A 144,179-nucleotide genomic window follows, 5' to 3' on the forward strand; every position below is an offset into this window, starting at 1 on the left:
TATATAGTCAAATGAAACTATAATTATATCAAAATGATACTTTAGTTGTGTTGTAATAAAACCACAGTGTATATAAAATGAAACTGAATAATAGTTTCACATATTTAAGTGTATATTATCCAATGAAACTGTAATTGAATTAAAATTAGAGATAAAGTACAAAAAAACTACTAAACTATTTGGGAAACAGCAATTAAGTCATCCAACTTAAGTAATCATCAAATAAGTCATTAAACTCGAAAAAAAATAAAAAAAATAAAAAAATAAGTCATTGAAGGGAAAAAGAGCAATTAACATTTTTAGCAGGTTAATTTCTGATTTTTGCTGACTAAATTGTTAAGTGTTTATTTTATTTACATATTATTATTATTATTATTATTATTATTATTATTATTATTATTATTATTATTATTATTATTATCCATCTACATAGTAATATATTTTAAAGTAATTATAATCAAAATAGTTTTGTCTTGTCTAGATCTAATTTATTTATTTATTATTTTTTAAACTGAAGATTCAGTGAAAAAATAATAATATATTTGATTATAATTACTTTAAAATATATTACTATGTAGATTAAATTTAATTGCTGGTCTCACTGTAATAAGACTGCTGTATGTATAATGTCAAATGAAACTGTAGTTGAAACAAAATGAAACTTCAATTGTGTTCAAATGAAACTACAATGTATATAAAATGAAACTAAGTATGTTATACAACAGAATTAATTATACAAAATGAGTGTCATTTCTTTTCATTAAAAGAACCGACACAATTTTGAACCACCTATAAAACTAGTAATTTACTCATGGACATACATCAACAAAATTAGAATAATTTTAGATAGGGAGAAGAATAATTTTAGATAGAATAAAATTTTGTACATTGTATTCATTAAATTTAAAAAAAAAAAAAAAAAAAAAAAAAAAAAAAAAACTTCCGTACCTCATTTTTATCTGTTTGGTACTTTGATTGGATTAATGAAACTGGATTAAAATCATTTTGAATTCAATTTTTTTATAATATTGAGTTCAGTATGAGTATATGAAATTTATATACGTGAAACAAATTCATCCTGCCGTATAAACAAGTTTCTCTCTACCTAGGGTTTCTAGGTCCTTCTCGTCGATCCATCGACACAGTTTTCTACGGTGAATCCGAAGCAACGACAAGCGGTTTTCGTAAATCCTGCATGCGGGATGGCGTCTACACCAGTGGAGAAGGAGGTGGCGAGAATAGCAGCCAGGTGGGCAGACGTTGTATTGGAGGAGGAAGCGTCGGCTTTCATGCCGGACGAAGGGGCGGACACGGAGGAGGCGGCGGAGGATGTAGAGGAGAGTTGGGGGGTTGTGGGGAGGTTCTTGACACGAAAGCTAGTCAGGTTGGAATTCATGAGTCAGGTCCTGGCTTCGGTATGGCAACCTGTGAGCGGTGTTGAGGCAACGGAGGTAGAACCGGGCAGGTTCCTATTTGTTTTCCATCACGTAACGGACATGGAACGTGTTCTCAATGAGGGGCCCTGGGCGTTTGACAATAGCACGTTGGTATGTAAGCAGGTCCCGGACGGGGTTATGCCGGCTGATGTAGTTTTGGATACGGTAGACCTATGGGTTCAGTTGCATGGAGTACCGAAAGGATACTCGTCTAGTCGGATCTTGGAACATATTGGGAATTTTTTGGGTACGTTTGTTAAGATTGATGATCGGTTCGACAATGTCCCATGGAAGGTGTTCCCGGATTAGGGTTTCGTTGTCTGTTGATAAACCCTTGAAAAGGCGAATGAATTTTATTAAACGGGACAAGACGTGTTGCTGGGTAACATTCAAGTATGAACGCCTGCATACTTATTGCTATTTCTGCGGGATGCTTGGTCATTCATATCAGTTTTGTCGTGGGGCCAGGGATTCGAAGCTGCCGGTGGAGGAATATTTGTACGGCCCGGAATTGCGGGCGGGGGGTGCTCGTGGCCCTAGACCGGTCGGCGGGAGTTGGCTTTTACCGCCGAAACGGCACGCAGTGCGCCGGAGTCCGAAGGATGACCAGGTGGCGGTGGGCGGGTCTCAGGGGGTTGGGAACCGAGCTGATGAGGTAGTAGAGGAGGGTGTGGTGGCGGTGGCTAAGAGGCGCCGGGAGGAGGTGGGTGGTGAGAAACGGACGTATGAGGGAGGGGATGTTGTGATGGCCGAGATTTCAAAAAACTTGCAGCCAGCGGGTTCTGGTTCCCAGACCTGCCCGGATCAATGAGTACCCTCAGTTGGAACTGTCGTGGCTTGGGTAATCCACGGACAGTTTGTGAGATTGTGGACATGGTGTCCCGAAAGCAACCCGACTTTGTATTTCTGATGGAAACGAAAGTGGCACGCGATCATGCAGAGCGATTACGTGTAAAGATAGGATATGAGAGTCTTTTTTATGTTGATAGTGATGGGTTGAGTGGAGGTATAGCGTTATTATGGAAAAAGAATTGTACGGCCCGGCTGCTGAGTTACTCAACGAACTACGTTGATGTTGGGGTAACTATTGATGGCTTTCCGGAATGGCGTATGACGGGTTATTATGGTTTCTCGGAGCGAACGAGGCGCACTGAGTCATGGGATCTCTTGAGAACACTGTCAGGCAGGTCAACCCTTCCATGGGTTGTCATCGGAGACTTTAATGATTTGCTGTATCAGAATGAGAAGAGAGGGGGGAATCCACATCCGAATAGTCTCCTACGCGGTTTTGGGGAAGCTATTGAGGACTGTGGGCTTGCTCAGATGCCTATGACTGGTTATCCGTACACATGGGAAAAGGGGAAGGGGACATAAAACTGGATGGAGGAGAGGCTTGATAAGGTCTTAGTGACAAATGAGTGGCGGGGTATGGTGACGGGGGCTAAGGTGATGAATCTGAGAACCCGGAAATCTTATCACTCGGCTCTCTTTCTGGGGATACGTGATTACGATGGCGGTGGTGGGCCTGGGAGGAGGGGGTTCCGGTTTGAGATGGCATGGTTGCATGATGAGGGGTGTAGGAGTGTGGTAGAGCAGTCTTGGCAGGAGGGGAGGAGCCAGGGTTTACAGAATTTCATTCGGTACTGTGGGAATCGGTTAACACGATGGGGTGGGGACCGGTACCATAAGTACGGAAAACGGATCAACGAGCTGACAAGGGAACAGCAGCGATTAAGGGGGCATACTGATCCGGCCTCACTTGCAGAGTTCCAGCTCCTAGAACAGCTGTTAAGCTGCACTGAAGCTCAGGAGGATGCTTATTGGAGACAGCGAGCCAAGCAACATTGGCTTAAGGAGGCGGATGCTAATACAAAGTTTTTTCACAGGTATGCCTCTCACCGAAAAAAGAAGAATACTATTTCTAGATTGATGAATGATGATGGGATTTGGGTGGAGGGGGAGCCTATGAAAAATGTTATCTTGCAATATTATAATCATATTTTTACTGCTGGAACTCCGGGAACTGGGGAGGGATTTTTTGAGGGGATTGCTTTGCGAGTCACACAGGCATAAAATGAGTACTTGATGCGGCCTTTTGAATTGGAAGAAGTTAAGGGTGCATTGTTTGCAATGTTCCCGGATAAGGCACCAGGCCCGGATGGAATGGATCCGGGCTTCTATCAGCATTTTTGGGATGTAGTAGGGGGGATGTGACGAGTTTTATAATAAATTGTGTAGAGTCCTGTGATTTCCCGCCCGGGTTGACTGAAACTGATATTGTTTTGATCCCAAAGAAGAACACCCCTGAGTTTGTAACTGATTTGCGCCCTATAGCCCTTAGTAATGTGGTCTATAGAGTTATGGCAAAAATGCTGGCTAACAGAATGAAGCCATTAATGGAGGAGATAATATCTGAGTCGCAAAGTGTTTTTATCCCGGATAGATTGATAACGGATAATATACTTTTAGCTGCGGAGGTGGGCCATTTTCTGAATAGAAAGCAGTGTGGGGTGGGGGGATGGAGTGCTCTCAAACTGGACATGGCGAAGGCATATGATCGGGTGGAATGGTCTTTCCTCCGTAAGATGATGCTAGCGTTGGGTTTTCATGATGGTTGGGTGGAATTGATTATGAAGTGTGTCACCACAGTCTCCTATAATATTCAGGTGAATGGCTTGAGATGTGATCCTATTATACCTACTCGTGGATTAAGGCAAGGGGATCCTTTATCCCCGTATTTATTTATTATCTGTGCAGAAGGACTATCTTTATTATTACAGCAGGCACATGTTGTGGGATCATTACATGGATGCAGGGTAGCGAGAGGTGCCCCCCAATCTCTCATTTATTCTTTGCGGATGATAGTCTTTTGTTTTTTAAAGCCAATGTGGAGGAAGCGGTTGAAGTTAAAAGATGCCTATCTGTGTACGAGGATCTGTCTGGGCAGGCAGTTAACTATCATAAGTCAAATATAGTAAAAATACAAGTAATGTTGATAGGGATAATGTGGCTCAGATTTTGGGAGTGACACAGGCTGCGAATTTTGGCAAGTATTTGGGGTTCCCCTCTTTTGTTGGAAGACACAAAAAAACAGTTTTTGCGTATATTGAGGATAAAATCCGTCAAAGGATTGGGTCATGGAATAAAAAACTGCTCTCGCAGGCGGGTAAGGAGATTTTATTGAAAACTGTAGCGCAATCTATGCCTACGTTCTCAATGAGTGTTTTTTTGCTGCCTATATCCGTGTGTACGGCGATAGAGAGAGTTATGAATCAATATTGGTGGGACTCTGGGACTGACAGGCGAATACATTAGAAGGCATGGGACAGGCTGTGTATCCCAAAAAAGTATGGGGGGTTGGGATTTAAAGATTTGCGTGCCTTTAATCTAGCAATGTTAGGGAAACAGGCATGGCGGATGTTGACCAAGCCTGAGTCCTTGGTGGCGCGTGTGTATAAGGCCCGTTATTTCCCAAAAGGATCGTTTATGGATGCACAAGTGGGAAATAATCCTAGTTTCTGCTGGCGGAGCATCATGGCAGCAAAGAGTATAGTTTGTGGTGGGATCAGGCGCAGAGTTGGTAACGGGGAATCTACACTCATATGGACTCACCCCTGGTTACGGAATGATCATGACCCTATGATACAGACAGAAATGCCACTACAGCTGCAAGGAGCCAGGGTCTCAGGTTTGATTGATCAACAAACTGGAAATTGGGACCCCTCAATTTTAACTGATCTATTTCAACCTAGTGATGTAACAGAGATTTTGAAAGTACCCATCTCACTGGATTATGATGATACCTGGTACTGGTATGGGGACCCAAGAGGGGAGTATTCTGTTAAGAGTGGGTACCGGCTAATAGTGGGAGATTATCAAGGAAATAATGGGATATTTACAAAATGGCTGCACCTATGGAAACTCAAAATCCCACCAAAATGGAAAATGTTTCTTTGGAGAGCCGTTAGTGATATATTGCCTACCACTACAAACTTGCTTATAAAGAGGGTGGATGTGGAACCACAATGTGCCATGTGTGGAATATCTCAAGAGGACACAATGCATGCTCTAGTGTTGTGTGATTATGCAAGAAACATTTGGGAAAAATCTAACCTCACGATCCCCAATATAGTCACAAATGTTTTTCATGATTGGTTTGATGAACTCTTAAATGTTCTAGACTTTGATGGAATGTTATATGCAGCAGCAATTCTATACAATTTTGGAGAGCAAGGAACATGGCGGTCTGGGAGGCAAAGTTACCGCGCCCCGAGGCGGTACTCAAAGCCGCTGCTGCTGCCGGTTTAGCATGGACGCAGGCGCATCCATTGCCCACAGCCCGAGCTGTTGCGCTGCCATCTGGGACGGTTCAACCGCAAGGGGGATCCGGGCTGCATGGTGTCGAGTTGCATGCTGCCGAAACATCACATGGTCCGCCCAGGAGGATATGCCGTGTGGATGGAGGATTTATGCAAAGGACGGCCCAAGCTGCATTTGGGGCGGTCTTGCTAGATACGAACGGAGGCTACGTCGCGGCATGCAGTGGACCGCTACAAGGATGTTCCTCGCCACTCATGGCCGAGGCGCTCACATGTAAGGAGGCTCTATCATGGTTGAAGGATCGGGGAGAACAGAATGTCGAGATATATACGGATCGTTTGACACTACATCACTATCTTACTACACTAACCGTTGTGCTGCGCACATACTTAGGCTATGCCATTGACAGCTGCAGACTTACTGCATCGTTATTTCAGTCTTGTTCGTTCCATTTAATTCCTAGATTAGATAATTATTTAGCTCATGCTTTAGCAACTACGGCTTATCAGCAATCTGCTACTATGTATTGGGATCTGCTCCCACCAAATATTCTTTCGGCCTACTTTTAATGAAGCACCATATATTTTTCAAAAAAATATATATATAAAATTTATATATTTAAAAAATTACATTAAAAATACTATAAAATACAAAAAAAAAAATTAAAACAATTTCAAAATACTAACGAAAATAAGAAAAATGAATTGATTTGATTAATTAATAGTGTGAGTGTAACACACGCGCCCCTTGGGTTAGACCACTGCGCATCTCACACGTGTACTTTTTTTTTCTGGAAAAACACTAGTGCTTTGCAAAAGAAATGTTTCTTAAAAGACCAAACATTTGTTAAGTACATTGTGCTCAGATGACACTTTTGTGACTCTTTTTAAGTGAAGATCACAGGATCAGACCCCCTGTGGTGGGTGTTGCAATAGTTGGAGGTGCTCTTATAAATAAAAGAATTTTTGCTTAAGTAAGATTGTTAATACTTCTCAACCTATAAGTAAGATTGTTAATACTTCTCAACCTATTTAGAGAGAGCTCCAATGATTTGAAGTAATATAAATCATCACATTTTGTTCGCAAGTTTGTATATGGACTTAATACAATATTAGTAGATAACTAATTACTTAATTTGTTTACTTACTTTTTATTTTTTGTTACTTGGCTATCAAATTCAAAATTTTGATAAAATATTTTTTCGTTATTCTTTTTTTTTCTTTAATTTTAACATTTAAATTAAGTTATTTTAAAAAAAAAAAAAAAAACATTTAAATTAAGAACATCATTTAAACTTATCTTTCTATTCAATTTTTTTTCTCTACCTAATTTTTGCTAAGGTTTTTCTCTCTTTTCCCGCCCTATCTCTTTTAGGGTTTGAGTTTTCTTGCTTCTTCGGTCGAGTTGTTTAGCGTTTCTTGTCTAGATTTTACGCTAAATCGCCGTGCGTCTGTCTGTTCAGAGTTTACGTAGGGTTTCTTGCGGCTTCGTCAGTCGTTTGTTTTTTATGCTAGGGTTTCGTTGTGTTGTGCTTGCATGGATTTACGTAGCAAGGAAGGGGTGGCGAGAGTCACGGTTAGGTGGGCTGATATGGTATTAGAGGATGAAGACGTTGGCTTGGAGTGCGAGGAGGCTGCCCAGGTCGTGTCAGAGACGGAGGTGGCGACGTGGTCTTTGATTGGTCGGTTCATCACCGATCATCTGGTCAAGGTCGAGTACATGATGCAGGTTATGACATTGATTTGGAGACCGGTTAAGGGGGTTCAGATTTTCGATGTCCAACTAAAACTCTTCCTTTTCGTTTTTACCACAAGACGGACATGTAACGTGTCCTGAATGAGGGTTCATGGTCGTTTGAGAACAACATTCTAGTCTGCAAACAACTTGGGGACGGTCAATTGCCAAGGAGGTGATTCTTGATTTTAATGATCTAAAGGTTCAAGTGTATGATCTCTCGACGGGGTACACTACTAACGTGGTTTTGAAGCATGTGGGGAATTTTATTGGATCATTTATACGATGCAAGGACAGGCAATTGGGTGGGGAATGGAAAACTTTCTACCGTATTCGTATTTCCATCTCGGTTACCAAATAACTTAAGAGACGGATGAAGCTTATTAGGCGTGATAAATCCTTGGGATGGGTCAACTTCAAGTACGAGCATCTGCATACCTTTTGCTTTTTCTGTGGTTTTCTTGGGCATTCAGACAAATTTTGTCTCGAAGCACGTAACTCAGACATGTCGCCTGACCTATACCCATATGGTTCATGGATGCGCACTAGCCAAACAAAGGGTCCAAGACCAATCGGTGAGCAATGGGTAGTACCCTCGATTTGACCGGTGCGGACTAGGGTTGACATGGAGCAACATGGCAGTACGGATGTGGGGGTTGTGGCGATATCAAAACGACGTAGGGGCAATGGAGGAAATGGTGGAATGTTGGGGGTCTTCGATGGTTTCGAATGTGGCTCTTACGGATAGTTCAAAAAACTTGCAGTTGGCAGGTTCTAGTTCCCAGGCCCACCCCTCTCAATGAGTACCCTCATTTGGAAATGGTGTAGCTTGGGCTATCCATGTACAATTTGCAAAGTGGTGGACATGATGTCCTGTATGAAGCCCGACTTTGTGTTCTTAATGGAAACTAAGGTGGGGTTTAGGCATGTAGAGCGCCTTCGTGTCAAGCTTGCTTTTTAAGGTTTGTTTTATGTGGACAGTGTTGGGTTGAGCGGTGATTTGGCTTTGTTTTGGAGGAAAAATAATAATGCTAGACTAATCAGTTTCTCAAAAAACCACATTGATGTGGAAGTAAGTATAGTTGGTCTCTCACCATGGTGAGTAGATGATTTGTTTTTATGGTTTCCCAGAGCACGAAAAGAGAAAGGATTCGTGGGATTTACTTAGGTTCTTTACCCCTCGTTATCCTCTCCCTTGGGTTGTTCTAGGAGATTTCAATGATCTTCTATATCAGTCCGATAAGTAGGATAGAGTTCCGCATCTAGAAAACCTCATTCGCGGTTTTGGGAGGCTTTAGATGATTGTGGATTGCTTCAGTTGCCTATGGAGGGATACCCATATACGTGGGAACGCGGTGGTGGAACAAAAGCTTGGGTTTAAGAAAGATTATATTGGTTAGTTGCATGCTAGGATTGGTGTGAGATGTTAGAAGGAGCAAAGGTGGTAAATCTACTCACGCGTAGGGCTGTTAACGAACCGAACATAAACGAACGGAGGTTGTTCGTGTTCGTTTGTTAAGGAATTTGGAGTGTTCGTGTTCGTTTGTTAAGGTTTTTGAAAATCCTGTTTGTGTTCGTTTGTTAAGCGTTCGTTAGTGTTCGTTAACGTTCGCGAACATGTTCACGAACGTGTTCGTTAACATTAACGAACATGTTTGTTAACGTTCGTGAACACGTTCACAAACGTGTTCGTTAACGTTCACAAACATGTTCATTAACAAGCACGTTCACGAACATACTCATTTAAGTTCATGAATACTTAACACCTGCACATGTTCATGATCACAATTCGTTCGTGAACAATAAATAATATACGTTCACGAACAATAATCAAACAAACAACACAACTACAAAACTAATATAATATAATATAATATATGTTTGTGAACATGTTCGCGAACATTATTAAACGAACACAAACGAACTTGTTCACGAACATTATTAAACGAACATAAACGAGCTTGTTCACGAACATTAGTAAACGAGCTAGTTCACGATCTCTTAGCAAACGAGCTTACAACCGTTCAAGCTCTGTTCGTTTATTAACCGAGCTCTAAATTTTGTTTGTTAATGTTCGTTTACCTTAACAAACGAACATAAACGAACGCTTACCAAACACGAACACGAGTAGTTTGTCGAAAGCTCTGTTCGCTAACACCCCTACTCACGTGCACTTTTGACCATTACACTATCTTCCTTGGGATCAGTGACCTATGGAGAAGGGTTGGGAATGGGAAACGTGGGTTTTGATTTGAGATGGCTTGGCTATTATATGAAGGATGTCGCGGTGAAGTAGAGAAGGTGTGGGGCGATGGTCGTACGGATGAGTTGCTGGACTGCCTTCAGCTCTGTGGGGATCGTCTACAGGAGTGGGGTGGGGATAGATTCCACCTGTTTGGTAAGCAAATCAAAATGATGCACTGGAAGTTGCCCGGTTTGCGTGGCCACACCGACCCGGTCTCCCAAACTGAATACCGTGCGGTAGAAACTCAATTGTGTCAATTGGATGGGCAAAAAGATGTTTATTAGAGACAAATGATGAATCAACATTGGTTACAGGGAGCAGATGCCAACACTAAGTTCTATCACATGTATGCTTCTTCCCATAAACGTAAGAACACATTGTCTAGAATCAAGGGCCCCACTGGGAGCTGGGCTAAGAATAGTGAGATGAATACTATGATATTGAATTACTTTGTGGATATCTTTACTTCTAGTAACAATGCAGGCAGTCCTGATCCTTTCTTTAGCACTATTTCCCCGCTAATAACTCAGAGTTAGAATAATAGTATTCTCCGCCCCTTTGTGGTGGAAGATGTTAAGTCTGCTCTCTTTTTTATGCTCCCTAGTAAGACCCCAAGGCTTGATGCGTTGAACCTTGGGTTTTACCAGCTTTTTTGAGATGTAATAAGGGGTGTCTCTGTTTTTTTTTGTTTTTTTGTTTTTTTTTTTGTTTTTTTTTTTTTTTTGTGACTGAATGTTTGCATTCTTGTTCTTTTCCTGGGGGTTTGAATGACACCAATATTGTTCTTATCCGTAAGTAAAAAGAACCTGAGCTAGTTTCTGACTTAAGGCCTATTGCCCTGTGTAATGTGATTTATAAGATTATGGATAAAATGTTAGCTAATAGAATGAAGCCACCCCTGAGGATGTGATTTCAAAATCTCAGAATTCTTTTATTCCTAACGGATTAATTATAGATAACATTTTAGTTGTTATAGAGGTGGATCACTTTTTGAACATGAAGCTGTTGGTTAGGTGAATAAATCGATACACTATATATATATATATATATATATATATATATATGTGTGTGTGTGTGTGTGTGTGTGTGTGTGTGTGTGTGTGTGTGTGTGTGTATGTGTGTGTGTGTGTGTGTGTGTTCAAATGAGTCTAAGTATATTATAAAGGACTGTGAGGACAGATGTAGTGTGTGACATTAGCCTGTATGTCGTGTGCCACAGTTTGTATGTCGCGTGCATAGATTTTTTAATTAATAGAGTCTGGGTTCAAAACCTGATGTTTGCATGTATTTTTGTGTGTCATTTGTTGTGTGCCCATTACTGGTCCGCATATATATATATATATATATAGAGTTGCACTCGGGTGCGAACGGCTCACCCAGGCGCGAAATAGGAATGGATTCTGTCCGTCCACGTGTCCAGATCTAATGGATGAGAAACACTGATTTTTTAAAAAAAATGCGGTGGCATTTTCGTAAATAATTGAACATCGAAGTGCAAGTAAAATGTATTACAAGTGCATGTAAAATGTATTATAGGTGCAAGTAAAAATTTACACTGAGCATCAATACTTAGTTGCACCTATAGTTCTAAGTAGTTGCACCTATAGTTCTAAGTAGTTACACACATAGTTATACGTAGTTGCACCCAGGTGTATGAATGTTTGCGAGTGATTTTCAGTGGGTATTACTACCCACTGAACTCAGATCAATGAATGTTAACAAGGCAAAATTACATGCACTTATAGGTGAAAGTATGTGCGCCTATAGTTATAAGTAGTTGCACCTATAGTTATAAATAGTTGCACATAGAGTTATAAGCACACCTAAGTGCATGAATGGTTGCGGAAAGTGAATGCTAACAAGGCAAAATTACATGCACTTATAAGTGAAAGTAGGTGCACTTGTAAGTAATTTTACTTGCACTTCGATGTTCAATTATTTACGAAAATGCCACCGCGTTTTTTTTTTAAGTTATTAGATCTGGACACGTGTTGCGCGCTGATTCGTTCGCATTTCCCTCCTGAACACTTATTCGCACCTGAGTGCATCCCTATATATATATATATATATATATATATATATATATATATATATATATATATATATATATATATATATATATATATATATATATATTAAAACGAGAGAAAGGGTTTCTAATTTGAGGTTTTAACCCAACACAATAAAGGAGAAGAAGGAGGAATCCGAGTCGTGTGATACTCACACTTTTCTTAAAATCGATTCGTCATCTCTCAAGGGTGCTAGGAGCGTTGTGGCGTCAGTCTCCATGGATAAACGGACTATGACTCTGGTGTTCGAGCACTCAAACCCAAAGCTCGACGAACTAGAACCAAGTTGAACACTCCATACGAAATTTACGGAAGATGTTGGCAGAAATTTTCCTTTGTAGCAAAACAAGAGTTGACAGTGGAGAGAAAAATCAATAATTTTTGAGGAGTGCAGAAATGGGTGATAGGTGTAGTTTTAGTGTGGTGGAAGGTATGTAAACGGAAGTGTGGAACTCCCGAGTGTCGAACTCAAGGATGGCAAATCGGAACAAGCAAAGTGCAAGACAATCAATTGTCACAATGTGTCAACAAGGTGTACTAGGTGCAAGTAGGAGAGTACATTAGGTGGTTTGTACAATCATGGGAAACTAAGAAAATAAACTAAACAAAGTAAGGCTAAAAAGGTAAAACGAGGATTTGGACGAGATTGAATTGCTTAGTGTGGATTATGATGCACTCAAATCACTTGACCTACGGAAAGAATGATGCATATGCCAAGTCTAGGGAATGACTTGTGTCCTTTCATAACATAGACTACTAGGACTTGTTTAGGACTTTCCTAAACCTCTCCTCGAATACATTGCCTACATTACCTTCCCAACCAAGTCCCATAGGATCCCTTGAGCTAGGAAATGTTAAGGATGTGAGCTTGAATTGACCTAGCAAAGGTCATTCACTCAACACAATCCTAGGAGTTGGCCTAGCTCCTTGGATTAATACAAATCAATCCATAATTACAAGACATAGAAGCATAGCAATCTCATCATTCATTCATTTAAAGCATAAAATCACAATCTAAATCCAATCTCAATCCAAATCCTAGAATTATAGCAAGACATAATCATCAATAGATCACAAACACACATTAGATATGAAATATGAACAAGGAGAAGAAATGTCACCCAAGTCTTCAATCTCTAGTGTTGTAATCCTTGAAGCAATGTAGGTCAAAGAGTCTCCAAGCTATAACAATGGAAATCTATGCTAAAGGATGAAATGAAAATCTAATCTAACCCTAATCTAAGAACTCTAAAATCTTATTTCTAAAGGGAGAAAATGATATATCATGAAGTAGCCTCGCAACTAGACCTTTAAATAGGAAAAAGGCTGAAATTTTCACAAAATGACCGTCCAACGCACCCAACAACGCGTGTTGTCGGGTTCGTTGAACTTTTGGTTTCTCGACAACAAACTTTACAATGCATGTGGGAGTGCGTACATTGGAATTTGCCCTTCTTGTCTTCTGCAAAGTTGTAGCCCTTGAAGTTACCGAACCATAGCCACTTAAATCACCTTATTTGGACACTCCTAACTCGATATATGCTCCGATTACCGAACTGTCGCCGAAATGCCCTATAAATGACAATATTTTTGCTCTTTTCTACAAAGGCAATCACAATTAGTCCTTAATCCTAACTTCTATCAATTTAAGCTATTTTAGGCATGAATTAAGCTTAAAGGACTCCACTTATAACACAATATGCCTACTAAATACCCTACAAAACATAGCATAATTGGCACTTATCAATGGCATACCAATCTGCCAACATACAAGCTTTTTGTAGGAAGAAAATGAATAATTAGCATATTAAATGACACTTATATCCAACATAAATCCAATTTAATAATAGGATTATAACGTTTGAAAACGGTCATACTTATTATCGAAATAATATCAACGGTCACGAAATTAATATACAATTAATTCGTACCGATCATATTGACCGATTTCAAAATACATAAGTGGCTGAGAAGTCCGTACAAACTCAAAAATTTTTGAATTAAAACCAAAAATCGCACTCAAATAATACAAATAACACTGAAACGGTGCAGCACGAATCGATGCATATAGCATCGACTCGTGCACACCGAATCGTGCATAACTATTCACAGCACGAATTGATGCCAAAGCAACAATTGCACAATTTGTGCTAAAAGCACGAGCCGTGTTTACAAACCCAAATTCCCAATCCTTAATCCTTAATTAAGCTTAATCACTCTTTAGGTTTAATTAGCTTAACAAATTAATCTAAATCCACGAATTGTTAAATAAAATATCTAGTGCTTGATTAACAACTCGCCCAATGCTAAACATAATTATCCTTACTTTGTGATTTCGACTTCTCTCAAATAGGTTCACGTTGAGAATAAATTTCTCATTTACCTATAACTCATTTTGAGCGTACAATATATCAAAATTTTCATTTCACTATGAAGAGTGCAATCCATTTTGACCCGATCCAAATTGGAAGTGGACCTCACATATATTTGTACCACAAAATAACCACTCAAAAATGCCATTTTAGCTAAAAATTTCAACATAAGCAGTGTGGAAAAGTTGGGTGAGGTGCTCTAAAGTTGGATATGGCTAAAGCTTATGATAAAACGGAGTGTTCTTTCCTGAGGAATATGTTGGGGCTTTATATTTTGTAGAAAAATGGATTGATTTAGTAATGTTGTGTGTTACGATTGTCTCATATAACATTCTTGTTAATGGGGCTAAGGGAGGCAAGATGCCAACACGTGGGCTCAAGTAGGGTGATCCATTTTCTCCCTATTTGTTCATTATTTGTGTAGATGACCTTTCTCTCTTATTACATAATGCATAGACTCGAGGTAATATTCATGGTTGTAGAGTGGCTAGAACTGCCCCAACTATCTCACATCTTTTATTTGCAGATGACAGTCTGTTGTTCTTTAAAGCAAATTTGCAGGAGGCTGGCGTTGTAAAACTGTTTCTCCATACTTATGAGCTCTTATCAAGTCAAACTGTTAATTATCATAAGTCTAGTGTGTTTTAACAGGAATACAATGGTGGAGTATAGTGTGTTGTTAATTTATTGGGTGTAGCTCAGGCATTAGATTTTGGTAAATAATTAGGTTTACCCTCCTTTGTTGAGAAAAATAAGAGGCTAGCATTTTCCTATATTGAGGAAAAGATCAAACAAAGGATTGGATCATTGAATAAGAAATAATTTTCACAGGCAGGAAAGGAAATACTACTTTAAAATGTGGCACAAGCTATGTCTATTTTCTCTATGAGCGTTTTCTAACTAACTGATTTCCTGTGTATTGCTATTGAAAGGAAATGACCATGAACTGCTATTGGTGGGGTTCGGGAGGTGAAAATGGTAGGGGCATTCACTATATGACCTGGATCGTTTATGTAAACCCAAAAGTGTTGGTAGTTTGGGCTTCAAGGACCTACGTGCTTTCAATTTAGCTATGTTGGGAAAATAGGCATGTCGTTTCCTCACAAAACCTCAGTCCCTAGTTGCTCGTGTTTATAAAGTAAGGTATTTTCATAAAACCACTTTTACTGATGTTACTATAGGAAATAACTCAAGTTATTGTTGGAGAAGTATTATGGCTGCCCACGAGTTAGTATGTGGTGGAGTTTAAAGAAAAATTGATGATGGAAATTCCACGTTAATATGGGGTTACTCGTGGCTATTAGATGATTTAGACCCAATGATACATACCCCTATTCCCCAAAATTTGCACGTTCCAAAGGTATCCGGGTTGATTGATTAGACTACTAATTCGTGGGACTTGTGTATTATAAGTAGGGGTGTGCAAGACCCGACCCACCCGAAAATTTCGCCCGAGACGCAAACCGACAAAAGGGGTTCTGACCCGATCCGTATCCGAAATGCTTATACCGACCCAACCCACCTTTATTCTCAGTTTATTTAATTATAGTTCCCGCTGAATTTCTAAGTGTAAAGTTTAATAGACATGCTGTAGAAAATGGGGTCGCAATATTTGCTGGTTGATTAGGGAGGGATGAAGGATTAAGGATTAGGGTATGAAATGCATCGGCAGATTATTAGACTATTAAGTTTAATGGCAATTCAGTAAATACTTTGATCTTAATAATAAAAGGAAAAAAATACCCTTATCTTTTTAAGAATTTGGCGTGTCCTTAACATCTCCGTGACCCGAGTGATTAACTTTGGTAGTAAAATAATAGTTATGGGATGAGTTTTTGTAGGAATTAAACATGTTGATCAAAATTGTCATTTTGCTAGTACTCGTGAGATTAAAATTGGTATTTACTCTTACCCTTTTTGTTTATTTTATTTTTAAATTTTAGAGTAAATTTCAATTTTAGTCCTGTGACTATAGGAATCATGTTAATTGCAGTGCACGACTTTCAAAAGTGTTAATTTAGTACCTTGACTATGCAATTTCTATCAATTTTGACCACTCCGGCCAAATTGGCTGCCAAATTTCACCAGAAAAATCGAGTTAAAAACTGACTTTGCTTAATTCAGACCATAGTTCAAAAGACGAATTTGCCACTCATATTAAACACTAATTGATTAATTAATTTTTTTTTGGCGATATTTAACCGATAATTTGATCGGAGTGATCAAAATTGATAAATTTACATAATCAAGATACTAAATTAACACTTTTAAAAGTCATAGAGTACAATTAACATGACACTTATAGTTACATGATCAAAATTGAAATTTACTCTAAATTTTATTGAGCAAATACAAATTTTGGTCCCACAAATGACAATTTTGGTCCACATGTTTAATTCCTACCAATTTTCATCCATGAATATTGTTTTAGTACCAATTTTCATCCATAATTATTATTTTAGTGCCAAAATTCATCACGTCGGTCACCCATTCGTCTAAGACATGCCGAAATATAAATTATTAAGGGTAGTTTCGCGCTTTTCAAATTAGGATCCCCATTTGAGCATGAATAAAGAGATTTAAGCCCTAAGATCTATCCCAATTCGTAATTTTTTTCCTCAAATTAAGGTAGGATAATGAGGAGAACTGCAAATTAAGATCGATCTTAGGGCTTAAATTAATTAATTTATGCTCAAATTGAAATTTTAAGTTGAAAAGGACGAAAATGCCCTTAAAATTTTTAGATTTTTGAATGTCTTAAATAAATGGGTGAACGACGTGATGAATTTTGGTACTAAAATAATAGTCGTGGATTAAAATTGGTACTAAAATAATAATTGTGGATGAAAATTGATAGAAATAAAATATGTGGATCAAAATCGTCATTTTATTAATACTCGTGAAATTGAAATTGGTATTTGCTCAAATTTTATTTTTACTCGCTATAAAATGCGAAATCAAACCGAACATCCAAAAATCTCCATACCGCGCCTCTCTCCTCTGTGTCCGTACTTCACTACTTCCATCCTCCCGTTCATTCCATTCCCTAGGACTCTAGGAGTTAACTGCTCAACCGGGGCAACTCACTGGGTAATTATCTTCTTCTTCTTCGTTCTCTCCTTACTTTCTCCTATTTTTCTTCTGTCATTTATCGTTGTTAGGGTTGAAGGCTAGTTCACTTCCTTTTCTGGGAACTCAGATCCAAAATTTTTCCAGTATTTTTCATTCTACGATTTCTCAGCATCAAATGAGGGCCAATTTTCAAATTGCTTAACTCTTTCGTGGTTTGTAGTGTTCTCGAGTTCAATTCTTCATCTTCGTTTAAGATTTTGTTTTCTTCGTTTTTGAAGTTGTGTTGAAGTTTAAGTTCTTAAAATATGTTAGACTTATAATCAGCATTAGGTATTAGAAGTCTGCAACACATGCACCGTGATGCTCACTTTTGGTTATTGGGCGCAATTGTTGAAATTGAAGTACGGTTGAATCATAATTGGTCATTTGTTCATGACGGCCGGAATTATGAGATCCCTCTATCTTCTACATTTTTTAATTTAGATTATTTATGTGCATTTATTTAATTATGTGATGTAGTAAAATAGTTGCTTCAGATTTCTTTATGGTGTTTAGGCACATCAAAACAGGGCTGAAACTCATTGTGAAACCACTGTAGCAGGATAAATGATGACTTGATTGAATAAATTTTCAGGTAATTCCAGGAAATGTGTTGTAAGTTCATAGTTATAGTGTTCTGTAATGGTTACCTTTCAGATTGGATCATTCAAAATGTTGTTGACCAGGTGAATTAAAAAGTAATGAGGAAATTATAATTCTCTTGAAATAATTTAACTTACATAGTATAGTGATCTGGTGTTCCACTCACTTTAAACTACAATATTGAGTTTCAATGAATAATGTGGTAACTTAGGGAACCATTTATAGTCAACTATATGAGGCTATGTAGAAAATTGGGTCAAAATGACTGATATTATGTATGCTTAGTTGCTTGTGTAGTTTTGTATTTCAATAAACTAGAATAAGACATTGGATTTTTTAATGAATCACATGCTTCAGTAATCCTGATGCTTTATTATTATTATTTTTGAAAATAAAGTTTGCTTTTGCTTATCCAATGTTTAGACCTTGATTTTTAAAGATTGGTTTTTATGCTCTTGTCTGCAAATATTGAACATCTAACAGTGTTATAATATTTTAAAGAGATCATTTGAATTGCTTGAAGCTGTATTATGTGTCTATTTACTCCTCCTTTATGGACTGACGTTTATTACTACTGTAGGCAATACGTACTTATCATTGTAATTGCCTTTAAGCCTACTGTAGGCTATACTGTAGACATGGATTCTTTTTCATAAGACTAGTTCTTTTAATAGATCTATTTTTTCCTGTTACCATTTACTTTAATCTGAGAGTTGTCATATGTGGCAGTCTGCAGTAATGTCATATTGTCATTGACATTTTCTGTTCTGGAAGTTGATAAACCAATAGCAAAAATTTGTATTTTAGGACCTGAATTTTGACGTGATATAGAATATTTAGAAAAAAACTGGGCACATATCTAGCAGACATGGTTTCTTCACAGGGATTCTCAAAAGTACATGGGCATCTTATAGGAAATCTTCATGTTGGAGATCTATATCTGATTCCTACACCTAAGTCACTTCTATTTTATTTTTAGCTAGGAAAACTGCACTTTTAAAATGTTACAAAATATATTTCTCTCTCTAGACATGGATTCTTTTTCACAGGACTAGTTCTTTTAATAGATCTATTTTTTCCTGTTACCATTTACTTTAATATGAGATTTGTCATATGTGGTACTCTTCAGTTATGTCATATTAGCATTGACATTTTCTGTTCTGAAAGTTGATAAACCAATAACAAAAATTTGTATTTTAGGACCTGAATTTTGACGTGATATAGAATATTTAGACAAAAACTGGGCACATATCTAGCAGACATGGTTACTTCACAGGGATTCTCAAAAGTACATGGGCATCTTATAGGAAATCTGCATGTTGTCTATATCTGATTCCTACACCTAAGTCACTTCTATTTTATTTTAAGCTTGGATTAGCCTTTTGTTTATACCTTCGATACTTTTCTAGTTTTTCTTCCTTAAACTACACTATGGCAAGTTTCCATGTTCATTTATTTTTCAATGCTGTTAATCTGGTCATGCTTGGCCATATACATGTGTTCCCACTTCCCAATGAATGTCTCACTTACATCTTATGGCTTCTTTTTGCCATTTCTTAACAGGGTGCTGTTACTAGTGGTTTTAACATATTCAGCAAATTGATAACAGAAATTGGAGATCCTGTTGACTTTGAACTTCCTGACTGGCTAAATATGTGGCAGCCCGAGCCATACACCTTTATAAAACGCAGTATCCTTGTTAAATTATAGTTAATATACCAAATTGCCAATTACTCAACTAGTTGATTTGCTTTGTTTTAGATAGCTTGTAATATTACATTATGTAAAGTATTTTCTATTCAAGTAATCTTTATTTCTAAGTGTTTGGTTTTTATCTTTGAGTTGAAAATTTTTCCTCTTTCTATGGCTAGCTCTGCTCCATCCTTTGTGTACTGTTTCTTTGTTAACTAATTAAGATATATATCTCACTAAGAGGATTAAGAGGCGTTTGGAAGATGATGGCTTATTTTGTTCCTGCAACTCAGTGGCTGGATCTTCTGATGTGTGCGGTAGGGATTGCCTCTGCAGGTGAGACACCGAGACTCAATAGATTAAATTTCAGTTGTAAGTCTGGTGTTTGAAAATAATATATGACATTTGAAACTAGGTTTCACACTTTCACGTAACTCCTCGGTTTTGATCCTTAGGAACACTCTAAAATCAAACCATACTTTAATTTTATCCTAGTTTGATTTGATGATTCTTTCATTTCCCCCTTTCCCATTAATATTGAATCTAGTCTGATGAGATATTTTTCTTTAAGTTAGTTGAGGAGGATGTGTGCTTTGCTATTTGAAAATATATATTAATATTCATTTTCTTCTTCCATTTATGATTAGTTATTTGTTTATTATATTCTACCAGCATGCTAATGTCTAGCTGCTCATCGGGATGTAAATGTGGAGGTTCATGCCTCAATAAACCTTTCCATCAACGTCCTGCCAAGAAGATGAAAATAGTGAAGGTATACGTACTTTTGGGTGTTACCAGAAGCAACTTTTATTAATGGCATGTTAGATCCATATCCTTTAAATCCTGTTTTTTGTTCAGTTTATTTTACCTGGACATTTACAAGGATCTAACCCTTGTAGAGCAGTCAAATGTTAAATCCTTAAAGTTTGCAGAGCAAGTATAATTCCATGCATTCATCATCCTCAATTCTTGAACAGATGCTGTTTTAGGAATTGGAAGAATTTAACAGAAAACACACAGACACACACACACACAAATTATCCAGCAGATACGTATTCTGAGTCTCTGACATTATTATTTCTTATATCTATAAATCCAAAAGGATTGGTCAGAGAAATTGGTTTACTGGGCATAGATGATAATATGTTTCCATCCAGCAGCCAGATTATTTCTGCCATTTATATCAGTTTTTTTTTTTTTTTTTTTTTTTTTAAGTCTATCATAGTTTTATTTATTTCTTATTTTTAATAGATTTAAATATCTGCAAACATTAAGCTTCTTTTTCCCTCTTTACCGAGTTTACTGTCTAACTGTGCCAATGCAACTTGCAGACTGAGAAATGTGGATCAGGAATCGTTGCAGATGAAGATATTAAGCAAGGAGAGTTTGTTATAGAATATGTTGGGGAAGGTGAGAGATTCAGTTTTTATATATTGTTGAAAGCATAATTAATATTCTGGAGAGAGTATTTTTCACTAACCTAGAGAAAATTTGTTGCAGTTATTGATGATAAGACATGTGAAGAGAGACTTTGGAAAATGAAACACCTTGGGGAAACTAATTTTTACTTGTGTGAAATTAATCGGAATACGGTTATTGATGCAACTTATAAGGGAAACAAATCAAGATACATTAATCATAGTTGCTGTCCAAATACCGAGATGCAGAAGTGGTATGCTTCTTTTCTGTATATATGTTCATGTCTGGTATATTTGGAACTCTTATTTTTATTTTTTCAATTTCTTACATGGCATTGTCTTTTAGGACGATTGATGGTGAAACAAGAGTAGGCATATTTGCAACGTGTGACATAAAAAAGGGAGAACATCTGAGCTATGATTATCAGTAGGGGTGATTTTATTATTATTATTGTTATTATTATTATTATGTTTTCATTTTTTTTCTGTAAACATCACAAGTCAGTACCCTTATCTTTTCAAAGCATGTCCTTGTATGTTTGTCTAAAAAGTGTAGCAGGTTTGTACAATTTGGTGCAGATCAGGATTGCCACTGTGGAGCTGTAGGATGTAGACAAAAACTTGGTGTCAAACCAACCAAGCTGAAGATTTCCTCTTCAGATGCTGCATTGCATTTAGCGGCCTGTCAGGTGGCAGCTACTTCTCCCAAAGTGAGAACACTATTGTCTGCAAGACCTGGTGCGCTTGCCTTCCCGACCTAAATTCTTACTTAGCTCAGCGATAGGCACCTAGATGTAAGCGCTATAATAATCGTTTCGTTCCGACCTAATTAGGTCGGAATCGTCCTACTGACCTGGTTCCCTTAGCCGAACCTGGTGACATCATACCCAATAAAATCAGGAATTTTTGGACACGTGCTCAAGCCTATTTGGCGTGGCCCCCCCCCCCCCCCCCCCGCCCACCCATCTCAGCCCGTGCATGGTTGCCACGTGCCGCACATGCCGTTAGACAGGTACCTGTTCCCCCTTGTCTCCTATAAATACTGCATTAATTGCTAAAAGGGGGGACTTGGGCAACTTTTGGTAATTGCTCTATCGCTTTACTTAGCTTAGAAAACTCTGACCTCATGCCTTCTACCGAACTTAATATCTTAAACTAACAAGCAGACCAGACAAATTATTCTGTGGACCCGGGTCCAAAACGGCGTCGTTTTACTTCAAAACTACACCGTCTTAGTTTAAAAAAATTCACTCTTATTTTGTTTAAACAACGTTTACTCTTTGCAAGTTCACATCTATCTTTTTCTTCAAACCTAACTTCTCTTTGCAAGTTCACATCTGTTGTTTTTTTTTTTTTTTTTTTTTGTTTTTGTTTTTTTTTGTTTTTTGTTTTTTATGTTTGTGTGTGTGTATCTTCTTCTTCTGATTTTGAATTTTGATTTCATTGATAGAGGAGGCAACAGATCATGCACATTTAAACGTTGATGGCTCGTCTTCAATTCCAGGTTTTTTTCCTAGTTTTTACAATCAATTAGCAATTTGTGTTGATTATGGTTTTTCTGGTTTCAGCGTGTATGGAGATGAATTATGAATTCGATTTTATTTTTATGTTGTTAGTGTGATGAATTTGCTGTTAGAATTATTATTTATTCATGTTCGTGTTTTCAAATATTGAATTTGTGATTTACATTGATTATTTACAATGTATGTGATTTTTGTAAAATTTTTATTGACAATTAATGACAGAATTATATGTTTACAATTATTGTGTTAAATACAGCTTGTAAAATCAATGTTCACAATTTGCAAGCTCAATATTCACAATTTGTGAACTCAATATTCACAATGTTCACTGCTACTCTGTTATATTTTATATTTGCAGTCAATCAAGATTTGGTGGGTGTTTTAGTAAGTACAGATCAGGCAGATTTAAACATTGATGGCTCGTCTTCAATTCCAGGTTTTTTTTTCTTCTGGTTTTCACAGTCAATTAGAAATTCATGTTGATTATGAATTCAATTTTATTTTTGTGTTGTTACTTGTTAGTGCAATGAATTTGCTGTTAGAATTATGATTTACATTGATTATGGGTGTATTTTGTGTAACTTTAGCATTAATTTTGTGAATATTCTGCATTGATTTTATGTTTATGTAACAGAGTTGCAGTGAATATATTTTATATTTATTTGCTCATTTTTATTAGTTGTGTCAATTTCATGGAAATGTTATTCTTTTATAGAGCATGACTGAATTTATTAGGCATTCTACATTCTCCTTCTACTTAGAAATTATATTTCCATCAAATTGATTTTAATTTTTTTGTTGTTATTCTTATACTTGATGTTATATTTTATATTTGCAGCTGATCAAGATTTGGTGGGAGTTTCAGTAAATAATGTTGATGAAGCTTATGAGTTGTATAACGATTATGCTTATAGAGTTGGTTTTAGTGTGAGGAAGGGTAAACAACTTTATAAAGGTTCTACTAACACAATTAAAATGAAGAGATTTTACTGTTCTCAGGCCGGTTATAAGGTTAAGGTAAACACTGTTAAGGCTTATTCAAAAATTGATTTAAGGACGGGATGTGGTGCATTTGTTCAGTTTGGTGTAGATGGGAATGGGGTGTGGACAGTTACAAGACATGAGAAAGGGCACAATCATGAGTTATGCGCTTCAGACAAGAGACATCTACTTCGTTCACATAGAACTGATAGAAGAGTGAGAAATAATCAGCTTTGTTCACACAGACATCTACTTGGTGTTGCTCCTTCCGTTTGGGTTGTTGAGATGACTAGGAAATTTCAAAGATTGATTGTTTCTAGTCAAGACAACAATGTAGCTAGACAGTTTTGTGAGGAAGCTTTTGAAAATGCAAATAAAAGAATTGAAGCTGAGCTTGGTTATGTGCATATCGAAGAGTTTGATGTTTCATCTTCAAGTGATATGAATAAGTCCCTAGAAGTTTGAATATGAAATTCATGTTGTATGGATTTTCCACTAGAGTATTAGTCTAGCATCATGGATGTGTGTTTTCATTATGTTATTGTTTCCTTGTATCCAATGATACTTCTATTATATAAGTTTCTTTTGTTTGCATTGCCATGTGTGTTGGGAGAAAAGCAATGTAATATTTTTATTTTTACTTATGAAAGAAGAAAGTGGTTACAAATAAGGGGAAAAAAAGTGGGGAGCAAGGTAGTGAATAAGTGGTTATTTCATTCACAAGTGAGGATAGATGTATAGGCCAAGATATATCACTCTTTGTCTCTAAGTAATAGAGTAATGCTTGATGTGACAGTCTTAAGAGTGGTAGTGTATAGATTTATCCATACCATGAGCGAATTATGATTAGCCACAATGATGGAGGAAAATGAGTAAAGGATACAACGTTGTGCTAGGGGATGAGAGAATGGTATTGAGCACTACAATTGTTGTGCTAGGGGTGCTACAAGAAAAACATTATAGTGGATGTCTAGAGCTATTGGTCTCTACTTCTTCATGTAATACATAATATCTACTATATATATATATACTAATAAGAGCCCAAGAGAGTTAGGCCTATAATGGGTAGAAAAAATGGCGGTCAAATTTTTTAATCAAATGAATGGCTCAGATTGATCAGATTTTAATTTTTCTTTAAGATTTCCTAATTTATCCTTAATGAATGTGATTTTCTGTTAACTTTTCCGTTAAATATTATATTTTCCGTTAATTTCTGTTAGTTCACCGTTAACTTACTCATTGATTTTAATAAGAATTTAAAGGTCTTAGGTTCGAACCTCATCCCAATCAAAGTTGGCATAATTAGTACTCTATTTTACTCTTATTAAATTAATTAAAAATAATAATTTAGTAGCTACAATACAAATTAATACATATCATTTTTTAATTTAGAATGATGTGTCTACAATGCCTTTATTCAAAAAAAAATATTCATTATCAATAAATTAAATAAGAGAAATAATTTCATTAGTTATATTGTATTTATTTTTCTCCAATATAAAAATTCTTTATATTCAAATTCATCAATTGATTATATTTGCTACATTGTCCCTACAATGTCTTTATTAAAAAAAAAATTCATTATTAATAAATTAATTAAGAGAAATAATTTTATTAGTTATATTGTCTTTATATTTCTCCAATGTAAAAATTCTTTACATTCAAATTCATCAATTGATTATATTCACACATTGTCTATTACCTTTTTTGTGCACTATTTTTTTTAATTAAATATCAAAGTTAGAATACAAAATAATGCTATATATTTATTTACCAAGTATTTTATTAATACCATGAAAAAATTAAAAAAATATAATTAATAAAGGTAATCATATTAATTACTTGAAGGATTTGTTGACAAAGAGTGAGAACAACTTCACAATATCCTTGTTTGACAATCAGCAGTTAGTGGTTAGCGTTAGCGGATTATATTAACGAATTTGACCAGCGAATTATATCAATGGTTGGTAAAAAGATATTTGAAAAAATTAGCTGTTTAGATTAACATGTAAAATGACCTAAGGGTATGATGATATAATAATAATAATAATAATAATAATAATAATAATAATAATAGTAATAATAATAATTGTTTTAAAAATATAAAAAAATAAAAAATATAATTACGTCAATCATATTAACTACTTGGGAGATCTATTGACAAAAAGAGTATTCAAAGCACACAACAAATTGAAGTGAGAAACTATCTCGCAATGTCCTTGTTTGGCAATCAGTAGTTAGCTCTTCAATATTAGTATATACGGAGTATTTAATAATTTATGCCCTAATTTTTATTTTCTCTCCCTTATGTCCTGTATTTGGTTTCAACCATACCTATACAATTATTTTATTGACAACTATAATCAATCTTGACTATATTATCTTGCATTTGTAAACTTAGAATTGCCTATTTAAATACACAAATTTAACATTCAATTATCTATGCATGAACAATTCCAATATAATCTTGCATTGATAAACTTTAAAATACTTATTTAAAAAAATATTGGGCATTATCTCAATCGCGCAATGCGCGTAAAAAACTAGTAATAACTATAAGAGTTAATTCCAGCAATGGTTCTCCGACTATATTGATTTTCCAAAATTAGTCCTTGACTTTTAATTTGGACACTTTAAGTCCCTTAACTTTCAATTTCTTTCCAATTGAAGTCCTTTCGTCAGAATACGGTTAATTAAATTTTGAATGAATGGGTAAACTCATCATTTCACCTGCCTATGTATTATTCTTAGTATTTCTCCATTGTATACGCGATATATATGAAGATAATCTTAGTCGAAACCCTAAAATGTTCCTCGTCGTTCCCCATTTGCTGACTACTCGTGTGTGCGTTCCTCTATTATTGAGATGTTTACAAGGTATAACAGCGAAAAAACGAAGGGAGAAATACGAAGAATAATGCATAGGCAGGTGAAAGGACGAGTTTACCCCTTCATTTAAAGTCTAATGAGTCGTATTCTAACGAAAGGACCTCAATTGGAAAGAAATTGAAAGTCAAGGGACCTAAAGTGTCCAAATTAAAAGTCGAGGACTAATTTTGGAAAACCACTATAGTCGGAGGACCATTGCTGGAATTAACTCTAACTATAACATGAAGAAGTGAGAAACTTGTAATGTGGATATTCGGCTTGGGTCCAATGAATAATTAAACCTTATGTCAATCAGAGATGTTTAGGGCCTTAGACGAAGAAGTTGAGAGGTCAAAAGTTGGGTGCATTGAGTGGAGGTGTGGCTAGGAATAAGCAGAGTATCCACGTGGGCGTGCAAATAGACACAACGTGAGGCATGATTCTGAGGTGAGACATAACATTGGTGCAATATTGATAAATTAAAGAACAAATTGCACTTTTGGTCCTGTGAATATTAGGGTACTGGCAATTTGAGTACGTGACTTTCAAAACTTCCAATTTAAACCTTTAACTATGCATTTTTTGGAAGATTTGGTCCTCTGGACCAAATTGCCGGCCAATTTTGGCCGGAAAATAATTTAATGGTTCGAATTATTTTGTGATGAGGGTAAAAACGTCATTTCACTCCCTTCTTCTTCATTCTCCCTTTCTTCTTCGTTCTTCTTCTTCTTCACCGCATTATGGCCAAATGGAATCATATTAATGGCCAAATGGAATCAACGCATTCAACTACCCAATTGATCGTATTGAAATGCAATACTTGTCGTCTTTTAATTGTTCGATCATTTGGCCATAATGCGGTGAAGAAGAAGAAGAACGAAGAAAGTTGTTCGATCACCGGCCGAAGAAGAAAGTTCTACGTCTTTTAATTGTTCGATCACCGGCCGGCGCCTCGTCCTCTTCGCTGGTGTAGTCCTCGTGCTTGGGCACCGGAGCGATCAATCTCCGGTCATCGTCGGCACTAACATGGTTCTTCTGGCTACTATCATCATGGCCGGACGTGGAACAAAACATCCTAAAAGACATCGAAAAAGACGGCGAGAGATGCAGTATCTGCAGGCGGCGATCTCGGAGGCAATGAGGCTGTACCCGCTGGTGCCGGTGGACACGAAGGCCTGCCTGAAAGATGACGTCATGCCGGACGGCACGTTCATCGGAAAAGGGTGGTTCGCGACGTATCACACGTACGCCATGGGGAGAATGGAGAAGATTTGGGGGAAAGATTGCTGCGAGTACAAGCCGGAGAGGTGGTTGGACGAGAATGGGGAGTACAGGCAGGAAAGTCCGTTCCAGTTTCCGGTGTTCCACGGCGGGCCGAGAATGTGTCTGGGGAAGGAAATGGCGTACATTCAGATGAAATCCATTGCGGTTTCGATTCTGGAGAGGTTTGAGATTGATGTGTTATCGGAGGAGAAGGGAAAGGTTCCTGATTTTGTGTTGTCTTTGACTCTTAGGATGAAGGGTGGGTTGCTTGTGAAGGTTAAGGATGAAGAAGAAGAAAGGGAGAATGAAGAAGAAGGGAGTGAAATGACGTTTTTACCCTAATCACAAAATAATTCGAACCATTAAATCATTTTTTGGCCAAAATTGGCCGGCAATTTGGTCCGGAGGACCAAATCTGCCAAAAAATGCATAGTTAAAGGTTTAAATTGGGAGTTTTGAAAGTCATGTACTCAAATTGCCAATACCCTAATACTCACAGGACCAAAAGTGCAATTTGTTCTAAATTAAATCAGTTATGTTAACCTGAAAATTTTCAATTTAGTGACTTCAAATCAACAAATCTCAATTACATTGCAAAGTTAAGGACTTAATTGGTTGAAATTAAAAGTCGAGGATCAATTTGTGAATTTAGCTATAATCGAGGGACCATTTTAGGTATTTACTCTCTCTCTCTCTCTCTCTCTCTATATATATATATATATATATATATATATATATATATATATATATATATATATATATATATATATATATATAGGGTCAGGTTCATGTGAGAACAGGTCTTCCCGTGCGGTCAGTGCGGCATACACCATTAGGTATGCATAAATGCACCACACAGTGTTCGAAAATACACCATTATGTGTGGTGCATTTTTTTTTTTTGTGTGGTGCATTTTTTGGCATTTAATTCTGGTGTATTCTCGAACACTGTGTGGTGCATTTATGACCAGACTAATATGTGGGATCCCCATATCTTGTCAGATTTATTTAATACTGAGGATGTCAATCGTATACTCAGGATCTCTGTAAGTCCTGGTTAGGATGACTCATGGTATTGGCTTGGGGACCCTAATGGAATTTATACAGTAAAGAACGCCTACGGGAGTATCATGGGTAATTATGAGCATATGTCAGGAGGGTTTGATAGATGGACTAATATGTGGAAAATGAAGGTGCCCCCAAAATGGAAGACTTTTCTGTGGAGAGCAGTCTGTGATATCCTGTGGAAAATGAAGGTGTCCCAGGGCGGTAGATCTCGGACAATGTGATTGTGTACCAAGAAGTCATGCACACCATGTGGGAAACCAAAGGGAAAAAGGGCTATATGGCCATCAAGCTGGATCTCGAAAAGGCTTACGGCAGATTATCGTGGACCTTCATTAGAGAAACGCTGGTTTGGGCAGGTTTTAATGATATTTGGACTAACATTATAATGTCTTATATCTCTTCTTTCAAGTTAGCTATCGTGTGGAACGGTGAACGGCTGGAGCAATTTCGACCAACAAGGGGTATACGCCAGGGCAATGCAATGTCCCCGACTATTTTTGTCTTGTGTATGGAGAGGCTTAGTCAATTAATTGTTTCAAAGGTGAACGACAGGGAGTGGAAAGGTATTAAGTTGGCTTCTGCGGGGCCCGTTTTATCTCACCTTTGTTTTGCAGATGATATGGTCCTCTTCACCGAGGCGTCTTGTGACCAAGTGGCGGTCGTCCAAGAGTGCCTGGGATCTTTTTGTCGAGAATCGGGGCAAAAGATTAGCTTGAACAAATCTCAGGTCTTCTTCTCGAAGAATATCCACCCCAACACAGCTCAGGAAATAGCAGCTAAGCTGGGTATTGAGGAAACCAAAGATCTAGGACGATATCTGGGTGTGCCATCTATACATGGGAGAGTAACCTGCAACACGTACTCGGGTCTCCTGGAGAGAATCTCAGGCAGGTTGGAAGGATGGAAAGCCAAGCCGCTCTCTTTAGCCGGGCGTGTCATTCTTGAAAAATCAGTCCTAAATGTCATACCTATCTATACCATGCAAACTACAGCGTTACCGAAAGGTGTCTGCAACGAAATTGAAAAGAGGACCCGTCGGTTCTTGTGGGGCCTTAACGAAGCTACAGGAGGAAACAAGATGAGTCTTGTTAATTGGGACACGGTCACAACAGAGAAAGCTCGTGGTGGCCTGGGTCTAAGGAATATGTACGCTATGAATATTGCATGCATGTCTAAGTTAAACTGGAGAATTAGAACGGAACCCAATGCTCTGTGGGTGAGAACTCTGATAACCAAGTACACACGGAACTCTGGCCCACACTTGATCACGCCGGGTAGAAGGAGTACTTCGAATGCATGGAAGGGAATTCTAATCGCACAGGAGGTCCTGGAAAAAGGCATTTCGCGAGTGGTTTGGAATGGGAAGTCTACCCGTTTTTGGATGGATTCTTGGCTAACACCTAAACCCCTGTACGAGAAGCTACAAGGCATTTTGAGTCTCCCAGATCTCTACGCCAATGTGGAGGATTATTGGGACAGATTTAGGGGATGGAAATGGGAGAAATTAGAGCAACATCTCCCTCCTGATGATCTTGAAAGGTTGGCAGGGTATGGCTTCGCGAAAGAAGAGGTTGATGACGGTTGGGGCTGGAGCCTGGACCCCCGGGGGCGGTTCTCGGTGAAATCAGCGTACGGCTTACTAGTCTCTTCCGGGGGACAAGAACCGGACAAGGAATGGGAGCTTATCTGGGCTATGAGGGTGCCGGCGAGAATTGCGATGTTCATTTGGCTCGTCAAACACAAGAGAATCATGACTAACCACGAACGTACAAAACGCCACTTAACTACTGATGATAGTTGTGTTTTATGTGCAGGTCATCGCGAGGATTTAAATCATTTGTTTCGCAGCTGCGGTGCAACAAAGCAGATTTGGGAGCAGTCCCTACCAAGGCGTACGAGGGAAGATTTGCGAGGCCTCGACTGGAGTACGTGGCTCACAATGAACCTTCAAGGGGATGTCAGGCGTGGCTTTGAAGAAGGATGGCCTGAGCGGTTTTGCACAAGACTCTGGTGGCTGTGGAGATGGCGTAACGAAAGGATTTTTAATGGCACCTCCACACCTCAGGAACAGAAGGTGCAGTGGCTTCGGCAGTGTGATGACGAGACAAAAAGGGCTTTCGAGTCCGTGCAAAAACCTCTACCGAGATATTCCCGGGAAGTGGATGCGCGACTCACTTGGTTGAGACCAGAGGAGGGATGGTTAAAGCTGAATGTTGACGGCAGTCGGCAGGGAAACGGGAGAGCTAGTTGTGGGGGTGTTCTTCGAGATCATAATGGAGTTTGGCGAAGAGGTTTCTTGTACAAAATCGGCAGATGTTCGGTTGAAGCTGCAGAAGCCTGGGGTATTCTACAGGGTCTTCGGATGGCACATGAGTATGGAGCCAGACGCGTCGTCCTTGAGTGTGATTCGAAAAACCTGATGGATAGTCTTCGTAATGGCGAAGGGTGGAGGGACATGTCCAATAACATCCTCTGCATGTGCCACCGAGAAGCAGTAGTCTTCTCCGAGGTGAGATACGCTCACATATAGAGAGAGCAGAATAGACTTGCGGACATGTTAGCACACAAGGCAGCGATTCATCAAGGCGGAATCCTCATTCTTGATAGACCGCCGCGAGAGATGGAGGAGCTGATCGAGTTAGACGGGATCGGAGCGTCGTCAACTAGACGGGTTTCTCACTTGTGATTGTTTGTTTCTCTGAGTCTTTTTGACGGGTATCCCCCTCTCAACAGAAGGAAAAAAAAGGGTGTACAATCGGTTAAAATTAGTGTTGTAAAAATCGCGCTAGGCGGTCAACCGCCTAGGCGATCCCCAGACGCCTAGCAATTTTTTCAACCTTGGTTAAAATTGTTCGGTTAACCAAATCGTTTTAATCAAAATTTTTAAAATTAAACTTTAACCGTTAACTGAACTTGTATTATCGAATTAACCGAACCAAAGTTGTTTTCGATTAATCGATCGGTTAACCGATTAACCGAACTTTTTAAACTAAAGTTTTTAAATCCTAAAAATAATACCTATAATAATAAATTTAAAATAATACATATAATAATAAATCTATAAGAAAATATATAAAAATAATATCATAACAACTTTACAAATTTATAAGAATTTTACATATTTTATATATATATATATATATATATATATATATATATATATGAGTAAATACCCAAAATGGTCCCTCGACTATAGCTAAATTCACAAATTAGTCCTTGACTTTCAATTTCAACCAATTAAGTCCTTAACTTTGCAATTTTATATGTAGTTTCACGTGCAAAGCTCATGAGAACGCTCTTGGAGGTGACATCGTTGTTTCGGAGGGGGAAGTTCTTCTCCGCTTGCTGCTTGGGGATCACGAGCCGGTTCAGCTTAGAGAACGCTCTTGGAGGGGACATCGCCGTTTCGGAGGGGGAAGTGTTTCTCCGCTTGCTGCTTGGGGATCTTGAGCCGGTTCAGCTTGCCTACATCGCTTGGAGTCACGGCTTTCTCGAAGAGCCATTCCAGGGACTTCGACGATCTATCTATCAAAAGCTATAATCTCTCCGGCATGGGGTGCAACGCCGGCAGTGGATTCAAATGTAACAGTGCGGTCTAGAAATGCAACCGGAACCTTAAAAAACCGATGATGGATCATGAAATTACATATATATCCTAAAAAGGTGCAGTCAACAAACGGTCAAATAGACAAAGGACCAAATTGTGTTAAAATTGCAAAGTTAAGGACTTAATTGGTTGAAATTAAAAGTCGAGGACCAATTTGTGAATTTAGCTATAGTCGAGGGACCATTTTGGGTATTTACTCTCTCTCTCTCTCTCTCTCTCTCTATATATATATATATATATATATATATATATATATATATATATATATATATATATATATATATATATAGGGTCAGGTTCATGTGAGAACAGGTCTTCCCGTGCGGTCAGTGCGGCATACACCATTAGGTATGCATAAATGCACCACACAGTGTTCGAAAATACACCATTATGTGTGGTGTATTTTTTTTTGTGTGGTGCATTTTTTGGCATTTAATTCTGGTGTATTCTCGAACACTGTGTGGTGCATTTATGACCAGACTAATATGTGGGATCCCCATATCTTGTCAGATTTATTTAATACTGAGGATGTCAATCGTATACTCAGGATCTCTGTAAGTCCTGGTTATGATGACTCATGGTATTGGCCTGGGGACCCTAATGGAATTTATACAGTAAAGAACGCCTACAGGAGTATCATGGGTAATTATGAGCAAATGCCAGGAGGGTTTGATAGATGGACTAATATGTGGAAAATGAAGGTGCCCCCAAAATGGAAGACTTTTCTGTGGAGAGCAGTCTGTGATATCCTTCCTACCACTTCTAATTTAATTATGAAGAGAGTGAATGTTGATCCTACATGCCAGATGTGTGGTTTAATGCATGTGAATGTTATGCATGCACTTGTTGTTTGTGACTATTCAAAACTTGCTTGGAATATTACAGGGTTGGTTACCTGTCACATATATTGTTACAGATTCTTTCCCTGCCTGGCTAACGGCTGCACTTGCAATTTTGACAGAGGAATAGAGTGGTGCCTTGGTGGCGGTTCTTTATCATTTATGGCGGAGCCGAAACTCAGCCGTGTGGGAATAAACCCTCCCCAACCCCGCTGGCTTATGGAGGAGGGCGACCGCAGCCATCAGCTCGTACCGTCAAGCCAACCACCGCCCTCTGCTCTCGGTGCCGCACGAACCGGATGTAGGCGTCCACGTCAGGCCAAGGTGTTATGTAGACGCTGGCTACCGGCACGCAACGGGGGAGGCATCCTACGGTGTGGTGCTACTCTTGCTGGACGGAACATTTATGGCAGCACGAAATGGAAGGCTGCCAACCTGTTTCTCACCATTCATGGCGGAAGCCTTAGCCTGTAAGGAGACTTTATCCTGGTTGCTTGAGAGGAATATAATTGATGTGGATATACTTACTGATTGCTTGCAACTCCGGAATGCCATGTGCCAGGAATCAGCGACTATAATGTCTTATGTTGGGGTCACAGTAGACCAATGCAGAACGTTGGTGGCTTCGTTTACTTATTGCTCATTAAGTTATGTTTCTAGACAGGTTAATTCATCTGCACATGTTTTAGCTTCTTTAGCCTTTACTCAGGACCAGTTCATGTTATGAGATTCAATCCCTCCTGACTCTATTGCAGCTTTGCTTCATTAATACAATCATTTATTGATTGGCTTAAAAAAAAAATCCTCTAATTGGGCTCAAACCTAGAAATGTCTACATTAGTTTTTCAAAAATATATAATGGTTATGTTATAAGGTTTGTTATTACATCACAAACTATTAAACCTCGGAGTATTCCATGGTGTTGGATCCTCAAGAACAAATTAGGCAAAATGGATTGTAAGGGCAAATTATTGTGAGGACCATGGTTCACACAACGTTACGTGGATCATACCAAAATATACATTTTTAATATATTAAATATACATTATTTTTGTACTGAGTGTACATTATATAATATAATGTACACTCAGTACAAAAATAATGTACATCCCTTGAATACAATGTACATTATTTTCATATTGAATGTACATTATTTTACAGTATACAAAATATGGTTCACACAACTTGTGTAGATCATGGTCCACACAATAATAATTGGATTGTAAGCACTAGTTAATGCTAATGCGTATGAGTCTAACTTGTCAATATTATTGTGAATGCAATTTATATGTTGTTTAAATCTAACTAAAAACAAAAAAGAGTAACAACAACAAATAATGAGATCAAAGGGATGTGATAGAATTTGGCTAACACTTAATTTGTACCTATACTAAGTATGAGCAACAATTTAATCCAATGACTTATGAAAATTAAAAGTTGCACTAATGTATTTGAACTTTTGAAGGCACTATCGTGATCACCAAATGTACTAACTAGCAAGTTAGCCCCCTAACAAGTAAGTGATCGAGTAATTTCATTTAAGAAACTTACCTACTTTTGTGGAGATAATTCTAAGTGTATGCTAGAGAAAGCTAATAATATCATAGCTAACTTTCATTATCACGCAATATCCATGGTATGTATTCAACTTGACCAAGCTTATGCATAATGACAATTTAATTTTAGCATTCAACAACATTAAAGAAAATTGACCAGCATCTAATTAATTTAATGATAACAAATAGCTTACATAGTTAAGTGTTCAACTCAAATCCAAATATCGAAAGTAAATTAGATTCATTTATTAAAAGAGAATTCACATGAAATCTAATAAACTTGATATACAAATTAGAGTAAAAGGGAAAGATAAATGAAAGCTGCTAGATGGTTAAGCCTTACTCTCTTATGATGTTTCCGTCATTTTGGATTGATCTTGCAATCTTGCATCTTTGGAGGGTTGAAAGATAGTTTTCTTACTTCTCTTCTTTGGTTTCCTTCTCCCTCAGTCCTTCCTTAAATTTGCTTTCTCTAATTCTCTCTATCTTTTGAATGAAACATAAAATTTATAAAAAGGGAGGGAATTGTATAGTTATGATTTTTGTTTTGAATCTTAACATTGCATTATGCTTACTTCCCGTAGGTCACCCATCATGTAAAATTAAACACGCACCCTTAACTACGAAGTTATTTGATTGTCATATCCTTCTTAAAATCAATTGGCCACATCATGTAAAGCAAGCACGACGGTCAACAATTTCCTCCCATATCCTTCTTAAAACCAATTAGGCCCTATCATGTAAATGACGGCCAACAATCCCCTCCCAGCACCTACCACAACCTTTGATCACAAAACCAATTCGCACAACATGTCTGGCTCGATCCTTAGCCTCCGCGCCCACTATGCTTACTTCCCAATAGGTCACTCATCCTGTAAGTCAAACACACTTAACCACGAAGTTGTAGGTATTTAGTTGTTATATTATTCTTAAAACCAATTCGTGATAAGTAGGTTGACATTAACCATTTCACCACATCCCTTCATAGTAAGCCACAACGTCATTTCTCGAATCGAGCAAGGATTGAACTTAGTCGTGGACTCCACGAACGCCCAACAATTTTTACGTTCTAAATTTTGAAACAAAATAATTAAGTTCTGATTTTGCCGTGTTAGTAGCAGTTTCGAATTCAAGTAGCAGTTTTGTTGGGTAATTTTGTTGTCCTAAATTATTGGCAAAAATATAAATTTCAATCCCAGTCAAAATGGAAGAATCAAAGGCCAAGATAAAGTCAAGAATCCAAGTCCTAATCAATGTAGGAAATAACATTCTCATGTGGACTAAGAAGGATCTCTTGAAAGTCTATATAAATCTCCAACCAACAAGGAAAGGTGGACCTTCAATTCCAAATATTCTGTCTAGAGAGCATAAAAGTATTGGGAGGAGAGAATTTCACTTATGAGTAGTACTACAGTTAGGTTTCAATAGAGAGAGATAGTGGGATCTAGGATTCTATTGTGTAAAAGTGTTCCTAAGCTTTGTACTTTAAATTGTGCTCATAGTGGATTTAGGCTTTTTCTCAATACGAGAAGTGCCTCGCAGATTTGGGATTTCCTGAACTGTGTTAATTTTTTATTTTTATTTTTCACAATTAGTATTCTAAATCATCACGTGATCCTCACAAAATTTTCAATTGGTATCAGAGCAAGGCTGCTTAAGTCACTCAATTTAGTGCAAGAGTTCTTGACATCGCTGGAGCCGTTTATAATCTAGGAGATCCTATTCCTGAGGCTAAACAAGTAAAAAAGGTACTTCGTTCCTTACCCGAAAGATTCATGATGAAAGTCACAGCCATCCGAGAGAGTACAGATCTAAACACATACAAACTGAGTGATCTGATAGGAAATCTCCCAACATATGAGCTAGAGATGTTTAGAAAGCCTAGTACTAAAGCAGTAGCCTTCAAAATAAAACAAGAACCATATTCAGATAATGAGATCAAAGACATAGAAGAATCAATAGCCCAGCTGACAAAAAACCTAAATATAATTGTTGAAAAATTCAACAAACTCAAGAACAAATTTGGAGAAACTTCAAACAACAAAAATATCCTCACAATCAAACAGAAAACTGATATTGCCAAAAGGGAACTAGTTTTCAACTTAGATGGAATACAATTGATGCGGCCCAACATAATAAAGATCCATTAAGAGTACAAATTGGGCCAATCACAAGATCCAAGGCCCAAATCAGCTTTATTATTTGTGGTCGTCATTAATTTAAATTGTTTGGAATTAAAGAGAAAACACTAGTTGTATTTAGAAAGGATCCCTTAAATCCTTTTCTAAATAAAACTCTATTTACTTGTTTTCTAGATTAGTGATGCGGCCCAACATAACGAAGATCCATCAAGAGTACCAATTGGGCCAATCACAAGGCCCAAGTCCAAACAATTAATGCAACTCTTCATTGGTGATGTTCAAAGATGGTGGAAATCCAAGTTAAGCCCATTTGCAAAATATGAAGAAGAATTCAAGGCTTTTTATAATTGTTTAAATTATGATTTTGGAGATTAAATTAGGCCCAAATAAGCCTTATTATTTTTGGTCATTATTATTTTAAATTGTTTGGCATTAAAGAGAAAACACTAGTTTGTATTTAGAAAAGATTCCTTAAATCCCTTTCTAAATAGGACTATATTTACTTGCTTTCTAGATTAGGTTTAGGACTCTTATTCCCATTGTATTTAGAATTATAATGCTGCCCCTATACCTATAAATAGGGCACATCCATATCAGTTTCGAGGGGGCTTTAATTCAATAAAATTCTTAAGTTTTTCTTTACACTTGTGTAAGAAACCTTATGGCTAATTGTGGACTCAATTAGTGGCTAGTCGTGGACTCGACTAGCAAATTGATTCGTGGACTCGAATCAATCTTCCTTTCTTCAACCTTAGATTTAGGTTCGTGGACTCGTTCTTGAATCGAAGGAAACTAGATCTGACTCTAGTTGATTGAAGATTGCATCATCGAGGTACTTGAAGCTACCATGGGATTCTTCAAAGTCTTTGAGGATTCGGGACTATGTGTTTCTCGTGAGGTTTAAGGTATTTCGATCCATCTCTATCTTTAGTTTTGAGAGCATTCTTGGGACAATATTCCATCTTTATTTGAACCTTGGACTAGGTTCATATCAACAATGCTAGGAATGCAATGGATATGGGCACATTCAATCCGAATGTGCAACATATCTAAAAAAGAAGAACAAAACCTACATCAATAACTCAGATGGTGAAGAAGACAATTCAAACTTTGTAGCCCTTTTCCTGCCAATCATGAAGAAGATAGTGAAACAAAAAACGACATGGAAGATCTTCTATATGCATACACACAACTACAATCAAAATTTGAACAACTCGTCAGAATTAAATGTGACCTCAAGATAGAAATGAGTGTCCTAGAAAGTGAAAAGAGAGAGAGAGAGAGAGAGAGAGAGAGAGAGAGAGAGAGAGAGAAACGTCTTCACGATGAAACAAAAGAAAAATTAAAAAACTCTCAAGAAAAGGAAGGAGAATTGATAAGAGAAATAGAAAAACTGAAAAAGGGAGTGGAATTAGAAAGCAAAGACAACATGAAAGAACTAAACGAATCATACCTACAATTGAAATCAAAATGGGAAGAGCTTATCAAGGAAAATCATGATCTCGCATACAAAAACCATGTACTGGAAAGTGAAAAAGAAGGAGAAAAAATCATTCACAAAGAAACTCAAGAAGAGCTACGGGAATCTCATAAAAAAATAACTGAATTAGTCAAAGAAATAGTGAAATAAAAAAGAGATGCAAGGGAAGCTTAGAACTCGAAAGGAATCATACTGACGGGATTGGGTTTGATTACAAAACAGTGTCAGAACATCCCTTTCAACATCGAAGAAGAATCAGATGTTGTTACTGTCACAAATTAGGACACATCAATCACTGTTACAAAAGACAAAATGATCTGCAGTACAAACAAGCAAGATAGATCTGGGTTAGAAAAGATCAAAGAAATCAAACAAAACCCAAACAAATTTGGGTAAAGAAAGACCAATTACAACAAGTAGCCTATACTTCAAAAGTTGAGAAATCCACAGATGACGCTCAGCTATGGCACCAACAAATGAGACACGTCAACCTTTATGATATAAAAAAAGGGTTAAAGGAAGAAACATATCAAGGAATCCCAAAACTGAAAATCAACAAAAAAATAAGTTGCAAAGCATCTCCTTAGAACACACTCACAAGAATTCCCTACAAGTTATGGAGAAAAGTAGTAAATACTGCTTGTTATATGATAAAATCAAGAAATTGACGAAAAGAAGGCTGGAATGCTCATATTTAGGGGGAACAAACACGACAGATACTTTGCCAAAAATTTTGACAAAGGGGGAGATTGTTGGGTTATTTTGTTGTCCTAAATTATTGACAAAAATATAAATTTCAATATAATCCCAGTCAAAACGGAAGAATCAAAGGCCAAGATAAAGTCAAGAATACAAGTCACAATCAATGTAGGAAATCACATTCCCATATGGACTAAGAAAGATCTCTTGAAAGTCTATATAAAGATCTCCAGCCAACAAGTAAAGGTGGACCTTCAATTTCAAATATTCTATCTAGAGAGCATAAAAGTATTGAGAGGAGAGAATTTCACTTAGAAGTAGTACTAGAGTTAGGTTTCAATAGAGAGAGATAGTGAGATCTAGGATTCTATTGTGTAAAAGTGTTCCTAAGGTCTATACTTTAAATTGTGCTCATAGTGGATTCAGGCTTTTTCTCAATACGAGAAGTGCCTCGCAATTAGGAATTTTATTTTCCGAACTGCGTTAATTTTTTTTATTTTTTTTGTCACAATTAATGTTCTAAACCATCACGTGATCCTCACAAATTTTCAAGTTTTGTTTACCCTATTATGCCAAACATGACACCTCGACTTGGAACTTGATAGGTAACTCCATGGGTCAAGCTTAAACAGTATTGTGACCACTTCAACTCTAAAACCATCAAATATGATGCCAATATGCATAAATCAATAAAAACAAAGGTTAGGTTACACAAGTTGTTGTATCATCACAAGATCAACGAAATATTCATTTTTATGCAGGATTAAAAAAAAATCACTAACTAAAAGCTTCAATGTATACGCCCAACAATTTTGTTCGGTTAATCAATTTTATTTTATTTTTTGAAAATTTGGGTTAATCAATTAAACAAACTTTTTAATTAAATTTTGAAATTCTTAAAATTATACGAAGTGAATAAAAATTAACATTATCTATTATCTATTATATCAATACCTATAAAAATTAATATTGTTCTAATATATATATATATGATAGTACTAATTTCCGGTAATCGGTTGTACTCGTAGAACGTATGTATTGTATGTAATATGTATGTATAAGGTATGAACAAGACAAGAGAGATATAGGTCAAAGGGTATTTTATTCATAAGTGTTCTTCTTTGTGGTTTGTTTAGAGGGAAGGGGGAGAGCAGTATGTTTAGAGAGAGAGAGGGAGCAAATGGAGAATGAGTGAGTGAATGAGTGGGAATCCCCACTAACAAGGGTTAAAGGCCCTTTTATACGCATGGTGACGGGTTTGACCCGTCTCGGGTTTGACTCGTCACCCCCAACTTGGACCCGTGAATCGGGTTCCGACCGCTTGACCTTGTCCTAACTATAAACGTGCTCATGGATGGACGCTCAGGTGGTCGGTGTCGGGATATATATATATATATATATATATATATGTGTGTGTGTGTGTGTGTGTGTGTGTGTGTGTGTGTGTGTGTGTGTGTGTGTTCCCATGAGTCCACCCTTCCCCATGAGTCTTTGTGGACAATTGTGATACATTGATCTAGACTCAAATCTAGGATTTAATTGAGTTTTATTTGAATTTCATTACCAGTTTAATGGGCAGGGGTATACATGTAATTGGACTGTGCTTTTAAAAGTGGTAAAATAATATTTTAAGGGATTTTGCATGATTTTAGGGAGTGTCTAACAATTCATCTGTGCGCTGATCGTCAACTCTTCTTGCTTCGTTACACAATTCACACACTCCACCGGGAATGGAGACTCCGACGACGGATAAGTTCTTTTCCTTCTCATACGTTCGCCTATCCTAGTTGCACACTAACACAATCACGAAAGTGCACATATCGCCCATCCCAGTTGCACACTAACACCTCTACTGTTGTTACTCTTATTTGTGTATTTTGTGGATGTTGGTGTACTGGGTTGTGATGGTTTATTAAATGACCTCAATTGTGCACCCTCGTATACGTGACTATATGTGCATCTTTTTAGGCTCAAATCAGAGCTACAACAGTAGAGGTGTTAGTGTGCAACTGAGATTTTTTAAATGAATTTGATCGTATATGTGTCTGTGTATCTTTTTAGGCTCAAATAAGAGTAAGAACAATAGAGGTGTTAGTGTGCAACTGGGATGGGCGATCTGTGCACTTCCGTGACTGTGTTAGTGTGCAACTGGGATGGGGCGAATGTGGGAGAAGAAAAACAGTGGGATAAAGCTTGAAGAATGAAAAGTGCATTGTGCACTGCAAACCCTATAGGCAGCAATCACAAATAAAAACGAAAAATAAACACCCAAAATTCGGCCAACATTTACACCCTAAATCTCCAAAATACCCCTGCCATAAATACACATCACAATTACCCAAAATTAAAAATGAAATTTACTAAAAAAATCCTTTAAATCATACCATTGATCACAAAAATTAGAAGGCCAAGATCTGTCCACAAGGACTCACATAACAAGATGGACTCATTTGATCACTAGTGTGTGTGTGTGTGTGTGTGTGTATATATATATATATATATATATATATATATATATATATATATATATATATAGGGAGTGGATCAGGTACAAATATGTTTTCTCGTGCGGTTGTGCGGTTAACACAAAAAGGCGCACCTTAAACATTTAAATGACGCACCATAAATACACAAATCACGCAATTTAAGCACACAAACAAAGCACCTTAAGAACACAAACCATGCACCTTAAACACATAAATAAAGCACCTTGAGAACACAAATCAAGCACCTTGAGAACACAAATCACGCACCTAAAGTTTTAAAATAAGATACCTTTAAGTACACAAACCATGCACCTTAATGATTTTTTGAAAATCTTTTTTCGAGTTTACAGTGTTTGACAAGAGGAAAAAAAATAAACTCAATGGAAATTGATTTTCGATCAAAGGAAAAATAAAGCCAATTTTCTGTGGAATAATTTCCCCTTTTTTTTTTGGGGGAAGTCATTTTCCAACATAGCCTTCCCCATCTTTGGACGAAAACCCACATCGATGGTTTTCGTCGAGAACCAGTCTCAAAGACTGGTTTCCATGGAAACCAGTTTGAAGCCGAAAACTAGATTAACTGGTTTTCGACTTCTGAAACCATTTTTTTATGAAACCATTGTTCATTTTTTAAAAATAAAAAATAAATAACACTGATTTTTTTTTTAAATAAACCAATGTTTTATTTACAATTTTGCTCTCTGAAAAATGAACTAAACATGCAAATACAATTTTCTGAAATGCAACCTGATACTGCTAATTGCCACGTACGCAGTAATTAAATAAACACGAGACCAATCAAAGCAAGTAAATATCTTTATTGATCACGGTGAAGGCCCTAAGTACAATCTACTTGGTTGCTCTGAGTACCGACTGACTGCGGTCGGGATTCTCTAACAACAACCTATCGATCGTCCAAAAGTCCCTCACACTGTAGCTGTCGCGGGTATTTATAGCCGCGGCGCCGGAGACACAAATCCGGCCGTTCGGCATGCTTCCCACGTAGCCACCACGTGTCACCGTCTCGGGTGCCCGGCCTGTCAACGCGTGGAACCGCCACATGTCCCTCGTCAGCTCTTTCGCCAAAGGGCTACCGCTCGGTGGTCGACACTTCCGCTCGGGCAACTCCCGGTCGGACCCCTACCGGGTTCTTCACAAGAAGCCCGACCTGTTACCTGCAAAGACAAGAAGACAAAAACAAAGGCATACCAACCGGGGTAAAATCATGTCGGTCGGGATATTCCCTACCAAGAGCCCCCCAGCCCGGGCCTTTTTTACCGTCCGGGAAAAAACGGGTCGGGATGAAGAAGCCCAACCGTCGGCTACCAAACCGACCGGCCAGCTGTCATTCCTTCTCTTGCCACATGTCGGCGACTGCCGGCCTCTGCGACCGCAACGGTCGCCTCAGAATCAGTGCGGGTCGCATCGCGCAAGTGGATTGGTTTCCCGCCCAAACGCTCTCCTATAAATAGGCCCTTGAGGCCCTCATTTGAACCTTTCCCAACCTTCTTGAGTCGATCGGTATAGCAAGAGCATCCCGAGTGAACCAGTCGGATCAACTAGAACTTCCAGATTCGCCACCAACAACAGCCAATCGGTAAGTCCTTTCTTTCTCCAACCTTTTAAATTTTGCTCTTCCATTTTCTTTTATAGCCGTCAATAGGCATTAACCGACCATACCCGGGTCGTACCCGACCCTAACAACGTCCCGACCGCCCTCTAGGTAGTCACTATGTTGGATACGGATAATCAGAACGTATCGGTCGCGGACTACGATGACGCAGTCGAGGAACTTAGCGAAGAAGTGGACATCATGTCCTACTCACCAGAGGTCACACGACGACCAGAGGACACTCCCGAGCAGCGAAGGTCGTCTGGCTTGGAAGGGACATCAAGCTCGAGCGGATCAAGCGGCTCGAGCAACCAGGGCGGCCGCACTTCAACGAGCTCACCACAATCCCCGACCGGAAGCATTCAGGAAACACCGACCCGGGTAATTGGAGATTACCCTGAACCAGCAGCTTCTCCTGCCGATCGGGAAACCGCATTCGAGTCGGTCGAGGAAAATCCGGCCACGCCACCTGCCCCGACCGACGAGGAATTCGTATTCCTAAACCGGGAGAGCGTCGAGCAGCAACACAGCCTGCTGACAAAGGCGGAAGCTACAAGGATCTCCGCTCTGCTCGCCGGTCGGGTCCGGGTTGATGTCAGGCGTGATCTAGGGAACGTCATCGACAGACACGTAGGTAAATGGATCGGGATGCATTATGATTCGCTCCTGGCCCCGATCCAGATACCGTTCTCCGGCCTCCTGACCGCCTTCCTAGGCTACTACCGCATGGTCCCGGCCCAAATATGCCCGAACGCGCATAGGATCCTGGCGTGTTTCCCGCAGATATGCGCTCGGCACAAGGTATCGTGCACGATGGAGGTCTTCAATTTCATCTACCAAGTGAAGACTTTGCCGGCCAAGTACGGGGGCGGGTTTCTGATGATACAATCCCGGACTGATATGTGCGCGATCGAGAGCCTTCCCGGGAACAACAAGGGATGGAAAAACCGGCTCTTCTCGATCGCGTACGACCCGTGGATCCTTCCGGTCGAAAGGACGTGGAGCAGCCACTACAGAAAACAAGTGGTGCCGGTCGAGACCACGGCCCTGATAGATGCCGCCGGGAAGATTTCGAGCGAGATTTATGAATATAAAATCTTCCGCTCGAAGGAAAGCTACGAAGAAGCCCGACTATCTCCGCCGCGATATGATTTGACCGAGAAGTATGTACCCCAACCGATGGGGGTAACAATAGCTGTAGCAGGCGCCCGGGTGGGAGCAGCAGATGAAGGTTTAACACTAACAACTCGTCCCCGATCCTAACTCCCCGAGCCCTTCTGGCCTAACCAAATTATTTTTGCTTGCAGATATGGCAGGTTTCGAGGAAGAGGAAGCATCCCGAGCCCCCAAGCCTAAAATTGTGCTTGGGAAGAAGAAACCCAAGGGGAAGCCGGCCGGGGATAAACAAATCCCGACCGCCAAGCCGCTCGGTGCCTCCACAATTGTTACCACCCCGGAGGGCTATGTGGTAGATGCTGGTGACGTTCTCGTCACTCGGGTGGCTGCCCCCAAAGGCAAAGGCAAAGCACCCGAGAAGGGGGCGGAAGAAAGTGGCGCACTAAAGCGCCGAAGGGAGCAGCGAAGCCCGAGCCCCCCGGCTGGGACTGAAAAGGCCGATTCTTCTGCTCTCACACGGATCGGCAACGCTGCACCGATCAGAGAGGACCTGACCAAGCTCTCTCCGACCCAGGTGGCTGAACGCATTGGCCATGATCTGGCTGAGGTAAGAACACTACGTCCTTTCAATTTTGTGCAAGTTCTCCCGCTCGGACTAATCCCGAGCGTCCCTTTTATCTTGCAGATCTCCCGAGCGGCCCAGCTTCTTCAACGCCGAGCGCTGCTGGCTAACGAAGCTGATGCCCTAATGAAGGTCGCCGAGCAGCGACAGAAGGAAAACGCCGACCTCCGGACCGAACTAAAGAAGGTCAGGGAGGAGCGGGATACGGCCGAAAAAGCGGCCCGAGCTGCAAAAGGAGCTCAAGAGGTGGTCGAGAAGGCGGCCAAGGAGGCCCTCGGGGAAACCAAGACGCTGAAGGCCCGGTTGGCCAATCTTGGAGACCTGGCAACGTTTCTCTTCCAGGATGATGCCTCCGGGACGAAGTTCCTCCGAGAGGTCCGGAATACTCTGATCGGGGAGAAATTAATCTGGTCGTTTGGCCGATGGGGTTTCAAGTGCGGTCAACGCAAAATGCGTGAGAAGACCGAGGCCTTCTTGAAGGAAGCCCTTGAGGGCGAAGATCTTGAGTTGGTCTTGTCGACTCTCCCGGATGAGGTTACTGATCCCGGCCCGCCGCCGTTCGACCCCAAGGAAGATGTGGCTGAGCCCAGTGATGCTGCTGCAAAGAAGTAGTTCGGTCGTGTAAACTCCGACCGTCTATAGGCTATTTCTTGCTTTTGTTTATGGACTTAGATCGGGAGCCCGGTCCCGAGTTTGTATCGGGCACTTCCTTTAATTAATGACATTCGTTTTTTGTCTAAATTGTGTCATCCGTTTTCTTTCTTTGAACTTTTATATTTAATCATGCATACGCCGACCCTTAATGCTCGACCTCATGGCCTTCTGGCCTAGTCATGCACTACTCGACTTGTTCGACACCCGACCTTATGGCCTTAAGGCCCGGTCGTGCGTCCACAGTTTCGACGCCAAACTGGCCTGCCCGATCAGGTTTACCCGATCTCTCGGCCTTGTCGAAATTTTGAGAATGGGTAAGCCTCCACGGTCGGGGTTTTCCCGAGCGACGGGCCTACAATACTTCATCCCGGCCCCACACTATTGTTCCCTCGAGGCACGAGTGGGTGCGATAGTGGAGAGAAGTTGGACGGATCGGGGAATTATGCTGGGAGCTCTGGCTTTCCCGATCGGTGGCGTGACCCAAGTGTCCGCCGAAGAGGAGCGCTTTTGACCGTTCGGGCCGCCAGGCAAACGGTCGAGCAATCACCAATCGTATATACATTGAACCTTCCCGCTCGTAGGCGGTTGAATAAATATTTACAATAATGAATGTAATATACAAACGACAATGGGACTGACTCGCAGGTCGAGCTCCCACTTCGTCCAAAAATTACAAATAATAGGCTAATGCCTAAACATGACGAGGTGCTCGGAATTCCAAGTCCCCTCGATTACCCGACCGGTTGTCGTCTCCAGTCGGTATGTCCCCGGTCGTACGACCGCGTTGATGACGTACGGCCCTTCCCAATTTTGAGCTAGCTTTCCACCTTCCAAAGGTTGACTGGCCTCCCTTCATCGTAAAACGTAATCTCCCACCTGAAAATAACGAGGGTTGACTCGGACATCCTTTGAACTCTTGACTCGCTTCTGATACTCGGCCATACGCCGAGCGGCTAGCTCTCTCTTCTCCTCGACCCCATCGAGGTCCACGACCATTGCGTGTTCGTTCTCCTCCGCGTTGTAAGTTCTTTCTCGATCGGTCGGGATCCAAGCCTCGATCGGGAGTCGGGCTTCTGCTCCATAAACCAGGGCGAAAGGGGTCTCCAAAGTAGCATCCCTCGGGGTCGTCCGATAAGTCCATAATACGTATGGCAACTCATCGGCCCAACTACGACCAGCCGAGTGTAACTTCTTTTTCAGACCTTCCAAAATCGTCCGGTTAGCATTTTCTACCTGTCCATTTCCCTGCGGGTAAGCCACCGACGACCGGACGTGTGTCGTCCCGATCGTGGCCAAAAAGTTTTGGAAATATTGGCTTACAAATTGGCGGTCGTTGTCGCTGATGAGATGCACAGGCACACCAAAGCGGGAAATCACATTGCGCCAAAGGAATCGAGCACATTGCTGAGAAGTGATCGTGGCTAACGGCTCGGCTTCTATCCACTTGGAGAAGTAATCAATGGCGACAATCACGAACTTTCTCCGACCGGAGAGTTGAGGAAAGGGTCCCAAAATGTCTACCCCCCACCTAGCAAAAGGAATTGCAGTCGTGACCGGCTGATAGAAGGTTGTCGGTCGTCCAGGCATCCGGGCAAACAGTTGGCACGTCTCACATTCCCGAGCTAACTTTTCACAGTCTAGCTGGAGAGACGGCCAATAGTACCCGATCAGCATGATACGACGGGCTAACGATCGGCCTCCTTGGTGTGAAGAACATATACCCGAATGCAATTTCTTCATAACCAAATCGGCCTCGAATGCGGTCAAGCAACGCATAAGAGGGCCTCCATACGATCGCCTATAAAGACGACCGTCCAAGACTTGGAACCTCGGGGCTCTAAGCTTGGCCTTCCGAGCACGCTGGGGGTCGTCTGGGAGCCGACCGTGCTCGAGAAACTCCTTCAGATCTGTGATCCAATTGTCTTCTACCGGTTGGATTGGATTGATCGGCAGGCGGTGGATGCTGTGTCTTGGGATCACCAGAATCCGGGCTATTTTCGACATGTGCTCCGGGGCGTCTTGAGCCAATTTGGACAAGATATCCGCATCGGCATTATGCAAACGGGGTATGTGCCGGACAGTATATCCCCGGAATTGAGCAAGCTTCTCCATGGCCAGATCTCGGTATAGTTGTAGACGCTCTCCATTGACTTCATAATCTCCGAGAACCTGCCCGACCACGAGCGCGGAGTCTGTTTGAGCTCGAATGTATTCAGCCCCCAAGTCCCGAGTGCACTGCAAGCCATTGATGAAGGCTTCATATTCGGCTTCGTTGTTGGTCGGGTGGAACTGATACATGAGAGCGAAGTAGACTTTAAATCCCTCCGGGCTCGTGACCACCACTCCTCCTCCTGCTCCTTTCTTGCTACTCGACCCGTCAGTAGCCAGCGACCACCACTCAGCCTCGGGATCCGCTACCTCGAGAGGTCGGGTATCCCGGGCGGTGCACTCGACTAAGAAATCAGCAAGGGCTTGGCCTTTGATGGCTGGTCTCGGTCGGTATTCGATCGCGTACTGGGTCAACATTAACTCCCACTTGACTAGGCGACCGGATGATGAAGCAGTTCGGAGGACTGGCCCGATCGGCTGATCGGTCAAAATGCGAATTGCTCGACCCTGGAAATAGGGAGCCAGCTTCTTCGCTGCAATGTACAAGGCGTAGACGACCTTCTCTAACCGGGAGTACCAGAGCTCGTGACCATGTAGCGCGTGGCTTACATAGTACATCGGTCGCTGGACCCCTTCCGGATCGGTTCGGCACAATACTGCGCTTACTGCACGATCGGAGACGGCGAGGTACACGTCTAGCTCTTCTCCGAGCTCGGGCTTTGAGAGCACGATTGGTGACATGAGATACTCCTTTAGCTCATCAAAAGCCGCTCGGCGTTCTTCGTCCCAAACGAACCCATTGACTTTACGCAATACCTTGAAGAAAGGTAAAGCGCGCTCGGCTAACTTAGAGAGGAACCGGCTGAGAGCTGCCAACCGACCGGTCAATTGCTGAACCTCCCGAACGGTAGAAGGCGGTTGCATGTCCAGAATCGCTTTCACTTTGGCCAGGTTGGGCTCGATCCCCCTTTTGGTCATCATGTAGCCGAGGAACTTCCCGGTCTGAACCGCAAATGTGCACTTGGTCGGGTTCAGCCGTAACTGGTACTTCCTCATGATCTGGAAGCACTCCCGGAGGTCCCGAGTGTGGTCGGATCGGTCCCGACTCTTGACCAGCATATCATCTATGTAAGCCTCCATCGTTCGGCCTAGCAAATCAGCGAAGAGCATGTTGACCATCCTCTGGTAGGTCGCTCCCGCGTTACGGAGCCCGAACGGCATCACTCGGTAGCAATACAGCCCGTCCGGGGTCACGAAGGCTGTCTTGCTCTCATCTTCATGGTGCATCATTATTTGATGATATCCTTTGAATGCATCCATGAAGCTCATCAACTCGGCCCCGGCCGTCTCGTCGACCATCTGATGGATACTCGGTAGAGGATACGGGTCGAGCGGACAGGCCTTGTTGAGGTCGGTGAAGTCAATGCACATCCTCCAAGCTGGGGGCTTCGGAACAAGGACAATGTTGGCCACCCACTCGGGATAGATCACCGGTCGGATGTGCTCGATTGCCGCCATCTTCTTAACTTCTTCTCTGACAAACTCGCGGCGATCGGAAGAAAGGTGTCGGGTCTTCTGCACGACCGGCTTTGCTGCGGGATCGACGGCTAGCTTGTGACAAATTACCGATCGATCGATCCCGGGCATGTCTTCGGGCCCCCATGCAAAGATATCGGCATACTCCCGGAGTATGGCTAGGATTTCTGTTCGGAGCTCGGGGGTGAGGGCCCGGCCAATTTTGATCTTCCTGTCCGGTCGGTCCTCGGACAAGGGAACTTCCTCTATTTCCTCGGAAGGCTCGGGTTGCTCCTTCCGGTCCTTAGCCTCTTCCTTGGCTATAGTGTTCACCCGGGAAGACTGACCGGAGTCACGTCTATTAACTGCTCGGGTGTAACACTTCCGGGCGGATTGGACGTCGCCACGGACTACACCGACCCCATTAGGGGTGGGAAATTTCATGCAGAGGTGAGACATTGAAATTATCCCACCGATCTTCATTATTGCAGGTCGACCCAAAATAATGTTGTGGACGCAATGGAGGTTGACCACAACGAACTCTAGCTCCGTCTTGATCGACTTCGGGGATGTGCTGATCTCGACTGGGAGCATTATCTTCCCTTCGGGATAAATGAGCGCCCCGGTAAATCCTGACAGTGGTACACCGACCGGAGTCAGCTCCTTCCTGTCAAGTCCAAGTTTCTCAAATACGTCCAAATAAAGGACGTTCACACTGCTACCAGTGTCCACCATAACCCTCTGGACATCCGTCCCTTTCACATCAATTGTGACCACGAGCGCCTCCATGCCGTGGTCACCGCTGCTGGGTTGATCTTCGAGGGTGAAGGTTATGGGCTCCATCTTCTGCCTCTTCCCGGTGTCCCGGGAATCCACTACAGCGACCGGGCAATTGCCCCTCGACCAGGAAGCATCGTCCAATCCACCAAAAATGATGTGGATGGTCGGCTTTCCTGCTGGTCGGCTGCTAGATGGAGGGTCAGGGTCCCGTCGGTCATCACGACGATCATCCCTTCGATCGTCTCTTCGGTCCTGACCTGAACGATCGGAGCGTCCATCACGATCGGAACGATCGGAGCGATGATGGGAACGCCGGTGATCTCTCCGATCGGTATTCCTCTTAGTATCTTCTCTTTTCCCCACACACTTGTCCAACTTCCCAAGATTGAGCAAATCCTCCAACAGTTGGCGCAAGTGGGTACACTCCTCAGTGTCATGCCCGGCACATCGGTGGTAAGCGCAATGCTTACTCTTGTCGGGGCCGTCTCGATCGGGATGGGGGAGTTTGATGAGATTACAGGACTGAGCGTACTGCATGGCCTCCGCTGCGGATCGGTTCAGGGCCGTAAACTCACTAGGCCTGGTGCGGGATCGGGGATGGTCCTCACCCGATCGGTGTTCCGCCCGGCCGGCCGGTTTACGGGACGAAGACCCGACCTCCTGCAAGCGCTTTACGGCATTCGCCTCGCCGGCGTTGGCATAATCCGTGACCCTTCGAAGGGCCTCCTCATATGTGGCTAGGGGGTGGAGAATGAAGTCTTGATACAAATAACCCGCCCGGAGGGAGATGTGTAGCATGTGGGTGGCGGTCGCATCATCCATGGGCTCGATTTCCCCGACCGCCGCCTTCCACTTGACAAGGAAATCGGTCAAGCTCTCCCCTTCAAGCTGCTTGGCCTTCTCCAAGTACATGTAGGGCTTTCTCACCACCTTGGAGGTGATGAATTTCCTCACGAACTTGATTGCCAAGGCGTCAAAATTTGCAATCGAGCCCGGTTGCAAAGTCCGGAACCACTCCGCCGCCCGACCGGTGAGCGTGGAATAAAAAGCTCTACACATCACGACGTCTGATATGCCCTTCAGCATCATGTGGCCGTAGAAATCATTAACATGGACCTCAGGGTCCGTACGGCCATCGTAACTTTTCTCCCCAGAGACCTTCAAATCAAGCGGGTAGGGCTGAGCCATTACCTCGGCCGTGAAAGGCGTCCTAAGCAAGGTCGATTGGTCGACCGGGGGTGTTGCAGGGTGCGCGTTCCTGAATTGCGCAAACTCCGCCTGGAGGTTGTAGAGCAATCCTCGGGTCTCGTTGAGCTCGGCGGCTTGGGCTGCGTCCCGAGCGCGTCGTCGTCGATGAGATCTCGACCCGCTATGCCCGGATGAAGCCTCCTGGCTGGCTTCCTGCATCTGTACGTCTTCCGGCTGCCGGTTTGGGTCTTGGGGCCGCAAACGTTGTCGCATCGCCGGTCGAAGACGATCAAAAGCTACCGCTCGGGCAACTTCTTTGGGGTCCTCCGCTGCTTGCTGGGCCTGCCGTGGTGCCTCCATCACATCAGCACCCCCCGACCCCAACCGCGAACGAGCTGAGCGACGAGCCCGGGAAGCGGGCTGAGGCTGCGGCTCTACTTGTGCGGCCGGGTAAACTGGAGGGGCGGCGGCTGGAGCCGTGTACGCAGGCGTGTAAGGTGGATAGCCAACCGGGGGCGTGTAATACATCGGTTGGCCTGGCCAATATCCGTACGGCTGAGGTGGGACCTGGTATGGATACTGGCCGGGATACATCATCGGCTGCTGTGGATATTGCTGACCGGGTGTTGGGTACCCCGGTTGAATGTAGTTCACCGGCTGTTGGGCGACCGGGTATGTGTTGGAAGGATGTGGTGGTGAGAGATTGAGGTTGAGGTCCATCGTCTGACCTTGTTGTTGTGTGGCCTGGTGGTCGGATGAGCTTGCGGCATCCGCCTGATCGTCGGCAAAGAGGTTTTATGCCCACGGATACATGGTGAATGAGTGATCGGGTGCTCGTCAAGACAATAGCTTTCTTGTACGGTTCCCCACGGACGGCGCCAAAATGATACTACTAATTGCCACGTACGCAGTAATTAAATAAACAGGAGACCAATCAAAGCAAGTAAATATCTTTATTGATTACGGTGAAGGCCCTAAGTACAATCTACTTGGTTGCTCTGAGTACCGACTGACTGGGGTCGGGATTCTCTAACAACAACCTATCGATCGTCCAAAAGTCCCTCACATTGTAGCTGTCGCGGGTATTTATAGCCGCGGCGCCGGAGACACAAATCCGGCCGTTCGGCATGCTTCCCACGTAGCCACCACGTGTCACCGTCCCGGGTGCCCTGCCTGTCAACGCGTGGAACCGCCACGTGTCCCTCGTCAGCTCTCTCGACAAAGGGCTACCGCTCGGTGGTCGACACTTCCGCTCGGGCAACTCCCGGTCGGACCCCGACCGGGTTCTTCACAAGAAGCCCGACCTGTTACCTGCAAAGACAAGAAGACAAAAACAAAGGCATACCAACCGGGGTAAAATTATGTCGGTCGGTATATTCCCTACCACAACCAAACACTAGAAAGAAAAATATTTTATATAAAATGAATTATTTTCCATTAGTCATTTTTATGGTTTCCAAACACACCCTAAATGATGTCACATTTATAATTAAAGAGTTGAGTTGGTTATTCTAGTATAATTAATGGACTAAAATGACTATTTTTCTTCTTCTAGTATAATTAAAATGTGAGATGTGAAAGTGGGGTAGCAGTCTCTGTTATAATGCAGTATCTGTTCATAATTACTTTCTCAACCTACTGAAACACAAAGAGTCAATAAAAAGATTTTTGCTTAAGTAAGATTCTTAATACTTCACAACCTATTTAGAGAGCTCCAATGACTTGAACTTAAACAAGAATTCATACACAAAAAGATTTTATTTTAATATAAATCATCACATTTTGTTCGCAACTTTGTATATAGACTTAATACAATATTAGTAGATAATTAATTACTTCATTTGTTTACTTACTTTTTAATTTTTGTTACTTTGACTATCAAATTCAAATTCTTGATAACATATTTTTTCGTTATTCTTTTTTTTTTTCTTTACTTTCAAACATTTGACTTAAAAATAGAGAAGGAAATAAAAAACATCTTAGAAAAAAATAAACACTATTATTGATCCCAAACTTCAAGAGACATTATTATATAAAGTTGTTATGTATATATAGTACAGATAATCCTTTTTGTTTCAACAAGGTTGGATCCCAAATTTCAAGAGACCCTAACGCGACCGGATAGAGCATATGAAAGGATGTAAATCATAATAATTCAGTTGTGCACAAGAATTCAATTTCACTTTGAGGAATTTATCATACACTGTCGTGGTCAGGGCCGTCCCTGGCCATGTCTGGCCAGGGCCAGCGCACAGGGCCCCCAAATTTTGGGGGCCCCAAATATTACATACGTAGTATATATGTGCATTGTGCCTCCAAATTTTTGGGGCACTTTTATTTAAAAAAAAATATTATTTTATATTTATATTTTATATATTAGTGTAGGTGTAATTTATGTATAAAGAAATTAAGACGGTCTAAAATTCTAAAAAGTTTATATTCTTAATTCTTAATGACTTGATTTATGTATAGAGTTATAGTCCTATAACTTATAGGAATTGAGACGAGCCTATTTGATTATTGTAAAAATTATTATATATTATATATAAAGAGTAAAAAATTTACTCTTATTCCTATTATAATGTATACACGCAAGATTTGTATTCACAACGCAAGAATTTGGTCTCAGTAATCATTAATTTTAAGTGCGTTGTTTGTGCATTTGGCATCCTCAATTTTTTTTATTCTTCACGATAAAAGGATGAAGGTATGTAAATAATTAAATATTTTAATTCTTTAATTTTATTCAAAATTTTAAAATTATTAATTCAATAACTAACTCTAGCTAGGAATTTTTTTGATTGGTGAATAACAATCTAATTTCTTGTATTTTGGTACTACAATTGCAATATCAATTAGTCTTGACTATTTTCATTACTGTTGTTTATGCATAATAAAGAAGTTTTTTAAAGTTAAAGTTGTTGAAATCTTACTTATGATCAACTATATTGTAAAAAAGACTCAAGGTGAATAATTTTACATCTAAATATGGCCGAAGAAGAAGAAAAATGTCACTTTTCAAGTGAAATTTTGAATAATAAATTTTGTATAGACTATTATATATTTTGGTACAATACAATATATCTTTTATATATTTACAATTATATAAAAAGGGGGCCAATGTTAATTTTCGTACGGGACCCCAATTTTCTTAAGAACGGCCCTGGTCGTGGTGAAACTTAATTTACAATTATTGTTTTTAAATTTTACCATTGTAACCAGCTGAGCTGATTATGCGGACAACATAATCCTAATCCAAACACCAAATGAAGATGGGAGAGGATGGCCTTCCAGATGTTTGAGACACGGTTACAAAAAAAAAGAGTTAATTCCAGCAATGGTTCTCCGAATATATTGATTTTTCAAAATTAGTCCTTGACTTTTAATTTGGACACTTTAAGTCCCTTGACTTTCAATTTCTTTCCAATTGAAGTCCTTTCGTCAGAATACGGTTAATTAAATTTTGAATGAATGGGTAAACTCATCATTTCACCTGCCTATGTATTATTCTTAGTATTTCTCCATTGTATACGCGATATATATGAAGATAATCTTAGTCGAAACCCTAAAATGTTCCTCGTCGTTCCCCATTTGCTGACTACTCGTGTGTGCGTTCCTCTATTATTGAGATGTTTACAAGGTATAACAGCGAAAAAACGAAGGGAGAAATACGAAGAATAATGCATAGGCAGGTGAAAGGACGAGTTTACCCATTCATTTAAAGTCTAATGAGTCGTATTCTAACGAAAGGACCTCAATTGGAAAGAAATTGAAAGTCAAGGGACCTAAAGTGTCCAAATTAAAAGTCGAGGACTAATTTTGGAAAACCACTATAGTCGGAGGACCATTGCTGGAATTAACTCCAAAAAAAAATGTAGATAACTAATGAGTAATTACCGTTTTTGTTAATTTTATTTTTTAATTTTATTTTTACTCGGTATAAATGCGAAATGAAACCGAAAATCCAAAAATCTCCATATCCAACTATCCCGCGCCTCTCTCCTCTGTGTCCGTACTTCCATCCTCCCGTTCATTCCCTAGCAGTTAACTGCTCAACCGGCGCAACTCACTGGGTAATTATCTTCTTCTTCTTCGTTCTCCTTACTTTCTCCTATTTTTCTTCTGTCATTTATCGTTGTTAGGGTTGAAGGCTAGTTCATTTCCTCTTCTGGCAACTCAGATCCAAAATTTTCCCAGTATTTTTCATTCTACGATTTCTCCGCATCAAATGAGGGCCAATTTTCGAATTTATTAACTCTTTCGTGGTTTGTAATGTTCTCGAGTTCAATTCTTCATCTTCGTTTAAGATTTTGTTTTCTTCGTTTTTGAAGTAGTGTTGAAGTTTTAGTTCTTAAAATATGTTAAGACTTATAATCAGCATTAGTATTAGAAGTCTGTAACGCATGCACCGTGATGCTCACTTTTGATTATTGGGCGCGATTGTTGAAATTGAAGTTCGGTTGAATCATAAGTGTTCATTTGTTCATGACGGCCGGAATTATGAGATCCCCCTTTCCTTCTTTATCTTCTACATTTTTTAAAAAATTTTGAATTTAGATTATTTATGTGCATTTAATTTTTTTTTTTTTTTTTTTTGGTGTAATAAAATATTTGCTTCAGATTTCTTTATGGTGTTTAGGTACATCAAAAGAGGGCTGAAATTCACTGTGAAACCACTGTAGCAGGATAAATGATGACTTGATTGAATAAATTTTCAGGTAATTCCAGGAAATGTGTTGTAAGTTCATAGTTATAGTGTTCTGTAATGGTTATCTTTCAGATAGGATCATTCAAAATTTTGTTGACCAGGTGAAAATTAGAAAGTAATGAGGAAATTATAATTATAATTCTCTTGAAATAATTGAACTTTCATAGTAAAGTGGTCTGGTGTTCACGTTGAACTGCAATGTTGAGTTTCAATGAATAATGTGGTAACTTAGGGCACCATTTATAGTCAACTATATGAGGCTATATGCTTATATAGAAAATTGGGTCAAAATGACTGATCTTATGTATGCTTAGTTGCTTATGTAGTTTTGTATTTCAATAAACTAGAATAAGACATTGGATTTTTTAATGAATCACATGCTTCAGTAATCCTGATGCTTTATTATTATTTTTTTGAAAATAAAGTTTGCTTTTGCTTATCCAACATTTAGACCTTGATTTTTAAAGATTGGTACTTAATGCTCTTGTCTGCAAATATTGAACATCTAACAGTGTTATAATATTTTAAAGAGACCATTTGAATTGCTTGAAGCTGCATTATGTGTCTATTTACTCCTCCTTTATGGACTGACGTTTATTACTATTGTAGGCAATACGTACTTATCATTGTAATTGATCAACAGCTAACTAGCTAAGGGCATGCCTGCCATGAAGGAGGTCTATCTGGAGACTTATTCTATTTTATTTCTTTTCTTCAACATATTTCCTGTACTATTTCACCTATTTGCTATCTAAATGCATGTTTGTATGATATTGGCTGAAAAAGTTATTCCCATACCATGATGAGAAGCCATTCTATCATCCTTATTATATTATATGCAGGCTTTCATTTTCCTCCTATTTGCCCATGATGTCTCATATAAAACTGCACTTTAAAATGTTACAAAATATATTTCTCTCTCTAGACATAGATTCTTGTTCACAGGACTAGTTCTTTTAATAGATCTATTTTTTCCTGTTACCATTTACTTTAATCTGAGAGTTGTCATATGTGGCAGTCTGCAGTTATGTCATATTGTCATTGACATTTTCTGTTCTTGAAGTTGATAAACCAATAACAAAAATTTGTATTTTAGGACCTGAATTTTGACGTGATATAGAATATTTAGAAAAAAACTGGGCACATATCTAGCACACATGGTTACTTCACAGGGATTCTCAAAAGTACATGGGCATCTTATAGGAAATCTTCATGTTGGAGATCTATATCTGATTCCTACACCTAAGTCACTTCTATTTTATTTTTAGCTTGGATTAGCCTTTTGTTTATACCTTCAATACTTTTTTAGTTATTCTTCCTTAAACTACACTATGGCAAGTTTCCATGTTCATTTATTTTTCAATGCTGTTAATCTGGTCATGTTTGGCCATATACATGTGTTCCCACTTCCCAATGAATGTCTCACTTACATCTTATGGCTTCTTTTTGCCATTTCTTACCAGGGTGCTGTTACTAGTGGTATTGGAAACATATTCAGCAAATTGATAACAGAAATTGGAGATCCTGTTGACTTTGAACTTCCTGACTGGCTAAATAAGTGGCAGCCCGTGCCATACACCTTTATAAAACGCAGTATCCTTGTTAAATTATAGCGTTAATATACCAAATTGCCAATTACTCTCAACTAGTTGATTTGCTTTGTTTTAGATGGCTTGTAATATTACATTATGTACAGTATTTTCTATTCAAGTAATCTTTATTTCTAAGTGTTTGGTTTTTATCTTTGAACTTGAAAATTTTTCCTCTTTCTATGGCTAGCTCTGCTCCATCCTTTGTGTACTGTTTGTATGTTAACTAATTAAGATATATATCTCACTAAGAGGATTAAGAGGCGTTTGGAAGATGATGGCATATTTTGTTCCTGCAACTCAGAGGCTGGATCTTCTAATGTGTGCGGTAGGGATTGCCTCTGCAGGTGAGACTCAATAGATTAAATTTCAGTTGTAAGTCTGGTGTATGAAAGTAATATATGACATCTGAACCTAGGTTTCACGTAACTCCATGGTTTTTATCCTTAGGAACACTCTAAAATCAAACCATACTTTAATTTACTCTTAGTTTGATTTGATGATTCTTTCATCTCCCCCTTTCCCATTAATATTGAATCTAGTCTGATGAGATATTTTTCTTTTAAGTTTGAGTTGAGGAGGATGTGTGCTTTGCTATTTGAAATATATATTAATATTAATTTTCTTCTTCCATTTATGATTAGTTATTTGTTTATTATATTCTACCAGCATGCTAATGTCTAGCTGCTCATCGGGATGTAAATGTGGAGGTTCATGCCTCAATAAACCTTTCCATCAACGTCCTGCCAAGAAGATGAAAATAGTGAAGGTATACGTACTTTTGGGATTGAAGTCCTGTTATCAGAAGCAACTTTTATTAATGGCATGTTAGATCCATATCCTTTAAATCCTGTTTTTTGTTCAGTTTATTTTACCTGGACATTTACAAGGATCTAACCCTTGTAGAACAGTCAAATGTTAAATCCTTAGAGTTTGCAGAGCAAGTAATAATTCCATGCATTCATCATACTCAATTCTTGAACAGATGCTGTTTTAGGAATGGAAGGATTTAAAAGGAGATACTTACGTTCTGAGTCTCTGACATTATTATTTCTTATATCTATAAATCCAAAAGGATTGGTCGGAGAAATTGGTTTACTGGGCATACATGATAATATGTTTTCATCCAGCAGCCAGATTATTTCTGCCATTTATATCACAGTATTTTTTAAGTCTATCATAGTTAATGAGTTAATACCCAAAATGGTCCCTCGACTATGTCATAATTACCAATTTGATCCTCAACTACCATTCTTACCCAATTAAGTCCTCAACTATGTAACTTTTACTCAATTAAGTCCTCAACTATACAATTCTTACCCAATTTAGTCCTCAACTATACAATTCTTACCCAATTTAGTCCTCTGTATTAATTTGACTGTTTGTTGACTGTCAAAAGTCGGGATAAAATTATAATTTTACAAGATTTCTCCTTCCTCTCCATTTAGCAGCGCCAAACCGTGCAGCAATACACTCCGATCAGATTTCGATCGTCAAAAAATCGTTGGAAATCAAATTCATGGGCTATTCGATGCATAACCACTACTTCAATACTGACAGGTTTAGAACCCAACCGGAGCTTATTGCTACATGGTTTGGCGCTGCTAAATGAGGAGGAAGGAGAAAACTTGTAAAATTACAATTTTATTTCCACTTTTGACCGTCAACAAACAGTCAAATTGACAAAGGACTAAATTGGGTAAAAATTGTATAGTTGAGGACTTAATTGGGTAAGAATGATAGTCGAGGACCAAATTGGTAATTACGACATAGTCGAGGGACTATTTTAGGTATTAACTCTTTAATTTATTTCTTATTTTTAATATATTTAAATATCTGCAAAACATTAGCCTTTTTTCCCTCTTTACTCAGTTTACTCTCTAACTGTGCCAATGCAACTTGCAGACTGATAAATGTGGATCAGGAATTGTTGCAGATGAAGATATTAAGCAAGGAGAGTTTGTTATAGAATATGTTGGGGAAGGTGAGAGATTCAGTTTTTATATATTGTTGTCAGCATAATTAATATTCTGCACAAAGTATTTTTCACTAACCTAGTGAAAATTTGTTGCAGTTATTGATGATAAGACATGTGAAGAGAGACTTTGGAAAATGAAACACCTTGGGGAAACTAATTTTTACTTGTGTGAAATTAATCGGGATACGGTTATTGATGCAACTTATAAGGGAAACAAATCAAGATACATTAATCACAGTTGCTGTCCAAATACCGAGATGCAGAAGTGGTATGCTTCTTTTCTGTATATATGATATATCTTCATGACTGGTATATTTGGAACTTTTATTTTTATTTTTTCAATTTCTTACATGGCATTGTCTTTTAGGATGATTGATGGTGAAACAAGAATAGGCATATTTGCAACGTGTGACATAAAAAAGGGAGAGCATCTGACCTATGATTATCAGTAGGGGTGATTTTATTATTATTATTATTATTATTATTATTATTATTATTATTATTATTATTATTATTATTATTATTATTTTAATTATTATGTTTTCATTTTTTTTTTCCTGTAAACATCACAAGTCAGTACCCTTATATTTTCAAAGCATGTCCTTGTATGTTTGTCTAAAAAGTGTAGCAGGTTTGTACAGTTTGGTGCAGATCAGGATTGCCACTGTGGAGCTGTAGGATGTAGACAAAAACTTGGTGTCAAACCAACCAAGCCGAAGATTTCCTCTTCAGATGCTGCATTGCATTTAGTGGCCTGTCAGGTGGCAGCTACTTCTCCCAAAGTGAGAACACTTTTGTCTGCAAGACAGGTAGCCGTTATAGTTTTTTTTTTTTTTGTTTTTTTTTCAATGAAAGAATTGAGAATATGAATCCCGAGGTCATTCCTACACTGTTAAATCATTCAATTTGGAAGTTCCTAGCCAAATTTACAGTAGATTTGCTGAATGTTTGACCTGGTAATTCAATGTTTGACAAAGACAATCATCTTCCTTTATTTCTCTCTCCATTTATTATTATTATTTTTTGGATAGACACTCTAGTAGCAACAACAAAATATTTTATTTTCTCCTATACTGGTTCCTTTGCTCTATCTTTTCTCACATTCAGTAATTTTTCTTTTTCAATGTAGGATGTTTTGATGGTTTTACTGATAGTTGCACTAATTAATTTCCCACTCGGCTAACCTTTAGATTTGCTACAAGATTTAGCCAGTTGATCCTAATTCGCATTCTGAAAAAATTTATTTGATCCTTTAAAGAAAATTAATATTTCTGTGCAAATGTAACCTTTTGGGGTGAATTTGGGCTAATTGTTATCTCCTTTTCTATTTTATATTTTGAACATGAAGGCATATCCAAATGGCGCTCGTGTTGCAGGTAAACTGCTTTTTCTTATCTATTTTTTGTTTCTCAATTCACTTTTCACAATGTAATATTTCATTGAACCTTGGAGAGTGAGCATGTGGCATAGTTTGTATTCTTTCCTTGTTCAGGAAGTTCATGTAATGATTCTGCTCAAAGAGTAAGGTCTACGCGTAATTGCATCGGTCAAATTATTAGAATAAGTCGCTCTTCTGATATGAGGTATGTCTAACTCTCTACTCTTCTTATTTTTAATATGCAAGGACTAACAGTGAAAGTGCCACTATAGTCGAAGGATCAAAAGTGGTATTTACTGTTAAGACTTTTAACATTTGAAGGAATCTGTATGGTAGATGCTTACTAATCCTCCAGATATGGGTACACAATTGGGTACATTCCAATTACACTTTCCCAGTGAACATAATCTAGATCCCAGGGAGGGCAAGAAATTGCAGTTTGGTTTAGTGTACTCTTCTTAGGTTTGCATTGCAATTTAGAAAAGTATAATGGAGTATTATGTGGGATCTGTATACCCTCATAGTGGAATGGCATTGTATAGACACATGATGTTTAATGCACTTCCAATGGGCTTTATTTCCAGGTCTTACGGAATTATAAAACAGTTTGATAGTACCACAAGAAAACATTCGGTAAGATTTCATTAGATCATGTATAACTGAAACTAGATTTGATTAGACTCCAACTCAATGTGTTTTTTCTTTGACAGATCATGTTTGAAGATGGCAAGACGGAGTATCTTGACTTGTCAAGAGAAGATTGGCAATTATGCAACTTCTCTGTGTAATTAGGTAACTCTAATTTTGTCTTATCTTGTAACCATTAAAACTTGGTGCTCATGTTTCCTGTCTGCTGGAATATATCTGGAAAATCCTGTTTATGACAGTGATTTCTGTTAAACAAGCTGAGTTGCCAAGTATCTCTATGATGTCAAAATGTTGCCTCCTTTTTTCTATCAAAGTAAAAAATACTGAAATTTCATTGAGCAATGATGGATGCATTGGATTCTAAAAAAAATTAAAAAAAAAATAATGTTTTCTTTTTTAGGAAATAGAAATTTTTATTAATCCAATTAACAAAGGTCATCCCCCACCATCCTCCCCCCAAGCCCAAGTAAATGCCCCTTTTATCTGAATTATCTGAAGCAAATCCTTGAAAAAAAAAGGGACCAAACTGCAGATTTTTTTTTTGGTTATCTCCCTTCTATGAACATAAATCTGACCATGTTGAAATTCCAATAGAGTTACATAGTAGAAGTCATTCTAGAATTCTGCAGTGTTGACTGTCTCATTGGTATTCTCTCTGTATGAAGTCAGCGATTGAACATAGATGCTTCCTGTAATACATATTGCTATTCACTCTACGTTAAACAACTGGTCCAAATAGGTTATTTCATCCATTTCAGATTCCCAGTACCAAATTTTTGGGTTTTCTAGCAAATCTTCCTTTTTTGTTATGTAAGTGGAGCTCCATTTGTCAGTTTGGTCATTTAATGTGCTAAATTACATGTGCCAGGAATGTAAATTATAATGTGAAACCTGGAATACCTCACAAGGGATGCCCCAGATTTTTGGGTTTTCTAGCAAATCTTCCTTTTTTGTTTTGTAAGTGGAGCTCCATTGGTCAGTTTGGTCATTTAATGTGCTAAATTACATGTGCCAGGAATGTAAATTATAATGTGAAACCTGGCATACCTCACAAGGGATGCCCCAGAATGATGTACAATGTAATTGTAAGTCATTTTCATTGAAATAGGGAATATGATGTTAAATCACATTAACAATTCACTCGAAACGACCATACTGTAATCAAGACCATTTACAATTTCAATGAACATTTGCTTCTAGCCATACCATACAACGTAAGCTGGGTGCATGATATTATATGCCATATTCTGAGTTCCAGGATAGAAGCTGTCTGCTTTATTGCCACTTTTCAATCTCAATATTAACTTCTTTTTTTTTTTTCTTTTTATGGCTTGTTAACATTTTAATGATTGTTTGCATTTGTATTGCAGGAACGGCAACGAATACAAAGTTAAGTGACATAGCTAGCTCCTTTTGGCAAACAAAGTTGTGTTGGGGGGATTCATAAATGTTAATGGTGGATCCTTTGTTGTACTTGTACCAATTGTATAATTGTACTTTGGTAGCCCTTTGTCAATAAAAGCATGAGATAGTGGTTCATTCATTCAAAGTGACTTTCTAGATTATATGAAATTGTAATATTATTCTTTCTGGTGTAACCATAGCAGCAGATGTAACATTAGGCAAAAGACCAACACGAGGTAAAACAGTTTTGTTGTGACTCCAATGAATTTGCTTGATTGCTCCGCAGGTTTTCTATTGTTATTGTTGTTTTCAAATTCTACAATGCTGAATAGTAAATTGGCAATAGTTATAATAGATTTCTTGGTTTTTAAAGAATTAATTTCACTTTTGGTCCCACTATTTTTGAGGTCTTACTTTTGTTGCATAGTTTTATTTTTTAATTTTTTAATTTTAGTGCTTAACTTTGTTATTTTTATCAGTTTTGATCCTCTTCTAGCTAAATTCACAGTGAAATGTTGATGAATTTTATATTTTAGGAGCAAAATTGTCATTCCAAGAAAAGATCTTCAATATCTAAACAAAAGAAAAAAAAATCATATTAAGAGAAAAAGAAGAGTTTGACAATCATCGATGCTATAAATTCTATAAATATGTGTCTAGTTGCTGCAAGTCTTCTCCATTATTCTCATTGATCAAACACCTATAGATATGATTTTACAATGAATTTGTTTAAATATTGAAGATGTTTTCTTGTGATGACGATTTTATCTCTAAAAATAAAAAATTCAACAATTTGAAAAAAAAGGTCAAAACTAATAAAAATAACAAAATTAGACACTAGAATTAAAAAATGTTAAAGTTGTACAATAAAAGGGATAAAAACCAAGTTATGGGACCAAAGGAAATTAATTCGTTTTCAAGTACTCCGGTAATATTTTTCATGAATTTCTTTTTCTTTTATTTTTTTTTTTCGAAAGGGTGTTAGCAGGGAGCCAGGGACCATCGTTATGCCATGGAATTGTGTTCACCATCCATGGTGAACACGGTCCCAACGGTAACGGTGCACTGTTATTTTTTTTTTCTTAATTAATCGCGTGACTTTTCTTTTTCATTTTCATATTTCGCGATTTCACTTTCTCTTCGTGCAAGTTTCTTCAACATTCATAAATTATGAATGTGCAGGCATGGATTTATGAATGTACAGTTATGAAATTATGAATTTCCTTTTATGAGATTATGAATTTTCTGTTATGAAATTATGAATTTTCTGTTATGATATTATGAATTTCTGGTATGCGATTATGAATTTTCTGTTATGATATTATGAATTTTCTGTTATGAGATTATGAATTTATAGAAAATTCATAATTACATAACTGTAAATTCATAATCTCATAACAGAAAATTCATAATTTAATAAATATTTTTTTTTATGCGATTATGAATTTTCTGTTATGAAATTATGAATTTACAGTATATTCATAATCTCATAACAGAAAATTCATAATCTCATAACAGAAAATTCATAATCTGAACAAACGCCGCCGTTAACAGCATATTAACTATAATAAAAAAAAAATCGTAAAAATAGTGTCATTTAGATCCGTGAATGGTGAACACGTTTCTAGGGCATAATTACTATTGGGCTAAAGGAGTACATTATTAGATTTGCTGAATCAGTTGCAGTACCACCAAAGAACTTTTGCAGCCTTAAATTTTGGATACTCCGACGTTTAAATAATTGAAACGTTGTTTTCAAAAAAAATAATAATAATAATTGAAACGTTTACGTATCGCAAACGCTTTATATATCTTTTTTTTTTTTTTTTTGCTTTTTAAATCTATTTTCCTAAAAAGCTGAGAGTCAAAAAAGGGCCAGATCTGATCTGAGCCACCATTAATGGTTTTCTGATAAAAACAATCCACCATTAAATTTGCCAGCTGTTCACACTTCACACCACACAAAATATTGATACTTCTGCTGTGCTGCCTTCTATCATTTTTAAATCAATTGTAATTGTCAATTCTACTTCCCATTAACGGATATTCTTCCCCTTCCCTCTTGTTGCCTTGTTGGCACCACACCGGAGTGTTTTACATTAATTGATATACTTAGCTTATAGTTAATTTTAATTTATTTGATCATTATTAACTGTTTAACTTAGTTAAATAGTTAATATAAGTTTTTAATTAATAGTTTTTTGTAACCGTTTATTGTTCCAAAATGCTAAAATTTAAAAAATTACTCAAAATATCTTTTTTCGGTCAGCTATTTGAGAAAGTCATTTGGCATGTAATCAGCTATAGCTAATTTACCAAACATCTTCCTACAATCAGTTAATGTTATCAACTAGTTAAACCCACTAACCTAATCAACTAACAGCTATTTACCAAACACCTTCGATATGTTTTACCTTGCTATTTGCTAAATTTATATCTTAATATTATATTCACTTTATACAATACTATTAATTAGTTTATTTTTGTATTTGATTATTTTATCAACTCATAATTGCATCAGTCAATTTGTGAGTAACAACTCAATTTTAAGAGGTAAATTCAGAAGAGAAAATTAATAAGTTTCATTTTATATTGAAAATGTGATATGTCTTTCTTGTAATGAGCACTTAATATTACGGAATAGTTTATTATTTATGTGTTGGTTTAAGTTCATCTAGTTTAACCAAAATACATTAAGGGTGTGTTTGGTTCGCACATAGAAATTGGAATCGGAATGGGCATCAAATACTCGGTAATAGTAATGAATTTTGGTGAAAGTATTTTGAATGTTTGGTAGTAGGGTGGAATGAGAATGATTATTAATATTGCTGTTTGATTATGTATGAGGAGGAATAATAGAATGAAACCCTTATTTTATTAGGGAATAGATTTTTTAATTAAGGAGGTAATCAAAACCTATAATAGTGTTCTCAAAATCTGTCAACCAAACAATAACAATGAATTTGATATCCGCTAAACCTGTCAACCAAACACACCCTAACATTGTCCCATAACGAGTGATTGAGTGAATGAAGCATGTGAATAACGATTTTAAGTGTTAATTGAACCTAAGTTCTTCTACTAAGAGTAATTTTTTGTATATTATTTTTATCTAATATTGTTGATTTATGTTTGTCTCATTTTTGGGATATACTGAAGATATTTATCATTAGACATATGGTAAACATGCATGTATATTGAATTGTAGTTTAGTAATTATTGTATGAAAAACAATGTCACTGCAGCCTAGTAGGATTATAGGCCACCAGCATGTCAATTATTAATTATAGTTGTTTTTTAGTGTGACACATTTTTGTTCTTTGACTTTTGTTGGTTTAATACACCACGAAAGAGTTTTTAGATTAATTTTAGAGAAAACGACATTTTTAATTTCTTAATTATCATCATGACATCGATTTTTTTGAAAGGAAAAGTTTCAATATAATCAAACGAGAAGATGTTCGATACAAGAAGGAACCGTAGAAAATCAATTAAAGTGATCAATATGAGAATTGATGGTGCTATAGATGTTCGAGCGGCTAATTCTTATACTGATCATGCTATAGATTTAGTCTCTCAATTATTAATGATGTAAATTTTATCTTTTAGTTATTATCAAAGTGGTATATCTAGCCTCTCGTGGATCAAATTAGTCATTTTATTAAGTGGCATAATAATGCAAATTTAGTCATTCAGAGATCAAATTCATCACTTTGATAATAGCTGGAGGATTAAATCTATACTTTAAAAAAACTAAAAGATCAGTTGTTGTCTGTGGGTTCGACTCCCTGGAGAACCGGGGCCACTAGGAGGCCCTACTGATCAACGTGAAGATAGGTTTCTTGTGCGTGAAGTCTCCCGATCTACCTGCCTAGGGGCAAGATTCATGGAGTCCAGGGTATAATCTGGCCGCAATATATATTGTGGACCAAGGTCCACCATGCCGCACTATGGACCATGGTCCAGATTATTATTATTATTATTATTATTATTATTATTATTATTTTGCTGTACTCAGGATTTTCACTGTCGAATATAATGACTAATCCTCTAGCTGAATTGTAGAGGTATTTTTTTAATAGGACAGCTGACCTAAGATTTAAGGCTGCTCCATACTCAAAGCCAAGGATCAAACCCTTGATGGTCCAAATTATGTATTTACAATTAATATACTATATTATCATAATGTGTATGGTGAAACTTAGTCCATGATATAACGAAATCTTGCGAACCTGGAAACCAGAGTCATAAAATAATGATAATAATAATAATTATTATTATTATTAAATTTACACTTTTAATTATAATTATGGGATTAAATGTGTCATTTTCGCTTAAGTTTGTATTGAGAAATTAATGTGATTCATCACAATAATGTTTTTAAAATAATGCTCACTGATTGAATCTTAATAGTTCTGGATAACTGTTTTAGTTGATCACACGTATCGAGGTCTGTGATTTCTTTACTAAATACGAGTACTTATTTTATGGCAAGATTTAATTATAATATTAATTAATCAATAACTATAATGTTTTAAATATCAATTCAATCAGTAATTATAATGCCATTAATACATGTCTTGTAGAACGTGAATTTTCTTGATAACTCAAATTTTCTCGGTCATGCGCACAAGTGATATGCCAATTTGTCAAATTATGCAATCATGTTTTGATCTTAGTCTCTTCTTTTAAATATTGTCTATCTACTGAACTAGTAAATTAAGCCCATATAAATATGTGAGATTATATCACTTAGTGAGACATTATTTACAAATATAATTATAATTTGAGGTGAAAGTCAAATAGATCATTCAACTTTTGTAAAAAATGTAATTAAACCATTAAACTCTAAAAAGTTTCAACTTTCGAATAAGTCATTGAACTTGAAATAATACAATTAAATTCTTTTTACCCCAATAAGAGGTTAACAACAACTTATAGCATACCGAGATGCCAGATTATAGCTATAACCTGTTGTTAACCTTATATAGGGGCAAGAAGGATATAGTTGCATCATTTTTTTTCAAATTTAATAGTTTATTTAGAAGAGTAAAAATTACATTAACAGCTATTTAAAGTATTATAATGGGTCAAAGTACTTACGAGGTCCATATACTATAGCGTTTTGTTCAATTTAGTCCTTATACTTTTATTTTGTTCAATTTAGTCCCTGTACTTTAAAAAGTGATGTAATTAAGGATAATAGTTAACATTGTTAATATTACCGTTAACTTAGGTTACGTGGCGCTGACGATATTTATATTTCCACTCATATATTGCTTTATAAATATTTAAAATTAGTTACTTTTACCACCAATATATTAAATTAGTATCTCTAAAATAAATAATTACAACCATGTTCCTAATAAAATTTGAACAATTATCTTTAATTTCACCACTTTTTATAATAGAGGGACTAAATTGAACAGATAAAAGTACAAAGATTAAATTGAACAAAATAATATAGTACAGGGACTTCATAGGTATTTTGACTATTATAACCATTATAATGGGTTAATTTATTATTTTGTGGTGACATCATCTCGTTAGTGTAATATATAATATTATGAAAATAAAGAAATGAAAAAGCTTAATATACAAAACGCTTATAAAACTACAATTAAAAAAAAAACTATAAATGTGTATTTACAATTTTATTTTTAAAAAATATGCATAAATATAAGTTATTTATCAATTTCATTTGCCTCATACAATTGTTATAAGTTTATAAGATAGTGTCACTGACAAGTTTAATACGTAATTTATCTCTTTTAAATAGTTTGCACGTTATTATGCCCGAATGAGTTTACTTAATGCACACTCTAAAATAGTTATCAGCACTTTTTCAGTGTAATCGGTGACATAATCTTCTGAATACAATTTATCTCTCCCGTATAATTATACACACCCTTAAATAATAACGAGTTTCTATTATCACCCAAAACAAAATATATTAAACATTGAGAATTTTCGTGCATCAAAAAATCAACAAATATACACCCACCGTTGGAGATTGGAAATCATCACCCCCACGCACATGCCCATACCATGACACTGAACATAATAATATAAACCAAGAGAAGTGGTAGCCACAAGGGAATGGGAAGGTCTATTCAGGATTTTTTGTGATTTAACAAAATAAAGTTGGTAAGGAAAAGGTAGAATGGGAAGGTCTATTCAGGATTCTTTGTGATCTAACAAAATAAAGTTAGGGAGGAAAGGGTAGAATGGGAAGGTTTATTCAGGATATCTCATGATCTAATAATCTAATAATCTAATAAAATAAAGTTGGGAAGGAAAGGATAGAATGAGAAGGTTTATTCAGGATACCCAGTGATCTAATAAAATAAAGTTGGGAAGGGAAGGATAGAATGGAAAGGTCTATTCAGGATACCTCGTGATCTAACAAAATAAAGTTGAAAAGGGAAGGGAGAGGGGAGAGAATATGAGTGTGTTTAGTTCATGGGTTTACACATCAGGAATGAGAATCAAAATCATATAAGATCTGATTACTCTTCAATTAAAAATCTCATTCCCTAATTAAAAATGAGAATCATTCCATCTTGTTATTTTAATATTTTTGTTAGATATTGTTATATTAAGATCAATTGCCTTAATTTTTTATTTTTATATTTTTAAAACATTTATTCCATTATAAGATTATACATAACCAAACATTAATATTGGTAATCATTCCAATTTCACCCTATACCAAACATACAGAATATTTAAACCAAAATTCATTACCATTACCAAATATTCGATTCTCATTCCGATTCCGATTCCCTTGTGCAAACCAAACACACCCTATGTTCACTACCTGCAAATTAAGATCTGAAAAGAAGAGTGAGAGTTGTACAAGAGCTGATTGAGGTGAGGTCAATCTACAGACCTTATACAGGACAAACAAAAACCCTATACAAACCAATCCAATCAGCAGTTAACTAACTAGAACTAGTGTGCCAAACTATGCTACAATGGAAGAAGAAGAAGAAGAAGATAAAGAGGGAAGTGAATGTGGTTTCCGATTTTATAGCTGCTCTCTACATATGCGCCCCGCCACCTTCAGCTTCAGCTCCTTCCTATCACCCCCCGAGAATAACAGCGCCATGCTTCTCTGAATGATTAGACCATCTAGACTGTCTCGTACGGTTTTGTGGCTGTCTCGTATGCTCCTCGGGATTCCTTGCCATGTTAGCTTTCTCCCGAACCCGCCAACTTCGAGGCTGTAGCTGAACTTCTTCGCGTCCTCCTCGTCACCCATGAAGCGGAGGAATGCCATGTACACCGGTGATATTCCGAGGCTGAATGCCTCAAAGTGCAGGCAGAACTGGTGACCAAAACAGTTGAAAACCTGTTCCATATATATCATATATGAATGAATGACATAGGTTTCCAAAACAACCAACAATTTCACTTGTAGTATATTGTGGTTTCCAATTTTATTCATGTTTTAGTAAGGTTAAGGTACGTATTGAAGGGAGTTAATACCTAATTTAGTCCTCGACTATAGTGTTTTTTCTCGATTTATTCCTAAACCACTTTTTGCGCTTAATTAAGTCCTCGACTTTGATGGTTTTACTCAATTGAGTCCTCTGTTAAGATAGCTTGATAATTTCACATCTATTAATACTCCTCGACTAAAGTAGTTTTACCCAAATTAGTCTTCGACTATAGTGGTTTTCACTTTTACCCCTTTTTTTTTTTTTGGGTCAGACCACGAGGTGTCCTGAGCAGGCCCTAACTGTAGGAGGCACCTTTAAACCCGTACCATACTCAGACTAATCCCCGTTCGCACCGAGCCGGCCCAATTAAAGGACAAAGTACTGGCCAGATTGATTTTTTCCATACAAGAGGGGGTTCGAACTCCCAACCTCTCTTAAGGGACAAGAGTGCAGGGTCACTCACGCTAATCAAGCTGGTTAGTGGTTTTACCTCATTTAGTCCTTGACTATAGTGATTTTTCTTGATTTAGTCCTCGATTCTAACAGCCAATGATTCAAGGCAGTTTATGTATTCTAGGTGATATAATAATCACACACAACTCAAAATGACGGAATAGCACATAGTAATAACTAGAGAGAGAGAGAGCAGTTACCGTCAACATCCATGTGGCGTTTTCAACATCTTGGGGATTGTTTTTGACATATCGATGGTTGAAGGTACATCCATCATGCATGTCAACCCTGTGATCATCTTTAAGGTGCGAGACGAGGAATTGAATATCACCAGTAACGGGGCAGTCAGAGCCAGCATAAGGGCAATTATACGGGCGAAATTTGCAGTTCTGCTCGTGCCTCAGTCTGCTATGATAAGGAAATATATCTTGACAACCAAACAGCTGATATTTACAAGGCAGTTCCAGCGATTCCGCAATTTTCTCCAAGGCCAAACATCTAATGTTCCCAAGATCGTGGCGGCATATTGGACATTGATGCACCTTTGACTTGCACTTCTGGCATAAAGTATGGCCATTGGGACACTAAACAAAAGGAAAACAATCACATAACTAATACTAAAATTCGGATATACCCAAAATAAAAACACCCTTTAATTATTATTAAATAAATTAAATTGAATGTTTTACCATGTCTAGACTTGAAAAACAGAAAAAAATACGGATCTCAATGTAATTACGAGTGTTTCTGAATGGACTTTCATTTGAATTGAAGCTCCATCTCAACTAAAAGCCTAAGCTGATAGTTGAAGACCTTTGGCATGACTCTGATACCAAATTGAAGCATGTGTTCCATCTCAACTAATAGCCTAAGCTGATAGTTGAATTGCACATTAATGGCTATAAGCTCAACAATTTGAATTGAAAGCATTGGAAAAACCTACCTGGTGAATTGGCGGGTACATCATATTTAAACAAACAGGGCATTCCAGTAGTTCATGGACGGCAGTATTTGACCCAACTCCATGCTTCACAGATGCAGATTTTCGAAAAGGGGAACCTTTGAATTCGGAACTTTCGGGTGCAATACCATAATCAGAAAATGCAGTCCGGGAATCAACAATGTCCTGGTAATTGTTGCCTCCAGGAGCCATTTGTTACAACCAAAATAAAATAAAAAAAAAACGGCAAGTTTGCAGTTCTTAGCACTGTATATCCCGCCTCAACTCTAAATCTTCTTCTAGCGTCCCTGAATGAATTAACCCTGTACAGCCAACAATACCTATCTTAATTGAATTAGATACAAGACCAGTCGTCTATCGGGAAAAAAAAAAAAAAAGCAATATTCTTTTATTCTTAACATTATGAAGTCAATTTTGGGAAAGTTATCAAGGATGCCTTTCTTGTCTGTTTCACCAATCAATAGAAGCCATGGAACTATACATACAATACAGTTACGGGATCTCAGTGAGAGAATGGTCGATACATGACAAAGACGACACCAGAAAAAAAGAATAGAAGCAACATGTGCAAGAACATTTAAAGTAAAAAAAACCACAACAGGTAAGGCAATTGCATTGTTCACATGAAAATCAGTTACAATGATGCCAAAACTAGCCCAATCTAATCAACAAGAATCTATACCCTCCCTCAAACTCGGATTGTAAATTACACATGAAACAGAGAATATAAATGATGAGACATCGTAAAGCATACAGGGACGTATGCTTTGTTTGGTAGAACTTAATAGCTTATTTTAAACTATAAATAAGCTATAAGCTCTGTTTGGAGCTTAAAATAATAGCTTATTTTGAAACGCTACCCTATTCAAGAAAACTAGTACACTAACATGCTTGCAAGAACTTGTTTCTCTTTTAATCAGGAAAAGCTTTTTGTTCTGTTCTTCTAAAAACCAAAACCCTAGTTGTAATCCTAATTTTTTCAAAAAAGAAAAAGAAAAAAGAATTGTAATCCTAAATTCTACGACAAAATTGGGGGGTTTCGGAGCTTTGGTAAAAAAGATGCAATTCGTTTTCAGTTTACCTCAAACAGAAAGATCCTCCTCGGATTCATGGGATAATAAAGTTGCGTCGAGAAAACGTTAAACAGAATCTTCCTTCCTTTAAAGGAAACTGAAAATACTGCTTGAACATCGCATGAAAGTATGGTTTTTGTTTGTCGGTAAATCCATAATCCAAGAAAAAGAATCACATCAAAATGGGATTTATGATTTTTGATTTTGAACCTCAACGAAGAACAATTTGAAGATACAATAAAAGCCTCACAACAATTAACAGAAATTTTTAGGTTTTGTCAGCCTTGACTTGATGTCATATTAGCAAAAATGGAAAAAGTCAAAAAAACACTCAAAACATTCAAAGATCAAATTTTTACACCGCAATCTTCTATTCCAACCACACTTTCCTAAATTTAAAAATTAATATTTCAAACAATTCAACCCAATTTTTAAATGCCCAAAATTCAAAAATACCCCAAAGCACACAACCAGATCCCCACCATTTTCATCACACATTGCACATTTTCCCCCAAACAAAAAAGAAAAAAAAAATCAAACCTGCAATTCTCAGCGTTGAAAGCTGAAGCCACGAAGAACAGCCTCAAAAATTAGAGCTGTGGGTAGAGAGAGAAAGAAGAAGAAGAAGAAGAAGAAAATCCATGGAAAAATTATTAACCCAAAAAGGCAGTGGAAATGGGGAAAAAAACTGGGTCAAAACATGGAAACCCCTGTGTTTAAAAAGGCCGGAAAGCTAAGCTAAGCTAATCAATCAACCCATTTTCTGATAGTAATCAATAATTGGGACCTGATTGAATTCACGAACAAGGCACGAAAGGGACAGGAATATGGATGAGGTAGATGGAAGATAGTAAGTGAGGTGGAGCAAAATCCTTAAAATCCGTTTCCTTCATTTACGTGTCCGGAATCCTCTTCCTAATCTTTCGTCATTTTCTAAGTGCTCTTCTGGATTTTATACACCACACACTTTACTTGCTTAATTAATTCATCATTTCTCACTATAAACTATGCAACTTTTTTTATCTCTCTTATTTCCAAATCATTTTAGCTTTAGTATCTGTTTATCATAAATGATTTTATATTGATGGTGAAAATGTCAAATCTCAAAATTTGGTGGAAAGAATTCTTCCATTATACAATTTATTAAAAAAAATTATATAAAAAGAGTGTCAGTAGAGCATGACTATTGTATTTAAAATGTCACGATTTAACTTTATTAAAAGGAGTGTATTCAATCATTACTTTTGTAAATTTTAAAAAAAAATTACATAATAAATTTTAATAAATTGACTTTTTTAGAATCGTTTAATACTTTTGTAAACTTTGTAAGATTCTATAAAAGTATTTACAGAAAAATATTAATATATTTTTATTAATTTTTTTTTTAATTTTAAAAAGTCTTCAAGTTTTCAAAAAAAAAAAAAAATCTTCACAAGTCATTGAAATTCTAAATTGAATACATTTTTACAAACTTTCAATAATTTTAATTCTTATCATTTATAATTTTCTTACAAAACATGATATTAATATATCATAAAATTCTTATTATTATATAGTTTCACCTATATCAATATTTTAAACGTTATTATTTTTATCCATAGAAACATAATTGTTTAAATAAAACATTTAAAAATAAAAAAAAAAATGAAAACCATTTAAAAATATAATTAGTAGTTGTCTAAAATTTAAAAAAAAAATTGAAAATAAAATTAATGATTGTTTTGGTCCCTCGAGCCGTAATTATCAAATTGGTACTCAACTATCAATTTTGACCAATTAAATCTTCAACTATTGATTTCATAATATATTTTGGTCTTCTGTCAAACTGATCGAGGACCAATTTGATAATTACGGAGGACCAAATCGGTTACAAAATCAATAGTTGAGAATTTAATTGATCAAAATTAATAATCAAAAATCAATTTGATAATTACGACATAGTCGAGTGACCAATACGGTCATTACTTCGTTTTGTTAGAATATGGTTGTGGAATTTTGCATTAGTTGCAATATAATTAATATAGTAAACATGTTTGGGAAGAATATAGTAAACATGTTTATACACAATGAATTTTGTTTTCAAACTCAATGCCATTTTATGAGTCATATATGTGGACGAAATTTAGTCATTTGCGTGAATACCAAACGGTATATTAGGCAATTAGATTTTGACACCTGTCTGTCAACATCGATTCATACAAATTATACTAAACAGCTATCAACTAACAACTAATTTATTGAACATCTCTCTATAATCAGCTAATGTTATCAACTAGTTATACTCTTTAATTAACCCAATCAGCTAACAACTAACAGTCATTTACCAAACAGGTTCATAGTAAATACATGTATTCACTATTAGTTTCTTGATTCATTTAACTAAAGTTTTGTTATGAATTTGATACATTCGAAGGGTAAAGATGTTCGAATACAATTGTCAAACTATAAACATTTATGCATGTGAACACACAAGCATAAGTCTTTATGAATTGATGAATTTTCATTGACAATTAAAAATAGAAACGTTTAATATACTATATAAATCTTCGACATTTGAAACAACAAGAGTGAAAACGAGCAATATGACTTAACAAAAATAAGGATTTTAGTTTGACGCGTATTCATTAACATCATATAGCAACAAGACTGGACAAACAATATGAGCGTATAGCAACAAAGGTGTGCGAACAACAAGATTTTATTGTAACCTCGAAGGTACGGTGTGGTTGAGTGAAAGGAACTCATTTATCCTTAACCGAAGATTAAGGATTCGATTATTGGCTTTGGGAATGGAGCAGCCTTAAATCTCGCTAAAATGCAGCCTTAAATCTCACTGAAATTAGTCACTGTGTCCGACGATGGAAACCCTAAACATACCATAAAAAAAAAAAAAAAAAGATTTTGTTGTTGCATGTTGTTCATCAAGCAACAAGAGTTTATGTTAGCAGTAGAAGTTTGGGCAAAATGAGTTTTGAGCAGTAACACTTTAACTGCACATATATTTTAATGTCTTAAAATCTTAATGGAAGTGTTAAAGTTATTTTACAGCAATTGAGCACAAAATACATATAAAATATTGGTTTTGATTAAATATGATTGTGGAATTTGCATCAATTCGGATATCATTAATAAAATAAACATGTTTATATGCAATGAGTTTTATTTTCAAAATCAATGCTATCTTCAAGTCATATATGTCAATCAAATTTAGTCATTTGTGTGAAAATCATACAGTATATTAGAATGTTTTTTGTTGTTGTTATAGCATTTTTGAATGCCTTCTTCAACCAACCTAGAAATTTTCTTACAAGGCAATGTATGGCATCAAAGAGAAAACTTAGCATTATCAATCAATTCAAACTAAAAGTTTCGTCAATATTATGTTATGAAGAAGAGTTCAATTATAATACAAGAAAAACACACATTGTATAGATTTCGGTGAAGAACCGACCAGCAGAATATTAGGCTTGGCAGATTTATATATCAATGCCTCGGTATCTAATGATCTCAACGCCCAAGTAGTCGACTGGTCCTTGGACTGCAACGTGTGGCTTTTGGACCTGAACACGCACAGCATTTACCTGGGGGTATTTGCTCAGGGTTGTAGATGAAATGCGTTCAGCCACAGATTCAAGAAGATTATGTGGTGACCCCTCCACAACCTCTTTTACTATGCTGCCAAATCGAAATGTTGAAATGATTATAATTAATGACAAATATTGTGCCAAAAGAAGCATCTGTTCCCAAAGAACATAATTGTTCCTTTGAACCTGTTATTCTAGAAGGCAAGATGGGAAGGAGTGGGTTCAACTTCAGTCATAAAAACTATCCCAAGTTGACCACATCAATTTAACAAAAGTAACTTAGTGAACAAATTGGTTCAAATAAGATAACGTTGTGAAAAGAATTGCATCTAAAGTCACAAAGCTCATAAGATCTATATATAATGATGATTTATCTATACTTGGTGAATACTAAAAACTTCAAGTGACTTCTACTAATAAATCTAGTACGGAGTATAACTGAATCGGCTTGCATTTTGAGATGCAAAGTAAACAACGGAAGAAAATAAATGTCTATAACCCACTTCAAAATGTTCATCCATTTACTTCATCTTTTGATCTAACTCAAACATAAAAAATAAAAGGAAGACAGTTACTCCAAACTCACCGGTAAATATCAGTGTAACTAAGTGTGTCTGATAACAGGTCAGATTTACCAGCAGTTCGAAGGTCCATCCAGGCATCCACATCCACTACAAACTTTTGACCCAGAGTCCTTTCTTCAGGCTTCACCCCATGGTATCCATGGAATTTTAAACCCCTTAGAACAAGTTTGTCTCCTTTTGGCATCTCATCACAACCTATCATTGCTCTTTATAAGAATTCAGCATAAACAAAAGATCACAAACTCCAAAGATGCAGTATTCTGTTTTATTATAATTTCAAAATATTACACCATATAAGGACTCTTTCATGTTCAAGAATTCATGTACACTTTGAAATTATATGGTTTATGCTAGACTTTTGTTTGGCATTACTTAACATTGATAATGGCTAACCACAGACCAACAGTGAACCACAGCCATAGCCGGATTAGCCGCAACCGCAACCGTAGCCCTAACACCACTGTTGCTTTGAATTAAGAACACAGTCATTAATGTTGTTAACCCTAGAAGCAAATGTTAATCCCTTATCTCATCTTCAAATTTGTGAGCAAATAACCACAAATTCACAATCACAATCACAATCCAAAAAGCCATCTATACGATATAGTATAAGCTCATGAAGATGAAACACTTTGAAACAATATTCACACAAGTTTTGCAATTAATCAAACCAAAAACCGATGAATTTCAATATCTTACTGCTCCGTGTTGGATTTCATATGATAAAAATATAAACATGTAGAACTTGTGACTTGTGTAGAAATATAGTTGTACCTGTAGAAGACGTCGCCATTGGTTAAGTAAGACGGCCGGAAAATGATCGGAACAGGAAGAGCATCACCGGCATTAACACCACTGGCTGTCTGCTAACTTGGTGAGGTACTGAGTGGTGGACTGGTAGTAAACGTTTTATACAATTCACCCTAAATCTTAAACAGAGTTGTTATACCGGTCCATCCTATAAGGTGGACCTGTTCCTAAACTAGGGTTAAATTGTGTAGTTTTTGTATTAAAATTATAAATTTCTATAATATAAATTGTGTTTTTAAGTCAAAACACCGAGAATTTGTGAATATAATATATGATTATCCAATCTTAAAATGTTAATATTGTGTGATTACAATTTTTTAAATGAATTTTTGAATACAAAATCAGGTAATTAATTATCTATACATTATGGGTTCGCAATATACAAATTGTGAACATTTAGTAGGTAAATTGTAAACATTTAAATCCAGATTCACCTTGCAAGGTAGACCCAGGTCAACAAAATAATTTGCGTATGAATTGCTTAAAATTTATGGACTTGGACTTTGAACTGTTTAAGACGCAAATTATTTTGCGACTCTAGGTTTGAATTGCAATAGGAGAAGTGATGAGTAATACTAAAAAAAAAAAGTATATATATATATATATATATATATATATATATTTTGCAACTCTATGACGTTGCGCGCAAATAAAGATGTCATTTCGATTTGAACTTATTTTAGTTTAAGAAATTTGAAATATGCATTGTGGACTTGTTGTTTAGCTTTTACAAATTTAAATTATTAGTGAAAATAAATAAATAGTTATATGGGCTAGAGAACTAAGGAATGTTTGAATCTTCAAACCGAATCAAATCCGAGCCGAAGCCGAATTATTCGAAACCGAAATCAAACCCCCCCCCCCCCCCCACCCCCCCCCCCCAAAAAAAAAAAAAAAAAAAAAAAAAAAACTAACTGAAAACCGAAATGCTCACTCCTATCATTTTTTTCACATTCAATAACTTATTTTTGAAGGTTTTTAGAGTTTGATAGTTCAATTACATTTTGATTTTTGAGACCTTATATTTTTCATAGAAGTTGAATGATTTTTAACACATATTCCAAATATTTGCCAATTTATTGTGATAAAAATGTAAAATCGCCTACTTCACGTGTTCCTACACCTTTGACCTCACCTCAGTCCGACAATTTGTAGATGAGTAAATAATGTGACTCATCTGAATAACAAAAAGGGAAAATCGCACTTTTGGTCCCTCAATTAGTATCCCATTTGCAATGTCATCCTTACTTTTCAATTTGGACAGAATTGGTCTCTCAATTATTCCCACTTTAGTCATTTTAGTCCTTCTGTTACTTAATATACATAACTCCGTTTAAACCAGGGGTGTAATTGGAATTTCACATATCCTTAAATATATTCAATCGGAGAGAAGGTTGACGGTCTTGCTGTCTCTCATCACCGGAAACTGCAGATCAAGGTGAAGGCCTTCTCTGCTTCGCCAGTCCGTTGCTGCAACGAAGGGGATCCAGCCACGACGCCGTCTGCCGCCGCGCCTACGCGAGATCTACCTTGCTCACCGGGGAGAACAGTGGTCGCCGGTGAGACCCAAATGTCGTCTGAACTGTTGCTGACGTTCGAGAGAGAGAGAGAGAGAGAGAGGCGGAGGTAGCGGGTACATAGAGATTAATATGTTTGTGTATCTAGTGATAATAAAGATGTTTACCTCAGTATCTTCGGTGTACCAATCGCCGATCAAAATGTGGTAATCTTAATCTGGGCGAGGAAACAACGGATGAACTACTTTAGTGTTGTAGATTCAGATGGGACCATACTCGCCGGTGGCCTTGTGAAGGTTGAGAGACGAGAAATAGATGTAACTTCTGATATGATCTTTCAGCTGAAAGCTGTAAGTTCAGTTCCTTCCCAGCGATATAGGACAATTGGTTCCTTGTACTCCATCTTCCCATGAACTTCCCCTTAATTGCACCTGATTCCTACAATAATCCAAGAAAAATGAATAAAAAAAAAATAGTTTTCTTTGTATGTTAATCAACAAACTAGATGTACCATGAGAAATGGTTCGTCCAGGTTGTTGTGATTGTTAACGTTGAGTACATCATTGGTTGAACCATTCAGGAGGGGTCCTGAAAACTCATCATTGATCACAATTACCTTTTTTTTTTTTTAGCAAACAGGTTAATAGATATGATCCTCTTAGCATTATTATAATATAAATTAGCAATGATCAGAAACTAACCTTCCTTTGTACTCTAAGAATTGAATGAGTGGAGAAGGAAAAAATCCAGTCATAGAAATGTTCTTGGTGCTTACACAAACAAACAATGACATGACTATGAGACTGCAAAGAAGTGGGGAAAAAGACAAAAATATGCGGTCAACAAGGAAAAATTCCCAAAATGTGTCGTATTTTTTTTTTGGACAAAAATATGCAAAACTCCATTCGTAGTTGCGTTTTTGATGTATTTCGTATTTTTCTTGTATTCGTAGAAAACGCAAGAGGCAGTTGCGTTTACGTATTTGTATACGTAAAACGCAATAGGCTCTTGCGTTTTTGCGGCAATACTGTATCCCACAATACGCAACTATGTTTTGCGTTTTACGTATTATACGTAAAACGCAAAACCAAGTTGCGTTTTTGTGAAGTATTTGTACTCCTCGTCGCGTACGGCGGTAAAAAGAGAACCACGCTACAACTGGATTCATTCCCGTTTTGGAAATGTGGATCAGAGAAATAGACAGCAAAAAGCATACCTTTGAAAAATAATACTCCGTAATAATAATGATAAGAATGCAGCAGATAACAGCGATGAAGAAAAAGTGAGGACAGAACTCACAGAAGACTTGGAGATAATATTCTATCGCGAATTGAAGTTTTCTTCCTTCACCTGCGGAATTCTTTTCCTTTCCTTTTTCTTTGGTTCTGACTTCTGCGAGTCAAGCGAAGAACGCATACGAAATTTGGGTCTTGCATTTTACGGCGGTAAAAAAAACGCATTTGGGTCTTGCGTTTTACGTATTCACAGGTACAATACGTAAAACGCAAGACCCAAATGCGTTTTAGCGTATTCCCTACGTATTTTGAAAACGCAACCACCAGTTGCGTTTTCTGTATTTAACAAAAAAAAAAAAAATACGGATGAAATACGTTCAAAAACGCAACTCTCAATAGAGTTTTGCATATTTCTATCAAAAAAAAAAGTCATTACATATTTTGGCTAATTCCCAAGCTTTTCTACACATTCTAGTCTTTTTGCCACTGTTTCCTTCACCGTCTTCATTGTGTTCAGACTTACAGTATGTTAGTTCTTCAAATCGTAATGATACTTTTAGCAATTCAGAAAGTTGCTCTCAGAGGGATCGCAGCAACGTACCAGCGACCCCTCTCTCTCTCTCTCTCTCTCTCTCTCATGGCAGCAACAGTTCGGACGAAATCTGAGTCTCACCGGTGACTCCTATTCTCCCCGGTAAGCACGGTAGATTTGGCGTGGGTGCGACGACAGACGTCATCGTGGCTGTATTCCCTTCGAAGCAGAGAAGGCCTTCACCTTGATCTGCAGTTTCCGGTGACGGTGATGAGAGACAGCAAGACCGTCGACTTCTCTCCGGTTGAATATATTTAAGGATATGTGAAATTCCAATTACACCCTGGTTTAAACGGAGTTATGTATATTAAGTAACAGAAGGACTAAATTGACTAAAGTGAGAATAATTGAGGGACCAATTCTGTCCAAATTGGAAAGTAAGGATGACATTGCAAATGAGCTACTAATTGAGGGACCAAAAATGCGATTTCCCCTAACAAAAATTAAATTTTTGTTCACCCGAGGAATCCCTCATTTTGAAAAGTTGTTCCACATTGTTGTTACTGAGACTCGACCTTCGGTCTCGCCAATTTCTGCCCACGGCGCTCAGCAACTACACAAACTTGTTTCTGAAACTCCAACATTTAACTCCACAGACTTCTCTCTGCAACTCCACTCCAACTCTCCAAGGCCTTCTTCTTCGTACAACTCCATAGTCTGAACAACAATTGGAGCAGTTTCCTGTAAGTTATTTCTTTTCCCCACAATCCTGATTAGTGATTAATGGCGTGGACGGGTTTCGGAAAATTGAGAAAGAATGACATGAATGATGATTGTAAGGTGTTTGATAAAATTCCTCATTGGCATACGGAATTTTCAAGTGACCGTCATTGTTGGCATGCCCACTTTTCTTTATACCTTATGAGTCATAGAAGTGCGAGCTGATAAGATTATGCATTATTGCACTTACTCAAGGGAAGACACAAAGACATAAACAGCTGTAGAACAATAACACTTTTTAAAACTAATTAAATACTCACAAGTTGGAAACTTGCAAGCTCGTAAGCAAAGGTGTGTACTTCTCAAGTATGCAATAGGTAGATTCATCGTAATGTTAAATTACCATATTCCTATTTGATTTCTGTAAATTCATTTTCTACAGTTTTGCTGCAGAAACTTTTCTCCCCAATCTATATACATAGTTTAGGCAGAATGAATTAAATTCTTGGGACATTGATGTAGAGTTGTCATCAACATATCTAATAGATGCTTAAATCATCTCTGTTGCTTCAATAGTAGTTCACAACATAAATGTTCAATTATTGACACTAACAGTTACATTACACTGAGAATTTAATGTTCTCTCTACTCTGGTGCACCAAAAAATTATGATCAATGATGCAAATACCTTTTACCAAAAATCTGGCTTACTTTATCGGTCTGTAGTATCACAGTAAGAGTAATTCCATATCTTCTTTGCTAAATTTTAGTAAAACATCCAAACAATTTTATCTGCTTTTAAAGGAACTTATAATATGTTTGCCAAACATAATTCATAAATAATAAAATCTTTTTGAAAAAAGTTCATTTTTTTTATGTTTTCTAAAATTGAGATTTTTGCCTTTTAATCATGAATTTCTTATACAAAAATAATAATAATATTTTATTATCTTTTGATTTTAAAATGCTCTTTTAGGTTTTTTCATTTTGTGAAAATGTTCTGACTTACAAAATGGAAAATTAGAAAAGCAGCAAAGTTAAAGCATCTTTCATTTGGTTGTGCAGAAAACCTTCACTGAAGAGTGACTGCAGGATGATAGTTCGAAAGTTGTCGCCATCCAAGCTCAAGAAGCTTTTAAGCCCACTTTGTTTCTCCACCTATACTTCCACAGACCCCATATCTAACTGCCTCCCCAATATTCAAACCTTCCAACCCATTCATATCCAAAACCCTGCTAAAACCCTAGTCCCATCCTTCTCCTTCAGAACCTTCTCTGCACTGTCTTCTCCAGCTTCACTCCTCAGCCGAGATGGAAATTACAACGAAGCCACTTCAGAAGCCCTCCCTATCTGCCCTGGTTGTGGTGTTACCATTCAAGACTCTGACCCTAAGCAACCTGGTTACTTCATCAATCCGTCAACTAAATCCCCCAATTATAAGGCACCCATTGATAGAAATCCTATAGCTGATGAGGTAGATATCTCGAATTCCCTTAAGTCAGGACTCTTAAACGAGCTGGTAGAATCAGAAAATGAAGAAAATGTTGAAAAGCTGACTTTGACGCCCCCCAAGAAGCCCGTGGTTTGTGCTAGGTGTCATAGTTTGAGACACTATGGGAAGGTGAAAGACCCAAGTGTTGAGAATTTGTTGCCAGATTTTGATTTTGATCACACAGTTGGGAGGAGGTTGATGTCAGTAACTGGGGCAAGAACCGTGGTGTTGATGGTGGTAGATGCATCAGATTTTGATGGGTCATTTCCTAGGATAGTGGCTAAGCTAGTTTCAAAGACAATTGAAGAAAACTCTCGGGCATGGAAGGAAGGGAAATCAGGGAATGTGCCGAGGATTGTGCTGGTGGTGACAAAGATTGATCTTTTACCTAGCTCAATATCACCTACTGGGCTTGAACATTGGGTTAGAACAAGGGCTAGAGAGGGTGGTGCAATCAAGTTGACCAGCGTACATTTGGTGAGTGCAATCAGGAATTGGGGTGTGAAGAATTTGGTCAATGATGTGGTAGCGTTGGCTGGGTCAAGAGGGCATGTATGGGCAGTAGGTGCACAGAATGCTGGGAAGAGTACATTGATTAATGCAATTGGGAAATGTGCTGGCAGGAAGGTGACTCATTTGACTGAGGCACCTGTGCCTGGGACTACATTGGGGATACTTAGAGTGGAAGGGGTACTCCCAAAGAATGCCAAATTGTTTGACACTCCAGGCCTTTTGCACCCTCATCAGATCTCAACTAGATTGACTAGGGAGGAGCAAAAGCTAGTTCATATGAGTAAGGAGCTAAAGCCCAGGACATATAGGATCAAGGTTCGGCGATCTTTGCCCAACTGTTTGAATTATTTTCTTTTTCCTCAAATTGATTAATGAGAATTAGTGTTTTGCCCTTTGGGTACCCTTGGAACTCTGTGTGGATGCTTTAAATTGCTGCTTCTCTAATCATTATGTTCAGAGTTAATATTTTGGGTGTTCAACTTTCAATTGAAGCTTCAAAATGCTAGTTACTCATTTCATCAAAGCATATCCTGACAGATCTCTCCTCCATGATGCCTAAACAATGGGCATTTCTTGACTCATCCATGCCCCCACCCCTCATCTGCTTGAAAGGGAGAAAAAGAGTGAAAATATTGAAGGAATTTTTATGCTTAATCTCAATGCTACTTGGCCAAGATTCACCAAGAATCCATCTATTTGTAAATTTATATTTTGCTTATACATTTGTAGTATTGATGTTTTCATTATGTGGTTTTGATAGGTAGGATATTCAGTTCACATTGGTGGGCTAATGAGGCTGGATGTAGAAGAATTATCAGTTGATTCTATATACATTACAGTCTGGGCATCTCCTCTGATTCCACTTCATATGGGAAAGACGGAGAATGCAAGCGAAATGTTGGAAGAACATTTCGGCCATCAGTTACAGGTATTATTTGATTTGGTCAATTAGTAAAGTTTTCCATGCTTTTATTGAACAATATCCATTTTGATTATAACACTGTTACAAAATGCTTTTTCGTTTTGTAATGTAAACAATTCACTTCTTGCCAGAGAGCATGCCCATTAACCTTTTAAAGAAAAAACTGAGGGAACTTTTAAATTAACCTTCTGAGTGTTGGAGTTAATTTTTTGCCGTACATCTAGAAGAATATGAATAGTATATGGATGGTTCATATCATGGCATATTTGAAACCATATACTTTTGAATGAGTGGGGTCTCACAGAGAAACTCCAATGGCTAGAATGTCTGAACTGGGGTATTTTGTGTAAGTTCTTGACCTTATTAGATAGTGCTCATCTTGTATGATATCATGCTTCTGTTGACAGCCTATGTTATGTATATTACTGAATGCCTTTTTCTGTTTGCCTTTCTTTCAGCCACCAATTGGAGGAGATCGTGTTGCAAAGCTGGGTGAGTGGGTGAAAAAAGAATTCCGTGTCAGTGGCAATGTATGGGATTCGAGCTCTGTAGATATTGCTGCCTCTGGTCTTGGTTGGTTTGCCATTGGACTTAAAGGAGAGGCTCAATTAGGAGTGTGGACATATGATGGAGTTGATGTTGTGGTTCGCAATGCCTTACTTCCTTACAGAGCGCATAACTTTGAAGTTGCTGGTTTTTCAGTATCTGAAATTGTGTCAAGGGCTGATCGTTCTAAAAATAAGCAACACTCTAATGAGAAGAAGAGAAAGCTGAGTGACACAATGGCAACAGAATTTGCTCCATCATCAACAGTTGCTGCTGATACAGCTCCAAACTCCACTTAAGCTTGGGTTGCAGGATGGTATTATACTGGGCCAAATTTGCAACAATAGTGGGAGTTGAATGGATTTGCTTTCTAAGCTGGAAGGCGCACAGTGCATGGCCATCATCAACTCAACTATCAGATCAGAGTTCCAATACTGCTTTAGCCTTCAGCAGAAGTAAAATGCATTTGTTAGTTACTTGATCAGACATGGAGCAATAGGTAATAATCTTATTTGACAATACATGTACAATTTCCTCAACTCGAGTTCTAGTCTTGGTTTTTGAACAGGATTGAAAAACCAATTTTGCAACTTTAGGACTCAGTCCATTACTAGCTTCAATATGGTGGCTTTCAAAACTTGTGTTGTTTCAGAGTACTTTAGTAGTTTTTGCCTTTGAATTGAAGTTTTGTTAGGATGTTGTATACAGTTTCAATATGATATGTTAAGAAGGCAAACCTTATAAATGAAAGTTATTACAGCCAGGTCAAGGTGACCTATTTATTCAAACTAACTTCAGATGATTCTTCATTGTTTCTGCTATGTTCTTTGCATATCTATGAAACTAAAGCCTTGAGCCAGGTTTCTTTGTTGCTGCAGCTGACGAGGACTGTCGTGTTGCTTGCTTATTATGTTGTTCATTTTCTTCATCCCTTTCTTTGCCTCTAGCCTTATCCTTTGGCTGTGTTGTTTGCTTATTATGTTGTTCATTTTCTTCATCCCCTTCTTTGCCTCTAGCCTTATTATCCTTTGGCTGCTTTGTATATTCCGGGGAGTAGAGCTTTAGCTGCCCCTCTTCTTCGTCGTTCGTGGATGATGATTTTGGATGAGCAGCAGAAGAAGCTCCTTTCCCTTTGTGGATTCTGCTTGAGTTTGTCATCTTCCTCGCAATATTGCTTGCTTGCTTTTTGATCAGCTCACTCACACTTAGTTTTTGAAAGCCTAACTTTTTTTGAGAAGTGAGGATGGATGCTAATGTTGAAATTGAGTGACTTTATAGGCTGTGCTGATTTTTGTGTTGTTGTGCTTTTAGCCACGTGCCATTGTACCTAGCAATTTCCTGCACGTGGCAGCTTTTTGGGGATTTTAAGGAATGCTGCTGTTGTTGTTATACGAGGAGTCATCATCAGTGTTTATCAACATTCAACAACCAAAAGGTCATGCCTCTTCTGGTCAATTCTTATGCGTATTCATATCAAACCCCGCAATTTGCACTGAGAAAAAAAAAAAAAAAAAAAAACTATGGATTTAGTCAATTCAAGTAGTAGGAATAATACATAATAAAGTGAGACAAAGGTTTATACTAATGAATGAGAAGAATGGTAATGGCCGTGCACGACATGTTCCAAAAAGTCTATTATTGTTCATTCTATTTCTTATAGTAGCAGATTTATAAGACAAATATTTTTAACATAAAAATTCAAACTATAGACTTGTTTGAACTAGACAAAGTCAAATGGTTTTACTATTTTTTGTTATGATGTTACAACTTACAAGTATAAAAAAAGTCATTAAATTTTTTCTTGATTAAGAAGATGAATCCAAAGGAGAAATGGACTTTGGTTTTATAACTGCCTCCCTAGGAGAGTCATCCAATCTTTGAACAATATTTATCTTAATAACAAACAATAATAAGATAAAATAGCTTAGTTGGTTAAATTGTTATCTCAGATACTCCTAAGTCGAAAGTTTGATGGTTTTGCCCGCACAATAAGTTCAGTAGGCTAAAAATTATGTTTAAAATGGGCAAATCTCTTGTGCACATCGGCATTTAGCTCTGTCTGTCGAGCCATTGAGTCACCGTGATTTTCATCCACCCAAATGCTCTATCAGGTCGGGGTGTGAGGGCCCTTAGGATTGAAGATTAACCTTATGAGAGAAGGAAAATAATCGAGAACACAACTCGAGTTTTCTTTCTATTTATAATAAGGGCACGATATCTCTTTTGGCAAGCAAAAATTAATAAGCATAACATTATCTATTAACATAATATGAAACTCTGTTCATGTAGTTGTATGGCTTGGAAAAATTATTCAGAAGTGGTATCTACCTGACTACTTCAGAAAAAGGCATTGAACATTACAATGATAAGTACTTAGTTACCAATGAATAGTTATCACAGTAATGATGTACATTCTCTAACAACAAAACCATTCCAACTTTGCTCGAATCCATAAACAAAATATCCAGATGGTTTACAACATTTGTTCATACCAAGAAGTATACCAACTCTTATCAACACTGTCATTTCTGATACACACCATCTAGCTAGCTGGCATCAAACGCGTTTTCTTTAACCACTGGATCTTAGTCGATGCAATGCAGTATGCACGCAGATTGGCCCAGTTGTAGCGCAAAATTACACGTCATTCTTGTATGGAGCATTTCCAAGATTAGTAGTAATCACTGCACTTCCATCTTGTTGAAGAATCATAGGATTTACTCTCTAGAGCATATTAAACACTGCCGGGGAACCAACAAAGGAAACATGTAATCGAAGAGGTAAAGAATTTGCCAAGGACCTTGTAATCCAGTGGCACAGGTAGTGAGACTCGCTATAAGATGTCTCGAGATCATGATGGAATGCAAACTCACCTAAGAGTTTGGTAGTATGCGGCCATTGTACATTTTGTCGAGCAATTTCCGTGCTTCTGGCCGCCTAAGAAGACCTTTGTTGTTTGGTAGACCAGTTCCCAAACACACTGGGCATACAAGTTTTCCTCGTCCTGGACCATCATTCATACAAAAGATCACCAAGCATGAAGATAAACTTTGCAGAAATGACTATATATAAAAAGTGAAACCATTCCACTTGTATGCATATAATATGAATGTGGCATACCATAACAATTTGGGCATTCAGTGAACTCATATACATCCTTGGCCCTCTTTCTGTTTAAAGCCTTCCATTTTCCCGTACCACCACACATATCACCTATTAAAAAAATTTTAAAAAATGCACATCTTATGAAGCAGAACAGAACACCAAAAAAAAAATCTATAATTTGGTAAACTGTTGTTGGATTCTTAAGCATGATTATCTTAGTTTTCAATTCAGAATTTGTGAGGTTGCTACTATTTAATTCTTTAGAATGAGATTTGCCTTCATTTGAGTAATAGTGAGCCTTATATTCCTCATTGTGGCTAGTTACATCTAATTTATTATGAAATAGGAGTAATCTAACTCCATGTGACAAAATGAAGCAACAAAACACGCCATGTCAAGCATAATTCATAGACAAACAAGAAACCTGGTGGGTGCTAATCAAATATTACGATCAATAAAGTTTTAACTCAGCAAGCAACAAGCAAACATAATCTTGTTGGAATAACCTTAAGGCATGGTTGCAGTAGGCGCTAGTCAGGCGAGAGAGTAGTGCCTAGCGCTGCCTAGGCAGCTAACTATTAATAAAATAAATAAATAAGTGCGCGTGTGTGGGTGTATGTCATATATATATAATTTTAAAAAAATTAACAAGGCCGAGTCGGCCGCCTAGGGGGTAAATTGCCTCGGCCTAGGGGCGACTAGGCGGCCGCCTAGGCCGATTTTTGCAACAGTGTCTGAAGGATATTTATAGATTTATGTCTATATATGTAAACAAGCCCCTTAAATATGTTGAAGAATCATCTGATAGACTTGTTTATTACTCGCAAACTAAAACAGCTATTCTGATAAAAATCCACATTAAAAACAATTAACCTCCTACACTTACAAATTATTGCACCACTACCACCACAATTCCGGCACCCAGCTCTTTCTTTTCCATCTGAGGCAATTGCTTTCAGTTCAGATAAAGGGTTGGCAGATGAACTAATCAAAGCTACAGCTGAACAGAGGCAAGTCAGGCACACACGTCTTGAAGTTTTAATTTGAAGCTCCTGTTCACTCGAAATAAAATAAAAAATAAAGTCAAATTGAATCAGTACTCTACACTCAAAATAAGTGAGAATCATTATAAGTTGGTCATAAGAAACATAAATGACAATTCTGATAGTATTTTTGTCAATGTTATGAATTACACTTTCCAAACTATGAACGAGCATAAGTGCACTATGCCATTTTCCCATGAATTGCTGGAAGTAAACCTATCATTTGGATGAATGAAGTTGACCAACATTACAACACGATATAGCAGTCATATAATCAGATCAGTATTATATCATTAGACAGAGAAATGCACAAGCAAGAGGTATTAACCAGTATTTTAGAAAGAGGTGATAAACTGGGCTTTGCATTGGTTCAAAGAAGCTCTAATAAATAGAGGATCGGCCCTGTTTGGTAACATAGTTAGCTTATCAGCCAATTTTGGCTTATTTGACCACAATTAGCTATTTGACTTGGTTAAACAACCAATATGAGTGTTTGATTAATTAGCTTTTTGTAACAACTTATTGCTCCAAAATGCTAAAATTCAAAAAACTGCTCAAAGTAGCTTTTTCGATCAGCTTTTTGAGAAAGTCATTTTGCATGTAATCAGCTATTGGCTAATTTACCAAACACTTTTCTACAATCAGCTAATGCTATCGACTAGTCAAACCCACTAACCCAATTAGCTAACAGCTATTTACCAAACACCCCCGACACTTGGTTTACATATTTTTGTGTACTAACGAGGACCTCTCAAGGACTAGCACTATAACTAGACTAATGCTATGATAAGATGTGAGCTTATGATGTTTAAACTTGATTCATTAGTGAGGAGATATAAAATTAGAAAAGGCATACTATACCGTACCACTAAAATATTGCTATCACATTCAAGTTTTGCTCTCATAAGGCACTACAGTGTGAGAGCCTGTCCAAACGATAAATCCTAAATCATACTCTAGCTATAGATTCAAATTTTTCTAAATGTGTCAAACTTCAATATAGGCTAATTTAACACCTTTCTTACATAATTGAGTGGTTTCATATCTAATCTCCCAGGAAGCCCCTGTGATTTAGTCCAAAGCAATACTCGGTAATATGAGCACACAAAAACCTATTTCAGTCTTGAAGAATGCAAGAAAAATCTAAACTCTTAGCAGCTCACCATGAAGTTACTGAAAACTAGAATTTGAGAGTATTGAATATGAGTAAGTGAATAGATTCCTGAGAAAAAAGACAAGCCTTTTTGTTGATGGGTTGCTCTGAGTGGTCTGAAAAATCCGAAGAACTACCCTCCTTATCCAAGCTGCATTTCACTGATTTCTGATTGCCTGCCAACCAAAATATAACAAAAATTTGTCAACACCGAATTTAGGAATCATAATACGAAAAAAAAATTAAAATTTTTTATCAGTTTTCAAAAAATTCAACTATCTAATCTTCATTAAACAAGTGGCACAGGATAGTAAAAGAAAATGGAGTGAAGAAAAGTAGAAATGCTTACAGTTCTTTGAAGAGGAAGGAGTGGAGTGTGAGTAGAACCGGCAGAGAGCGGAAGGGGTAGGGAACGAAAGTCGAGACGCCATTCTCGAACTCACTCTCTCAAGTCTCAGACTTGATTCTTCTTGATTGCCTATGACGGTTAACCACAACCGCAGATGATAATCCACCGCCCACTATGGTCTATTTTACCAAATGGATTTTTTTTTTCTTTTTAAAAAAATTTAATAATAATATGGGAGAGTGATCAAATAAATTTTTGGAAGAAGGTTTAAATTGGTCATGAATTTAATCTGAAAGTGTAATTAGGTCATTGAATCAAAAAAAAAAAAAAAAGTGTAATTAGATCACTAAAATGTATACAATTTCAATTTATAGCAAGTTATTATACATTTCATCAGATTTTCTGCGGATGTGGTGAGTTGATATTTTTAATAATTTTTAATAATAAATTTTAAAAATATAAAATATAATAAAAATATAATAAAATAAAATTAATTATTAAAAATTATCTATTTCACCTTAACGTTTTTTTTTTTTTAATTTTTTTATTTTTAAAGTTAATTGTTAAAAATTATCCATTTCACCCCAATGTTTTATTTTATTTTTTTTTATTTTTAAAGTTAACTAGTATTTTCATCCGTGCGATGCACGGAATGGAATTGTTGTAATATATTAATAATATTTAAATCGATATATAATTATTTAAGAGTTAATTTCACCAGAAGTCGCTTATTTTTTCTGATAATTTCAAATTTAATCCTAGACTATAGTTATTAATTATTACGATTTATTCTATATTATAATTCTTATGTTAAAATTCTTACTATTATTATTAACACTTAATTACTTTTAGATATTATTTTTACCACTTATATTATTATTATTATTATTATTATTATTATTATTATTAGCTTCGTTTCAAGTTTTGTTAGTATATAATGGCCGTGAGGCACACATAATAATATAACCATAATTAAATATTCTTGTATTGTAATCCATGAGTCACAATAATAAGGTAATAATAATTAAGCCCGCATGGGTAGTTCAACTGGTCATAGAGGTGAAACTTTGGAAGAATGACTAGGGATCAAGTCTCATCAAAGATCTTTTGGAAGAATATAACAATAATTAAGTCACCATGATTTACATCCTCCCAAATGCTCTGTAGGGTCCTTAAGGTTGGGGTTCTTCCTTTTGGAAGAATATAACAATAATTAAATATTCTTCAATTCTATATTCTTCTAGGATTTCTATTACCATCATTAATTATTCCGTAATTTATCATAATTAAATAATTTGACCAATTATAAAGAGAGATTATTAAAAAACTGCACGGGACAATTTTTTAATTAAAAAATTTAAAAATTCATTAATAAAACATAAGGTTCAAATAGTTTTTTCTTAGAAACTATTTAATAAAGCATTTTTTTTAAGAAATTGGTGGGCCAAACTGCCTACAGCAGTTTGCGGTGGATAGATCTTGAAAAAATACGCAATTTCAAAAAAAACATTTGTCCAAAATGGACAACCGAGTCAAAAGTTATGCCTTGCCGAACTTTTGACACTTCACATCTTTTACCCAGAATTATTGTACGAATGGGAAAGATCAATATATTTTATTGGGAAGAGAGATTTTTTAGGAATTGGGCGGGAAGTTAAAATTTCAGGATTTTGTTTTTATATATAGTATAGATTAGATGTGCAAATGGAATTGTATTACACTATTTTATAATTTTAGAATAGAATTTTTACCCAGAAATATTGTACGAATGGAAAAGTAGAAGTTAATATATTTTATTGGGAAGAGAGATTTTTTAGGAATTGGGCGGGAAGTTAAAATTTCAGGATTTTTTTTTTTTTTATATATAGTATAGATTATATGTGCAAAGTGAATTGTATTACACTATTTTATAATTTAAGAATAGAATTTTTACCCAGAATTATTGTACAAATGGGAAAAATCAATATATTTTATTGGGAAAAGAGATTTTTTAGGAATTGGGCGGGAAGTTAAAATTTCAGGATTTTGTTTTTATATATAGTATAGATTAGATGTGCAAAGGGAATTGTATTACACTATTTTATAATTTTAGAATAGAATTTGTACCCATAATTATTGTACGAATGTGAAAGTAGAAGTTAATATATTTTATTGGGAAGAGAGATTTTTTAGGAATTGGGCGGGAAGTTGAAATTTCAGGATTTTGTTTTTATATATAGTATAGATTAGATGTGCAAAGTGAATTGTATTACACTATTTTATAATTTTAGAATAGAATTTTTACCCAGAATTATTGTACGAATGGGAAAGTAGAAGTTAATATATTTTATTGGGAAGATAGATTTTTTTAGGAATTGGGCGGGAAGTTAAAATTTCAGGATTTTGTTTTTATATATAGTATAGATAGATTATATGTGCAAAGTGAATTGTATTACACTATTTTATAATTTCAGAATAGAATTTTTACCCAGAATTATTGTACGAATGGGAAAGATCAATATATTTTATTGGGAAGAGAGATTTTTTAGGAATTGGCGAAAAGTTAAAATTTCAGGATTTTGTTTTTATATATAGTATAGATTAGATGTGCAAAGGGAATTGTATTACACTATTTTATAATTTTAGAATAGAATTTTTACCCAGAAATATTGTACGAATGGGAAAGTAGAAGTTAATATATTTTATTGGGAAGAGAGATTTTTTAGGAATTGGGCGGGAAGTTAAAATTTCAGGATTTTGTTTTTATATATAGTATAGATTATTAAAAATTATCTATTTCACCCAGCGTTATTTTTTATTTTTAATTTTTAAAGTTAATTACTCAAAATTATTCATTTCACCCCAACGTTTTTTATTTTTAAAATTAATTATTAAAAATTTATCCAATTCACCCTAGCTTTTAAAAAAAAATATTTTTATTTTTTGTTTTGAAAATTAATTATTAAAAATTATTTTAAAATGCTAATTCACCATCCACGTAAGCAGTCAACCTGATAAAATGGTTAGTAACATGCTATCAAATCAAATTGCATACATTTGGAGTGTTCAGTGGTCTAATTGCACTTTTTCGTTCAATGACCTAATTACACTTTTAAGTTACCTTTAGTGGCCAATTTGAATCTTATTCCTAAACTTTTTAATTTTGTAGGATACAACAATTAAACCCATGAACATTTAAATGTTGCAATTAGATCATCAATCATCAAACTCATTAAAATCGGTCAAATATATCCAATTTATCAATAAATCTACATCGTTGATCACTTATTGCCGTTAACCGCCGGTTAAATTCACCGCTGATGACCGGAGAGGCGACCAATCTGGTCGCCATCTCTAGGAGAGAAGGTGACCAGGTCGCCATCTCCAGGAGAAAAGGCGACCAAATTTGGTTGTCATATCCAGGAGAGAAGGCGACTAGATTTTGTTGCCTCTCCAGAGATGGCAACCAGATTTGGTTACCCCTCCGGAGATAGCAACCATTTTTTGTTGCCTCTCCGGAGATGGCAATCAATTCGATCATTGGCAGTAGATTTGGAAAGCGGTCAATGGCAATATAGTGGTCAACTGTGTAGATTTACCAGTAACATGTTGGTTACCGATAAATTGAATCTATTTGATTAATTTTAATGAGTTTGATAATTTATTGTAACGTTTAAATGTTTAGGGATCTAATTTCTTTATCATACAAAGTTTAAAGGCTTATTTGACCATTTTGCCTAACAATGTTTATGTTTAAATTGAAATGTTCTTCAAATTGAAACATTAAAAGAACATTTCAATAAAGAAAGTTAGAAAATAATTTGGAATTGTTTTACAAAAGTGAAAAATAAAAATGACACTAAATCATTCGTGTTTTGTGAACAATAAATATGCAACTCTTTTTTCAAACATAATTCTTTACTTTCAAACTATAAAAAAACAATAGAATATGAAAAATGTTTTTCATCATTTCAGTATTCACTCCAATCCTAACTATAATAAAGCTAAATCTTTTTGTTGAAAAACTCCCGCCCAAATGATACAGTGACGTTTGGTTACAACATGTATTACACTGTTTTGGTCAGAGATACTGCCTCTTCACTATACAACCTCGAGCCACTCAATGGATTACACTGTGTATACCAATTTCCAATGCACGGTCTTGGACTGTCCAAGATTTTTGAAATAGTTTTTTGTTGTACAATTTATCATCTATAAATACTAGATGTTTCATTGAGAAACCCCCACCCCACATTTACACTGAAGCACAAGATTTAGTTTAAGTAGCTCTTCTCACGAAACTTCCTCCATCAGAGAACTGGGAGAGACAAATCCTGCACACAAAAAAATAAAATGTTAGAACCCTTTTTTTAAACCACACTGTCTACATACAAGTTGATAGTACTAATTCACCCGGATGTCGGTTGTATGTACTAAATGTATATATATGTAGAAGAATATAGAAGAACAAGAAGCAAGGACACAAGAAAATAGCTCAAATCCCTCTTTTATTAATATTGTTCTTGTTGTTTTAAGAGAGAAGGGAGAGGGAGTCGAGAGAGAGAGAGCTCATAGCTATCAATGGGAAAAAGATCCCCCCACTTAGAGGGCTAGAAGCCCTTTTTATAGAGCCAACGAGGTGGCGGGTTTGACCCGTCACCTTTGACCCCCGACCCGTAGGCCAAGACACTAACCGCTCGACCCGACCCGACTATACACAGACCCGGGGTATATAACTTATCATAAAGCCCCCACAGCCCGTGCTCTGACGACGAGTTAGCGAGGAAGGGTTCGGGCTGGAAAAACGGGTTACACGGTCCGTGACATATGCCGGTTGCCTCGTTAAAAAACCTTAGGCTAATCAAAAAACCCAGTGGGAAAAACTTTAGCCAAGGGAAAAAGAGTACAACGCTAAACACAGTCTAATGGACCGAAAGGGAGCGCCCGACCCAGTGGTCGGACTTCAACGCAACTTGCGAAAGGTCGAACCCAATCGGTTCAAATACCGAATTGCCGGGCACGACTGGGATCCAGAGATCTATCTAACCAACTACGGGTTTGGATCTGCTCACGATCGAAAGATTGAACTTACTCGGGCGAAAACGCTACTCGGGCGAAAATAAAAAAGCGATCGGGCGAAAAGAACATGTTTCGACCGTTTTGACCGATGAACGCGCTACTCGGGCTGGCGCAGCCCCCACTCCCGTAGGTGCGAGAATCGTTAGCACAAGGGAGTGGATACGACGGGTTGCCGATCGGGAAACGATATCGTGGTCGGGGAATGACTCGACCGGGTCCGCGATGCGAGTGCACCCGGCTACAACTACTACGTCGACGATCAGGAACGATATCGCTAACAAGCAGTACATACACATAGCTAAAAAAACGGTAAAACATCACACAAAGAAGGTAAACACATCGCTAGAGAGCGGCATCGCCAAAAGGCGGTAAACACATCGCTGAAAAGCGGCATCGCTAAGAAGCGGGGTAAATACATCGCGCAGCATCGCCCAAAGGCGGTATATACATTGCTGAAAAAGCGGCATCGCTAAGAAGCGGGATAAATACATCGTGCGGCATCGCCTAAAAGCAGAAACAACATCGCTAAAAAGCGGCTCCGCTAAGAGGCGGAACAAGCATATCGCTCGGCATCGCCTAAAAGCGGAAACATCGCTAAAAGCGGCTCCGCTAAGAGGTGGAACAAGCATATCGCTCGGCATCGCCTAAAAGCGGAAATATCATCGCTAAAACGCGGCATCGCTAAGAGGCGGAACAAGCATATCGCTCGGCATCGCCTAAAAGCGGAAATATCATCGCTAAAACGCGGCATCGCTAAGAGGCGGAACAAGCACATCGCTCGGCATCGCCTAAAAGCGGAAATATCATCGCTAAAACGCGGCATCGCTTAGAAGCGGTATCACCCGGTATAACCGGACTCATAGCCCCGGTGGTGGCAATGCCGACCTAACCGGTCATAGAGTGCCAGTGGTGGCGAGGCCAACCTAACTGGTCTTTAGAAACACCGGAGGCGGCAACGCCAACCTACTCGGTCTAACAAGGCGCGTGGCTCACTTTCCCTTCTCGTTGGAGGTGGCAATGCCGACCTGCTCGAGGTGGAAAAGCGCGTTGGACGACCGGGCTAATAGCCTCCAGGCGACCCCCACGCCAGCATCGCCTTACCTGGGCAGACGGGTTGAACCGGCCGCTCTAGGCCGACCGGGCGCATGGCCTCAGGCGACCCACATACCAGTAAGCCGACCGGGCGTATGGCCTCAGGCGACCCACATATCAGTATGTTACCCGAGCAGACGATTTGAACCGGCCGCTCTAGGCCGACCGGGCACATGGCCTCAGGCGACCCACATACCAGTAAGCCGACCAGGCATACGGCCTCAAGCGACCCACATACTAGTATGTTATCCGAGCAGACAATTTGACCCGGCCGCTCCGCAAACGACCGCCGCCCACCCTGTCCAGCCCCCCACTGTCGGATGCACTTAAATATAAGGGCGTGTGGCAGTGGAATTAACGGCCGGGCGAACTCAGGGCGTGGTCTCGCTGTCGGGCTATTGTCCTCGCCGGCTTTAACCGGAAAATAGTTTAAAGACATTGCGGTCGCAAGTCGGAGCCTCGTCCGATTGGTCCGGAGACCCAAAATTACCTACGTGGTAGGGCTTGGTGCCGGAACTATTCCCGGGCTTTAAAAATGCCGATGGCGGCAAGACCGACCTAACCGGACTTAGGATGTCGGTGGTGGAAATACCAACCTAACCGGGCTTATTACAATTTAGTTCTAACTATTACAATTTTTAAGGTATAGGCCCATAACCTCTACAATTTGTAATTGGGCCTATACAACATACTATCTAAAATGCCACGGCCCACTTTAATTTATGGACCTGACTAATACAACTCATTAGTACAATTTACAAATTAAATTACACAAATTCTTTAATTTGTTTCTTTAGCTTGGATCGGCAGCCATCATATCGCCCCTTTATTAGCTTCCACTAACTCGATTCTGTCAACCCACCGCCACCATCAACAAATCAAAATGCATGCAAAGCTCCACCACCATTTCTACCAATAACACAACATGCAACTTACAGCCTTTCTAATTTTCTTTTGCTGCTACATGTCGTTACTTACCACCCTCTACCGCCTCCTTCGATTTGTGTTTTCTCCATGAGGAACTAGGAGAAATACACAAGAAATGACACGGTGGACCTGGCGCTGGCCTTCAACGTTGCCGCGATGTGGAAGCGCAACGAGAAGATAGGAACTTGGCTCCGGCTCTTCATGGTGGGTGGAAACTCTATGAAGATGAAAATGGAATAATGTGATGGTGGTGACGGGTAATCCATAGGATGAACCGAGATGGCTTCTACTGCGTTGATTTCTCTGATTGCTCTATCTGTGAAGCGGCCAAGGCAAATCTACGTGACTCTAATGCAATAAACTTACTGAATGATCTCAGAAGCCTGATTTCCCTGCCGGCGGCGATCCTTTGGAACTGCGATGGAAGGGACGGTGATTGCATGTGTGGTTAAACCTTTAAATCCTTCTCGAGCCCAAGTAAACCTTCGATTTATTTTGCTGGAATTTCTGCTGGGGTTCTGGTCTATCGCGAAGCAGATGATGCGGGTGGCGCGGTGGAGCGGGCGGCATGGTGGACGTCAAGATCGGAGGTTGCCGGTTTTCTCTCCCCTTTTTTCTTCATTTTTCCCGAATAAAGATGACGAGACTCGGCAGAAATCTTTAAAGAATGACATCCCCATGCTAGGTTCAAAGACGAACAAGAAATCAGGCACACGTGCATGGTGATGGTGATTGATGAAGTAGACAATGGACCTTGGCAGGAAAACTAGCTCTGACGTAGGCGGAGAGACGGGGCCGCGGTCGTCGCCGGCTGGGTTGCCGACGGAAACTGGACGCCCACTTCTCGTCTTCTTCAACACTGGCAGGTTACGGGGTGCTGGTGACGGAGACAACTGGGCTTCTTTTATTTTTGCAGATTGAACTCTCCGTTGAATTTGATGGTTAAGGAGCACAACTTCCAGTTGAGACCCATCACATGCAATAAACAGAGAAGGTAAACAAATAAACATCATGGCGTAGCAAATTGGGAACTTACCCTGCAATTTGGACGCCTGGGTTCGAGTCCCTTCTTATAATTTGCAGAATCTCCTCCATAGCTTTTCCTTTGATGGTAGGAACGTTGCGTTTTGCCACGGTCCCCACAGATGGCACCATTTGATAGTACTAATTCACCCGGATGTCGGTTGTATGTACTAAATGTATATATATGTAGAAGAATATAGAAGAACAAGAAGCAAGGACACAAGAAAATAGCTCAAATCCCTCTTTTATTAATATTGTTCTTGTTGTTTTAAGAGAGAAGGGAGAGGGAGCCGAGAAAGAGAGAGCTCATAGCTCTCAATGGGAAAAAGATCCCCCCACTTAGAGGGCTAGAAGCCCTTTTTATAGAGCCACCGAGGTGGCGGGTTTGACCCATCTCGGGTTTGACCCGTCACCTTTGACCCCCGACCCGTAGGTCAAGACACTAACCGCTCGACCCGACCCGACTATACACGGACCCGGGGTATATAACTTATCACAAGTAATATGAAGAAGATCACTACTTCAACCATTATTGAAAGAAAATGGAAACAACATTTTGACAATAAAGGTTGGTTCATCTTGCTATTATTTTTTGTATGTTTTAATTTTTTAATTCGTTAGTATGTCTTTATGAGGAACTCATAGAACATCGTATAAAATGAGCTTTTTCAAGAAGCAAGCTATGTAACAGAGTAATATCTACCAGTGAATAGGTTGTAGACTCTTCTTATCTTCCTGTGAAAAGGTCTTTAAGAACCAAGTGGTATGTAACAGTTTTTTTCTTTAGATTAAGTCCATTGTTCACATTTTGTATAACTTTTTAATTAACAGAGTAGTATGTTCCAGTTTTTTTTTTTTTTAATTTTTATAGAGTAAATACCCAAAATGGTTCCTCGACTATAGCTACATTCACAAATTGGTCCTCGACTTTCAATTTCAACCAATTAAGTCCTTAACTTTACAATTTTAACACGATTTGATCCTCCGTCTATTTGACCGTTTGTTGACTATGATTTTTGAGGATATATATGTAATTTCATGGTCCATCGTCGGTTTTTTAAGGTTCCGATTGCATTTTCAGACCGCACTCTAGTTGAGTTCGTACCAGAGTGAAGAAGACGACGTGTTTCCGAAACGGTGCAACGTCATCCTGGAGGCCTATATGTGCTCCGACGAGAGCTGCAGGTTATTCTAGAGATCGTCGATGACAGTGCAGTCGCCGGCGATGATGCAGAATTGCGGCGAATGATTCAGAATCGTGAAATTACATATATATCCTCAAATATCACGGTCAACAAACTGTCAAATAGACTGAGGACCAAATTGTGTTAAAATTGCAAAGTTAAGGACTTAACTAGTTGAAATTGAAAGTCGAGGACCAATTTGTAAATTTAGCTATAGTCGAGGGACTATTTTGGGTATTTACTCATTTTTATATTAAGTCAATAGTTCATATAACATGAACTATGGAATCAATATTTTAATTAAAAAGTTTTGGTAAGTGCTAAGAGCAAATACCTATTCTGAAGTGTGTATAAAAAATGTGGGCATGCATATCATGTGTATTCTGAAATAGTTTAGGCATTTGACTATCTTACCTGTAAGTATCCCATGAGTTCCAATTAATGTGTATGAACCAAAAATAGTGGACACAGATTACACCCCAGAAACAGAATACTCCTTGGACCAAAACAGATTGGAAAAAAAATTGTTAGTTAATGTTTAATTAGAAAACATTATGAGAAGGGCAGGAACATTTCGTATTAGAAAGGAAATACTACCAGTTCTGTAACGGTTGAAGCCTACCTTATAATATCCTTTTCTCGGACAAGACTCTGCCCATTCCTTCAATCATGGCAAAGTGCACCCAGAACCAGAATACACCTAGCACCAAATCACAGAAAATAAATATTTTTTTTTTAGAAAACCTGAATTTCTAGATGAAACAGTAGCAATGTATAAAAAAAACAACTAGATCTAAAATACGAATTTCTTAGTAGTGCACCCAGAACCAGAATACACCTAGCACAAAACCACAGAAAATAAATAAAATAATTTAAAAAACCTGTATTTCTAGACGAAACAGTAGTAATGTATTAAAAAAAACGACAAGATTTAAAATACGAATTTCTTAGTAGTGCACCCAGAACCAGAATACACCTAGCACCAAACCACAGAAAATACAAAAAAAAAAAAAAAAAAAAAAAAAAAAAAAAAAAAAAACCTGAATTTCTAGCCGAAACAGTAGCAATGCAAAAAAAATAAATAAATAAATAAAATTAAAATTAAAAATTTCTTAGTTTTAGGAATTGTTAGGAACTTAAATCAAAAGTTAGAAACATGTTATAGTCAGAAAAAATGGACTAGATCTAAAATACAAATTTGTTAGTTTTATAAATTGGTAGAAACGTAAATCAAAAGTGAGAAACATGTTGTAGCAGTCAGAAAAACGGACTAGATCAGTAAGATCACTACCTAAAAAAAAAAAACCAACTACCTCATGCATGATCCAGATCTAGGATTTAATCTCCATCTATCGCCATTTTTAAACTCTTCAGACTAAAAAAAAATACACTACTATACAAATCTAGGATTTCAAGTTCATCTATCGCCATGTTTTCCAACTTGATCTGAAAATATACTTCTTTAAAAAATGTAAATACAGATACAGATATATAAAAAGAATAGAAAGTTGGTATTTATCTAGAACGAGAGTGATTGTTTCACATTAACCTTCAGAATCAAGATTTGAAAATAAGTCTCACCAAGAGCTTGTACTTGACTTTGTATGCATTATAAGGAAGAAATGCAGACGAAGATGTTTCAAAGCTTGCTAAGAATAGATGAGATGAGACTGCCTTCATCGTGAATAGAAATTCAAAGCTGTGATAGTGAAGAAAACCTTGAACTAAGTTCGGAAAATGAAAGAGGTAGGTGTGAGTGGAGTGGCCGAGTGGGGTAACACAATGTGGTAGGCGTGTACATAGTCTGACTGGGTCGGGTTATGCAAAGGAAACGGGCTGCTGAACTGGGATAAAATTGGGCCTATTTTATAATATCTGTATCAAGTTATTATTTGATACATATGTGTTGTGTATACATAATGGGCTGGAATTGAGCTCATTATCTATAGATCACATATATACCTACATATACATATTTTAGCGAAATTAATATTTAATTAAATATATTGTGTATATACTTCATATGGTTTCTGTGTTGATTTTTATGCTTAATATATATGTTGTGTATGTTTTATTGTTTGTAGTAGTATACATATAATAGATGACAATTTATTTTGTGCATCAGGGCGCGCGTTGTATTGTGCGCCCTGATACAAAACGACGTCGTTTTAGATTATTTTTATATTGAAATTTCGCTACCAAGTGTTAGCGGTTAATTTTTCTTTAAAAAAATTCATGTTTAAAAATATACATAATTTTATACTAGAATACATATAATTGTATAAACAAATACACATAATTGTATAAACAAATACACATAATCATGTCAACTCCCCCTCTCAAAATGACGTTGTTTTGGGAGGTGTGAGGCACACAGTGCTATGTGCGCTGTGGTGCAGGATATAACGATTGATGATAGATTGTTTCTAATAGAGTTAATACCCAAAATGGTCCTTCGACTATGCCATAATTACCAATTTGGTCCTCAACTACCATTCTTACCCAATTAAGTCCTCAACTATGTAACTTTTACTCAATTAAGTCCTCAACTATACAATTCTTACCCAATTTAGTCCTCAACTATACAATTCTTACCCAATTTAGTCCTCTGTATTAATTTGACTGTTTGTTGACTGTCAAAAGTCGGGATAAAATTATAATTTTACAAGATTTCTCCTTCCTCTCCATTTAGCAGCGTCAAACCATGCAGCAATACACTCCGATCAGATTTCGATCGTCAAAAAATCGTTGGAAATCAAATTCATGGGCTATCCGATGCATAACCACTACTTCGATACTGACAGGTTTAGAACCCAACCGGAGCTTATTGCTACATGGTTTGGCGCTGCTAAATGAGGAGGAATGAGAAAACTTGTAAAATTACAACTTTATTTCCACTTTTAACAGTCAACAAACAGTCAAATTGACAAAGGACTAAATTGGATAAAAATTGTATAGTTGAGGACTTAATTGGGTAAGAATGATAGTCGAGGACCAAATTAGTAATTACGACATAGTCGAGGGATTATTTTGGGTATTAACTCTTTCTAATATTCTTCATGTATTTTCCTCACAACTGTTTGTGTTTCATTTGCTTCATACTTATTACTTATTTATTATACATCATTTTTTGAATATTTTGTAGAAAATAATTCATCAAGTTGGCAGAACACGTAATAGAAGCAAAAATATCTACAAGAGATCATGTAAGTACTAGGGTGTTGGTTCCTTGAATGGCTATGATACCATCAGATCCAAGATTGCTATTCAAGTTTAAGAGAAGACAATTCTCATTAATGCTTTCATATGAAATGACTATAAATAAAAGTCAGGGACAAACGTTATCCCGTGTTGGATTGCTACTCAAGAAGCCAGTTTTTGTACAAGGGCAGTTATATGTAGCCGCATCTAGAGTGAGCAATCCTAAAGGTCTCAAGATTTTGATTTGTAATGAGTTGGACAATAGTTGTAATTCAACCACTAATGTAGTTTACAAAGAGGTTTTTATTAATTTGTAATTTAAAATAATAATTTTTCATTTTATAACATTGATGCTTATTACTTAGTATGTTTAAATCTCAAATTTGAAATCTTACAAGAATTGTAATATCCACATAATAAAATGATTATCTTACAGTAAACAAACATTAGTTCCTAAAATTTTGATCCGTGCGATGCACGGGTATCATACTAGTTTGTTATATATTGATAAAGAAATTTTCAATACTTTACTTTCAAAATAAGAGCAACACAACAGTTGGAATTTTTCTCCAATATTCCGCCTCACCATTTACTATCTTACTCATTTTAAATTATAATTAAATCATAATTATACTCCGTATGAAGGAGGGGCAAAACTTTTGCAGCACATAAAAGAAAAGATATTGAGCTTTGGAAAAGAAAATAAGTGTTTGGATTTGTCTCAAGAATGAGAGCTAACATAACATGTTTTCTGTTACACAGACAGACTAGTACCGCAAACATCCATCCAGCTGTACATATGAGGTACACACAAGCTCCATTATAAATATTTCAGATTTACCATTCTACAGACATCTCATCCTACTACCATTCTTCTTTACAATTGACAATACAAACCCCCCATAAAAATACAGAATCACAAAACCAGCTCTCTTTCTCTTTCACTTTCAGAGATGTCACATTTCTGTTCAGCATACTGTTCGTCCATAGCACACACAAGCAAGATATAGATTCTTTGCCCATTTTTCCTGCACTCCACCAAACAAAACATTAATTCCCAAGCCCCAGTTCATAATCCAAACTACCACAAATGGGGTGACCAAAATACACTCATCTAAAGATTTTAAAAGCACAAGCACCTAGCAGAAGAATGACTCATTCAGTTTCAGCAATCAACAATTTATTTATACAACTGCCTGAATGAAGAGAGTATTTAATCCCAATCTAGTTGGGGACACTATAACTATATGGATTCTTTCTCTCCTAAATTCTATCACAATCCTTGCTTTAGTCTTTATATCCAAATAAATTATTTTTTGAAACTCCAAATAAATATCAATTCCATTACCTTGACGTGTGTACTTGGAAACTGAGATGTACGCAGAGTTTCTTGAGTCTCATCGCCAGGTCTGCGTTTAGGCACACTCAAGATAAGAGCAGCCTGGTCCCAAGTAGCAGCTGTTGACGTAATCCGGAAACCACGATCCCACCTCTTATGGATGCCTTCACTGGGATACAGAAAATCAAGCTCCACTACCTATCAAATGCAAAGGTTCACCAAATGTTATATAAAGGAGAGAACTGTTAGACAAGACTGAAATGGACGACTTAACATCCAATGTTTCCCCCAGACAGTTAGAAAATTCACTTGTAATGCAGATGGGCAATACCCTTGAAATTTCTTTCAATTTGATTTTCGATTCAAAGTGGAAAAGGTTAACAATAGCAAAATGTTGACCTTGCGGCCAGAGAATAAACATGCCAATCAACAAAGAGGAAGAAGAATAACCTGCTCACTAAAACCCGAATTGCGAGACATTACAACAGCCCACTTGCTACCGGCAGTTGCCATGGAGGTCACATGAAATCCTTCTTTCCACTTTTTGCTTATCCACTTGAATGGAAAGAACTCACTGACTTTGTAAGACTGTTGAGTATACTGAGTGCCTGCAAAAGTGTACCAATTGTAAGATAAGAGTGGGGGGGGGGGGGTTTAGGAACTCGTGAACTACCACTGGATGGTAGAAAGAAATAAATGCATTTTGTTACAGAAAATGTAGACAACACAAACTACATAGTCTAGGTGAATTGAACAGGAAAGGGTGGGACTAGATGATCAAATCCATGGAAGATTGAATTGACAGGCAACCTAATAGTTCAAGAAACATCGAAACAGACATGTGCTTCATTATCATTGTGATTGATTTTTCATCTTTATCACTATCAAGTAATGTGCTTCATCTAGGTAAACCCACAATTAGTCAGAAAATAAAAGATTTAATACCCAAACCAGTAAAGAGTAACATCTAGACAGAAATCTGCTTCATTAATCTTGTGATTGTTCTTCAAATCTTATTGCTATTAATTAATTAGTGTGCTTAGGTCTCCGTGGAATTGGTTTGAAAGGGTTTAATCTCCAAACCATAATAGAGTGTGTTCCAGCCATATCACATAGGTTAACTGACTAGGCCTAATAGTGGCGGCTCCAGTATTTGGGAGTTTCACACAAACTGATCAGGGGTCTACAAACAATGAATGTGTCCATCTACAAATAATGGAAAGAAACTCAATATATTTTAAGGGAAAGCACAACATGGTTTAAGATTCATAGCCCAAGGCATGTAAACAGATCATAGATGTGTATATGCAAACAATGAGTGTGCTAGCTGAAAAACCTACCTTTTGACATCACTACAAGAGAGCTTCCATTATTAGCACCAGCAAGGGAACTTATATAATAGTTCTTCTCCCATTGTTCCATAATCCATTCCTGTAGTCACATTGTAAGTACACAGGGCTGTCAACGGTTGAGATTGACACAACTAAAAATACTGGAATTCAAATAAACCCATGCTTGCCTTGTGTAAGAATGATGGAGATAGCTCGTAAACTTGGCTTGAGAAGTTAGTTCCAGCATCCATGATAATTGCCCATAAGTTGGAACAGGAAGCCACACAACTGATATATAATCCATCTTCATGCCCTTTCTCTACATGTTGTGACAATCTTGTTTCGGCTACATTATAATGGTACCTAAAATGCAATTTAGATAAGGTATGAATTTTTTAGAATGAACAAAAGGCATAGTGCAAAATCACTCATCATCATAAAACATTGATTTGAGACTTAAGGGGGAAAAAATTAAAGACCACATTACTAGATTTCTTCCAGCAAGTGCATAACTGTATCCACGCTTAAGAGCAGCAATGACCATCGTCATCATCACCAGTGAAATACAAATAACCTGAGCATATTAGGAATATCCTCCCATAGATTTTTTTAAGTCATCAAATCTCATATCAACCATTTCTCTTATGAGTATCCTCTCAAGTTCTTGTACAATTTCCAGTTTTTCCTCATTTCCCCAAAAATATAGATTAAAGCAAATTTGTAGCCCTATGTTATTACAAAAAAAAAAAAAAAAAAAGAGCTGTTTCACCATTATTGAGTTCATTCAAATTTCTGACCTACCTTGGGGAATTTCAGAGGAGAGGGGAGGCAAGAATCTAAAGCTTCAAAAGATAAAACTCAAGCACTCAGAAGGTAAAGACATAAAGTACATGCATTAAAGAAATATCAACCTCTGTTTCATGGGCACCCTTGCATTGTAAATTGAAATCCACTGGGTTGCAGGAACTCCAATTCGAACTTTCTTCCTAGGCTGGTCTTCATCATCATCAAGATTCAGTCTCGCTCTCTTTTGACCAACTTGAATAACCTATAAACACAACATAGTGAGGTCACAATTGGCAATTTAACTAGCAAAAAAAGTGGGGCTGGCAGAAAAAGGTAGAAGTAAAACCTTCTGAGCACCATCCGTGTTTAATGGCCTTATAGCAGGATCAGGTCCAAGCAATCCCGAAAATAGAGATATCAACTTTGAATACTTCGGTTCTTCATCAAATTTCATGTTTATCACTAGATCAAGAAACTCTTTAAGAGGTGCAGGGCAGAAGCAGCAAAGCATCTCAGGAGAGGTTGCCATCTTTTTCTTGCTGACCAGAAAGGACTTATTGTCTCCCTAACACATTCAGAAGATAATTTGTGGGAGTAAGATTTGCATGAAAGAAACATAAAAGGCATGTTTCCCACATTAATTAATTAGACAGAAAATAAAAATAAAAATAAAAAAGCTAGTTGACAGAGCATACCTGATACCCTTGCCATGGCAACCTGCCTCGATGAAGAAAAATAAGGGTATATGCTAACGACTCTAGATCATCCCTTCTACTAGCAGTTCTACCCAAGTGAGCATGTACACTTGCATACCGTACAGTCCCTCTAGAAAATTATACACAATAAATCAAACATCAGAATAACAAAGAGCACATGTAGTTTGGATGTGGAAAACAACGTATTGTATACAATATACTTCACCTAAATGTGTCAGGACGTTGATCATAGTCAACATGCTGTCCCCTTGAATTGTCTTTCCATTTAGTTGCTGCAATTTGAATCATGTCACAATTAAGAAACAAATATCATATTAGAGAAAGTAAAAATATTACTGCGTACTAGTTAGATTATGTTACCTAATCCCAAGTCAACAAGGAATAACTTCTTCTCTTGTGGTGTTGAAGGCTGACCAAGTAGGAAATTTTCCGGCTTCACATCTCCATGCACATAACTAACATAATAATCAATTGGAAGAATCAATTAAAAACTACCAGGACCTTACATTGACTACATGAAAATCAATCAACAAAAAGTAAACACAATACCCTTTTGCATGCATTTTCTCTAAGATTGACAAAGACTCTACAGCAATACAGGCCACCATTTCTGCAGACATCCTGGAAATAGCACAAGCATAAGATCAATGAAGTTTATTGTAACATGTAATAGAAAATAAGAGAAATGAAAAAATACTTCCATCAAATGTACAGTTTTGGATTTACAATTAAACAAACAAAAGAACCCAATTTAAATGTCTAATAGAATGTCTCCCTGCCACGTTCAATTTTATTATTTAATTACACAATAAAACAAGAGCCAGTAAAAAGAGCTACAAAGCACCTAGCACAATATTAGTATAAAAATTTATTATTCTATTAGAATAAAATAAAATGCAATGCTACAATATTTTGAGATCTTTTCTTGCAGCCCCAAGTTCAATGTATTGTTTGTATATTATGAGAAGGATTCTTGAAATGTAACCAAAGGACCAAGAAAGTAAACTTCCAAAATTCTTGTTTATGAAAATATTTTTCTTAATTCTTTCCAACAACTGCAATTATAAGAAATGACCTTTGTTTCAAAGGGGGAGTAAAAAAAAAAAATCCCTTGACCCAAAGAAATCTTAAATGAATATCACAATTAAATATAAGTACTAATTACCCACCAGATTCTTAAGTATTCATAGTCAACTTATTAAAACTTAATCTGGCCACATTACAGTAAGTTACATAAGGATACATGTTTGAAAAGACTTTGAAGGCTAGAATAGACAAACATTGATTTGTACTTACGATTGTCCAGACGAATTCCATACATCCCATAAGCTAGGACCCAGCATGTCCATAACCTACAGATAATACATTGTGATCAACATGTGCAAGTATGCATAAACAACCATCACAAAACATTAAAAGCAACCATTTTTCAATAATGCAACAATGAAGCTTTCAAATAGTTTACATCAACCAATAGAAATTCATGTCCAAAATTTGACTGAGGTAAATTGGCAATCAGCCAGCATGAAAAATGCTATGATGGGGTTAACAACTACCTAAAGAACATCCATCCCCAAGTAATTAAGGGATATAATGAACAATCCTGTTATAAATGTTGAAATGGAACCAGAACAGGAACTTAAAAGTTAAAACTGTCCTGCCTCAATAGTACTAATTGTTTTAGTTTTTGACCACAAATATATGAATATAAATATGCATTACTTTTCAGGAAAACAATACTGGATCATTTCAGGGTTGCAATTTCATCAACAATCATTTTATGCAACATATATACAGAGTGCATAGTAGAAGAGTAACTTCTACACATACCATTATGTAGTAGTCACCCTGTTTGCCTTTATAATGTACTCTCGGCACACCATGACTGCCACCAAGCGTGCTGCTCAACCAAAAAGATAAAAAAAAAAAAAAAAGATAATGTTTTAATCCTTTCAGAGTGTTCTTGGCATTCAGATAAACAGGCTTATTCCTTACTTGTAAACTTGCCACTCATATGGAGGCCCATAGCTACATCCTTTGCTATTTCGGTGCTCAAACTTCAGGGCAACCTAAAATCACAGAGCAAGTCATGTTGGATCAACAATTTGCATACTAATAGAAGACCAGAGAGAGAAGTCACAATAGATAGAACACTTATTGGTTCCACATATGCAGCTAGTGACATTACCTCCGCAGCCCCCGCACCACTACGTTCATTACCACCAGAAACACGGCGGCCCAAAAAGACTTGACCAAAACCACCTTTGCCCAGCTTCTTTTCAACTTTATAGACCGGTGACTGTCCTATTTGCACCTGAAAGTTCAATCCGAGTATGAAGAAAAGAGAAAATTGGGAGCCTGATAACTATGAGCATATAAACATATAAATATTGACAAGTTCATGCCAGATACCTCATCAGGGAAGGGAGGAGTGTTTCCCTCGTCCTCGCCAGTCCCTTTGTTATTGGCACTCAATCCACCGCTCTCATCCCCCATCTCTTCCTCTGCCCCTTCTTCTTCCCTCTCTTTAGCCTTTATCTCCTCTTCTTCCCTCTTTGCCTTCTCGGCCTCAACCTTTGCTTTAGCGGCCTCTTCCTCCTCGACTTTGGCTTTGGCTTTAGCCTTGGCTGCTCGCGTCTTAATATAAGTACTCCTAACAACTAAATCTTCTTCTTTCCCTTGACTCTTCGGTGTCTGTGGATTCTGCAACTGTTTTCGTCCTGGATCCGGCTTCGGTCCTTTAGCCCTTACCAGAGAAGCGCGGCGGCGGCCTCCACTCTGCAACTCCGGCATCCTCCTCTGCCCATGCAAATCGAACAGCAACCCAGAGAACTCGAGATTAACATCACTGCTACTGAGATATCAACACCATAGACATCTGGAAAACCCTACCCGAAATCCTAAACCTTGAAAGAACTTGTTAAAGGATATAAAATCAAGGATTCAACCCGAGAGCATAAGGAAATTGTTGAATTTAACCCAAATAGAGATGAATATTTGTGAGTCCAAGAAGAGTAGTATATACTAGTGAAATTTTGATGCTAGGGTTTGTTTGAGAGACATGAAAATGGAAAAGCTTTGAAGGAAAACTGTAGTCGCCTCCGTGGGCGTTTTTGTAGCTTATAGGGAGAACGGGGTTATGCGGGCAATTGGGCAAATTATCTCGTGTCTCGGCGGAGCAATCTTCACGAGTGCGCGCCAACCCAAAATAGAACTTCCAAAATTTGCTTCACATAGAATGTGACATTAGAAAAATGTAAAATTACTTTTTATGTTTGATTATTATTATATTTTAAGGGTGAAATGTGATTTTGTAGACAAAAATATGAGTGAAGTATGTAATGGAATAATTGTGAAGGCAAGAAGCAAATCAATCATCAATATGTTCAAAGATATAAGAGTTTATACCATGACAATGGTTGTAAAATGTAGAAAAGATATCGAATTAAGACATGTTCTATTTGTAAACAAAATAGACATTCAAAGAAAACCTATCCTTCCAAAAGTTCTATGCGAGCCAATGCTTCAAATTCAGCTTCTGCTTCAATTCCAGCTACTACTTATGTTGCAACTCTAGTTACTATTTATGCTTCAACTCCAGCTACTACTTATGTTGCAACTCCAGTTACTATTTATGCTTCAACTCCAGCTTTAGCTTCATATACTGTTTCTAGGACTACTAAACAAAGAAAAAGGTATGATGATTTTAGTGTGTACGTCAACCCAAAAAGTGGAGCAAAAATATTAAATGTAAGTGAATCGTAATATTAATTTCATATAGTATGGATATTAGATGATATAATTTCTACGACTAATCTTTCTATATAATAAAGCCATAACTTCTTGGTCAATCAGATTTTGCGAATTTCCCGCCCAAGCAAAATTTAGATTTAATTTTTTTTTCCTTTTATTTAGGGATGAATCCTTTGGCCACAATTTGTTGACTTTTCAGATTAACGCTAATTAACATTAACATCTATAATAGTTGTCTGTTTATCGGAAGTTGCTTAAACCTTTTCATATTTCGATGCCCACTGTTGTGCATCAATGCAGATATTATTAACGACACATCGATTCCTAAACCGATGTGTTATCATTAATAGGATACATACATTCATATCTGCTGGAGTTCTATAAATTATGTATTGTAGAAGTAGATTTTTCTTCTACTGAAGACTTGCCGTGCTTTTGGTGCGATTCTCCTCCGAGGATAACTGCAGAATGGTATGTTGGGTAATATGGTTGAAAAATCCCAAAAATAATAATCCTACGAAAAGATTAATACTTTATGGGAAAACAGAAAATCTGGGAAGGAAAATGTTGAGTGTTTGGGTATAGGTTTAGCACGAGTTCGAACACAAAGTTCTTTTCCTTAAGACCTTATTTGCTACCTCCCACAAGTGCTAGGAGCGTTGTAGCCTAGGTTTCCCAGAATAAAACGTGCTACGATTCCTTGTTTAAGCACCTAAACAAGGAACCCGGCAAACAAAGCAAAGCTTAGAACACTGGTTGGCTAAAGAAGAGAGTAGAAGCAGAAGTTTTGAAGCAAAGTATACTGGAATTCCTTAGTTTCGTGTTCTGTATAAAATGCTTCTGCCCTACCTCTCTTTATATAGGGCTGTTGGAAGGGATAGCATTCAACATGGCCTTTAATTAGTATTAAACAAATTGTGTAACACCTGTAACGGTCACCCACTAAGTAAGATTAAACTCAGAATTTAAAATTGGAATTAAAACAGTATTAATTCCGTAACAGATGAGTTTAATCTGTACAACAGGCTGAACTTTCGGGTTTCAGACCGTTGGGGTGCAGATTCACACGAGAGCACACGGACCAGGCAACAGAGTAGGTGCTCTCGGTTCTGTTCCGGCCGAACCAAGTGACTATACCAGTTGGAAAATGATACCGAAGTTTGGCATAACTTAGCCCGCAAGGCCAGCCAATTTCCGGACGACATTCGTGCCCGCAGGTGCCGGCGCACGCGAGCTCGGGCTTGATTTCAAGTCTTTTCTATCTCCTCTAGTTGGATTTTGTTTAAAAAAGAATATATTTTGAAAAAATGTAAATCAAACTAAGCATTATATATATATATATATATATATATATATATATATATATATATATATATATATATAGTTGTATACATGCTGTAGACAGGTTTATTTATGTTATGAATGCATATTTTTGTGATTCTCTGTATTATATAGTGAAACATTGTTCATGTATTCATGCATTGTTGAGTGTTTGATATATAATTCATTCATATAGTGTTTGATAGGGATTCCAGCATGAGAGTTGAAAGAGAAACATGACCAGGTATATTACCTGTTTGTGTATGCAAACATGTTTTTTTTTTTACATTCAAAATCTGACTCTTCCAAAATTTCAGTTAAGCCATAAACCACTGAAAGAGATTATGGCACTGTAATACTGTCTTATTTCATGGATTTTGTAGTGAAGAGGCTGATAGCCATGTTGCACTCATTAGTACACTTAAGGCTGTTGCTGGCACTAATTCATAGCCTGTGAAGAGATGAGATGTTTGCTGAAAGAAAATAGTGTTAAATTGAAGAGATGTAATAGTTTGTTAAATATGCAAAAAACTTTAACCATGTTATTTGTATGTAATGTTCTAATCAATTGACACTCTACCTAATATTTAACATAAATATTCAGCACATATAGGTAGGACTCAATCAATGAGTTGTATGTTGAGTTAGTTGCAACCTCTTGAATAGTGGAAGCTGAAACATTGCAGCACGAAGGGTGCATGTTTATTATTCCTCGGCATGCATGAAGTGTATCATCATCATCATTAAAAAAAATCCAGTTAAAAATGGGTGTTGCTATTTGCACCACCCTTTGACTATAATGGGGTATAAAGTACATTGGAAGTATAAAAAGTTAAAAATTTATAATAAATACATAGGTGGTGCAAATAGCCTAATGGGTTGTCAAAATGCTATTTGCAGCACCTTAGTGAAATTACATTTATTATGTTAAATAATAATTAATTAATTCAAAATTTAATTCATTAAAATTTATAAAAAAAAATAAAGAAATCCCGGAGAAGGCAACCCACTGGGACAAAATCTGAACAAGTTGAATTTTTTTTTTCTCATTACAAACTGAGACAATACTGTGATTTGCCTTTAAAAGACAATAAAACTACATTTTACTTTCTCTGTCTATTAGTAAATATTTGCAAAAGTATTAACTAACTGTAAGTAATTAAAAGAAAATAAATGAAAATATATGTCAATAGCACTAGGATATACATACGTTAATATTTAGCTCAGTCAACATACCAACATACTTGAGTTGTATGTACGTTCATGTCCACATCTCTGTTCCAGTCCATTAGATATCTGGTGCCGCATGTTCCAGATCGCAATTCACATATGTGATTTGGAGATTTTTGAATCCCAAGTGTAGTTGGAAGAACACTTATAATCAAAATACCCACAATATGTACCAATTTGCAGAATAAAAATTTAAGTAATTGAAACCACGAATTGATAGTTATATTGTTATATTGTTTAATTATATACAAATTTTCTTCATTTTTTTTATTATTGTGTTATATTATTTAATTATATTATTATTATCTATGACTGTACATCGCACGGGTGCAAATACTAGTCTATTCAATTTTATGCATAATATAGCCATGACAAAGAGAACAACAGTACAATTGCTATATGTAATAAGGAATGCAAGTGCATTGGGCATTAGAATGTTTTGGTATATATTGGAACTTTGATGTATTTTGCCCCTGTGATTGCAATAAGACTTTTGGTACTAGTTTTGTAATTGTATTTTGGTCCTATTGTGGAAACTTTAATGTATTTTGCCCCTATTTTGTAAAGAGGAGACTTGTGTTGTCATGTAGTAGCACAAGAGCATTAAGACCTCCTTGAAGTTTGATGGTAAATCATGTTAGAAGAATGAAGTGAATCAGAAATTTCTCTTCATTTTTATTAGTTAAATTAGATTTTCTCTTCTATTCTCAGTCAGATAAGAAATTTCTCTTGTGCCATTGTATATAGATGATAGTGTATACATTGTGATGATTGAATCACAGGAAAAGGCAAAAAGAGTTGAAAAAATGAAACAAAGATCTGTTAGTTATTGGTTTCATATTGCTACTGTTATTGGCTTCTTGTTACTATTGATGTTCTTTGTATGGATTCATCCTCTTAATATATATGTTGTTGTTCTTTGTATGGAACAACTGAATGATTAAATGGTTATCCATTTTTTACCATCATACATTCATGCCCAACTGAAAGGATTAAATGGCCACTATTGCTACATTACTGTATTGTACCTACATTCATTTTATACCTTTGATGTATTGTGTCCCTGTCATTATCCCCAATATGGACTTTGCATAGTCTCATCACTTATTTCATTTTAAATATTTTTGTCAATGTTCCTTCTATGCCTAATACTGTTGCCTTGTTCTACATATGCTAGCCCTTTACTGTTTTTTATTGAAATTGTCATTGGCAATATTGTCAAACAAATTAACTAAAATCAGCTACTATTGGTATCTTTCTGCAAACCAAAACCAAAAACAATTGATGCAAATCGTTAACTAAAACTAATTGATACAAAGTCAATAAGAACAACCATTCATCTATTAACCAAAATGAAATGCAACCATACAAAAGCTCCTACAATTGCTTTATAAGACAATTCTTACAAAAGATAGGGAAATCAACATGGGGAAGAGAAAGTTGTGGCAGAATTGGAATAAGAAGAAGTTGAGGTGATACTGTGTGTTGTTATTGGTGGTGAAGGAATGAACACCATCAAGTTGGTTGAGACCATTAGCAAATAACCAATTACCATTTTGGTGGAAAGTGGGAGCACACATAGCTTCATAGACCATGAAATACTCATTTAGATGAGAATCACACCTGAAAAGGCTAAACCCCTTGTGGTAACAGTAGCTAATGAGGATAAATTGGCCTGTGACTCTATGTTGTGGGCTGAAGTGGCAAGTGTAGAATGAAACTGTAACACCCCACTTTTCTTAAACTTACTATTGGTCCCAAAAGAGATAAGGTAAAAGTCTAGAGGGGAGGGGGGGTGAATAGACTTTTAAACTTTTTAGCACAGTACAACAATTGCTAAGACAACAGAGAAACCAAGACTCTTAACTTGTTAGAGTCAGGTGCACAACGGAAAAAATAAACAGTGCGGTGTGTGTGTATATTGTGTCAAGATTATTCTCGTGAGAAGCAAACAAGAGCAATAAGTAAAGAAAGCGGTAAAGAACACAAGGCAATTTATAATGGTTCGGAGGTGGTGTAATCCTCCTACTCCACTTGCTCTTATCTCCAAGAGCAATTCACTATATCCACCACTTCTTGGTTCCAAGATACAATGAATTTCGTGATCTAGTGCTTTGATCACCAAGCCCACACTAATCACGCTCAGTGCCACCAACACTGCTGCTTCGGGTTTCACGTCGCCGCGTTACTTTCCCATGATTTCACGACTCCGCGTTACTTTCCCCCCGTCTTCTACGTTCCTGTAGAAACGCTCCTTCCGTGATCTAGTGCTTTGATCACAAAGCTCGCACTAATCACGCCCAATATCTACGACACTGCTGCTTCGGATCTCACAACTCCGTGTGACAATCCAGGATTTCACAACCCCAAGTTACTTTCCTCCTTTCCCTTGTTTTGCTCCAAAACAAGTTTGCCTTGATTCCAACTTCGAGACTCTGTAGTTGATCTTCAATGATGCACTTAGTCTCTTGTAGTTGATGAAGATTCTAACACTCTTAGATATTTCTTTTGTAAGCTCTGTATCACTCTGAGTGTTTATCTCACTAAGAATATATCAATTTATGCTCTTGAGATGGAAAGCTCTTTTGAATTTCGTATGCTCTGTTCTTTTTGCTTCTTGCTATTTGCTTCTGCTTTCCACTGCTTCAATCTTCATCCTTTTATAGCTGGTAATGAGAATTTGTCCGTTGGAAAGAAATGTTTTCATTTTTGAATTTCTTCTAGCTGTATAGCCTTTTCAGAGGATAAGATAACGTTGCAGATATGTCAGAGATTCTCTGCAAGTTGAGCTTGAGGTTCTCGCAAAAATAGCGTCCCAAAAACTTCATCTGGTGTAGATCACGCTTCTTGGGATTTCTATCTTCAAAATATAATCTCCAATTTAATCCCTTACTAGTATTTTTGCTTCTCTGCAACTTCTTCTTGTATTTCCTTATTTCCTGCAACTTCTTCTTGTATTTCCACTTCTTCATTTCCTGCAACTTCTTCTTGTATTTCCACTTCTTCTTATATTTCCACTTCTTCTTATATTTCCACTTCTTCAACTTCTTCTTGTATTTGCACTTCATCTTCATAATTGATAGTATTTCCACTTCTTCTTGTATTTCCTTATTTTCTGCAACTTCTTCTTGTATTTCCACTTCATAATTGACTTGGGAAATCTCTTGCGTATAATATTTCAAGCTTCTACCAACTCGTCCATACAACCTTTTAGTCATCATCTTGTTCCACTTGGTGTACTCCTTTCTTTCTATAGATGCTTGATCTTTAAGATAGCTTCATGCAACCTTCAAGTCACGTTCTTTCTTCTTTGGGATTTGTTGAGGGATTTCTTCTTGAATTTCTTTAAGAGATTTCTTTTTAGGGTGAAAGTCTTCATAACTTGTGTACACATCTTCATACGCATACATCTTCCTCATTTTCACTAGGCAAATTCTTGATTTTAGGCTTTATATCTTCTTCATCCATTTTCCTCAACTAATGAATTTATTTTTGGGTGAAGTGCCAAATAGCACCATGAACCAATTGCGATATGTCATGCCGCACCCTGAACTTACATAAGTGATTATTCAATTCATAAACCGAAAAATTTTGTCCGCCTAGCCCTTTTAGCAGGTTGTCTCCAAGTAACAGGTTATAACTTGATGATGTGGAGGTATTTTTTTATTTTTAATTTTTTTTTTTGCTGATGGAGGTATTTAGTTGGCAGGTCACCATTTATTTATATTAAATATAAACTAACCTCCTCTTATACTCTTCCGTGATATTCTGGCCGATAGCCACCGTGATTTCAGTCTCTTCTTTCTTTTTTTTTTTTGTTTTTGTTTTTTGTTTTTTGTTTTTTTTATGAGTTTGTTGATTGCCCTCTGAGCATCTTTTTTGTTTACAAAATTGACAAATCCAAAACCTCTGCTCACTCCAGTCTTCTGATCTATAGCAACATAGACTCGAGTCACAGCACCAAAAGGTCTGAAAAGCTCCATCAAGTCAGGTTCTCGGGTGTCCTCTGATAGGTTGGTCACATGGACCGAGTTCTCATCATTCCTGCGTCTCATGTCTATTCGAGCTGGTCTCTCTGCTCCCGACCTCATGCTTGGTGGAACGTAAGCTCTTTTAGTTGCACCAGGAGGCAAGCTAGCATCAGACATTGGTGGTTTGTCAACAAAGGTGTCAGTCTGTACGGCAAGATCCTTGTAAGGGCACTTAGATATCCAGTGATCACCTTTCTTGCCACAAGTTCTACAAACCATCAAAACAGCACCCGGTTTATTAAGAGCAGACAGTGCATCCGCCGTCTTGGCCTCTTCAGCTTTGGAACCAGGAGCTCGGGGCCTTTCAAGCAAGATCTCTTCGTTGGAGACCATGGTGAGTCTGCTGTCGACATCCTCACGAACAGCATCGCCGAACTTGGGCCAGGAGTAGCGCTCGATCGCCCGTTTACTTAGGCGCGCCTTGCCGAGCTTTCGAACGCGGGTCGTGGTTGTGATCATAATTAACCTTATTGCCATCATCGCTGAACTTGTACTCAATCACCTTCTTGATTCCGTTCTCGTCGGGGTCGATGACCTGCTTTGGCGAGAGGAGAAAATGGAGGGCCTCGACGTCATCTTCCTCCAGCTCTCCCCATCGGAGCTTGCTCGCCGGCTTTGAAAGGGAATCGGTAGTCATGGCCGTCGGAGCTATAGAAATCTGGTATTCAAGTGGCTGAGTATGAGATGATTTCAGTCTCTGATCTTAAAAACCAATAATTTGGAGATCTAAAAAAAAAAAAAAAAACCACATCAGCACATTTCATGTGCCATGTCACCAAGGCAACAGGGAAACCTGCTAAAAGGGCTAGGCGGACAAAATTTTTCGGTTTATGAACTGAATAATCACTTATGTAAGTTCAGGGTGCGGCATGACATATCGCAATTGGTTCATGGTGCTATTTGGCACTTCACCCTATATTTTTCTCTTTCTTGGTCTATGACTCGACTAGTCTAACCGAAATAAAAGTGGGGTTCTACGATTTACAATATGGCATATCAAAATCTATTACAATTTATTCCTAACACTTAACAAACTAAAACCAAAATAAGATAAACTAAGCAGCGGAAAAGTAAACTTAATTAACAAACTTAGTAGGAGTGTCACCGCCACAACCACCTTCCAACGGTGATTGCACAGGCTAAGGGTAAAACTAAACATCAAGTCAAACTAACATCCAAATAACTAGGGGAATACAACCCCGGTGTCCGGCACCAACAAAAGAGATAACATACTACAAAAACCAAATAACAAGAGTTTAGACTTCAAGTCATCTAACTAACCCTAGTCTAACTCGTACTCTCCCGTACCTACGAGCTGGGCCCACCTGAAAGGGGTTAACAAACAACAAGTAGCAAGCAAAACCCGTTAGCACGAAATTAAGTATAATGCCACTCAAACCTGTAAAGTAAATACAGTATATACTTTGGAAAACAGAGTTTACAGTATTGAATCAACCACTTAAACACTTAAATCATACTTTGGCGTTAGCTTCTAGATGCTTGCAACCTAAGTAATAAGTAGGCATACTTATTCAATAAACAACTTATCACATTCTCATATCATGAACAAACTAAGCTTCTCATTTACTCAAATAAACTCATGTTTTCTCATACAACTCAAATAAACATTCATGAGTTGTCATATACTTATCATGCATTCTCTGGCAAGACATATAACTCACCACAAGCTCATAGTATCAATCACGCAATCTAGTGCAAGACGTATAACTCATAAGCAACTCATGCTATCAAATAACTCATAAGCAATCTTATGCTACTAATCATGCAATCTCGTGCAAGATATATAATAAGCAAACTCATGCTACTAATCATGCAATCTCGTACAAGATATATAACAAGCAAACTCATGCTACTAATCATGCAATCTCGTGCAAGATATATAATAAGCAAACTCATGCTACTAATCATGTAATCTTGTGCAAGATATATAATAAGCATACTCATGCTACTAATCATGCAATCTCGTGCAAGATATATAATAAGCAAACTCATGCTACTAATCATGTAATCTCGTGCAAGATATATAATAAGCATACTCATGCTACTAATCATGCAATCTCGTGCAAGATATATAATAAGCAAACTCATGTTACTAATCATGCAATCTCATGCAAGATATATAAGAATAGGTACATATACATATACACTCTTTTGTAAAAAGAATACTTTTTCTGTGGAGGTTTCTTAGAGCCAAAAAAAATGACTCGCTTTGCTTCTTCCTTTCTTAGAGTCTCCAAGACTCGCTTTTTTAGAGTCTCAATGACTCGCTTTCTCTATACTCGTGGGCGAGGCCGGGTTTTTGGGCACGGCGTATAGCCGACCAATCTCTCATCCCGCCCACAGAACCAATTTCGTGGTTCTAAAAACTCAAACTCTGTGGAATCAGGTATCGAACTATTAGTGTGCACACCCCCTGACCAGGATTCCAAGCCTGGCGGACAGTTTCCAACCTTGTAACGTGGGAATACGCCGCGTTACATGAAAATCGGACCGCAATGTCCATTGCTTTCTACTCCGAAAGGACATAGTCCAAACGGGTCCTCCAAAAACAAGGTCTTCCTCACAATAGATATATATAAATATATCACTCATGCATGTCAAGTATGCAACACTTATCTTATGCAAAAAAATGCACATACTTCTCAACTCATTCTCAATAGACAAGATAAAGGTTTTCTACATGGAAATAAGATTTTAGAAAATAATAATTAGGCTCACATTGGTCATTTATGCACTTTTAAAACATGAAATGCTCAAATGCACTTTACTGTAACATATGCTTCTACTTTCTATTCACTGTGAAACTCAACAAATTTCATAAATCATGCTTGTAACTCATAACTTATCAAAACTTCTCAATAAACACTTAGCAAGTAGTTGACATGCTATTAGAACTCAAAGATACTTTTAAAACAACATGCTCAATATTTAGAACTTGGCAGTGAACTTTAATAATTTATAACAACCACTTTAGGCATGCTTTGCTAGCTAAAATCAACCATTTAGGCTCATGCTTCTCTATTCAACAATCATACTATGACATACTCAGCAAATAAAATAATCCAAGTCTGATAGTTCACAAACTTAAAAACAGTGAAAATTTTCAAATACTTCAGCAACATTTTCTTGTACAAAAACATTAATAAATAGCTCAAAACTTAACCAAACTTAACGAAATCAAAGCCAAAACGTGCATCAAGACGACCCCGAGGTATCGAGCCACAAGGGCCCATGACACCCCATCCGAAACGACAAGTAGCTGAGCCACAAGGGTCTGGCCACTGCATTGGAGGCACTCAACGGATCTTGGGGCGAGGCTCAACTAGGACCGCCGCTCAGACCGCCTAGCCACCGGCTCTAGGCAACGGCCCTCTCCTAGGGCCTTCCCTAGGCCCGGTTGGCAACGACCTTAGCCATCGGCCCCCTTGTTGGGCCGTTGGTTGGGACTGGTCAACCTACTTGTGCACACAGTCTGTGCACCAGATGGTTTCTTCTCATCTGCAAAAATAGCTCAGGCATTTCTGTGACAACCCAAAGTTTAATTTTATAAATCCAATTTAAAAAAATTCCAAAATAGCCATTTTCACTTCATTAAAAATTTTTGCGATAAATTGGTGTTTGAATAAATTATTTTGAGTTACATTTTAAATTAATTCAACACCAAAATTTATTTTTATTCCAAAATCCTAAATTTTTGGATATTTCACGTACCAAGTTTTAAACTGAGAAACCAATATGAGTGAGACCGGGAGAAATCTGAACCAAGTGTTTGTTTGAAAATCATTTTTGGAAAAATACATTTTGACCCCAAACTATTTAAATTCACCTTTCTAGTCTATAGTCCATGTTGCAAGGTGGACCAAAAGCATTTTCTCCTCTTGCCTGATATTTCTAAGACAACCACCAAATTACCACTTTGCCCTCCACCAATCATTGATGGTCTACCTAGGGTTTTGGACCCTATAAAAGCCTCACTATTCCATTGTTGTTCCCTGATCTCTTTCTTTCCCTCACCCCAAAATTTGTCTGCCAAGAGAAGAAAGAACAACACAGTAAGTTCATCTTCATTTTCCCTTCAATCTTAGCCTTCCTTTTCTCTTCTAGCTTTCATCCATTCTCTGAGGTTCTATTCTAAGCTTTGTATGGTTTGTTCAGGGAGTTTAGGTGGTGAAGGAGGTGCTAGCTAGGTTGGGAGGAAGAAGAGATCCAAGCAAGAAGAAGAGGTTTACAAAGGTATAACCCCATGGACTCCCTCTTCAAATTTTGGCTCTGTGAAGCCTTGTTTATTTGGTAGAAATGAGTTAAAATGCTAAATTTTTATGTGTTTGAGTTAGGAAGTGATCTATTACTTGTCTATGATCTGTTGATGATGTTTTGGATAAGTTGGAGTTCGCTGAGAATGAGTTGCAGATGAAAATGGATCATCTGGTGCACAGACAGTGTGTACCAGATGATGTAACGGCCCTAGCCAACGACCCATCAAGGGGACCGTTGGCTAGAGCCGTGGCCGGTCGAGCCTAGGGCACGACCCTAGGAGAGGACCGTTGCCTAGGCCCGGCGGTATAGCGGCCTGAGGGGGCAGTCTGTGCAGAGCCCCGCCCCCTGGTCCGTGAGTGTTGTCTGTGCAGTGGTCGGGCCTTTGTGGCTCAGCTACGTGTCATTTCGGGCCAGGTGTCATGAGCCCTTGTGGCTCGGTACCTCGGGGCCATATCGATGCACGTTTTGGCTTTGATTTCGTTGAATTTGGATTAGAAATGAGCATGTTATGATGGATTTATTGATGAAATTGCTTCATAGTATGTTTGTTTGAGTTCACTGCAATAAGAATTGCTTTGCTTTGTTGCCCTGATGTTATTTATGTATTGAGTAGAGAAGCATGATCACTGTGAGAATAAGATTTATTAGAAAAGCATGACTAGAATGTGTTGTTTGATCAATGAGATTTGGAGTATATTTGATGGTAGAAATATATAGAGTTTGATATGTTGCAAACCGAGCATGATATTGTATTCTTGAGAAATTCTATGATATATATATGGACTTGTAGCATGTTGTATAGCATTTTGCATTTCAAGTATAACATGTTTTAAAAGTGCATAAGTGGCCAACGTGAGCCTAAGTACTATTTTCAAAAACTCATGAGCATGTGGTATATCATTACTTTGTTGCATTGAGAAATTGTTGAGTTGTAGCATGCATAAGTTTGGTACATGAGAGATATATTTATATATTATCTATATCAGTGAGGTTTTGGAGGACCCCGTTTGGACTATGTCCTCTCGGATGATTATTATGGACATTGCAGTCCCAGTATATGTAACGTGGTGTATTCCCACGTTACGAGGTTGGAAGCTGCCCGCCAGGCTTGGAATCCTGGTCAGGTGGTGTGCACGCTGATAGTTCGATACCTGATTCCACAGAGTTTGAGCATAGAACCAAGAGAGTGGTTCGGTGGGCGAGCATAGTATTAGGTCGGCTAGACGCCGTGCCCGGATAGGTTCATTCACACTATGGTGAAGTTCCTACATCGTCCATTTATAAAGAAAGTGAGTCATTACGACTCTAAGAAAAGAAAGAAAGAAGTGAGTCATTGCGACTCTAAGAAAAGAAAGAAAGAAAGAAAGCAAGTCATTATGACTCAAAGAGACATCCACAGAAAAGTATTCTATTTTTTACAAACGAGTGTATGAGTATACGTATAGTATTGCACGAGATTACATTTGAGTATAGTATTGCACGAGATTGCATTTGAGTATAGTATTGCATGAGATTGCATAATGAGAATGATTAATCGAGATTGTATATCGAGTATGATTGCTTTAGTTACACTTTGAGGTCTTACTTATCCAGTTTGCATGATGAGAACTTGAAAGCATGAAGATAATTTTGTATTGGTTGTTAGTATGAATTTGATTGATAGCATGAGTTAGTTATAATGAGATTTGTTATGAGAAATATGTGTTGGCATATTTATGTTGATGACTTATTTATATTTGAAGAATGCCTGTTGATATTATAGGTTGCAAGCATATAAAAAGTAGGTATCTACCGTTGTCTATGTGATGAGATCGTTTGATTTAGTATGTTGACAAATGTTTTTCCAAAGTATACTCTATAGTACTTTACAGCGTTGAGTGTGGTTATACTTAGCTTCGTGCTAACGGGTATTTTCCTATTTATCTATATGTTATTTGTAAAACCCCTTTCAGGTGGGCCCATCGTTTGAGAGGTGATCGAGTTAGACTAGTCTAGTAGATCTAGTAGTCTGAACTCTCTTTATTATCATGATGTTTAGTGTGATGGATTGTAGACTTTGATGTTTATTTCGACGGAGTTGTAGACTTATGATTTGATATTCCAGTTTGATGCTTAGACATCGGGGTGTTTTTCCCCCTTATGATTCTTTATTAAGTTTTATGAATGTTAGTTACTTTTTATTATTCTAGTTCCATCCTTAGCCTGTGCAATCACCACAGAGTGGTGGTTGTGGCGGTGACATTCCCACTAGTTTGCTTATTAAGTTATTTATCCGCTGCTTAGTTTATGTTAATTGTGGTTTAGAATTGTAATTAAGATTTAGAAAAGTGGGGTGTTACAATTTCTAACTCATCCAAAACATCAACAACATATCATAGACAAGTAATAGATTATTTAATAGCTCAAATACAACATATATCTAGCATTTCTATTCATCAAAGACTTCACAGAGTCTTGTAAAAAGCTTGGGAGTCCATGAGTTATACCTTTGTAGCTTTATCTCCTTCTAGCTTGGTTTCCACCTCCCTCTTCAGCTAGCTACAACCCCCTTCACCTCCTAAACATCTCAAACAAACCATACAAGCAACCTAACTTATAAGCTCAGAGAAGGATGGAAGGCTAGGATTAAAAAAAAAAAAGGAAAAGATGAAGAATACTTACCGTGATTGCTTGTGTTCTTGCAGGGGAGCTCAAGGGTGGAAACAAGAGGCTAAGTCTGATAAGGGATCAATATATAGGAGCACAAAATCCTAGGTTGATTCCATATGATTGGTTGGTGGCAAAAATGTAATAACTTTGGCTAGAATGGTGTTATCAGACAACTTTGGAGTAGTGTGGTCCACCAAGCTTCATGAACCAAGGGCTAGATTTGCTATTTTAAATAGTTTGGGGTTAAAAAAGGAATTTTCCCAAAATGATTTCTAGATGACCACTTGGTTTAAGCTTCTCAGAATTCTCCCGGTTTCACTCAGATATATTTCTTAGTTCAAAATGTGGCACGCAATGTACCCGGAAATTTAGGATATTGAAATTTAAATCCATTCTTGGTGTCAAATCGTATTTAAAAGGGCTCAAAATAATTTATTCAACACCATTTTCTTCATAAAAATTTTATGGAGTGAAAATTGGCTATTTTGGATTTTCTAAAAACCGAATTTATAAAATAAATTCTTGGGTTGTCACAAAAACCTTTGAGAAGGATTTTCAGAGTGCTTAGGTTGGGAGGATGTGACATGGTATTGGGGATGGATTGGATTGACAATTTTGCACCAATCCAATTATATACCAGGCCACCTGGGATCTCATTCCACAAAGATGGCAATAAGTTGTTACTGAAATGAATGGCCAAAAAGATTTCATTGAAGCAGGCTACTAAAAAAGAGGCCAAAAGGTGGAAAAAACAAGGGGTGCAGGGTTATTTAGTGCAAGGCACAATCCACAATACTCAAGGATGAGTTAAGGAACCTCCAACAATATAATTCAGATTCAAACATGCTGGAGTTGTCTGAAATCCTACCTGAATTCCAGGAATTATTTGAGGAACCTAAGGCATTGCCTCCTAAGAGGCCTTTTGATCATGAGATTCCACTGATTCCAGGAGCCAAACCTGTGAACTTCAAGCCCTACAGGTATTATTTTGTGCAGGGGAAAACAATAGAGAAGATGGTGGAAGAGATGTTCACAACATGTATTATCTCCCACAGTACATCTCCATTTGCATCCCCTGTATTATTGATGCCTAAGAAGGATAATACATAAAGATTTTGAATAGACTATAGGGCCTTGAATGGAATAACTATCAAAAACAAATTTTTCTATCCCATTGGTTGATGATTTGTTCTCATAATTGGCAAATTATATGATCTTTACTAAGCTGGATTTAAGGGTTGGGTACCATCAAGTAAGAATGAAAGATGGAGAGGAATACAAAACAGCCTTTAGGACACACCAATGGACGTATGAGTTCAAAGAGATACCCTTTGGGCTAACTAATGCCCCGACAACATTTCAGGCTCTCATGAACTATGTGTTTATAAGTCTCCTGATTAGAAACTCATTTCTAGTTTTCTTTGATGACATATTAGTGTACAGCCCCACTTTGGAAAGCCATTGGAAGGATTTAAGGGAAGTTTTGAAGATTATGAAGGACCATCCGTTGCTAGCCAAACTCATCAGCAAGTGTTTGTTTGCCAAGTCAGAAGTGGAATACCTTGGGCATATCATTTCAGAAAAAAAAGGTCTGCAGACTGACCATACTAAGCTAACTATTGAGGCAACTTGGCCTAAACCAGTCAATATCAAGGAATTGAGGGAATTCCTAGGTCTCACAGGTTACTATAGCATGTTCATTAAGACTTATGGTACTATATAAGCAGGCCACTTACCAACATGATAAAGAAAGATGCATTCCAATGGAGTGCTGGATCAGAAGCTGCCTTTGAGAAGTTAAAACAGGCTTTGTGTACTGCCCAGTACTTACATTGCCTGATTTTAACAAGGAATTTGTAGTAGAGGCTGATGCTTGCTACAAGGGATTGGGGTAGTTCTGATGCAAGAAGGGAACCCAGTGACCTATTTCAGCAAGGGGTTTGTGAATAAACACTTTGGGATTGTCAATATATGAAAATGAGTACTTGTCTATAATCAATGCAGTTGACAAATGGAGGCTCTATTTGCTTGGGAGACATTTTACAATCAAAACTGACCATCAAAGCCTAAAGTTCTTATTGGAACAGAAGATTACAACAGCCATGCAGCAGAAAGGGCTAACCAAGTAGTTGGGGTTAAGCTATACTATACAATATAAAAAAGGGGCGTAAAACTATGTGGATGATGCATTGTCTAGGACCAAGCTGAACTATTGGCTGTCTCAACAGTCAGGCCACTTTGGGTAGAGGAAATTGTGAAAAGTTTTGAAGGGGATGAGTTAGCATCTAAAATACTCACTGAAAACTTGATTGCTCCTAAAGAAGGCTCATTGTTTACTGTGTCAAAGGGTTTGATTAAATATAAAGGGAGGTTATATATTGGAGAAAATGGGACCTGAGAAGCAGGCTCTTGTTACAGATGCATGATTCTCCTATAAGAGGTCATTCTTTACAACAAGTGACTTACCACATGCTCAAACAACTATTTTATTGGAAGGGAATGAAGACAGAAGTGATCTTAGCAATCAAGTATTGTGATACTTGTCAGAGATGCAAGGATGAAAATGTAGCTTATCCTGGAATGTTGCAACCTCTAAAAATCCATGATCAGGTTTGGCAAAGTATATCAATGGATTTCATTGAATGACTGCCTAATTCTCAAGGAAAAGAAGTCATTATGGTGGTAGTTGACAGATTTACTAAATACAACCGCTTCTTAGCTTTATCTCATCTCTATACTGCTGAAAATGTGGTCGAACTGTTCATGGAGTATGTCTACAAACTCCATGGCATTCCTCATGACATTGTGAGTGACAGAGATAAGGTTTTTGTAAGTAACTAGTATGATACCCCTGTGATGCACGGAAAATAACTTGCAAAATGTATGTTATATGTGTGAATAATATAGTTTAAAAATTATATAAAAAGAATATAGTATTTGTTAATAGTTATAAGAACTGAGATTTCTAATATATTTCCGTATTAAAATTGAATATTATACATAATAGATTACGACAAAAAATCAAAAAGAAAAGTGTAACGAGTACATTTCAAAATATTTATTAAAATTATAATATGTCATTAATAGAACATAAAAATAATTATTAATTATACCCTAACTCCTTCTATTGCAGATCTATGTATTAAGAATTAGTGCCCGCATGGGTAGCTCAACTGATCATAAAGGTGAAACTTTGGAAGAATGACCAGAGATCGAGTCTCACCAGCGGCAGTGTGGGAGCAACCTCTCAAAGTGAGGGGGGCTCCTTGTGCGCAGTGAGCACCGGTCTAGCCTCTGTGATTAATGTTCAGTTGAGTCATCATGATTGCTCTGTCGGGCCGGGGTGTGGGGGTCCCTTAGGGTTGGGGTTCAGCCTTTGGAAGAATGTATTAAGAATTAGTATTATTTCTGGCTATTATTGTACATAAACTAAGAAGGAGAAATCGGTCTAAAAAAGACCATTAAAAAGATCTGCAATTGTTAATGAAGAAGTCCTTTTAAGTCTCAAAACTCTTTAAAAAAATATATAAGATAGCTCATGAGATAAGTAAACTTTAAATTAATACTTGTTTTACTCTACATATATGAATAATTCCTGTCTTAAAAAATCATAATTTTCAGTCTTAATAAATCATCATTCTCGGTCTAAAAAAATTATAGATTAATATTTGACTCAAATTTAATTTTCAGGTTTCATTAGAGGTGATCAAAATCAGTTTGTGAAAAGGAATTTGATTTTTGTAAAAAATTAGTAAGCATAATTTTGTATTCATGTGATTTTGACCATATAAATAATATATATATATATATATATATATATATATATATATATATATATATATATATGTTTGTGTGTGTGATTTGGAGTTAAACTTAAATGAATGTTATTATTACTTAATTTTTTAAATTTATACAGTATTTAATATTGAATATTTACAAAGGCATTAAATTGAAATTAAAGTGTTCTGCATTTGTTATTGAGTGATAGTACTATTAGTCAACTTGTTTTAATCACAGTTTATTTAATGAACTATTGCACGAACTGAATATTTATTAAAAAAATTTACATCAGATTACAATATATGATTTGTAAGACTACATAAGAAAGATTTTATAATATACGATGGTATCTCTAAGTGAAGAAAAAAAAAAGAATTTCACAAATTACTTCTCAAAAAAAAAGAAGTTCACAATTTACATAAACCATAATCCTTTTGCATGCTCAATAACCTAACCTTATTTATACACTACACAATAAATGTTGGAACCAAGAAGCTCTAAGCGTAGTTGACTACTGTTGCTTTGTAATATCACCTGTAACTGAAAACAAGCTTAGTTCCAGCCAAAAATAGTCTAGATCAATCTTAAAAACATTAAAATAAGCACTAAAAAAAACATTGTCAAAGATGGTAAACCAAATATGCATGTAAGCCATGGCAAAATAGTTTCAAAACAACCAAACACCCATTAAGAACTCCATGAATCATTATGACAACTTCTCCTTATTTATAACGATATCCTTTTTCTTCTCAGAAGTCTCTGGATCGATGAGAATTTGTCTAATAGACATCTCTTGACCGCTATCGTTATCTTTCTGTACTCTGTTACAACCTAGAAATATTGATAGCATTTGGACTTTCTGCTACATCTTCTGACAGGAATACATATTAAAAATAAAAAGAATATAAGACAAATGTTTACTATAATATTTAGTTAGGATTGAATTATTTTATATTAACTGTCTTGTGTTTACAACCTCAAACCTAACAAATTAAAATTCAAATTTAATATTCTAATGAAATTTACAGTGAATATAAGTATATGTATCATAAAAAATGACAGAAATGGTACTGATAAACATTGATCCACCGGTGAATTCATCAAACGTGATCAATAAGATGATCTTGTTATTGTATTAACACTCCAAATAGGGGTTTGTTCACCGAAAAGACTAACTCTAAGCAATAACTGGAATTCATATTGTATCAACAATTTTGATCATTTTTAGATATATTTTTAAATAATTATACCTTTATATATCTTGGATTGTTACCTTTATATCATGTTAAACAATTTTGATCATTTAAATAATTATACCTTTATATATCCTGGATTGTTGCAACCTCTGAAAATCCCTCATCAAGCTTGACAAAGTATATCAATGGATTTCACAGGACTACCTAATTCTCAAGGAAAAGAAGTCATTATGGTGGTAGTTGACAGATTTACTAAATACAGCTACTTCTTAGCTTTATCTCATCCCTATATATACTGCTGAAAATGTGGTTGTATTGTTCATGGAGCATGTCTACAAACTCCATGGCATTCCTCAGGACATTGTGTCACGCCCCAGAAATGAGCGTAACCCGGCCGTATTACTACGACAAAAAATATCGTTATATATAATACGAAGCCTACTAAACAAAATATCAACCACAAGATAACCTAAACAAACTCTTGGTCTTAAAGTTCCTACTCCCAAAGATAGCTTAATTGAAAGTATAATATATACATTTAAGCTTCTAGACATAGTCCAAATTTACAACATGGAATCCAAGGTCCTACTATGGACTTGATCTCCACAAAAAGATATGAGTCCCCCTCTATCACAAAACACTAGACTAATACCCTATGGTCTTTAAACCCAAAATGTGGCCTCCCTCGTCTTAACCTCAATCAACACTCTAATATGAAAACATGAAACACACGAGTGAGCTCAAAGCTAGGTACATTATATAACACTTCTCTACCAAATCAAGTATAGAGAATAAAGAGGACCACAAATATATTAGGTAACATAAGATGTTATAAAAATGTATAATAAAAGTGTTAGTATTCTTATACAATTATATCACATACGAGTATCAATAATTCCAGAGTTTTCCTTCAAGTCATGAATCATAGATCGGTGCTCAAATAGCATAAATAAATAAAGATATTACATACCTAGCTCACCATTTTACTTTGAGAACTATAATATACTCATAGTATGAGCCAAAGATCAGTTAAGACAATTACACTAGTCAAGGGTAGCAAAGCTACCAATTAAAATCAAAGGAATGTTCCAAATCAAGGGTGCGTGAGACCACCAATTGGGAATCAAGGGAACATTCCAAACCAAGACAAGGGTGGTTAGACCACCAATATGATGAATACCTTTGAAGATATATATATATATATATATATATATATATATATATATATATATATATACCATGATCAACATTAAAACATATATCAAATTCCCAAATTTTCATGAGATATGTACTAATACTTTATCATACAAATCATGCCCATATTCAAGAATTGCTTCAATATTTTGCAATCACTTAAGCTATGGTATATAAGTTATAATGAGTAAGTAAGTGGTAAGCTTCCTTACCTTTGCAAGCTTTAAGCATAGAAATTCCTTTATGCATTAACCTTCACGGTCACCTATCAAATACATACACCATTATAACTTACTAGCATTCCAAACATTTACAAATTTTTCTTGTAAATTTATAAACAACCATGTTTTCTCCACACCAAGCAACAACCCAAAATATAAATAAATGAGCTTAAGACCTCTATCACTCTTCTTGAAACAAGTATTGTCAAAAGTTTAACAAGGAACATGTAGCTCATTAGGGAGAAAAATCAGCCCACAATATGAATAATAAAGCATAGATTAGTAAAGAAAATGAAGTAATAAAATACCACATCATTCATCAAAAATACCCATTGTACGATCATCACTCCATTGATATTAAAATCTCTATGCAAGAAATTAAAGGACATGTAGTCATATGTATCTATTGCACACAGACTCATCACCTAAATCACAAATTGAGAGAAAATCGATTTGAAATCTAGAGAAGTCATACAAAACACTACATAAGCTCATCTTCCTTCAAACACTTAGAGTAAATTAGAAGGGATCTAAAATTCCAAATACACTAAGTTTCCTTTGTAATTTTGAATTCCTCACTGTCGTAAATTCCCATCTTGAGCTTCGACTTACATAACAAAATTAACAGGGAATGGTGTTTTCTTCTTTTAACAACAAAATAAAAATTAATTACCTTGTCTTGTTGAACCCTAAAACAAAACCTCTCTTGCTTGTTTCTCGTGCTACGTCCATAGCAAAATGAGATGCCTCCTCTCTTCCCTTTCTTCTCTACTAAGGCTCAAGTAGGGATGGCAATGGTGCGGGGTGGGTGCGGGGGATATATCCCCCGCCCCCGCACTCGCATTCCCAACCCACTCTCCGCACCCGCACCTGCACCCGCGCGGGTAATGAAATTCCTACCCCATACCCGCCCCCACGGGGATTTTGCGGGTGCGAGTAATATCCAACCCGCAACTCTAGTTATTAATATTACACTTAAATTTAATGAAAAATTTAAACTACAATTCTTATTATCACATGAGTTTTTTTTATAAGATTGAACATAACTCTAAAATTTAATAAGAGACAATGAAGTTAATCTTTAATTGGAACTAAAATTGTGTTGTTAGTATAAATTGTATTAAGTGTTTACTCATTATGTTATTTGTGTTGTTCTTACTCAATTTTCATTAACAAAAAACTAAGAAGTTTAATTCATTATGCATTTTTAATTATAAAATATACATAAACTTATATAATAAATGGCTACTAATAACAATATATATAAGTGCGGGTGCGGGTGCAGTGCGGGGATAGCTCCCCCCGCACCCGCGCGGGTATACAAATCTCCCCCCATACCCGCACTCATTACCCAAATTGTGCGGGTATTTTAAAACCCGTAGGGGCGGGGATGCGGGGAACCCATTGGGTGCGAGTAGAATTGCCATCCCTAGGCTCAAGAGTCTAATCTGATTTTTGTTTTCCTTATTGGACTTCTCAAGCTTAACTACAATTATTATTGGGCCCAATGAAAGACTAAACCCAATTAAAACTTAACCAATTAAATTATAATTTGGGTCTAGGAAGAATAGGACCTAAAATATCTAGTTAGACTATTATTATTATTATTATTATTATTATTATTTTCAAAATCTGAAATTTGTCATTACACATTGTGAGTGACATAGATAAGGTTTTTGTAAGTAAAATATAGAAGTTCATATTCAAGCAATTGCAGGAGAACTTGAACATGTCTTCTGCTTATCACCCATAATCTGATGGGCAGACAGAGAGAGTGAATAGGTGTTTAGAAACCTATTTGAGGTGCATGGTCTTTCACAAATCAAAAACTTGGGGTAAATAGCTGCATCTAGCTGAACATTAGTATAATACCAATTTCCACACCTCATTGCAGTGCTCACCCTTTCAAGCACTATATGGATACCTACCACCATCCTTAACCTTTGGTGTTGTAAAAGAATGGGAATGCAGTGACTAGTTTAAAGAGAGGGCTACAATTGTGGCCATTCTTAAAGAAAACCTTCAAAAAACCCAAGCCATAATGGAACAGCAAGCTGACAAACATAGAAGTGAAAGGAGCTTTGAGATTGGAGATTGGGTTTACCTCAAAATACAGCCTTATAAACAGGTTTATATAGTTGTCAGGGCTAATGTAAAGCTCACTTCCAGGTACTATGGACCCTTTAAGATCATTGGGAAGATTGGAAAAGTAGCTTACAAGCTGGAATTGTCTAGTGGGGTTGTCATTCATCCAAGTTTTCATGTTTCTCAACTGAAAAAAAAGAAGTTGGTGAAGGGGTTATTCCACAGTCTAAGTTGCATATCACTGATCTTGAGAATATGGTTATGACTCAACATGTGGCAGCTTTAGGAAAAACGATAGTTAAGAGGAACAATGGAGCTATGGTCTGGATCTTGGTTCAGTGGGCAAATCTACCCAGTGAAACAGCTACTTGGGAATAGAGCCGTCAAAACGGGCTTTGCCCGCCGGCCCGGCCCGTCCCGCGGGCTGCCCCGGCCCGGCCCGTCCCGCGGGCTGCCCGCCATATATTTAAAATATATATATATATATATATATATATATATATATATATATATATTAAATAACTTGATATCCATAAAATGTTTGGGTTGAAAACATGTTCCAGTAATCACAAAAAGTTCTGTTAAGTTCTTGGCAGTGTGCTGTCCTGAAAAATTATGTCTGAAGCAATTTAAGGGAAAAATTTGAGAAAATTACTTATAGGCTTTGGATTGATATGAAATTTTTTGTGTATGTTTTAGAGTTGCTGAACTTCATATCTAGAAAAATTTATATCAAAATTCGTTATCAAATACTCCCAAAAAAATTTCACAATCTAGATAAAAAAAATTCTGAATTTTCTGCCAGTTCCAGTTTCTTGTATATATATATATAATATTTTATAAAATCTAACTATAACCTAATAAGTAATAACCATAATCCTAGTTTAATTTTTTAAAATTTTTGACTATAGACTTTATAATTATTGTTATGTATTATGTAATGTCTAATGTTTGATGAACTATGTCTTATGTTAGTTATGTAATATGTTATTTTAATTATTTTTTAAGGTAAAACTGGTAAAACTTAACAAAGTATCAAACTAAAAACTTAAGAGTTAAGAACCAAAAAAAAAAAAAAAAAAAAAAAAGTGGCGGGAGGCCTAGCCCACAGGCTAGGGGCAGGGCGGACTGGGCCAGTAAAACCCAGGTTCACCAAGGAGCGGGATTTTTTAGTCCGGCCCGCCAGCCCGTATTGACAGCTCTACTTGCGAAGATTTCCATCACATAACCAAGCAATTTCCCACCTTTTGATCCTTGGGGACAAGGATCCACTAGAGGAGATGGTAATGTGATGATCATAACAAGTGGAAATAATGGAAGAGAAACATGTATGAGGGAGGAAGCAATTGCAGAGGAAACTGGAAGTAAATTGCTGAGGAAAATAATAGATGAAAGAGAAGAAACGGTGCCGTATGACACGCATGAGTTGGGGATGATTAGCACTAACCCAGACGACGACGTTTGAAGCCTAGTAGTTGGCAAGAGGAATTTGACAACGCCGTTTTGAGCTAATTGGCTGAGTTGAGTTGTTTCTTTGATCAGTAGATCCCAGAGGTTGTTGAGGGTGTAATTTTGCATTTCCCCAGATTAAGATGATTATTAGAAATAAGCAACTGGTATATAGGACTGACTGATGCGAATACGTGAATTTTCAGTCAGACAGATAGATTGGAGATCAGTTTGTTGAGGAAAAACTAAAGCAGATAATAAAACACACATACGATGTTTACCCAGTTCGATACAGTGTGTATCTACATCTGGGGGACGATCACCGAGGCGTCCAATCCACTAACTCATAATCCAATGTACAAAGGTAGAGAAATAAGAATCTCACCCAAGTGCCCCACACAAGGTACGTACCCAGTCTACAAAGGTTTAGTGGATTGTTGAAGACGGAGAGCCACGCATGCAGAAGTCCAACGAAATCCCTTCGATTGGAGAGCTAACTCTGATGCAGTCCGCTTCAATGACGCAGTCCCACGTTGTTCCCACAACTGAGTGATCTTCGCGTCCTTTCGTTTAAACAACGATAGTTCTTCTCAAGTTCTTCATCATAATCACCAAGAACATATATTCTTGAGAAGAGGCATGCTAATCAAAGATATGATCCTCTGTATATCAAGGAGTGTATCTGTCTTCTTGAAAACGTAACCTTAATTCATGACCGAATGAGGGTACTTATACTTCCTTAGTAAGAACACTCTCCAAAGATATCTTTGATTGTAGATGGTAGGACGATTTGTGAAGAATGCAATCTTAAAGATTTGGTCCATACCTTCCAAAACAGATCCGCTGATTTTCTTTCCAAAATTGTCTTCTCAAACCGCGTTCAGCATTTTGGAAACATCTTCCTTTATCAGATCTTCAGTGTCAGTGCGTCTGTTGATGAACTTGATCAATCAGTCTTCTGTACGTAATAACAAACAGACACCAAGATAAACCCTATCTTAGTTTGCCATAATAATATTATCAATTATATGTTGGGGTTTTATGGAGAAAATAAAAACACTAACAGAGGGATTCCTCCTTGATGTAGTGCCAAATTTTGTCTTTATAAGCTTGTATTTTTTTCTTAGACTACTATGCTTTTGATGAATGAAATGAATTTCTCTTCTCTATTTTAAAATTCTCCCTCAACCCTACCTCCTTATTCTATACTCTTTTCTTTCTTTTCTGCAAAACCCCAAGGCTGTGACACATCGATCCCAACTTTAAGTGCGAAATCTTGGGCATATGAAATATAATTGATTAAGCTCTGATACAAAGTGGTATCAGAGCTTAGGTTGCAAAATATCGGAGTTCAATTTTAGTCCCTCAATTGTTTATTGCTAGCTATTTTATTCCCTAGCTTTTTACCATGACAATATATACTCCTAACTCTTCAGAAAAGTTACATTTTAACCCCTATTACAATTTTACCAAAACTTACAATGCTATAAACTTGCATTAATTTTCCAACCAGTAAACAGCTAATGCATCCACACAAAGAGCATGTATGTAATATACACTGTCTCAACTCTCATGCATGCCATACAACTTAATTCCTTCTATTTAAAGATTTTAGTAGGATCTGATACAAAGTGGTATCAGAGCTTAGGTTGCAAAATCTTGGAATGGAATTTGAGTCCCTCAATTGTTTATTGCTAGCAATTTTAGTCCATAGCTTTTTATCATGACAATATACGCCCCTAACTCTTCAAAACAGTTGCATCTTTAACCCCTATTATATTTTTTCCAAAACTTACCATGTTATAAAGTTGACTTGATCTTCCAACCAGTAAGCAGCTAATGCATCCACACAAAGAGCATGTATGTAATATACACTGTCTCAACTCTCATGCATGTCATACAACTTAATTCTTTCTATTTAAAGATTTTAGTAGCCTGTGGAAATCATAAACTCAAGCAATATATCATATACTTCAAACCTTTTACTTGAAAATGGCGAATCTCCGGTTTCTATTCGCTTGTTCATTCCTAGATGTTTCTGTTTTTACGGCGCTTTCCAACTACTCTCCGGCTGAGATAAAATATTAGTGCAGCCAGATTCTGTACCCGTTGATTGTAGTATATTTTGAACCAAATAAATACCTAGAGTATCATGTTATCGATCCACAGGGAAGTGGTTGTATTAAGCTCTAAATACTAATTTATTCTATGAACCTAATCTTAATGATTGACTTGGATGGTTGCAATAAATAAATAAAATAAAGCAATGATTCAGGGTTTGACAACAATAGAGAGAGATTGAGATTCCTAGGAATCAAGTGTTTAATCTCCTAGTGCCTGACCTAATGTAATATTAAATCTGGATCTAAACGAGTGTGAGGATGCAATGTGGTAAAGAGCTACTCCCGTAGTCACTAACACTATTGAATATCCACTCCCGTGGTATAAACACCCAATAAGAATAAGAAAAAACATTCATAAATAATCTCTAACCACTACCATCTCCCGATGTGCAATAATCAAGAATTAAATTCCCTAACAAATATGTCATTTCCCAAGGTGCAAAAGTTAAGTGCAATTGTGTGAACTCTCAATTATGCCTAACTCCCGTTATGACATAAACAAAGCAATGAAACAAGTAATCCGGGCCGTGAACGACTTGCAACGACAATAATAAACACAATTGCAACACTAGTTTAAAAACCAAACAATAATAAATTAAAGAATCTGAGAGCACAAGCACATAGGTTCGTAAACACTTTTTACCCAAGAATCCCAAATGGAATTTAACAGCTAAATTATACATAGCTAAAGATAATAAAGAAAATACAAGTTATCAAAAATGGTACAATATTGAACCAGACAATTTTCCCAAATCTCCCTAGTTTTATTCTTGCTTCCCAAGACAACTTGTGGCTCTTGATTTCTCTTGCTCTTGTCTCTAAAGATTTCTGAATGGATATTATGGTTGAGGAATGTGGGATTTTATAGCTGGAACCAATCTCGAAAGAAATAGGATTTTCCTTTCTATTTTGGAATTTGTCACCTCTCTTAAATTGGAAAATAATACAACAAACTTTGTAATTTTAGAAATAAATGCCACCTTTTCAATTTGGGAAAGTGGACCAGCGCCTTTCTTAATTTGGAATATTGTGCGTTAATTTGATTAAGAAGGAAGTCGCCCTTTTTATTTGCATTGATCGCATCTCTTTTAATTTCTGCCATCAGCGTCTCTCGACGCGTCGAGTAATGCTGAACACGAACAAAAAATTTTCTAGAATTTTTGGATGTGTCGAGGCTTCGAATTTGCTGTGTACGCGCCCTTTAGTCCATTTTAACTTCAAATTTGTCCTAAAACTTCCCTTGCTCATATAATTGACCTACAATGGTTCAAAAACACTAACAAACATCGTAAAACATTCAAAACAAGTGTGAACCATATCTAAATGATAAAACAAAGGAATATGCAATTAAATTACCATTTTTACGGAATTGAACCAAACAAACATGATCAAACTAATACTAAAAATGTGTAATTGGACTCACATCACCCGTAGACATACCAGTACTACCCAACTCGAGGTAACAGTAATCGCAGAGATATTAAGGATAAATCAGGTTTCTTGAATGTCGCCTCGAACTTGGTGTTGCAATATGCCAAGAACACTAAAGATAACATGTACTCATTAAGCACAAAATGTCGTAGCAGGCGTGAAAAGGCGGCGTGGATTTATTTTGAGCTGTACGAGAATATGGTTCAGAAAATTCACGCCACTGCCGATCCCAACGTTACGTGCAAAATCTTGAGCATAGGAAATATAATTGATTAAGCTATGATACAAAGTTGTATCAAAGCTTAGGTTGCGACATTTGATTGCATGTAAACCAAATCAATCAAATGTTGATTGTGCTTCTGCATTTAAGTTATAATACATAAAGGTTTTGATTTATAGTTGGTATCATATCAAAATATAATTTCTGCCTAATTGATTAGTTTGGATATGTATGCAATTTGAATATTCTTGTTCTCTTAAAGGCATACATATATCTATGATTTGTTATTATATATAGTATATATTTGGAATTCATATATCTATATAAATTTCTCCAAAATAATTTTGAAAAATATTATAAATTATTTTATAACACAAACTTCACCTGGAATAGCCACTGCCGTCGAAGCCGAAGCCTTTGCAAATAATTCTTAATGGAGTGGGATTTCGTATGGGGCTGGAACAGGTGAAGGACGACGATCAGGCATCCTAGCTGAGTCTGCATTGGGGCATTCTTTTTCTTACATAATATATATACTGTGAATACGATTTTGTGAAAGAAAGAAACTCTGCTACTTAGGTATATATTGTTTTCTCTTATTAAAGAAAGGTATGTTCTTGATTAGTCCAAATTTGAAGCATTCTTTTTCTTACAACATATATACAAACTGTAGTAGTGATAATCATAAATATAATGGTAATGATATGTGCTTCTTAAACCATAAAACATTGCATGTTGCAGTAAACTTAGATAAAGTCGTATGTATTGCTTTGATTAGTGGTATCAGAACCTGAATATCTCATGATAGAGACATCATATGATGAATACATTTTTTGTTGTTTCACATGCTAAGAACAACATTTTGCCTTCTTCAATTGTTTGTAAAGCCTAAGACCTAGAATTTCATTATAGATAGAGTTGGTGATCCTTGTAATTCCAGTGTTCCAGTATGTTTTAACAAATGTACTGTTAAACCATCTTGTTAGTAAAGTGCATTTTTTTACGTAATGATAAAGGTTGTGGATATCAGCATGAATTAGTAGAAATCATACTACCTATAAGAATATTGAGTACTTCTGTGTAGTGCCATTCGTTCCATCATTCTTATCACTTCTTGGGTGTTACCTATTCGTCCAAACTATATGTTCTCATATGCTGTATTTATGTATGTGTTGCCAACTAGATGGTGTAGTTATGCATAGTTTAGTTGTAGCAGTTTGGTCGTGTGGTCTTGACAGTTTTAGCTTGGAGTAATTACTTGTCCTCTGTGTTGTTTGGAGTGATAATCATTAATAGTAATGATATGATATGTGCTTCTTGAACCATACAACATTGTTATGCTAACAACTTTGTACTTTTGATTGGCAAGATTTGTGTATCTTTTCTCTTTCCTCATGGGACCTACAAAAAGTCATTCCTATTGCAAATGAATTTCTCCTATCTCCTCTCTCATTTCTCTTCCAAATCACCATCTCTCACTTCCAACTCATCATAATAACCATGAAAAAACTACTAGTATGGATGCTCTAAGTAGTTTAAGGTAAGTTTGCACTAGAATAATGAGAAAAGGGCTGACTAGATTGAAATCCTATCAGTACAGAATCTAGTCTTGTCTCGCTCACCTTCTTGCCGTCACTTTTTCAATGGCCTGAAAGGGGATTTGGTGATTTTTGAATTTTGGGTTTTAATGTTTTTGAGCTTTAATTTGTCCATTACTATTTGTATTGTAATTTTTTTGTTTCCCATTTGCTACTACTGTCTGCCTGCTGGTGGTGTACTTCTCCTGCCCTGCTTATGCCTCTAAACTCTACTCTATCGATGCTAACTACCTTGCTAAATTCTATTTGATTATTTTTTGAGTTTAATATAATTTATTTATACTAAAAAAATTGAATCAAGACTGCTTTAAATTATTCCAGTTTTTTTTTTAATGACTTATTTGAGTTGATCATAACGGAGTTTGAATATATTTCAATCTCTTTTTTTAAAAAATAAAACAAATTGTGAGCTCTCAATAACGGTAGTGGTGTGAGAGATTCTCTCTACGAGAAATTTTAAAAAATTTGTTACAAGTTACAACCATACATCATACCTATAACGTAACCTACTAACCTACATATTTCCTTCACATAAGTTCATTACAACAAGTCTACAAATACGGAGTATATACATTGCATGCGACTATACAGAATGTATGTATATCTACATAACTGACGCGGACCAATAATACCTGATCCATTAAGAGTTCTTAAATTTATACTCTAATTTTTTATTTTATTTACAATAATAATTTTAGGAGATGTATACCATTAAGACTTTTATAATATTGTTTTTTTTTTGGGTCAGATTCTTGGATTTTCTTTGCTTTTTTATTTTTTATTTTCTCAATGTTCCGGAGTTGCTTATTCTCAGGGACGGAGGGAGAGGGGGGGCAAGGGGGGCGGCTGCCCCCCTCACCCCACCCCCACCCCCACCCCATATATAGTAGTTGTATGTGTATATGTATATATAGTGCATGTTTTAGTATTAGTATAAAAAAACTATAAAATGTTAACAAGAATTGAGTTAGAGTAGGTGGTAGAACACATTTTTGCTAGTAATGAGGTTAAGGGTTCCAATCTTAGCATCAACATAGTTTTACAATTCTTTTTTAATAGCTTTTTAATATTAAACACACACTCTATAATAAGATGTGTAATTTATAATGTGTTTTCTATTCAAATTATTTTATTAATTATGCTTCCTATTTTGTTATGAATATTTTTATAAAGTTTCGATGTGTTTTATTTTTCGTCCATATCCAACACTATTTACAATTATATTTCTTAGGTAGTTTATTTTTTTATTTTTAAATTATCTCTTTTGTTTTAATGTGTCGCCTTTTCTGAAAAAAATTTCTGAATCCGTATGTACTGTTTCGCCCCCCTCAACCAAATTTCTGGCTCCGTCCCTGTTTATTCTTCGATCTATTGCTACTAGTCTGCTTTCTCAATGAACTGATCAACAGACAAACACATGCAGCAGATATACTCTGATTAACTAACATGGATATCAATTCAAAACAAAATCACATTTTTATAATATTGAAATGATTTTCAATAGTACATATTTGTACATGGAAACCGTTGCAATAATACCAAGTATTATTAAAATGATTTTTAATGATACTAGGTACAAATATCGATTATTAGAAAGAATTTCAATATTGCACAAATACTATCGCATATTGTATCTTGATCCCGATTAATTGTATAGAATTTTTTTTTTTATATAAAACATATATTATAACTTAACAAATTTTAAACAGTTATACCTCGTTTCGGACAATATTTAGAGTGACGAAAGTTGAAAATATATATGCTTGTTTGCTATCTGTATGAGGCGATGCATTTGGCTGCCATTGCTCTAACAACTATAAACTCACCATTCCCTCAAATGAAGTTTACTTTAATCTGTCCACACGAGTTTAGTTTACTGGTTCAGTAGATAATATTTGGGAGAAGAGACTACTATTTGAAACTTGGAAGTGGTAGTGTGGAATTATGCCTAAAGTGGGCAGATCCCTTATACGCATCGGCATTTGATCCTGTCTGCTGAGTCATTGAGATTTACATCCTTCCAAATGCTGGTAGCGTGAAATTATACTCAAAGTGGATAGTTCCTTGTACGCATCGGTATTTGATCCGGTCTACTGAGTTACTGAGACTCTATCGGGTCTTGGGTTGACGATTTAACTTTTTAGAGGAAGAGCTTGGTTTAATTTGAGGGAATTAATGTCAAATTCCAAATTAATTACTGCACATTAATAAGAAGACTTCAATTCACTGGGCATTCAATGGTAGTCGATATTAATATTAATTGATTTAGAATATAATTTAGAGATACATGAACTGAAAATCTGTCATGCCGCCATACTCTCACCTTGTTCAATGAATGAAGATTAATTATAAATTTGTTACCAAGTAGAGCAATAAAAAAACATATAATATCCAGCAGTAAATTGCATCAACCGCGCCAAATGTCCCAATTGTTTGCTTTCCCGCTTCCCCTCATCCTTTAAAAACTTTCACCACTCCCAAAAGTAAAACTCTTTTACCCGCCAACTGAGCCAAGGTAAATTCTTACGGAGTAATTTAATTTATGATATTTTTAATGCACTTTAATTTTGTTTAATTTATGAATTACTAACAAGATTCAATTTACGGAATTATTATATCAAAACGAGATTTATAGTTTCAGTTAACTTGGTGTCACAATGGAAAGCATCAGCGTATGTTTAAATGTGTGAATTGAGTCATTTTTATATAAAAATTAAAGTCTAACTAATAAATTAATTGTCAGAAAATGTTATGTGTATTTTCAACTTGTACTCTCACGCACAAAATTTGGATGTAGATCCATATACAAGAGATAATTTTATCAGAATCCACCATATCAAGAAATAAGGTTAGAGAATAGTCTGACTTGATTTACCTTTACAATAACTGTGTAGGGTCGGATCCTGTAGCATATAAAAAAAACTCTCCCATAGTTTTATTTTTTTTTACTATCACTTCAGCCAAAACCACTGATCATTTTCTGAATTTTCTCCCATTTCTTCCTCTAATAATCCCTCCCTACATTCGCCACTCCCATGCCTCGAAAACGGGAGGATTCAACTCCCAGGCGGAGGTCTAAGAGAGGGAGGCCTGAGCCGGCGGAGGCGGAGGCGGAGGAGGAGGAGGGTTTGGGAGGAGTCCCGGCTGTGGAGGAAGAAGATGGCTCTGCTCGCGTGATTCTGGCTAAGTGTAGCGGCGACGAGCCGCCCAGGCGGAAGGTGCCGAGGGATGCGGTGGCAAATGAGGATGAGAATGTGTTTATTGGTGAGCCGGTTCCGGCAGTGGAAGCCCGGCAGCGCTGGCCTCACCGTTATCAACAGGTCTCATCCTCCAAATTCATCTCTCTTTTTTATTTTATTTTTTAAAATTTTGTATGGATTATCCATCTTCTCTCTGTCTCTCTGGGGTATTCAATTTTGAGTTGTCTAAAATTCAGACAATAACCAAGATTCAACAATTATCCATCTTCTCTGTATCTCTCTCTGGGGTATTCATTTCACACAACATTTGGAAATATAAAATGGTTAAAGGGAGGAGACTCAAGTTGTCAAGAATTTGGTTTTGGGTTAAGATGTGTATTGAGTTTAGGTGCCAACCATAGTTCTGTGTTCCCTGGAAACGAATGTTCCTCTTTGTGTTTGATCACAGTTTCTTTTTCCTTTCCCAGATGCACTTTAATGCTTTGTGAATTTCAGTTCTTAAGTTTGTCAATGTACACCCCAAAAGAAGTAACTAAATCTATTTCTTGATTGTCATTTGCTCACATATCTTGCATGTTTTAATCCTGAATTCCGGGCTCTTATTAAAAAAAAAATCTATTTCTTGATTCATATCTCAAAATGAATGCACCTGAACTTCTCAGGTCCATCTCTTACAATATTTGCATATGGCTTCCCTCTATACCATTTATGTAGTATTTTCATCAGTTCTGTTTGTGTTTCATATTTTAGGTTGTTTATGGTATCATGTGTGCCTATATTACAGATGGATACCAAAATATACCATTTATGTAGTATTTTCATCAGTTCCGTTTGTGTTTCATATTTTAGGTTGTTTATGGTATCATGTGTGCCATGTGTGCCTATAAAACTTGCATTAAACTGCACATGGGCCAAA

At 37.1% G+C, this 144,179-nt stretch overlaps 8 protein-coding genes and 1 pseudogene across 19 annotated transcripts in view; 4 read left to right on the forward strand and 5 right to left on the reverse strand.

The window, feature by feature from the left end:
* The first annotated feature begins 17,125 nt into the window (after positions 1-17,125).
* On the forward strand, positions 17,126-24,063 carry LOC109148589. The gene is made up of 11 exons (XM_019296324.1): positions 17,126-17,266; positions 19,454-19,580; positions 19,807-19,918; positions 20,255-20,354; positions 20,914-20,992; positions 21,083-21,254; positions 21,347-21,427; positions 21,560-21,738; positions 22,451-22,504; positions 22,882-22,959; positions 23,362-24,063. Exons 1-11 carry the CDS (start codon positions 17,126-17,128, stop codon positions 23,967-23,969), a joined length of 1,731 nt encoding a protein of 576 aa, XP_019151869.1. The 3' UTR covers positions 23,970-24,063.
* A 30,980-nt stretch (positions 24,064-55,043) lies between these two features.
* Positions 55,044-63,096, forward strand: LOC109148802 (histone-lysine N-methyltransferase ASHH3-like). 5 transcript variants are annotated; one of them, XM_019296532.1, is made up of 15 exons: positions 55,044-55,179; positions 55,727-55,824; positions 56,424-56,491; positions 57,278-57,407; positions 57,639-57,750; positions 58,073-58,172; positions 59,309-59,387; positions 59,478-59,649; positions 59,749-59,829; positions 60,013-60,190; positions 60,730-60,757; positions 60,874-60,964; positions 61,344-61,392; positions 61,470-61,551; positions 62,778-63,096. In XM_019296532.1, the coding sequence occupies exons 3-14, from the start codon at positions 56,474-56,476 to the stop codon at positions 61,545-61,547; spliced, it is 1,116 nt and encodes a 371-aa protein (XP_019152077.1). In that variant the 5' UTR covers positions 55,044-55,179; positions 55,727-55,824; positions 56,424-56,473; the 3' UTR covers positions 61,548-61,551; positions 62,778-63,096. The 5 variants fall into 5 exon arrangements, with proteins under 5 accessions (XP_019152077.1, XP_019152078.1, XP_019152080.1 ...); XM_019296533.1 differs by having other exon boundaries at positions 55,746-55,824; XM_019296534.1 differs by lacking the exon at positions 55,044-55,179 and adding an exon at positions 55,249-55,371 and having other exon boundaries at positions 55,746-55,824.
* A 6,523-nt stretch (positions 63,097-69,619) lies between these two features.
* On the reverse strand, positions 69,620-73,672 carry LOC109148803 (E3 ubiquitin-protein ligase SINAT2-like). Of its 4 annotated transcripts, none has more exons than XM_019296537.1 (4): positions 73,284-73,672; positions 71,653-71,972; positions 70,910-71,293; positions 69,620-70,165 (listed from the first exon to the last, which is right to left on the reverse strand). In XM_019296537.1, the coding sequence occupies exons 2-4, from the start codon at positions 71,860-71,862 to the stop codon at positions 69,842-69,844; spliced, it is 918 nt and encodes a 305-aa protein (XP_019152082.1). In that variant the 5' UTR covers positions 71,863-71,972; positions 73,284-73,672; the 3' UTR covers positions 69,620-69,841. The 4 variants fall into 4 exon arrangements, with proteins under 4 accessions (XP_019152082.1, XP_019152083.1, XP_019152085.1 ...); XM_019296538.1 differs by having other exon boundaries at positions 71,653-71,990; XM_019296540.1 differs by lacking the exon at positions 73,284-73,672 and adding an exon at positions 72,752-72,975.
* Positions 73,673-76,062: 2,390 nt separating this feature from the next.
* LOC109148703 (dihydroneopterin aldolase 1-like) lies at positions 76,063-77,802 on the reverse strand. 3 transcript variants are annotated; one of them, XM_019296441.1, is made up of 3 exons: positions 77,686-77,802; positions 76,914-77,106; positions 76,063-76,418 (listed from the first exon to the last, which is right to left on the reverse strand). In XM_019296441.1, the coding sequence occupies exons 1-3, from the start codon at positions 77,702-77,704 to the stop codon at positions 76,220-76,222; spliced, it is 411 nt and encodes a 136-aa protein (XP_019151986.1). In that variant the 5' UTR covers positions 77,705-77,802; the 3' UTR covers positions 76,063-76,219. The 3 variants fall into 3 exon arrangements, with proteins under 3 accessions (XP_019151986.1, XP_019151985.1, XP_019151987.1); XM_019296440.1 differs by having other exon boundaries at positions 76,914-77,112; XM_019296442.1 differs by having other exon boundaries at positions 76,914-77,117; positions 77,686-77,767.
* A 3,771-nt stretch (positions 77,803-81,573) lies between these two features.
* On the forward strand, positions 81,574-85,990 carry LOC109148873 (GTP-binding protein BRASSINAZOLE INSENSITIVE PALE GREEN 2, chloroplastic). 2 transcript variants are annotated; one of them, XM_019296633.1, is made up of 4 exons: positions 81,574-81,748; positions 82,791-84,045; positions 84,491-84,658; positions 85,111-85,990. In XM_019296633.1, exons 2-4 carry the CDS (start codon positions 82,819-82,821, stop codon positions 85,495-85,497), a joined length of 1,782 nt encoding a protein of 593 aa, XP_019152178.1. In that variant the 5' UTR covers positions 81,574-81,748; positions 82,791-82,818; the 3' UTR covers positions 85,498-85,990. The 2 variants fall into 2 exon arrangements, with proteins under 2 accessions (XP_019152178.1, XP_019152179.1); XM_019296634.1 differs by lacking the exon at positions 81,574-81,748 and adding an exon at positions 81,768-82,076.
* A 1,445-nt stretch (positions 85,991-87,435) lies between these two features.
* Positions 87,436-91,023, reverse strand: LOC109148801 (protein EMBRYO SAC DEVELOPMENT ARREST 3, chloroplastic). 2 transcript variants are annotated; one of them, XM_019296531.1, is made up of 6 exons: positions 90,849-91,023; positions 90,587-90,675; positions 89,190-89,355; positions 88,319-88,411; positions 88,072-88,202; positions 87,436-87,922 (listed from the first exon to the last, which is right to left on the reverse strand). In XM_019296531.1, exons 1-5 carry the CDS (start codon positions 90,928-90,930, stop codon positions 88,072-88,074), a joined length of 561 nt encoding a protein of 186 aa, XP_019152076.1. In that variant the 5' UTR covers positions 90,931-91,023; the 3' UTR covers positions 87,436-87,922. The 2 variants fall into 2 exon arrangements, with proteins under 2 accessions (XP_019152076.1, XP_019152075.1); XM_019296530.1 differs by having other exon boundaries at positions 87,436-87,939; positions 90,849-91,022.
* A 12,999-nt stretch (positions 91,024-104,022) lies between these two features.
* LOC109148800 (casein kinase 1-like protein HD16) lies at positions 104,023-110,664 on the reverse strand. Its single transcript, XM_019296529.1, has 16 exons — positions 109,918-110,664; positions 109,694-109,819; positions 109,501-109,574; positions 109,336-109,405; positions 108,802-108,857; positions 108,055-108,126; positions 107,866-107,960; positions 107,711-107,777; positions 107,485-107,614; positions 107,136-107,354; positions 106,915-107,051; positions 106,192-106,366; positions 106,013-106,103; positions 105,123-105,280; positions 104,682-104,870; positions 104,023-104,361 (listed from the first exon to the last, which is right to left on the reverse strand). The coding sequence occupies exons 1-16, from the start codon at positions 110,296-110,298 to the stop codon at positions 104,302-104,304; spliced, it is 2,100 nt and encodes a 699-aa protein (XP_019152074.1). The 5' UTR covers positions 110,299-110,664; the 3' UTR covers positions 104,023-104,301.
* A 6,998-nt stretch (positions 110,665-117,662) lies between these two features.
* LOC109148700 lies at positions 117,663-118,509 on the reverse strand (annotated as a pseudogene).
* A 24,520-nt stretch (positions 118,510-143,029) lies between these two features.
* The window catches only part of LOC109148815 (DNA (cytosine-5)-methyltransferase CMT3-like), a 6,990-nt gene continuing 5,840 nt past the window's right edge, over positions 143,030-144,179 (forward strand). Inside the window, exon 1 of the mRNA XM_019296559.1 lies at positions 143,030-143,383. Coding sequence (XP_019152104.1) covers positions 143,099-143,383 — 285 coding nt within the window. The 5' untranslated portion in view covers positions 143,030-143,098. The remainder of the gene's footprint in view (positions 143,384-144,179) is intronic.

Source organism: Ipomoea nil, unplaced genomic scaffold (genome assembly GCF_001879475.1).
Source record: "Ipomoea nil cultivar Tokyo-kokei standard unplaced genomic scaffold, Asagao_1.1 scaffold2144, whole genome shotgun sequence".
Taxonomy (NCBI): domain Eukaryota; kingdom Viridiplantae; phylum Streptophyta; class Magnoliopsida; order Solanales; family Convolvulaceae; genus Ipomoea; species Ipomoea nil.

Excerpts from the sequence above, each read along its gene's own strand:
- LOC109148703 (XM_019296440.1), bottom strand. Across the intron at positions 76,419-76,913 it reads AGTTACACTGATATTTACCG|CATAGTAAAAGAGGTTGTGG; the intron begins GTGAGTTTGGAG and ends TCGATTTGGCAG.
- LOC109148802 (XM_019296532.1), top strand. Across the intron at positions 57,408-57,638 it reads ATACACCTTTATAAAACGCA|ATATATATCTCACTAAGAGG; the intron begins GTATCCTTGTTA and ends TAACTAATTAAG. Across the intron at positions 60,758-60,873 it reads AAATGGCGCTCGTGTTGCAG|GAAGTTCATGTAATGATTCT; the intron begins GTAAACTGCTTT and ends TTCCTTGTTCAG.
- LOC109148803 (XM_019296537.1), bottom strand. The coding sequence starts at position 71,862 with ATGGCTCCTGGAGGCAACAATTACCAGGACATTGTTGATTCCCGGACT. Across the intron at positions 71,294-71,652 it reads TGTACCCGCCAATTCACCAG|TGTCCCAATGGCCATACTTT; the intron begins GTAGGTTTTTCC and ends CCTTTTGTTTAG. Across the intron at positions 70,166-70,909 it reads ACGCCACATGGATGTTGACG|GTTTTCAACTGTTTTGGTCA; the intron begins GTAACTGCTCTC and ends TATATGGAACAG.
- LOC109148800 (XM_019296529.1), bottom strand. The coding sequence starts at position 110,298 with ATGCCGGAGTTGCAGAGTGGAGGCCGCCGCCGCGCTTCTCTGGTAAGG. Across the intron at positions 107,615-107,710 it reads CAACGTCCTGACACATTTAG|AGGGACTGTACGGTATGCAA; the intron begins GTGAAGTATATT and ends ATAATTTTCTAG. Across the intron at positions 106,104-106,191 it reads CTCCATCATTCTTACACAAG|GAATGGATTATGGAACAATG; the intron begins GCAAGCATGGGT and ends ATGTGACTACAG.
- LOC109148801 (XM_019296531.1), bottom strand. The coding sequence starts at position 90,930 with ATGGCGTCTCGACTTTCGTTCCCTACCCCTTCCGCTCTCTGCCGGTTC. Across the intron at positions 89,356-90,586 it reads AGCAACCCATCAACAAAAAG|GAGCTTCAAATTAAAACTTC; the intron begins GCTTGTCTTTTT and ends TCGAGTGAACAG. Across the intron at positions 88,203-88,318 it reads TGAATGCCCAAATTGTTATG|GACGAGGAAAACTTGTATGC; the intron begins GTATGCCACATT and ends ATGATGGTCCAG.
- LOC109148589 (XM_019296324.1), top strand. The coding sequence starts at position 17,126 with ATGCGAAATCAAACCGAACATCCAAAAATCTCCATACCGCGCCTCTCT. Across the intron at positions 21,739-22,450 it reads ACTATTGTCTGCAAGACCTG|AGGAGGCAACAGATCATGCA; the intron begins GTGCGCTTGCCT and ends TTTCATTGATAG. Across the intron at positions 22,505-22,881 it reads TGGCTCGTCTTCAATTCCAG|TCAATCAAGATTTGGTGGGT; the intron begins GTTTTTTTCCTA and ends TTATATTTGCAG.
- LOC109148873 (XM_019296633.1), top strand. The coding sequence starts at position 82,819 with ATGATAGTTCGAAAGTTGTCGCCATCCAAGCTCAAGAAGCTTTTAAGC. Across the intron at positions 84,046-84,490 it reads CCAGGACATATAGGATCAAG|GTAGGATATTCAGTTCACAT; the intron begins GTTCGGCGATCT and ends TGGTTTTGATAG. Across the intron at positions 84,659-85,110 it reads ATTTCGGCCATCAGTTACAG|CCACCAATTGGAGGAGATCG; the intron begins GTATTATTTGAT and ends CCTTTCTTTCAG.